Source organism: Aptenodytes forsteri, unplaced genomic scaffold (genome assembly GCF_000699145.1).
Source record: "Aptenodytes forsteri isolate BGI_AS27 unplaced genomic scaffold, ASM69914v1 Scaffold296, whole genome shotgun sequence".
In the NCBI taxonomy this organism is placed as follows: Eukaryota; Metazoa; Chordata; class Aves; order Sphenisciformes; family Spheniscidae; genus Aptenodytes; species Aptenodytes forsteri.
Window position 1 is genome coordinate 1,447,711 of NW_008796181.1, and position 121,482 is coordinate 1,569,192.

The 121,482-nt window shown below is 42.1% G+C and overlaps 1 protein-coding gene across 1 annotated transcript; it reads right to left on the bottom strand.

Moving 5' to 3' along the window:
* Positions 1-40,513: 40,513 nt before the first annotated feature.
* LOC109279717 (5'-AMP-activated protein kinase subunit gamma-2-like) lies at positions 40,514-94,986 on the bottom strand. The gene is made up of 3 exons (XM_019474251.1): positions 94,943-94,986; positions 52,245-52,316; positions 40,514-40,867 (listed from the first exon to the last, which is right to left on the bottom strand). The coding sequence occupies exons 2-3, from the start codon at positions 52,296-52,298 to the stop codon at positions 40,514-40,516; spliced, it is 408 nt and encodes a 135-aa protein (XP_019329796.1). The 5' UTR covers positions 52,299-52,316; positions 94,943-94,986.
* Positions 94,987-121,482: the final 26,496 nt, after the last annotated feature.

Here is a 121,482-nt window from a genome sequence, read left to right on the forward strand (position 1 = left end):
ATATCTGCCTCGTTGGCCTTCCCCCTCATCCTTACCCAACATCCTCATATTCTTGTCCTGTTCTTATACTCCTGTGTTACTGGCAACTGGCACAAAAAGAGACTGATCTGTTTGGATAATTGGCCTGACCTGGTACATTTATTCTTGTGTTCTAACTGAAAATGAATTTCAAAGCAGTAAAAATAGTAATGTAACCTCACACCTAAGCAGAAGGTGCCTTTATTCTAGTGCCATCCACACTATGATTATGATAAAACACTTAATTTTCTATAGCCTAAACTTTACCATTTGTAAAATGATACTAATGGTACTCATCTTTTAAAGATATTCCAAAATCTACAACTGAGCGAATAAAACAATGACAAGGAGATACCCATGTTATTAACCAAAACTGCTCAGCCACCGAAGTGTGTCAATATGTGCTGGTGCTCAAGTCCAAATAGTCAAGGGTCTCTGACAAGGCCTTAAAACAAGATGTAAAAAGACATCAGGCATTAAATTTGATTTTCAGAAGCACCGTCACTGGGTATTTAATGCCTTTTGAGGTAAAATCCTCCTTTTTGTGTTCTTGTGGAATCTAGAACAGAGGGGCTCAGGCTGCTGTTTTCAGAAGCGTGAAGAGTCAAGTCCAAACCTATGTGGCCTGTTTATGGTTACAAGATGTTGCAACACCAGTGACAGGATCAAACCTGGTGGATTCCTGACTCCTATCAGGAAAGAAGGTGAGGAGGAAAAAGCAAGCTGGAATTGCACTGCCTGCAATGCAGAGAAGATATATCCAAGTCACCTTTAAACACAACACTTGGACAAGCAAAGTGTTACAAACTCCATTACAGGGCAGTTAGGAAGCTACTATTCTCCTTTAAATTAGCTATTAGCTAATTTAAAGTTGTCTTCTGTAGAGTTATTTTGCACAGCAGGGACTGCAGTAGAGGTACACTCATGTCTATGTGGTCACCCAGGGTTGGGGCAGTGCCATGAAGCTACCTTGGCAGCTGTTCAGTTGCAATGAGACTCATGCCCCATCCCTGCACAGAGAAAAAAACCTCTGCTATTATGATTTCTTCAGTCTAATTGTTTTGTGGTTTAAGCTGACTTTCCCCTCCGTGTATGTAGCTCATAGCTCTGATTTTCAGCCGAGAGCAAGCACCAAGCGTATCATTCCAGGTCCTGACCAGCCACCAGCTCCCTCCGACAGAGAAGCAGCATCTCTCGACCTCCCAGATATTTTTGTAGTTAAATTTTAAAGAGTGCTGCTCACTCTTGTTTTTTGTAGAGGCTTTCATTTCAGCTGGCAGCTCACTCCTGTAACATAATCATTTCTCTACGAGTCTCCTCAGTCAGGATTAGTTTTGTCAATCTTGAGTATTACAATTTTTCTGTATTAGTCTCCTACGTCTCAAGGTTAGTTTATGCTGTTGGGATTTCTTGTAGGGAACTTGCTGCTTCGCTTTGTGCTCTGTATCATACTGGTGTTTATTTTGGGAAAAATTTGTAATGAATTACAATAAGACCCTTGTTTTACAACCCTTCAGTTTTAAGTTCAAATAGACTTCACATAGCCTCTAGTTTTCCTATTACTGCTGCCAGGAAGGATCTCCATAAAGTTTTAAAGAAGGACCTGGCTGATAGAAAACTCTGGTATCCTTTTAGGAAGGAAGGAAATAAACCCAAATCTGACAGCAATAGAAAGTTGTCACCTGCTCTGGGGTAAGGAGGAGATTTTTATTGCAGCTCAGTGGAAGCAGCAGTCTCTTCAGAGACAGAAGAAGCACTTCTAACTGTCTTGCCAGCTAAGTGAGGTAAAAATCAGTTTACTGTCATGAAATTATCATATGGGGAGAATACCAGTACCGGGAACTCTGCTCATTCCTACAGCAAATTTTGTATCCATGCCAGATCTGCTGCCAGGCTGAAGCTGGGAGTAAAAGCACTAAACAGGGCATTTGCTGGCAATAACTCCTGCAATTCGGAGGAATTTTTGCCTTTTGGTGTTTATAGTGCTATCACCTCTAGTAATGGTAACTAACATCTCCAGGAGACTCGGCTGACTATGAACGCACAAGTCTTTGAATGAGCATATACAGTGACCAAGGTTCATTTGCTCTCATCTCCTTCTCATTAATGGCTGTGTGTTAGCGACAGTCAGCCAAACATGCACGTTGATGAAGCTCTTGCTCCCCAAAATACAGTGACAGAGGGCCAGAGTCATGCCTGGGGTAGACTTACGGGCTTTGCATCACTGGACCTTTTCAATGAATGATTTTCTTCTGTTTAAAAGAACTATGTTTCTATTTTCACACCTCCATGCCTGCTGTTTGGGAATGTGCTTAGGATTTCTTATTACTTTGCAGGGCAGTTCCTTCACAGCTCCAAAGCTGATTAAAAAGAGCACCCAGTGAAGAGGTGAAGAATATGGGTCAGATCCCCAGATGGTGTAAAAGCAGTGGATCTCAAGTGAGGTAAAAAAATGTAATAAGAACTAATTCTACTTTTTTTGCCTTGTAATAATATGCTTTAAGCTTGAAAAGAACGGTGGGAATCGAGGGCCAGCAGCATCTCTCACCCTCCCCCTCTGCACAGGTATTCTCCTGAGATGGTGCATGTCACTACAGAAAGCTGCTTATCTTAGTTCTAGGAAGATGAACTAAATGTAAAGAATACAATTCATAATACTAAATAAAAATAAGAATCAGAATATACAGGGCAGGGGCAGTTAAGCGCCTACATATTTCAATATCAGCTATGTCTGCAAATTGTCAGCCCAAAAAGGTCATTAAAATAATCTGGCCTTTTATCACAAGAGCAAACTCTTGCTGACTGATAATGCTGAAAACATGATGCTAATTCCAGCCATCTCTGGAAGCTAATTTAACCCTTTCCTGAGCATCATACATACTGCCTGTGATATATGAGCTGTCTTCATGCAAATTCGGTTCTTTTTCCCATCAAAGGCATTTTCAACTAATTCTGTAGCTCTTTAACAAGCTTTTAATCTTGTTGCTATTTTGCCTTCACACCTTCACAAGGATTCATTCCGTTCCTTTCAGATGTAAGCACTAGCTGGGTTTGGAGGAAAAAGAAGATCAAGTATCATTTGCACTTCCCTTGCAGAGGACCCTGTCCCTATCAGGTGCCAAAACACGCAACTTCAATGTGAGATGGCAGCGACTTCACTAACAGCATTCAGTTTCTTTCAGGTTTGGGTCCCTCACAGATTTCTGCAGATACCAGTAACAATTTCATTAATGAGTCAGGATTTTGATAACTCACATAGAAGAGCATAGAGGGCTATCGGGTCTAATGACAGAGCTGCAGATCTGCTTATTCGCAAGACAAGATCCCTTACACGTCTTAACCAATATAACCACATCCCACACCGTTTTCAGCATCCCCTGTGTGCTGGGTGATAACTGCAAACACATCCCTCTGATAAAAAGTAATGCATGCCCTTTGCCAAAGCTTCAAACCCACTGACACGGTGGGGTTTCTGGATTAAATAGATTCCCCTCACATATTTGTTTTACATGATAGATTATTTATAAGAGGTTTCAAATGCTCCAGCCTTCAGTTAATAGCTGACTCTACAGCTTTCGCTATCACTGCCCCTTTTGATTTCCTTCGGTTTTCTTTCCTTGAGATCAAGGTGATCTATTTTTAGTCCAGGGACTGGTTAAGTGAGGAGTTGCTATAGTGACAGATAGCTGATACAAACCAAGTCCCGCTGCAATTCCTCCGGCTGATAAATGAACACTACTCAAAGTGGGGCAGCGGCCGGGGGTGCCCAGATACTGCTCAGCTCGGGGGGGACATTAATAACTGACCAGGACTCTCAAGGTCATGCTTAATGTATACGAAATGGCCAGAAGGCAGCCTGGGTGCTTTTTGTAGGAAACACACGTCTTGCTGCCTTTGTTGGCCCAATAAATGAGTCAGTGCTGGTCTTGGGCTTTGCAGTGGTCTCCTTCTGCTGGTCTGTTGATACAAATTGGCTGTACAAGCAGCCCTAGCTCCCGCTACCTGAGAAGTCACTCTGTTCTTGAAAATTTATCAAAACAAGAGCAGTTGTACGTGAATGTTGAGAATTGGGTGGCAAAAGATGCACAGTCAGGATATTTGCAATTTCAGCTTTCCTTGCAACTGAAGAACTGAGCATCACAGAAATGTTGTTTGGAAAGGATGTCTGGAGGCCGCTTCTCCAATCTCCCACTCAAAGCAGGTCTGGTATCAACCAAGACCCGGTCAGCCATGGCTTTGTCTAGCTGAGTCTTGAAAACCTCCAAGGATGGAGAGGCCACAACCTCTCTAGGTTACCTGTGCCAGTGCTGCACCACCCTCTTGAAGGAGTTTTTGCTGACATCCAGTCTGACCCTTCTCAGCCACAAACTCTTATCTTTTATTCCGTCTTTTACCACCTGCCACCACTAAAAAGAGTTTGGCTCTATCACCTTTGAAACTGTCCTTTAGGTAGTTGCAGGCTGCTATTACATTGCCCCTTAGCCTTCTCTCTGCTGGACAAAAAAAAGCCCAGCTTCCTCAACGTCTCCTCACAGATCCCAAAATATCTGCTCTAGGTCCCAAAACATCTTGGTAGTCCTCCAGGGAAACCCTCTCCAGTTCCCCAGCATTTTTGTGATGGGGGGGACCAGAAAAAAGACAACCTATTCCAGGTGCAGCCCCACCAGCACCAGGTGGGGGGGTATAATAATCTCCCTTGACTGGATTGCTCCGTTCCTCCTAATGTAGCCCAGTACGTGGTTCACCCTATTGGTAATGACAGCACATTTTGGGATAATTTTCTAGATGATACCCACCACAACCCCCAAGTCCTTCTTGCTGGGAGTCAGTCATCAGTGCCCAGCATGTACTGCTGCATGGGCTCATCTCACCCACCATCCGTGTCACTAATGAACATTACCAGTCCCCATACTAATCCCTGGGTATTGACCATCCCAAGAGTATGTCCCTTGGGAAATGTCAACATTATTCCAGCTTCTCATCCTTTCAACTCAGTCCTTCTCTCAAGGAGGCTGGTACAGTCCTCACCTCTGAACACCCACCCGACTTTTGTTGCCATTATTGCAGCAAGAACCTCTCTGTTGCAAACTTTTCATCTCCCTCATGTCTCTGGTTGACTTTCCATCTCATTTCTCCCTCATCTATATTTCTTAAATTGATTTCTTGCCCTATTCTTGTTTATTATCTCTAATTATACTACATACAAGCAGCGGAGATGTCACAAATCATCTGTTCCTCTCCAGGAGCATCGCCCGCCAGGAAAGGCAGGATTGTCACAAGAATCCTGCGTACGCTATCATAATTCTTGCACTGACCGAAATAAAACCACAGGGCCAGATGGGCAGGATCTGTTAAACAATCCGGTGACTGTAGCTCCGAGCGCGTCAAAAGGGTCCTTGTTACCCCACAGAGGACACAGCACTGGGAAGCAGCTGTTTTCCGATGCCTGGAAAAAACTCTGAGGAAACAACAGGATGCTCATAATTAATGTCAGCTAATCCTATCATCCCTCTTCCAGCTGAATCACCCCAATTTTCTCAAAGGAGGAGCAGAAAAAGGACAGGACAGGAACTCCTCAGTGCAAGTGTGCGATGCAGTGCTGGGCTCCGTTCTTAAACCAAGTAAGGCTGCGTGACCTTTCTGGCACAGAGAATTCAAGCCTCTAAGCCAAGCCTGCCAGCCGCACAATGATATCTCACAGAGCAGCCCTTCATCTCTCGAGACCTAAGCCTTCACGTTTCAGTACGACTGTAATGACAACAAAGTGGCTAAAACAATTCCGAGGCGCTAAATCCCACTGCTCCGAGCCCTTTTGAGTCCTTGAACTGCTTTTAGGTTGGACAAGAATAAAGGTGAAAGTAGAAAACAGCTGAATCCTGGTAATTCCTGGGATTTGCTGATCCAATAAACCTGACAAACAAACTGCCTTAACAACATATTTGAAATTGCGTTCTTGGGCAATTCACTGAAACTTTGAGCAAGGAGTCAATAGTCCAAAACATTGTTTTCTAATTAAACAAAAGTACCCACCTACCTAAATGCTACTGTCAAGTGGAATTTTAGGCTGTGAAAACAGATCTGGGCTTGAAATTTGCTTTTAAAACCTGGCAACAGCATTTGTAATATAGATGCATGGGAGTATAAATAAATTGTGGTCTAGTTTAGCACATTCAAATCAAGTAGAAAGTCACACTAGGATAACAGCTTCTCGTACAGGTATTCTTCTGAAAGTCAGAGCCCTTGAAAAGTACAAGTGAAAGAAGGAGGAAAAGTACAAGTGAAAGAAGGAGGAAAAGGTGCCATAAGGATGAGAGTGCCATTTTGATCATGCATGGAAATCAGTAATTCCAGTGATTTTTGGCACGTAGGTTGTGACCCTCCAGCATTCAGCACTTACAAAGTGTGTCACTTCACTGTCAGTGAAGACATTCCAGGCTGCATTCTTTAAGCTGAGAAGTCTTATCTACACTTTTTTCTTTTCACCTCAAAAATGAATCAGATGATAGTTAATTATATCACAAGGTAACCGAGATAGTTTTCCAGCCTTATATACATATCAGAAGTGACCTGGTACCTGAAGGTAACAGAAGTGAAGGACAGAAAAAGGAAATCCTGATAAATACACAAATATCATCTGCTTTCAGAAACAGGCGGCGTCTGCATCCGCTTTCACTTGCAGTCAGTGCCTGGCTTCCTTCTGCCTCAGTTTCTCCTTTCCCACCTCAATGAACCCCTCCTCATACCTGCATTTCACAGCTTTGCCTAGATTCGAACCCAAGGTTTGCTTTTAGTTTCTCTCTGTCTTTCAGGAATAACATTCATCCTGCTGTTCCAAATGACACTATTTGAATAGCAGCTTAATTAAAGTATCCTTAAGACAGTAAAAAACTGAAGCGTCTATGATGCTGCTGTGCCTGGGGGACAAATACCTGCACCCACAGGCACCAACAAGGACCGTAACCACATGGACTCCTCCCAGATGGGAGCTCTCCCTGCTGAAAACCTGTACAGTTTGTAAAACAGCCTGCCAAAAGGGAGGCTGGCCCTGCTGGTCTCACCCACCACGTTGTTGACAACAGCACGTCAATGCTGAGTAATTCAGTCCTTTATAGTAATGTTAGTATTTTTGATCAGACTTTGCAATGAGATGCACAGAGCTGCCTGGAGCAGGACTGGGAAGAAATGTCGGTGGGCAGATTCATTTGCAGCACCGATCTGTAAATTTGGGCCTCAAGAGAACATACTGTATTTTCACGTGTATAACCTGCCCTTCAGGCAAAAATAACTTTCTCTGAAAATAAATTACTTGGAGAATTTGCATTCTCGGACAACTCAGCGTGAGAGCAGAGAGTCTACATCTTCTTTAAGCCCACAAAGGGCTGCAGAGGAAGGGTGCTGCTGGGCTCTGCACCAGGGAAGGAGCAAGGGAAGAGTCCAGGGCAAAGCACTCTGCTCAATATACCTCCATTTCAATTTCCACCAAATCAGTGGAGGTTTTCTGGGGTTTGTTACTATCTGAATTTACCGGTACCTGCTTGAAAATACCTTGCTGATTCTACTGCTTCATGCGCACAGTCCTTTTCCCCCCATTCAGAATGCTTCAAAGCTGGGATGTGCCAGAAAGCACCAGCACAGTGACTATAAGGAAGCAGAAAATGGCAAAATAAAAAGTCTCAAACATTTCATCAGGCTCGTCACCACTTTTCTCCTTCCTGACAACCAACCATAGAAATTTCACAGCTTCCAGGTCTCGGAGCTCTCTGTAGTACAAGATTAATTGGTACTGATCAGCCAGGGCTGCACATTTTCTAAAATCACTGTCAGCTCAACAGAGCATGAAAACCAGTAGAGAAAATCATTAACAAACCAAAGTGGTCTCAGTTTCTCATGCCCAGTCTCTGATGCTGGTGGTGGTAAGCTGCTTTTCAGGAGCAACGGGATTTTGCTCTTTCAGTTCGTTTACGGCAGCCGCTGGAATGTGCAGCAACCCCCTCACTCTCATTTATTTCTCCAGAAATTTTTTTGCCATGGTTTCTCCCCCACTGCCTCAACAGAAACATCCCACTAGAATGAGAAAAATAAATATCTCAACTCCAGTCCTCCCACAAGCAGCATCACCCACTTCGGGGCGAAGCACCAGATGAGCTGCAGCTCCCCAGGCTGGAGGAGCAGGAGATCAAGTCCTCTCTCCTTTTGCAATCGCTTCTCTGTCCTCCTCCTGCAAATTTTCTGTCCCTGTTCTCAGTGCAACTATCTGCAACCCGGCTTGTGCCAATAAACAGTGATATGAGCCAGGCTGAAGTATCCCCTGGGTTTCCATTTGCACTTGGAGAGGTTGTGAACCACCTGCTCTTTGGTTTGGTGTAAGTCCTTGCCCATGGACCGCTGTCTGAGCTGGTTACATCCTATGGCACGTTAATTCCACGTGGTGATCACTGATGCAGTCACCACATCTCTGCTGTCAGGAAGGAAGAGTATGATTTCTCTTCTAGACACACGATCCACACTCACCCCCAACTCCAGGGGTTTGGGAAGGACCATGGCAAGCGATGGAAGAAGCCCCTTGAGTTTTTGACTGAGAGGGGAAAACATTTCCCCTTGGGTTGAGTATTTAAAGATACTCTAAAATACAGCACCTCCCAGATCCGTTCTAAAGCCTCAGCAGCCCTTCATCCCACGGCGGTTAGCAGGGACACGAGATAAAACATGCACCGAGTGCCACCAATGTGGCTACAGCAAGTTACGGAGCGATTGAAGTTACGGTTGCTGATTAAAATCCACAGCAACAAATCCCAAGAGGAGCAGCATGGGCAAGGAGAAGCTCCTGGGCATTTCCATGCAGCTAAAAGCCTCCAAAATGAGCAGTTTGAGGCTAAATGCCTGGGCACAAGGCAGCGCTGGGGGTCACAGCAGCCACACGTGCTGCAGAGTGGTTCCTTCGCTGGGCACTCATGGCTCGGGTAGGGAAGAAACACTTTTAACCTTATACCTTTTGCACATGTCATTCAGTCCTTCACGGAATAGATGGTGTCCTTTAAAGGGCAGAGCAATTAGCCTCGCTGGGGCCAAAAAGTTGTCCCCTTCAGAAATGCCACGGAGCCTATCTATTTACAACACACTGGGCCGCAGCAAGAGCTGGCAGGCGGAGAAGCTGCCAGCAACCCTGCGCAGGCAAGCAGCAACTGCAACAGAAAAGAGGAAACTCTGCGGTGGTGATCCAGAAGTTGGAGAAATTTTGGGTAATCCCAGTCCTCAGCCCTGCCAAAATCATATTGCATAAATCAGCTTCCCCGCTGTTTGGTGGATAGCTCAAGCTTTCAGGTCTCTCTGTTGGCTGCTCCTCTCCTGGAGCAACGCTGCGGGCTCTCTGCCTTCGCCCCACAGCTCTCCCTGCTCTCGTTTGCTCCTGGTGCTCATTCATACTTTTCTCCTTCCCCTCTCTGTGTGTTCTCTGCCTCTGTTTGGCCATACTCAGGTCTCCTTTTGCTGTTCACTTGGCATAAAAGGACTGTAAGGCTCCAAAAACAGGGAATTACAGAGATGCCCATCCTTGGCAGTGCCACCCTCCACTTCTCTACCAGGATGCGAAGCTCTTCATAGGTGCAGAGGAAGGACGGCGTTTAGCTCAACTGATACACAGAATAATGTACTACTTGATAACTTTAGTTGCAGTGTCCTGATGGTATCTACCCCTGGGAAGATGAGAAGCTGCCAATCCTATTTACAATGACCGAAGGACTCTTCCTTAAAACACTTACAGAGATGTCCAAGAAAAATCAGAAATTCCAGATTCAACTAGTCCAGGTGACAGAGCACCCCTTTCTGGGGCATCAGGGGATTTTTTCCTCTTCTTTCCTTTTCCACCCCTTTTCTGAAGACGATCCAAGCTCACTTGGCAACACGGAGGCTGCAGTGGCAACATGGCCACCCTGGGAGAGCAGGGTGGGAAAGCCCATGTCGGATTGCTGTCATTCATTTCTCATCCCTGACGGTAGATGGCAACTAAATGGGATGCACCAGTGTGTGACCAAACCTGATGAGCCACCAAGTCTGGCTGCTACCAGCGCTCCTGCACGCCACTAATACTGATCATAAAACCTGCTGAGCGCTGACGGTTCCCTTGAGAGCTGCTCAGAAAGTGTTTAATTAAGGCCTAATAGCTATGAGGTACAGATTAAATCTAGAAAATAATGCAAAGCTTTTGTTTTGACATTTCCCTGTGAATAATTAAGGCCATCTGGGAGGGAAAAGAAGCATTTGCAAGTGTGTCAACCTGTTTCCCGAAAGGAATACAGACTCTGCTGGGATGGCAGAGGCAATCCCCGCGGCAGAGCATCCGAGGAAGGCAGTAACCCAGACACAACCCGTTTGCTTTTTCCCACTCTTGTGACTTGGTAGTTCTCTGTCCATGATGGAAATGGGATGCAGGGAGTTGACCTGGTCACGTTCTTACAAGAATGGCACTTGCAAAGTCTGTAGAGTAAATACTGTGCAGGAAACTCTGCCTAATGCTCACTGTGTACCACTGGAGTGGGCTACAGAGCTGGATTAATGGGAATGAGGATAAGGAGGAGCACATTTTTTGGCATTTCTGGCATTACACTTTCAACTGTTTTTTATAACTCTGTCACAAACATTACAGTTCATATAGCCAGTACTCTTGGCGCAGAACAAATTATTTTCTCTCTGGAGGAAGATAAGGGCGGGTTTTAGAGCTAGACTCTGAGGAAGACTTGCAACACTATGTTTGGTGCTTCCAGCAGTGAATCCTTTTGCAGATGTTGGCTATTCCCACCTCATTGATGAAAACACAAGAGGGTGAATTAGTGGCTCAAAGTGCCATTAATCACTCAATCAACAAATCGCACGTGTGTTTCTGCCTAGGTGAGAATTTAGGGGTTTTCATTAGAAATTTGGGAATAAATTTTACATCTGGGCAATCTGTAATCTAAATTTTCCCCTCTTCTTGCATAAACTCTGTTGCCTGTCTTTGTGCATCTTGCTGACACCGTGAAACTCCAAAGACCTGGGTCATATCTCATTCACATCGCCTTGACCTTACTACCACTCCAGCAGAAACCCTCAGGCAGGTTTAGGGGAATGCAGAACAAGGCACAGTACCTTAGATTTAAAAACGCTTAACTGTACAAAACGGGAACAAAAGGAGAAGCATTTGCAAGAAGGACACTTTAAAAACAACACAACCGACCACTAAATAAATTGCAAAACATTAAATAATAGAAAAACGAGTTTTCTGGGCAGCCACCCATCCATCAATAGCAACTCCCCATCACTAAATCTGTATGTACCTCTCTGCACCGTCCGTATGGCCCAAGACTACTCATACCTTTGTCATTCTGCTGGATTTAATGCAGCGACTCCTGACCGATAGAGACTAAAAAAGAGCCTTGCCTACCCTTTGTACAAGTCAGCCTCTCTAAACTGTGCCTTATCCGGCTGATTCAGTGTAACATCAGTTTTAAACCTCCTAGTCACAGGACAGAATCTCTCAGCAGCACTCATGGTCTTCGGGGAACCACAGAGTTGTAAAACAGCTACGGTTAGTCCATATAGGAAATGCATTAAACATTATATTTCTTCACTGTTCTTAAGAAAAACAGACAGATCCTGTTGGAAAACCCCTTGTCTCCTGGCCAGCTGATCCCTATGTGATACACAGACACTCTCCGACACACACAACTCAGCACCTGCACTAAAGGTACTACTCAGTGACCAGGAAAAGCTTTTGATTAATGGAGAACGGTTCCTAATTGCAACTCAAACACAATTATATTGATAACTGCAGTAGAATCATAGAATTATAGAATCATAGAATGATTAAGGTTGGAAAAGACCTCTAAGATCATGGAGTCCAACCGTCAACCCAACACCACCATGCCCACTAAACCATGTCCCTAAGCGCCTCATCTACACGTCTTTTAAATACTTCCAGGGATGGTGACTCAGTATCAGAAAGATACGGTTTTAAATGCATTACTTATCAGATTGATATGCAATTTTTCTCTACTTAAAATTCATCTTTCAATATATAGTGTTAGCCCTCACTTAGCATTTAGTTACTATTCTTCAGTTAAAGTAACATTAGTCAACAGCCCCTTCTGAATTTATTTCATAGCATTTACTGTAAACCTTCCCATAACATCAGTCTAAAGGTTGTATCTGATGTGTGTTACAGGTGTCAGCTCAGATGTTCATCTCCAGTGCAAACCAACATATAAATAACCTCCACGCAACTGAGCGATTCAGTCAATGAAATTGGAAAGCACAAAACTGTTGCTCAATAATTCTCTATCCCCCACTTGCTGCCCTCTCCCAAAGACCAATGTCCCTGCTTTTCAGACGAGTAACGCAGATGGTCCCTACCGAACAGGCCATGAGGATCAGACTGGCATCTCTCCGAGCTTTTGCACTGCTCCTTTCTCTTCTTGCTCCCTCTAAAGCTACCAAAACGCTTCATGAGCTGCAACATGCGCTCGCGTGGCAGCAGCTGTCGGTCATGCCCAGGATTGAAGAAAAAAATCAGCGTGAGGGGGAAAGCAAGGTGTCGCTTAAACCAACAGCCCAGGTGCGAGAAAATAAAGCTCCAGAAAGATCGCGTGGCTGCAAAAAAGCCCAGCTCGACGGCAGTTCAGCTCCGAGGTGCTTGGTTGTGGTCTTCGTGGAGAGCTGTTCTGCAGCAGGCTGCCAAACCTCACACGCCAGGCGCTTCCAGTCTTAATTCCAGCGTACAGTAACTCGCCTGCAAGTATCTGTGGACACGGGGAGAAGTTCAAAATCTGCCCAGCTTGCAGCCACGGAGCTCTTATCCGTCAGCCGTCAGAAGCCTCAAAGACCAAAGCAATGTTTCCCAGTGGATCAGCTCATGCGGAAAAGGTCAGGAACCGCCTGATAAGCTCCCTCGTTTAAAAAACACTAACTATGCAAAGGAGCCACAAGCCCTCTTGAAGGGAATTGTCATGTGCAGCTCGGCATGATGACTCTTTAAAAAGGCTGTAAAAGGAAACCACCCCTGGACAGACAATTCCTGGCAGCGAGCGTCCCGGGCACACTCGCACCGTGACATGACATCACCCAACTATTTTGATTCATGTGTGCTGGGTCTTCGCAGCGACAGCATAGTCCAGCTGCCTGTCGATGAGCTCCGAAATGCCCGGCCCTCCGCAACTAATGACTAATGGATTAGTGGGAACAAGCTTCTGCCAATTCATAAAAAGAAGGCTGATACTTTCTGGAAACCATAGCCGGAGCAATGGGATGGACTTTCTCTAGCGACGTGCCCTCCCCATGCTACACGTATCTATATGCTCTGCATAGATTGCTCCATTCAAATTTGCTGTCTGCAGAGCAAAAGGCACCCGGGACAGCTGTTTGTAACACAATTGAAATCCACCTCGTGGTCTTTTCAATGAGACAAACATTCACGGGGCTGTTGCTCATCCCAGCCGGCCAGGGTGCATTATGTTATGCTCTGAGTCTGTACATTTAGAGCTGTTTATTTTAGGAAAGGGATGATCAGCGTGGGCTAGATCTTGAACAGCTGGAAAGGGGTGCAAGCATGAACCAAGGCATGATCAAACTATCATAGCCAACCTTCCTAAGATTACAGTAAATGTTCTGTTAAATCAAAAGCTTTTTTTAAAGTCACAGAGCACCAGCCTTTCCTCTGGACATCACTGGAACTTGAGGCTCAGATCTTTCAAAAATCAAACCCTATATGAGTAATGAGAGTCTTATCTCTTTAATTCCTACAAGGAATTAACGGTCATAGCACCTTTTTCCTCTCCAAAGAAGCATGCCTTTTTCTTTGTGCCCATTATTGCTCCTGGAACTTAGTATCATTAGAAAGGGAAAAAAACCCCCACCATGAATACTGCAGAAAAGACCTTTATCAACACAGATTTCTTGCAAGCTCTGGTCTTTCAGAAAGATGGCTGTCACCAACACATCAATGCAAGGATGTGCCAGGACTTCAGGGACCCTGAGTGAAGGTGCAGAGATGACAGCAGGTTCCTCTGCCATCCTCAATTACCAGAGACTTCTCTCGGTCTACCCTATGGAGAACATGGAAGAAGACAGTACAGAGGGCACCTAGTGACCAAAATAATCAAATTATTAACAGGACAATTATCTTCCAGACAGGGCTCTCACTGAGATCCAAGGGAGGAACCACAATGCTTAATTTAAGGCTCTTCCCAGCCTTTCCTCTCCTGACTTGTCCTCCTACTTTCTTTTATCCCCATCTTTGTGGTCCTAGCCACATGTTTCAGCCCTGCACATGAAGATCCCAGTGCTTTTCACCAAATAACAATCCTTTGCATAACGTAGCCTGCCAGCACAGTGCTTTATGAAAGCCCCTTCTCCAGCCCCTCCCTTGAGGTTCACTGTTCACCCAGCGCAGAAGAGAAGCAGGTGGAGCAATGAGAAGTGTTTAGGGATTGGCAGGGGAAAGTGTCAGTGTAACCTAAATACTTGTTTTAACTTTGTTGTAGGAAGTGTCAAGCTCTTCACACCCCGTCTGGCCTTGTGTGGCCACCACATTTACCTCTGCAAGCTTCATCTTCACTGTCCCTTCCCTTCATTCTGCCATGCTCATGCCACCACGACTGAGAGTAGCCGTGGTGCGGCAAGCTCTGGCTCTCCCCATAAGCACGTGTCATGGGCCAGCTCTCAACCTACTTCCATGAGACCCATGACCTTCACAGTTCTTCCCATTTGAAAAACAGTTCCCCAATAGCAAAACTGAATCTTCCTTGCTGCAAGTTAAGCCTACTGCTTCTTGTCTTATTCACCATGCACATGGAGAACAGATTATTCCCTTCTGCTCCGGAGCAGCCCTCGACATTTGAAGACAGTTATCCAGTTCCCTTTCCAGTCTTTACTTCACCAAAGACACAAGAAATGCTGCCTACAACACCAATGCAATCTGGACTTCAAGCTTCCCCTCCTTAGAAAAGCTTTCCTCATTCTTCAGTGGCCAAAGGACTGCTGAGAATGACTTAATGTCATCAGAAACCAGAAGATTTAAACCCCTTTTTAATGAGATAAGAATTAGTATTGCTTCAGCACCGAAGCAGCCCCCTTTTTGACAGAGGCCAAGGATGAATAGTAGCTGATGACCTTTTCTAGCAGGGCCATTGCACCAGGAGGGCTCATTTCCCCTTATTAAGGAAAGCAGCAAGACCCTAATGTTTCTGTACAGAGCTACAAGAAAATGAAACAACCCTGTTTAACAACTGACTTTCACAGTAATTTGTTAAAAAAAGCACTAAGTGCTTTGAGTATGATCATTTTGTCTCCCACAGCTAATGGTCTAACAGATACTAGCACATTTATACCAGATACTACACCTTCTTAATGATTCCAGTGGAAGAATTTTATAAAACTAATAATAAAAAGCTGGGCTTCAAAGAGCTCCTTTGGGGCCATCTATGTTCTGGAGATTGAAAACACAAATCCCTTCCAAACAACCATGAAATGGACTCTTGTCAAGCTACTTTAAAGTCCCCGAATTAGTTATAGCATATTATGTTTCTTGAGCTGCATAAGGATAACACTGTCCCCTTCCAAAAACCATACGCGGGCTCACTGTGAGAGGTACCAAGCATTGGGCAGCTTAATGAAATTGTTTGGGGGGAAGGAGCAAACAAACACTCGTGCATGTGTGTGAAATGTTTCCCTGGTCCCACCGTATCTACTAAGCTGGTCGGACCCGAGCCATTTCATGGCTTTAAAGCAGTCTCTATGCTGACAACTCACCAACCTGCCTCCAGCTCCACCACCCTCTTGCCCCAAGTCATCTGTTTCTCTGACAGTTTTACTTTGATGACCTAGTGTAAAGTCCAAAAAAGAGCCTAAAAAAGGCTCTAGAGCTAAAAAAAGACCCGCATCTCCTGGAAATCTCCCTTACACCACTTCTTGCCTTTATCCCATCAGCCTGCGTGCCCAAGCCTCCCAGCAATGTCCTGCCCTGCTTACCCCAGCCCTCCATCCCCTTAAAACACCTTGGGTTGGTTTTTTTTTTAAAAGGCTGGAGCACACCAAGTAGAAAAGGTAAACCTCCTTCTGCTATTTTTTTCACTAACTCACAGGGCCACATAAGGAGAAGAGTTTCACCTCAGGAGTCATCTGCAATCCAACCCGAAAAAGCTCCATCTGTGGCTGGGCACCCTCTTCTCCATGCTTCTTGCTTTTCAGTTCCCCATCTCTCAGGATAAAAGCACCTTTTGTACCTCCCACCAGTGATTTAACGTGACTCTTCAGGCACAAACATAACAAAAATCTTCCTTTCTCTGGATGTGACGTGAAGATTTGTTCTACGAGGTAGAACAATCTGGTCACCAGATGATAGGAAATATGGAAAATGCCGCTGCACCAACTGAGCGCAGCCATCACGGAGTGTCTGACCCAGCCGTCGGAGTTCTGAAACACAAACTGATTCATCCTTCTCATGGAGATGTAAATTCTGTGCCGTGGTGAAAATACTTCAAATGCCGATATTTTGAACCATTTCCTCACTTGCCTTTTTAATAGGAGGTTTAACCTGCTATACAAATGCAGCAGCAGAGTGCGGGGCAGGCAATGGGGACCAGTTAGTCCTATCAGGGATTAGTCTGGTGCGAAAATGGAAAAAACAATACTTTCCTCCTTGAAATTTAAGAGCTTATTTAGCACAAAACAGAAAGGCTAAAAAGAATATGTATCCCTTTAGTGACAATTAATGCTTCTGACTGCAAATCAGCAAAACCAAGTATTTCCCTTTACTCGTTGCTGAGAATTTCCTTGTTCAAAATTCCCTCTGTTTTTGTCATTGCTTGAAGAAATAAAGTTCAGATCCACTCCTAGAAAGGTAAAGCATGAACCACGTTTGCATTTCTACATGGATCACGTTTCTCTGCCTTGTTGTCCTTAAAAATTTCCCTAAATTGGAATTTTTCTAATTTTTTCTTTTAAATTCTACAGACTGATGTTGGCAAAATTCAACATTTTCTATCATTGTCAGTGGTGCTGGGACATGCTTACAAGCCTCACAACACCAGACTGATTTTAACTGCAACCGTATTTCATATAAATAGAAAACTTGGAAAATATTTGAAAATAGTACACAAATAAATATATAAAAGAGATCTTTGCTCTAAAAAAACCCACTCAAGCCTACAAGTGATGCAATGCACAATAACAAAAAGCCTGTTTTGCCCGAACACCATTTGCAGGCTGGTTGAACAGAGCATGCAGCCTGCGTTTTCAAAGGGAAATACAAACTACCACTTTGGCCATCTGGTCCAAGTCCAGCTCACACCCCATAAAAGAATTGCAAGTTTATCACTCCAAGCTGGGCTCAATTACTTCCCGTAATCATAACCAAGTGTTTCACTGTAATGAGTTTTTGTCTTTATAACCTTTTTTATACTACTTCATGCTGCTTTCACTGTGCATTAAGAAAGATTTCAATCTCTGAAGCTGTCAGGCTGGCACTAAATTGTTTTTGAAAAATCTGAAAGTTTAATTTTACTTCTTTTTAGCAGTCCCAAAGGTGCAGGCTAGATTCCCCAGAACTCTTGGTAAATTGTTTATAAATTACATCCTGGCGTCTTTGTGACGTTTTTCTATCCTATCTTTCCAGAGTTTACAATACGAACCAGCAGGAATAGGAGTAACGATGATGGTAGTGTTGTCATATCAGTGATTTCTATTACAAAAACCACTATATCTCGGGCTCAGAGCACCTACCCCAAAAGACTGATAAGCTGGGACTGATGACTGTGATCCTATCCAAATGATAATTTTGTCATTTCCCCACATTCTACTAATAAACCGTAGTGCATATGTTTCCAGCACTCACTTCTTTAGCAATTTCAGTTCGTAATGTGAAAAATGGAGCCGTTCTTATGTACGCCGCAATCTGGCTGTGCTCAAAACAGCAAAACAGTATTTGATCCAGCAAGTACAGGATGTCTGGTGTGACAACGCAACTCCTAAAATTTAATAAGTTCTCAGCTAAAGGAAAACATCTCAGCAGTAACTTTTACAAAAAAATAGTAGAGGCAATAAAGTTCTGTAGAAGTATTTTTCCACTTGTGCTTTTCTCAACTCTTCTTGCTCCTCTTTCTTCTTGCTTCTATCAAGTCTTTCAACCATATCTATCCACAAAACCTTGAGAAGGAGATAGGATTCACTGGAACATCACAAATCTCTTTTTCATCCTCTTCTTGTTCTTCTTTCTTTCCCGCTTCCTCACTTCTCATGCAGGATTGGAATAGATTAAATGATGTTAAAGTTGTAATGGGCATTGTAGGACTGAACAAAATATCCCCTTCAGTTTAAATTAAAGAAAAAGCCTCAACCAGCACTGAATGGGTCGCAAACTGAATGACGGCAAATTAATAAAGCCAGAAATGACTCCAAGAAAGTGATACATTAGGGATGGCCAGTACCTGAAGAGTGACATTCACATCACTGTCCCATAGTGAACACCCCAAAATACAAGAGACTAAGAATCAGAGCACCACAACTCCACAGAAATATAGTCCTCCACCGATTCTGCCTTAGGAGATTTATTTGGAGAGATGATGAAAACTCACTGAATTAGCAACGGTTTGCACCAATCCTCAGCTGTCCTCAGATGTCAACCCTACACAAACCCAGCCAGCATCCCTTCGTTGCACAGCCAGAGCCACCACATTTGCAATTCAGAAGCAGGTAAGAGCATTAGCAGTAAAACAGCTTCACACCCATTTACTGCAGTTTTAACATTCACACTGGCATGTTTATCATAAAATACAACCTTCGTGAGCAACGTGCACATTGGAAGCAATGCCCTCATCCTAAAATCTAGATGGGATGATGAGATTCCAAAGTAATTTCAAGTTCTGTATCCCTCTGCTCCCCACAATGAGCAGATGCATCTGACAGCTAAAGCCAAGAAATTTGCTTACGCACAAAATGAGATGACAAAGAGACTCTTCTCCTGACTCAGTATTATTATTATCTGCTATTTTTGGTTGAAAATAATCTTAGTTGTTCCCTAACAATAAAAAATGCCTACAGCGCAATTTTGGGGTTGACAGTCATCCCACAAATGACCCATTCCTATGCTACAGTGGATATAATAAAGACAGACATATGTGCTATATGTATTATACACAGAAAATTAGAGACAGTGGTCAGCAGCATCCTATTAGACATGTGAGACAACGCAGAAATGCTGACTGAAGAGAAAATTGAACCACACCTTGAAAAACTAAATGCTTAGCTAACGCTTGAGAAGCCTTTCTCATTCCTGGCTCCAGCAACTTCACTGATGAAGTTCTTCAGTGATGAAAGAGGGACCTCATTTGGTTCAGCTGCAAGAGAGCAGCAACTTCCAGAGGAATGAACCATTCCCTGGGAACTCCTAACCTCAAGTCTGCCAAAGCTCAAGGACGAAGGAGTTTGCATACATGTGCTCCTCCTGCTCTTAGCGGCTGTGATGGTGCAGGAGAGCCTGAGGCCTACGTTCAGGTTACCTGTAGGGGTATCTAATGCAGGTGTTTACACAGAATGGACATTTTCTGTGAACTATTGCAAATGTCGTTTTGTTGACAGTGAAAGCAGGGTCTTGTAGCATTAGACCAGCGGTGAGCTGAATTGTTCATTGAACTCAAACTCAAAGCTCACAAAATCCTCATGACTAGCCGGGGTATCCATAGGAAGGCCTTTAACTACTTATTATATAGCCACTGACAGCATGTTTACATGAATGACTAAGGACATCGCACAGGACTGGATCTCAATCTGATGAACTAAACACAGGCATAATGCCGAGAGGGGAAATTCCTAAAGGATCACCCAACACTGCATTGTCATTACAAGTGGGATTGTTCCAGCAAGAGGATTATAACAAAAAGGAGGAATCCACTGTGCACAGACAGGGACTGCACTGAAATCCAACCCCCTGCACAGCCTCTTTGCACTGCAGCCAGCTGCCTCAGCCTATTTGTTTTGTTGACAGTGAAAGCAGGGTCTTGTAGCATTAGACCAGCGGTGAGCTGAATTGTTCATTGAACTCAAACTCAAAGCTCACAAAATCCTCATGACTAGCCGGGGTATCCATAGGAAGGCCTTTAACTACTTATTATATAGCCACTGACAGCATGTTTACATGAATGACTAAGGACATCGCACAGGACTGGATCTCAATCTGATGAACTAAACACAGGCATAATGCCGAGAGGGGAAATTCCTAAAGGATCACCCAACACTGCATTGTCATTACAAGTGGGATTGTTCCAGCAAGAGGATTATAACAAAAAGGAGGAATCCACTGTGCACAGACAGGGACTGCACTGAAATCCAAACCCCCCTCCAGCCTCTTTGCATTGCAGCCAGCTGCCTCAGCCTATTTGTTCAAGTCACCCCTAACAAATACAGTAGACCTTCATCTGGTGGTTAAGAAACAATACAAGGGATTAAAAAAAAAAAACCTGCACAAAAAACCCCCAAGATCTATCTTCATTTTCTACCCTTACTTTTCCTATGAATTAATGATTCTGAAGCATCATTAGTTGTAAGCAAAGGACTAAACCCAAGTACATTGCATACTTTAATATCATAATAATTGAACAACTGGCAAACCAGCTCTGTTAACTTCCCAAGATAAACATCTCAGGAACCACCACCAGCAAGATCTCATGTAGTACCTCTTCATCTTCAGCAGAAGGGAGGTAAGCACCTTGGTTTGTAGTTTCTTTGCACAGGGAAAAGTGACTTTCCAAAAGTCCCCGTGCAGCAGGCTGGCACGAGGCCGGCGAGGAACAGAACAAGACGGAGGTCTGTTGGACTCGGCAGCTCTGCTCCTTCCTTTGCAAGAACATGACATATTGTTCACACTGCGTTAAACCACTGTGTGCATGAGGTGGCTGTCTCACATGCCCCAGCTCCAAAGAGATTACTAGAATTAGTTGCCCAGATTACGGAAGGTCTGCCAGAGCAGATGGGAGTATAGAGGAGGAAACATTCGTTATCACATACATGAGGTCTGGAAGAGAAATCATTCAAAATCTTTCTGGTTTCTCTTTCCAGGTTGGTTTTTTAGGTGGCGCGGTTTTTTGAGATTTTTTGCACCCAGATCAAACATAGCAATTTTGCTAGCAAAAAAAACTTTACTGACTTCTTAAGAGAGATGAAAGAACAGTGAGAAAGACAGACCCTGCAGGTTACTGAGATGGCAACAGAGGCACCTTAGCAATCTGCCAGGGTACAGAAGGGACAAAGACCGAGACAGTGGACTTGTAAGGGAAAACTGGGATTGTTTTAATGACTACAATGGGCTAGAAACCATCCAAGCCCCAATATTTCCCATTTCTTGACGATTCTACCAATTTGTGTAACTGGCAGACAGGTAACTTGGAAAAAAGCATCCGACACATCCATGGCATCTAGTTGGGAAGCTGCTACAACTGCGGGAGCCACAAGCCTATGATGGGAGTGAATCAAGGGACTGTGTGGGATGGCTTGGGTGGTAAAAAGTTCCCTGTTCATTCACTGTGCAAGTGAAAACACCAAGCACTGCAAAGTTCAGAGTTGTTATATTTAGGATTGTGTGAAAAATCTCAGTGGGTTGGCTGGGACCAACGCAGACATGAACTACAGAAAGTTTTTTGAGTCTTTATGCCTAGATGACAGAAGGGCTGGAAACCTGGGAGCTACAAAGCAGTAAGAGACTATTCCTGGAAAAGCCAACCCTGCCAGTCTGCACACACAATACCTGGCAGGTTTAAAAATAGTCTGAAACATTTTCACAACAGCTAATGATAAAGGAAGAGACCGAAAAGGCTGCCAACAGTGTCCTTGGGGGGACTGCCTGAAAGCCAGAGACAGAGTGGGGAAGAGGCAACATCACGGTAACTCCTTGCGCAACACTTCCTTGGTTATTTAGGTTTTAGGATACCCTTGTGAATCAGAGGGCAGGTACCAGTGCTCAGGCACATCCCAGCTCGACACAGTTCTCAGGCCGACACTTAATTTGCAGCCAGCATCTTTCCCTGTCCACTTCCTCAAAGCATATCAAGCCTTAAATTAAGGAGAGACTTCTGGAACCATGAAATCTCTTTTAGTGGTGACTTAGCTTAGCAATGCATTGGGCCAATCACACTACTATTTGTACCTTGTAAAGTCATTTGAAAATGATCTAAACTAGTATCACAGGTGACCAGAACTTCTTGTACAGTGCCATCAGATTCCCAAATCTTGTCAAAGGTCATCATCTTGCAGTGGCTTCAGTGCTTAGAGTAGAAAGCACTCTACCAAGTAGCTCTAACTTCATTAATCAGTTTAAATTCCACATCAAGAATCAATGCAGAAACTCAGTGTTACAGTTACAGAGCTCTGGATATATCCAGCAGCACAAAGCCCACCTCTTGAATTTCTTGGTCTGCCCTAAAAGCATCCTGCATCCTTAGTCCTTCACTGGGGTGTCTGTGTTTTCAGGGGCATATTTCTAACACAGTCCTATGAGCTTTCCCTAATGCAGCCTGGTGCGATTCTGGCTCTCGGAGTCAAGGTTGCCTAAAACAGCCTGCAAACACCTATCAGTGTTACAGACTGAATGCTTTTGTTATTATTACATAATACATATTTGTGGAAAAAAATACTCCGTCATCACCTTGGCAGCTAGCAATAAGGCCTGGCAAGTCTGATAGCCATCTTATTTGCAAGTATGTCACTGCAGCAAAAAAATATTAAAACCTCTATGCTAATAGGCACGAACAGAAATTATTGCTCCAAGCTACATATTCCTGTAAACCAGGTAGGTTGTTTCCAGTCATAATAAAATACCGATAGGGCAGAGGAGGGGAGGAAGGAACACTGAAATGGGGCTAAGTAAGGAGTTTAGAGACGTTGGGTTTATTCTCAGCTCTGCTACCGGGCCACTGCGTGACCAGGAATAACTCACATAATCTCTGCAAGAGCTTCACATGAAAAGCCATCTTCAGATGCTGTGTGTTACTGCACTGCAAGAGTCTCATGCTTAGACCAATCCCTTTTCTACACCTATAAACCAGAAAGATAATTAAAAATCTTAAAGAAAACAAAGCCCTACAGCAGATGAAGTAGGTATTTACAGTGACCACAGGTTTCTGGCTTTTCTTCCTGTTTATTTGCTGCCTACATCCATTACAAGCCTGTGTGTTCAAAGGCAAACAGCAAAATCTCCATGTCTTCAGGAATTGCTCGGAGTGGGGCAATGCAAGCGCAGGGTGGAAAGCATCAACCCCCAGCCTGAGAAACCAAACTCCCACCGCCCTCAGTAGCAAAAATCAGGCTCATTGCCAGCAAAACTGAGCTTCTCAAGAAGTCTTTATATTAATTTCCGATTGGTTTTTTTCCTGCACAACATGTTAAAAGACGTAACACAAGCTCCTGCGTCAAGCACAGCACTGCCAAGGAAGGTCCTGCTGGTCTTTATTTTGAGCCACAGCCCTCAGCATCACCAGCCTAAATCCCTTCAAATTCCCCCTGCACCCTTCAGCCCTCCCTATTTACAGTCATCTGCTACAAAATTCACACTCTTAAACTACAGTACTTAATGAAACGTCACCAAAACCTGGGGAAGATCCGCTCAGGGTCACGCACGAAGCTCTGGGCGAGCCGGGATTGGAGGGGGATGCTCCTGCCCCAGCCTTTACCCTCCTTGCCAGCACAAACCTGCCACCTCACAGCCCGCACACATCCGGCGTGGGAGGGAAGGCGTGGGGCACCAGTAGAGTCGAAGGACTTTCTGCAGCTTAGCAGCTCCCCCTGCATCTCCTCCTAATGTGCTTAGCTACTTAGCGAGCAGTGAGCTAAACATCTTCACGTTTATCACCAAGTTTTACCGGGGTTTTGCGTTACTTGACCTTAATGATTGGGAAGCTCCGTGTGTCTTACCAACCTTTTCTTGGTTGCCGTCACAAGGCGCTTCCCAAGGTGAGAGATGGTTTTGCTTTTGCTCCAAGAGCACAAAATGTGCAGCCACGCCTGAGGAGTGCTCAGTGCTCCCTGCGCTGGTCCACGGCGAAGAACGAGGCTGGCTCCTCAACACAGTTTTAACTTCTTAGCTCCAAGAAAAGGTTCAGCTTCACTGTATTAACACTTCCAGCGCAAAAATATTTGCATTTCAGTAAGTGGACACAGCAAACTAGTGTCCTTTCTTTACCTGCTCTGCAGCATGGTGCCTACAGCCTCGCGGTGCTGAGCCCATCTGTCCCACCTTACCCCTGTAAGACTGCAAATGCAGGGGCTTTTTCCCTTCATGTATTAACGTTATTAGCATATTAATGAAGTTCCTAACCTCATTTTAGCCACTTGGCTTTTGCATCATGCAAAAAGAACTAGGAAAGAAGAGGTAGAGGCTTTCTTAGCACAGCAAAGGCTCCTCTAATCCTGCAACCTATAGTGCAGCGGCAGAAGTTGCTTATAAACAGCTTAATCAAATGTGATCCATTCCCTAATGCACAGTAAGTAGCTGTGTCCAAGGGAGAGGGTAAGAAACTTTGGGGGGAACAAAGTGCCAAGTCCAGAGAGAAACAAGGAACCACACACCTTCCCAGCCATGAACTCATCAAAGGTTTTTTCCCTCTGAATTTTTGCAAGATGTGCATGTGCCCGCGTGTTGCTGAGCCTCTCATCTGCTGGACGGATGAGAAATTAATTTCTAAGAACTTCAGTGATGTCAGGCATTTTCTTTTTCTAATGTGACCATAAAGTGGCAAAAGCTGTCAGCAGCACTGGCAGTAGCTTAACAAAAAATGTTGACGTTGCCTGGATACTGAGTCCCGCTCCAGTCTAGGATTTGCCTGCGTGTCTGCATTTGACAGTGGTAACTCCTCAGGATTTTAGTTTTTCTTTAATATTCTGAGAGCTGTGCAAATAAGTCTCCTTATTCAGATCCCTCCTCCTCTCTCCTCCCCCACTTTTTGGCTTTGTAAAATGCAAACTAATTCCTCAACCGTAGTAAAGCCATAAATAAGAAGCTGTAAAAATATTTTTCTAGCCTTCTTTTTCCAAGGTTAATCTTTTCAGTTACATAAGCACTTTATAAAATAGCATGGGGAAAGTATATGAGAATCTGTTTATGTGATTAAGACTTGGCTCCTTCTTTACCATGGCCCAATGACAGTATTTTATGCTTTGCATTTGCCACTGCCGAGGTTTGCTCAGCCGTCTCTCCGTGACCTCCAAAGCAGAAGGCAGCAAGATTTAACATTGCTTTTCATGGAGTGCTTACAGTAATTCATTAGTGGTGGGTATCCATGGAGTCTTGGGAAAAAAGGGCATTATTAAGTACCTGCTAATTTTTCGTTACAGTGGGTGGATTCCAGGTCTTCACTGATGGCAAAAATCCAGCTACTCTGAAGGGAAGCGAATTTTCCCCAGTCTTTACCCTTACTGCTGTCCTGCTCCCAATCCGACTTGTGCCTTAGTGTTTGAAGAAACAGTTCTGGATGCCAGTTAGTGAAGTGCTGTAGTGTTTTACTATCTTTTATGGTAAAGAATTTGGAAGGACTTGAGAGCGAGCTTCAGGCAGAAACAAAACCAGGACCAAAGTGAATATATACAGCACAAAACTCCTCTTCCTGGCAGCTAGATGAGAGAGAATTAAAAAATGCACTACAGATCATTTTTCCAGTCTGGTCCCTGACATGGTTCCTAAGCGAGGAACGATGCACAGTTACCCCGGTGCTCCGCAGCAGCAGTTATTTTCCAAAGGAAATGACGTGCTGTTCAGATACATTTTTTAGTGCCACTTCTTTTATTTACTTAATAATGTCACAGGCTTTGAATACGCAAGCAGCCAACTCTTTCAACAATCCTGTCCCAAACACCAGTGCCCCATTCCCGCAGAGCCCTTCTGCACTGGGGAATGACTCGGTTTAGCCACGCTGAAGCAAAGGGCATACTCTCCTGCTCCTTGCAATTGCTCCTCCAAAAAAAATCCATGTATTGTAACACTAAACATCATGACAGCATCACTTCAAGAGAGTAAATAAAGCTTGAATGCAACAAGAACATGTACCACAACCTCATAAGTCCTTCCAACTGATGCCAACCACAAAGCAGTGAACATGTGAGGTTCATCTATGCAGCGTAATTCTGTTTCCCCTCTCATCGCAGCAGTAGCAGACATGAGATTTTTGGACACTGTGCCTGCTTCGACAGCTCTGCACGGAGAAGAAGACACCCTTCTATCGTAGCACTCCCAATCCTGCAATTTAACCACTGGTAAAAAATTTACACGGAAAAACTATTGATGCTGTCAAAAAACAGACTGAAAGCTTGAAGCAGAAACAAGCCCTTAAAAATACCACGCCTCTTCTTTTCAACTCTAAAACTGGAATGGACAAAGCAATACGCAGTGGAAAGAAAGGTGGATATGACTCAACAGGCTCGTTTTGTGGCAATGCCTTTTGCTGTTGCCTTCCCCAAGCCTCTTGTGGCTGAGAACCGTAAAAGCACTTGGATGGTTTGAAGATGCAAAAGCCAGTGCGTGGAGGCAGTGCCAGGATGCTCACATTGAACACGCACAAGTGCATGAGAAAAACTCACCTCTTCCCAACTGCACACCTCTTCTTAAATACAAAATGCAATAAAAGAGTGAAAATGATGGTGTGAATCCTGAGGATCACGCTCTCCAAGTCATTTTTCCAAGCACAGGCAAGACCCCCAGCCCAGGGCAGCTGGACCCTCTCTTGGCTCTCTCGGCTAAACTAGAGCCAAACTACGGCTAAAGGTGTGGCACAGCTGGTGCACGTCTGTGCTCCGTCAGCGTACCCGCTCCCTCGGTTTGTGGCTGGGCTCCCCAGGGAAGCAGCTGCACACAGCAGATTTAAGTTTCCCACTCTGCAGCACAGCTGTCTGCTTTGTAAGATCCTCTACAGACAATGTTCACTCCATAACCCGGCTTTCCAAACGGAGAGGCTATGGGGGCTTCTTGTGATTGCCACGGTGGCTTCTGGCTACTCCAAACCAAGCTCCAGCCACGCTGCCTCAAAGCTCACCCCAAAACAATGGGTCAGTTTAACAGCAGTGTGACTTCTGACCAGCGCTCATCATCAGCTTGTTTGACTTTAATGTGATTTAATTGCAGTGACATGCCTTAACAAAATCCATGCCAAGAAACTGCAGCTGGAGAAAGAGCTGACCTAAGGCCAGTTTCCCAAGGGTTTTCACTCCCCCCCCTCCTCTAACTTGTGGCTTCCCGGTGCCGCACAAACTCTCCTGGGTCACTGAGGTGGCTGCAGCCACCCAGATCTCCTCCAGCCCCTGCCACAGCCACATGTAACAAGGTGCCTTACTCTGAATTTCACCCTCTGTGATGGCCACGTGCTCCTCCAGCACCACCCTCTGAGGTTGGGGACAATCCCAGAGTAGCCACCATCCTCGAGTCCTCACTAGGGCTTACCCTCTAAAAAAAATATCTGAGATTTCACCTCCCTTCGTCACCCCTAAACTCTGTGGTTAAAGGAAAAAGCGAAACATCACCATGGGGCCAGGGACAGAAACCGCCCTGACGACATCTCCCTTGCACAGAAGCTCCACTCCACCCCACCACCACCAGCCCAAATCTGGGGGGATCTTGTCTTTCAGGGTTTATCTGACTGCATGGATATGTGCTACTATGTTACATGGAGATGCTCCACATAACAGGCAGAAATAAGACATGGTAATTTTTTTTTGCATTTTCATACTCTGATGATTTTTACACAGTCTTCGCCCCAATGGTCTGGATAATACAAGCGCATACATCCACTTCTGTTAAGCAAAATTGAAGGAATTATGGACCATCACAAAGGAATACCAAAGCGATGGCTATTAATTAAATACATTAATGTAATTAAGAAAAGTGCTAAATCACAGTGCCTTTCTTGGTCTTTGTTTCTACAAAAAAGACAACCAGGGAAAACCAAAAATGTTCCTAACTACTGCAACGGAGTCCATATCAGTTACCCCACAGCCATGGCTTTGAGCATTTCTCTAAATTCAGAACATCTATCCCTGCCTGTCTTCCCTCACCACTAGTAAGAATTTGCTGATAATCCACATATTTTTCCGCAGACTGGGCTTCTGATTCAACAAAATCTAGACAGCTGTACAAACTGGTTTGCACTAATCCCCAACATTTGCTTGAAAGCTTTCCGCGAACGCCAGCGAACATGCAAGATGTCAGATCAGCGATAATCCTCATTACTTACTATTTATGTTTTTAAGGAGGGAAGGGTCATAATTAGGCTTTTGTCAATGACAGTGCCTTTGATTGCATCGGAAGTAAGGGCTTTCCTCTGGCTTTGAAGGACAAAACACTTAGATGCCCACGCAGGAAACTATTCCTTATTGCTCACCACCTTCATAGGGGTGACTAGCAATTACTGCTAAAATTAGCCAAAATATTTCCTTTTTTCTTCTCTTCTTCTTTTTTTTTAGTTAAGAAGGTCCTTTTTTTTTGCAAGTCAACTGGCTTATGTGTCTCAGCAAGGATTTATGCTATTAACTTCAAGCACCCAAGTCTGGAAATTGTTCCGCTGTGTTCAGAGCCCAATGGTCAAATCTTCCTCTGTATCACTCTGAGAAAGGCAGATGTAGTAAATCAGATGTGTTTAAATACACATAATACAGCAGAATTTGATCTTTGCATAGGCAGAAGCCACATTTTAATTAGCTTCGCTGGAAGGAGCAATACTTTCTTCTAAAAGACAAAAAAAATCAGCTAACCACTCATCTAAATGTTCACATTGAACCATTTTCGGGGTTTGCTCTCCCAAACAAGTTTAGGCCAGTGCTGCACTGCAATCACGCGCCACTGCTGAGGACTGCTATGCCAAAACCCCATTTTTATTACCTGGCTACGTGTTTCAGCCGCCGTTCATGCTTCTTGTCTTTCAGAAATCCTTCAGGGTGCACCTAACATGGCCCAGCTTCACACTTCTCTAGCAAACTCTACTTTTTACAGGTTGCCCAGAGAGGTGGTGGATGCCCCATCCCTGGAAACATTCCAGGTCAGGTTGGACGGGGCTCTGAGCAACCTGATCTAGTTGAAGATGTCCCTGCCATGGGGGGGGTTGGACTGGATGACCTTTAGAGGTCCCTTCCAACCCAAACCATTCTATGATTCTATGATTCTATGAAACACGAAGGAGGCATGCATTTAATATAGATGCTAAACAGAGAATAAGTAACACGGGCACTATTTGCCGTGTGTAGCTACTCTCATTTCAGTACTAAGCATTAGTTCATGTGCAATTCTTTCACCTCCTCTCCAGAAAGTCTTGACCTTCGTAGCGTTTAGATGTGGATTTTTTATTTTGCATGGATTAAAGCCAGTTTTGGCCTCTGGCTGCTCAGCACTACAGGGGGCATGTCAGCGTGCGAGAGGAATTGGAGCAACCGCTTAACTGCAAACAGCATCATCCTGTTGGAGTTACAGGTTGCCAAGCACAGTTCACTCACCATTAAATGACTCCGTGAAAAGACTGTGAACATGAAGAGCTATGGAAACCTTATACTGAGGTTAAGCAAATAAATCTGACACCAAACCTTCTGCCCAGCTCAGGCAGGCGATGAAGCAGATACATTCACAGTGACCCTGAAACAAAACGCTCAGGATTCCCAAATAACGGCGTTTGTTGAAGAATACATGATTCATGGCTTACCTTCGCACGCCTTCCCCAGCAGGAAGGAATTGCATTAGGGCCTGTGCATTTGTCAATGCAATTAAATGCCTGTCTTGATGTTGAGGGTCATATCCTGACCTGAGGGCAATGGCAAACCCTCCTGGGACAAGGAGAGGAGAAGCTGGTTTCCTGAACAACTGCTGAAATTATTGCTGTTACACATGTCGGAGGGAGGGATGCTTTTAGCCCCCGCTGTTTGAAGGAGTTTAGAAGCAAAAAAAAAAAAAAAAAAAAGGAAAGCATAATAAACGGTCCTTAGCATCCTGCTCAAAACCTAAACCAACGCATCTCCAGGCAGGCAAGGCAATCCCAGCCTCTCCATACAGCAAGGAGGAGCAGCAGGATGCCCACAGGAGGGCACCTATGTTTCACAGTCATATAGGAGCTCCCAGGGAGATGCAGTTTGGGCTTGCACAGTGCGGCACTGTCTGGCGTAGCTACCCACACGCACTTGTCACCGCAGTCCTGTGTCACACACCTCCGCGGGGCTTTCAAAACTGCACTTACATTTCGGGCTCTGAGAGCCATAAGCAGCAGGAGATGCTGCAAGAAGCAAACTACAAAGAAACCCCATTGCGAAACCGCAGTTGCCTACTAATAAAATGTGCTTATAGGAACTCTGAGGCAAGCTTCAAAATAATTTAACTAAGAAATTGAGGTGTTTTGATGGTTGATCATCAAAGACACTGAGTATTTGTTTCGCATATCAAGTACACACAGATCAATATTTTTCCATAATCTAAGATAATGATTTTTTAAAGATGGAGAAGAGTCTTCAAAAACTGGGTGAACTGTGATAGAAATGAACATAGCAGAAAACCCACGAAGAAAATAATTAAAAAAAAAAACCAACCCAAACCCAAACCCCAAACAATCCACAACCCATTTTTTGTTTTAAAGCTAAAATAAGAAAGATTCTATTTAGATTTCATTAAACACTTAGTGCCGCATGACAGAACCAGTGAGCCCTGGAGGGGCTGCTGGAGGGAGGGGAGGGCAGTTAGTCTATTGATCCATCCTAGAGATCCCAGGCACAGGGACCTTTGTAAGCTCACTGCTGGCTCAGTGGTTTTAGGATTGTCATAAATCAGCTAGTTCCTGCCATTTGGACCTTTCCAGCAATGCTCCGTAGATGCACTGGTTTAGCTGTTTAGCTGGATAACAAATCCTAACATCCAGAAAGTGGACCAAAGAGAAACAACCTGGGGAGAATACCAGTTACAGATTATTGCTCGTAGTGTACAGGTGACTCTACAGACTAAATCTTCCCTTCAGAAAGGTCGCTATTCAGGACACTACTCTCAAAATTACATTCACTAACACATTTTTACTTATCACAGTTTCACACTGTACCCACCGTGAATCCTCATCTCACTGCCCCATCCTTTGCACTTTAATTTGTAGAGCATCCACACACACCCACTTAGCAGCACAAACCATTTCACACGCCGGCTGGCAAGGCACAGACAGGGCTTCCGAGCATTTTACAACCCCCATCATGCAAATCCAAAAACGGTGCAAACTTTGGGGAGCATGGACCTCCAGCTAATATGCATGTGTGTGCCTGTGACTAGTAAAAAGCTTTTATGAACCTGAATTGGGTCCTCTGCAAGGCGTCATCCTTCATTAAGTCCCACACTGTGCCAGGGAAGCTTGTCAGAAATTTTGCTGGATTATCAAAGCACCTGCAATAACAGTTACTGGCTCCTGATACACGTATCATCCCATTAAGGATACATTACTCAAACAAATTGCTTTAAAGGTTCTGATGGTTGAGAACCATTCACAGGTCAATGTCCAAAAATTAGACCCAAGACACATTTTCTGACATGAGTAGAAGACCTTGCCTATTCTCTTTTTATTTTAAACTAAGAACATGACTTCTAGCCTCCTCCAGCTGACGTGTTGATTATTTTAAGCACAATAAAATTCAAGTCAATTAACTCACTAGGCTAGAAAATCCTAAACCAATGAATTTTAAAAAGTGGCATCTTCGTTCCCCTTTGCTTTGGCCAAAGAAACATGAGCTTCTGGTATAAAGTGGAGCTTCACACTAGGAGAGATCTTACGTGCTTTTCCACATCCCCTTGTCTCAGTAACAACCGACCTGCATGTAAATTTGCTGTACACACCAAATGGGCCAACGACAACTCCACAGTTGGATGATCACTACGCAAGTTGCTGTAAGGTGCTCCAACCCCTGACCAAATCAAAGTGGATGCTGCAGGCTCTCCCTGCCCGATTCACCTTTCAAATGTGAAAGGTCCTTCTCATGCTACTGGGCTAGTACAGGAGGCTAGGAGGGCCTCTGAAGGCATTACACAAAGAAAAGTCCTAACTTGTCTCCCCACATTATTCAGTCACTACCAGATGTGGTGATAATTAGGTGCACAGGAGGTCTCCCAGCAGAAGCGGCTGCAGAGCCCTCCTGCCTTGCTTGGAGGTGCCCAGTGTTCTGCTCAACCCACCAAGGAGCCTTGCTGGCTCCTGAGTCCCTCCCCATCCACCCACAGTTCACAGCCTTGCAGCCCAAAAGAGGTCTCAGTTATCTTCAGTGGGCTTTATGGTCAATGGGAAAACAAAATACACAAATGAAACCAGGGAACAAATCTAGTCATCCACGCAGGCAAGTAGCAGAGTCCGTGTGAAGTCTTTAAAACTCTCACAGTCTAATCACCGGTTATCACCGGGGCTCTCCTTCAAGATGCTTTTACAGCCCCAAAGGTTGCATAAAGCAAAGGCTCATTTCCACAAGGCCCATAAATTGAGACATGAGAGTGATCAACACCTCACCCTATTGACTCTCACAATGCATAGCGATTTACCATCATTATTATGGTTTTATTTTCTTTTTAAAATCAGTGTTTTCATTCAGTCCAAGCTCAGTCAAAACTCATACTGACCCAACGAGGGCTACATAAGAGCTACAGGCTGCTGGACTGAGCCTGGGATTTAACTGTACTTTACTTACTCTGCTACACATACTATATTCCCCAAACCATGCATTTTTCTGTCTTGTGATCAGGTTCTTTCATTCCATATTCTTCCAGATCAGAAATCTGATTGATTCAACATTTATCACATTTATTCAGCCCATTTTTGAGGCATTTTCCATGGACTTTATCTAAGGAGCTGAGAACCCATGATATCTGTAAAGCTTGGACCTGATACCTTAAGTGATTAATAATACTTCAGACTCCAACCACATATCAAAAGAGTTCGGATGCAGAATGCATTTTCAATGGGATCATGACAAGCATTCCCTAAGATTCAGATAAAGCAAAGTACTTAACATTAAATGTGTGAACAAACCTACTAAAATAAATAAACTTACTAAAATAAACAGGATTTCTCCAGCACTTACAACCAAATACGTGCTTTGGAACCAAATTCTGAAATGATTGATCTAAATGGAAAATAGACACCTAAATATGTTTGAAAGTCTGCTCCTACACGTATTCCTGGATTTTTAAACTACAGATAGTTTAAAAAAAAACAATCCACAACCACAAAAAAATCCCCCACAACTTATTTCCAAATGGTTTCCTGTGATTATACAGCTTGAGACTTCAAAACTCTCTTTAGCTTTACTGTTGCTTACATTACTACCTGTGGAGGAACAAAGTCACCTACACGTTGTTCAAACTGTAGTTTCTATTTCCCCTGCATGCACTAAGGTCTTGCCTATACATCACAAGAAATAATAATAAATACCAAAATAAATACCAAAATAAATACCAAAGTATCAAAGGACACGAAGGGGACCAGCAGTGAAAGGCCACCAAGGTTCATCAACCTTTGGAGATGTTCAAACTGTAGTTTCTATTTCCCCTGCATGCACTAAGGTCTTGCCTATACATCACAAGAAATAATAACTTGGTTATTATTTAAAAGGCTGATCATTTATAGCACATTCCATAGTCTAAATCCCAGGAAAGAGATAGAAGATGGGAGTCAATCTGGGCACAGGTCTGTCCCATACCTCATAGATAAAAGTTAGAGACTGAAAAACTTCCCTCTTTTTTTGCATCATTGCATCTAAATCATTAGCAATTTGAAGATAGTCTGAAAATCCTTCTTGCCTAGAAAGAGTGGTAAAGAATATAAAAGCGTACTGGATGTACTCTACTTATGCAGATAACACTGGCCATGGGAAACTAAGGTAAAATGGGAAGCACGCTGAAAGGTATCTCCAAATAAACTAAGACCAATCACCATGGGCACATTTTAACCAGAAAAATCATCTGCTGCTGACAGCAGATGTCAGTAAGTGGCAGGAGAAACGGTGCTGAATGCAGCCGGTCTTTGGCCATGCAAAGCTGTGTGTGGCACCAGCTCGGCTCAGCCATGCTGACACGTTGTCTGCAAAAAGTCATTTTTCTAGTGTAGACGAGACCGAAATGAACAGTGTCGGTCCCCCTGTCTGCCTCTGCGAGCAAAGCAAGCTTGAAAAATTATGATTAGATGTTTCTGCACAGCAGTACTGGAAAATAAAGCAAGACAAATGGCTCTGCTCCTTTCCTAGGTTTTATGGGATGACGGTGGAAAAGCCTACGCCACCCTCCCAAGGTTAACCTGGACCGAGCAGCCCCGTCCTTCCATGACCTGCTCCCCTTGTCCTGCATGGTGAGGGTAGTCACAGCCAGAAATCAAAGCTGCCCCACAGCCTTTCCCTCCAGCATCCCACCCTCCTGCCCATTCAGAAGGCAGGGGAACAGTGAACACAGATGAAAAACTGAAGAGGAAAGTGGCCTCAGCTATCCAGCATCCCGATGCAGGTTATAACTGATGGTTCTCTACAGTTGTGGTCCAAAGGCTGGGAGGATCGAAGACTATGGGACGAATTTATCAGTTTAGCAATCCAAATATCGACTCCAGCAGCTGGCATGAGGGAGGACATCCCATCACACAGCGCCGAGTGTCGTGGGAAGGTATTCCTAAAGAGTAACGGTGGGAAAGAGCTTGAGCCAACGGTACATGAAATGCCTGTGCCTGGCTGCCAACCCTCCACAACAGCCTGTCTCGGACTAAACCCCACTTCACTGCAAGCTCAAGCTGAAATGTCATGAATATGGAGGAAAATCTTGGGGAGAAATGAATTTCAGTTTAAAGCTTGAAGAAAACCTTTAGTACAGATCAGCTACAGTCAGGAGGCCTTCAAGGGAGCAGAGCTGAATGTGGCAACATGAAACCCTGCAGGATTTTCCCCATTTCTTCCCCGAGGTATTGGAAATGAGAGCTACTTGCTCCATCTATGGGTAAAAACTAGTACAGTCATAAGCTTTTCTTATAGAGGACATAGTCTAACCACAAGATGTTCTCCAAGAAAATAAATTATTAGAATGAATAAAATATATGACAACCTTTCTGTATTGCATCTTGCAGTCTTCTGAAAAAAAATACTATCTGGTCCTTTATTATTGGAGCACCAGGAGCCCTCCTTATGGATTATTTTAGGCACCACAGTTAATAGTATTGAATTCCAGAAGGAGAAAAATTACTAAGAGAAGGCAGAAAATTAAAACTTCACATTGAAAAACACTTCTTTCCTCAAATACAGTGCAAATTCACTGTGATTCAGATCTGACCACCAGCTTCAAGGCGTTTGAAAGATGCCTAATTTTCGATTCAAAGTTCTGTAAACAACCTTTAATTCTGAGCTAAATTTATCTTTTGATCCCATTCACCGCAACCCAAAGCTTTAGGTCAATGGAAACCTTTTAATTGATTTCCTTTGCTGTTAAATCTGGCAGCATCATCAACGTGTCATGAGTATTGCTGTTACTTGAACTGATGTTTTTGGAATGGGAAGCAGGACTGGAAAATGCCCTGCTGTCCTTCAAACAGGGCATTCGGCCCCATGGAAAAAGCTACATTTTAACGACTTAAATTTCATACAACCATGTACTTTTAATAAAATATTCAGTGTACTTGATTTTAGCCTGTTTGCAGGGGTAGATCCCTAATTTCCACTCAGTAAAATAATGCTCTCCTCATTTATTTGTGTATGTATTGTCTCTGAAGGGAGAGCTCATGCAAGACCATGGAAAAGTGTAATCTGAATTGTGTTTTCCCCCAGTGCAGGTTGTCCTCCTGCGTTTACTTTGGGTTGCCTCAGTTTGCTTTACTTAGAGTAAATTTATGCCACTTCTTCTTTCTCTTAGCATTATACCTGCTCATATAAACTTGTACACAAGAGAAATGCACTCCCATCGCAGCCAAGACTCAGTAAGACTTAGAGCACCAGGTCCCAAGTTGTTCCTCATGAGAGCAGTTCATGCAGTTTTGAGCAAACCTAAGACAAACTGGGAAGCAGGTCCACAACACCAATTTTGAAGTCACTTTTCACAGCACCTCAAACTTCAACTTGCACTTCTTCACTCATCCTTTGTTCCTGTTGTTCCTGAAAAACATCTAGGAAATCAGTGTCAGCTCTGTAGAAACCTCCTGCTAGCTACAAGTCACTCCAATTTACTCACTTTTCCATATCCAATTGTCTACAAATAATTAAAATGTAATTGCTCAATATTCCACAGCTGCTCACATGCCCACGCTGATGGGTAAAACCCAGATACAGAGCTATACATCTCATAGAGCCAAGTCTCCGCTTGCAGAAGGCGCCTGGCTTTGGAAGGTGTAAGGTGGGCAGCGCTGGGTGGGACCGCATCTACCAAGCTGCATACTGTGGGGGAGCAGCATTAGCAAGTCATCTGCACCACCTCAAAGCCAAGCTTACTTCATCCTAAATCCATATTCAGTTTTCAATTATCGGTCTAACATGGCTGTTGTAAAGAAATTCTCAGACAAAAGAGAAATTAAAAAGCCAAGAATTAAATTTGAAAGCACTTGTACAGAAACCCAACATGCAAAGAGCTGTCTTGGACTTTCCTGCAGTGAACTTCCCAAACCGAAGGGGCTGCACTGGTGGCCAAGTACACACCTTACCCAAAAAACCTCCCCGTAGAGCTTCTGCCAGGAGGGGCCGAGGTGGATTTGTTGCCTTTTCAAAGGTGGGATGCTGGACGTGAAGCCCCAACCAGCAGCCTACTGTTTCGAAGCTGTACTTACAAAATACCTGAAGTGGCTGGCAGCCAAGTATACCTTGTGGGAAGGTATTTTTCCTTTCAAGGCAAATCTTTTGTCAGATCAGAGCCATGGGGTTATGACCAGATGCTGAACTGGAGTAACCAAAGGGAAAAGACGCAAAGACGAGCTTTTGGCTATTGCCAAAACAAGTGATACAGTATTAAAGATGAGCAAAAGCTTTAAACTCCCTGCCTTAAGTGGAAAATGTTTTAAGCCTCATGTCTGCAAATCACTTTCTGTTTTAATATCATCCTACCCTAACCACTAATACCCTTCCTAAACTGCTTATATTCAAAAGGCAAAATAACTTAGCTGGGAAAAGAGCAACTACATGGGAAAGAAAGTGCTGTGAATACCACACATAGCCTTTAAAATGAAAACAAGCTAGGAAGAAGTTGCTTCCAAGAAAAATAAGGACTATGCGGAGTAACAGGTTAGTCTGTGTTTTGAACAATGTGTGGGAGGAGGAACTGGAGGGAAGACGGGGTATGTTATTTAAAACAAAGACAGCATATACTTCCCCCACATATTGCTCCATGATGATAGAGAAAGGAGTACAGCACGGACTCATTTCAGATAAAGCGGGGGACAAAAAAAACCCCAAACCCCTGTGAACTCTTACCTAGTGCTTTTTTTTTTAATTGTAGATTGCCTGGATAAAATACAGATTTGCTATAAATCTGAAGGGAAGGCTCCAGTGCAGAGTTTCCCAGAACAGCTGAGGCTGGGAGGGACCTCTGGAAGTCTCTGGTCCAACCCCTGCTCAAAGCAGGGCTTCAACTTTAAATTGGGGTGCTCAGAGCTTTGTCCAGTCAACTTATTAAAATCTGCAAGGGCAGCAATTTCACAGTCCCTCTGGGCCCCCACTCCGATGCCATGTCACACCCATCAAGAACATTTTTCTAACACCTGCCTGGAGTTTCCTTCGCTGCCTCCGGCCCTTTCGCTGGGCATCCCTGAGATACCCGGCACTGCCTTCTCCATAACCCCGTTTGGTAACTGAAGACAGCAAAAAGGTCTTCTCCTCCTTCTTCTTCCCCCTACATCACATTGCCCAGACCCTGACCAATGTAGTGGCCCTTTGCTGGACCAGTACGTCCCTGTCTCTCTTGTACTGGGGAGCCCAGAACTGGACCCAGCACTGCAGATGTGTCTCACAAGTGCTGAACAGAGGGAGAAGACCATCTCCCTCGACATGCTGGCGATGCTCCTCCTAGTGCAGCCCAGCACACAGTTAATTTTCATTTTAATACTATTAACCCAGCACCAGCAGGGCTGTAAAGGCAGGCAAGCATGGCAAGTCCATCTGATTTCAATGCACTCACAGTTTCAGAACTGATAAAGCAACCTAAGTCCCATTCACTTTTAACAGGTATTCTAAGCTGCTTGAGAAAATGGGATTTTAGTCACGTAGGCTGTGACAATTTCGAGCAGTGAAGCATTTATGCACCTTCAGAAACATGGAGCCATGCGCTGGTTTAGATCTTCTCAGAGCTCTTCAGCGCAGCATCTGTGCAAAGGTCTGAGATATCTGGTCTGAGGAGTCTCTGAGAAGTCTTGTCACTCAGGAAATGCTGCTCAAGCCACAGAGACTTTGTTTTGAGTGGAACGTAACCAACTAACTTAGTGTTTCATAATACATAGGGCTATTCTTTATTTGCACAGTAGCAGAATGCAAGAGTTTTGCTTGTGAAAAACTACATAATACAACAGAAATGCTAACCCATACATTTCCTGATGTCCTGAAAAGGGTTTGTTAAATAAAATTCAATAAAATTTAATTAAATATAGTAAGCCCTAGAGAACATAATTCATTACTGACCCCTGTTTAGCACTTTCTGAATAAAATCTACTTTAACATGGTAGTGAAGGGTATGTATCTGCATTAGTCTCTCTGTAAGAGAGATAAACGATGTGAAAGCACGTGGTAAGAAATGTTCTGTTTTGCAAAAAGCTGCAGAATGGGAAGAGTTATCAATTTAAACAGCAATTTTAATCATCACGCCCTTTGCAAGAGGCTGTCCCTCCTGCCTTAAGAACAAAAGACCACGAACACCCAAGCCCAGTGCAATTCCTGCAACCCTCTCTGGAGCAGCAGGGTCATGGGTATCTTCTGTTAGCTTAAAAATAGCATGGCCCCATTCCAAGCCTGTTCCTGCGACAGTGATGTGACCTTATCAAAAGGATTTTGCTGACTACTGGAAGATTCCTTTATTTAACATTCTGTTGTACCTAGCTAGGACTGAAACAGTGCTGTTTGCTTGGATAACTTGATTAAAAAGTCACAAGATGGCTTTGCTATGCAATGTATATTGCTGTTATTCATGCAGCAGCAAGCCCTTCTCTGTGTGCTCAATCAGCGGCATATTGCCTATGCAATATTTAAACTTATGTGGACTAGCAAAAAGAGCTTAAATGGACTTTAATTATTGTGAGGCTTGAAAAAGAGAGGAGCATAAAAAGCATACTTGAACTTTAAGCAGAGAAGAACAAAAGTCCTTGAATAGAAATGATGCTTGGAGTCTACCTGGAGTCCTTCAGAAACACTGACTCTCCTACTTTCAATCTCCTGAAGGTGTTTTAGAGCGAGGCAAGGACTGGAAAAGATGCCATTTCAATTAAGCTGCAGCAGAACTTCTGATAATCATAAAGAAAAATCCTATATGGGTTTGTATAGCTGCATTCCTGTGCACAAAAGTCACTACGAAATTACTTGTTCTGATTAAAACCAACGTTTTTAAGGGAAATTCTGATGAAGAAAAACAAGAAGGTCCCTCTATACTATTTAAAAGTCACTGAAAGCTATCAATACATTGCAGGAAACATACAGCCAAACATAGGTATACGCATCACTAATTCTGTACCTACGTTGTCACAGATTTAACAACAATTTATCATTGAGTTACTTCTTCTGTTCACAGAAGGAAAACTTGCTGTGGTCTGACAATCCAGCATCGCCAGTGGCAAGATATTATTCCTCTCTTTCCCTGTAACTCTGTCCCCTTCCTACAGCGACTAACCCCTTGGGTAGACCAGGTTTGGTTTGTAGACCAGCACTGGGAGCCTTTATTCAGCAAGAATGATTTAAAATCGAAGCCTTTTCTCAATCCTGCTCATTTCTGAGTCCTAATGGTGTGTTAGCCCACGGGGTGCTGAAGAGGTAAAATTTGTGCCTGATATAAAGCAGGCAAGTGCTCTGAACCATGGAGGTCTACGATGCCTTTCATATTCTGGCAGAGGAGCTCAAACACTCCCTTAATGGTCTTTTGATTGGAAACACATATCATTTATGACTATCCAGTGAAGGTCTCTTCCCCCCCTACAACAGGGCAAAGAAATATCAGTTAAAAAAACAGCTGAAATTCTCTATGGAGTCTACAGAAGCGAGCCGCCCTTAGCTCCCGAGATGACGTCCTTTCTGTGCCCACCTCCACCACAAACCCCACTAACATCTCCAGCTGTTCTCGAGCCCCGGCGCCGACGTCCAACCAGCCTCAGTGAAACCACCCTGAAAACTCCCACTAATGCGGACGCAGGATTTCTAAGCAAAGCTTTGAAGCGTGATTTCCCTCCACAGCCCTGCGTAGGTGTCCGTGGCCCTGCAGAGGTCATACCCTAATGGCCAGCATGTCAGAAACCCAAAACACATGGTCAGTGAAAGCGATAACGAACAATTAGCACATGCCTCATCTGCACTTACTTCACTACCGCAGGTAAAGAATGGGCCAAGCCCAGAGGTACCGTGTATCTTCCTGAAATAACATGAGCAATTTCTTACTTTTTCTTGATCTGGAGAAAAACTTGATGCCCCCAGGAGAGGTAGACGGGTTAGAATTGGGGGAGGACTCTTTGGAGGAGGACCTGAAGATCCCACTGAAGCTCATTCGGCGTGGGGAGCGTGGGGGAGACTCCTGGTAGGGGAAGGGGAACACTGTTTTGGGTGAGCTGGGGCTATGTTTGGATCTCACAGGGGCAGAAACGGGGCTGGAAGGTCGGTTCTGGAGCCCTTTTGAGAAAAGGCCTTTTGAAGGACTGCCGGCAGAGTAGCTTTCTTCCACCTAAGGAGGAGAGAAAAAGGAAGAAAAAAGAAAAACCACCATTAATTCAGTTCAGCTTCGGCCATCAGGATCTCTGAACTTGTTTCAACACAGTCAACTCCTGTTTATTTGGGTGGTGGATTAGCCAGACCTCACCTTCCCCAGCGCCTGCCTGCACTGACACGCAGATGCGTGTGTGCCACCTCTCTGGGCTCCGTGCTGCCCCTTGCTCTTAAAGATGCCCTGAATTTCACAAAAAATTTCAACATGTGTGCATACATTTTATTATCACACATATAACACAGGATTTTCTTTACTGCTTTTTTTTGCCACACATCCTTCTTCCTACCCCAGACAACTGAAAGACAACTGGCAATGAATTTATTTAAGGCAATGAATGGTCGCCATTAAGGAAACACAGTGCCCCAAAGTCTTCCTCCCGAATTTAAGCACCCATCTACAGTACTTAAATCTCCATCGCACGATGCAACACAGTACAGTGCACAGGTTCCCAAGCGCCTGACACGTCTCTACGATGCCGGCCACAGCGACAACTGTGGGATTGCAAGTCCAGTCCCAAAAATAGAGGAACCATTTTAGAGTGATTATGTTCCTGCTAATTACCCCATCCCTGAGCTTGGGTACAACCTTTCTAACAGCTGTATCTCTTTCGGGACCTGTGCTGGCTTTCCAGCTAGCGTGAATATCTGTGCACAACACAGCACTGCACTGTGCAGACTTGCTCAGCGAGGGGGGATGAAAATCCAGAAAAACAAACAAAAAAAAGGAGCAAAGATTAAATTCTCCCCACATACAATTAACAGAAGCTGACCCAAAACCTCTGTGGGATTTGCCTGTGCCTGAGCTATATGTAGAGTTTATTTCCTTCTGGATGCACAAAGTACTTCTGTGGCTATGAGGCTCCTTTTTTAGCTGGGGGCATTTCTCATGAACGAAGGGCCCTGTTCCTGGCAAAAGGCAGCAGTGGGTTTCAGGTCTCCAGGGAATGTGTAAGCAAAGGCCACGGCGTATGTGCCCGCGGGCACGGTGTGCCGCTGAGTTTCAAGCCCTTTACACGCCTGCTCCTCTCTTCCCAATTACACAACACAAACCAGGAGATATGGAGCAGACAGCAACTTCTACCTGCAAAGATACCGCCCGATGTGTGTCAGTCTAGTTAGGTATGGGCGCTGTTGCCATGGGAGTCATTGTAGGGAAAAATAGCATCTTTTATTAGGATGACTTAGATGATAAAAGAGATGAATGAAAGCTTCATAGGTACGTATGCCCTCCTTTGGGTCAGTGAAAGCCTTGTGTATATGAATCCAGCTAAAAATGGTCAGCTGAGTTTAAAACACATATGCAGTTAACTCCCTTTTCAAAATAACGTTTTGCCACAGCTCCAAAACACTTGCAGAAATATGTACGAGCAGCACAATGGCCAAATAGCTGCCCCCTCTGTAATACAGGATCTCACTCCTCATATTCCTTTCTGTCTCCTGCGTATGCAGTTTGGACCACCTGCTCTTTCCACTTGGATGGGACAGAGCTGGAATAGGTCCTGTGGGAATTGCAGAAGGGTCTGCAGGGAGCGTGGTCTCCCATTTGGGAAGGTTTCTAACCTAAAAGGCAAGTGGCACTTGGCCTGGGAGATGGGCACAAATAGCATGGGTCACTAGGAGGGGCACGGAGACATGCCAGCACGGCACAGCCCCGGACAGCCAATGAATTCTGCACTGTGCTCCTCTGCACAGCACAGAGATGCCTGGCAGGACGCACAACCACTTTTTGTACCTGCACACTTATTTTTGACAGCATGGACAAAAATATCCCAAAAATATACTTGTCCTTTTGCAGAAGAATTAGAGGAGCAGTTGCCCTGAAGGGGAAATTTTTTGAAAGGATAAATCAATTCTAACTGAAACACCAGGTACCAAACACTGACAGTATCCATCAGAGAAGAAAAAACCTGTATTTCAAGCTTAATGCAGTGGCCTGAGCCTCAGGTTTGCCTCCCAGCTCTGTCACAGATTCTTGCAATCTTGAAAACTCATTTCGTGTTACACATCTGTTCTGCCATGAGGACTATATCTCCTTTATTCCCCCTCTAAGTCCTCTGGCACACAGACAGTCTCCCGGTGAGTATTTATCAAGAATAATAGGGCACAATCCCTCGACTGAGACCTGGAATAATAACCACGCTATAAGTAAATTAATAAACAAATAGCACTTTTGTCATGGGTAAATAGTCCCAAAGTGGTAGCTTTTTCATAAAAGCTCATTAACTTTACTAAAATATCATCTGTAAATCATCTGAGACTATTTATACGTTGTTCTCTTCACAACTACATAGTCCAGGAAACAACCAAGTAGCGCAATGGCACCTCCTTTTGCATCGCGATTTAAAGAGGTCTGTTGCCAAATCTACTGCCTGCAGGTGGGGAGTAAGAATATTTTCAAGTTCATTTTAATCATAATACAAATCTGCCACTACTACTGTAATTTAGGACTGTTTCCAGGATGGTAATTTCATTATATTTTTTCCTAAAGTGACAAGCCATGACATTTGTAAAGCTAAGAGAAGGAAGTCATTCTGGTCCCACCATTAATATTTCATGTTATCTTTTTTGCATGGTTTTTTGGTTATAATGGCACACTGATAGGAGACACTTTTAAAAGACTATGGTATCCTCAGGTGCTAAAGCAATTCTAGAAACGTAAAATGTCAAGCAACAATTTGTCACATAACATCAGTATTCCTTTGTATGCACTAGTCAGACATGAAAGCAAATGGTTCTCAAATTCCGAGAAGAAGCAGTGGGATATTTTTATTTATTGCAATCACAACCAGTTGCTTTCTCTCCATCGCACCAGGCAGATGAATTAGTTAATTGTCAGAGCACCAGGGCCATGCTGCTAAATACACATGTGCATGCTACTAGATTAAAGGAAATTACTATATCGAATTCTTCCCCAGCCGCTCCACATGTTAATTATACACAGGTTACGCCCACCATCAAAGCAGATAAATACCTGTGATTTTGCTTTGGGAATTACAACAGGATTGCTTTCTTGTAATATTATTTGAGGCTAATGGATTGCAAGTTTTAAAAGATAATTAGGTGCTTCTATGAGTAAAATCAGCAGCAACAACGGTTATCACAGCGTATATAAAAGTCACAAGGCAATGTTAATTTTCACTCTTCAGCTGGGAATGCAGAAGAATCTCTGCTGTGGAATAAACCCCACCAACCTATGCAGACTCAGTGTGACGACTCCAGCAGTGGTACTGGAGGCAGGTTACACAGCTAGATGGATCATCAGCCTGTTCTTCATGCTTTTTGGACTCATTTCCTGAAGCTATGACAGGCAGGTGGGCACAAAACTCCCACATGTGCTTTGGAAAGATAACTATTCCCCCAGTTGAGCTGTAGCAGCAAAAAAAAGTATTGCATCCTGGTTTCTCACATTAATAACCCTTGTACATCAGTTTGTGTTAGTCCAGGAAAAGCAGTAAAGTGAGAATGGGCAGAAATATGAAACACACCTAATAAATGCACATGGTGATATGGCTTATTTGACCCTGACCAGATAATGGGCCTTTTGGAGATAAGCAATCCAAAAACACAATGCAAGTACAATACAAATCAATGCACAAATAAGGTCTAATCAAACAAATTGAAAATTTCCTCTAAGTATGAAGACTGTTCACCTAATTAAAAAAAACCAAAACAATCAAAACAACCAACCAACAACAAAACATTCCTTGTGTTGTCTTTGTGCAGAGCATGTACAGGATCTTTGAGCTCTGTGCCTAACCTTGGACTCCTTAAACCTTAAAACTGGTTATGTTGGAGAGAAATGTCAGCTCCTGACCATGGGTCTGCAGAGAACAGTGCAGCGGGAATAGGGCTAAATTAGCAGCTCGGTAATACTGCCAGTGCAACCCTACCCTCAGTCTACAGCAATGGGCTCCCTGGTGAGGTTAACCAACCAAGCAGAGCCTTGTGCTGCATCAGATGTGTTGTTTCTAGCGACTTGACTCCGCTTGGTCAAGGCTAAACTGGTTATCTTGCATAGCAGTGAGTAAATATATCCTAACATGCTGTAAGACACTATCAGTTTTCATGCTTCAGAGCACAAAAGGATCCTCAGCTGGGGACCAGGGAGAGACTTTGCTCTGTTGTATACACCAAATGATCTTAGGCAGGCTCCTAAAATACATCCAGAACCGGCCGCTGTTGAAAATAAAGCAACAAAACGAGACGTCCTAACAGTGCTTGGCATCAAGCAGACTTACTTTCAATTTTTTGAATGAAACGTAAAGTGATAGCTTGGCGCTTGCCCTGAGCTGGGCAGCTCTGGAGGATTTCAACACAAGAAATAGCATCCTGAAAGCTGCCCCTGTCATTTCACCTGGATGTGGGAATCTTCCTCTCTTCCTAATCTCTTCCTCCTTTCTCCTAGCTACATTAATGGCTCAGAGCCATCATGTGATGGACCAGCAGACCCACATCTTCATTTGCAACAGACTAACTCCTGCATGACAAATTCCCAACATAAACCGCTACCAGTCCCAGACTACCCCATACCAGTGAATGAAACAGCTGGACACAGGCTAAAACCATCGAGCAGTTGTCCTTACGGCTTCCCTGCTCGCTCACCATCTGACTGGGGTTTAGTCTGTGCCATAAGCACTCCCCAGGTGCTGCCTGGGCTCAGTAAGAACACAAGCCAGGGACAGTCCCAGGTTGCACATGGTCACCCTGCTCTAGTAGGTGAAAGAGTTTGGCTCTGCAACAGGACTGTGCCAAGCCCTTCATCTCCATGCCGAGAGAACGGTCCCTGACCTCTTTTATTTACTGATATTGTTGACATATCCCAAGTGAACAACCCTGTATCTTGTGCTGTTAAGAATTATCCATCCTGAAGGTCATCCAGGTTTTCTTGTATAAGGTCCTTTCCTGTGACAAAAAACCCCTCTCTTTCATCATCAACAAATTTCGTTAGTATGCTTCTATTTTTCATCTCAGCCTTACTAGCAAAGATCAGTCCAAGTAATGAGCTTGGGGAAACTCTAGTTCTGTCCCTCTACCCAACAGTCGTCCTTTCAATACCACCCTGCCATCTTTCCCTTCAACTGTTTTCTCACCTGACTCGCAATTCTTGATCTTATTTTACAAGAAAGATTAAAGTGCACTACATTTAATCAGTACTATATGATAATCCCCAATGCAATGCGTTGAGACCAAACTATTCATACTTCACCATAAACTAGTCTATTGTCGTCCACACACCATCCATCTCAGTCCTGCCTCTTCTCACTCACAGGCAGAAATTTTCCCAGCGTTGTCATTTTCTTTCCCATGCTTTGTATTGAAAATCTGATCCCTCCATTTTACCAAATAAAGTCCTCTCTAAGAAGGCATTTCTGCTCCCAACCTAGAATTTAGGGACCATTTAACTGCAGGGAAGAGAAGCGTCCTGCCAAAGCAATGTGGCCAGAAAAATGAACAAGCTGCACTGAGAAGACCCTGACCACGAATAGGTAGAGGCTGTGTCGGAGCTGGGGAAACTCAGGCACTGCCCGTGTCCCTGTCGCAGCACCTCTTCGCAGCCATCTCCCCTGCTCCCCTGCCAGGGTGCTCCAGCAACAGGTCCTTTCTTGGGCATACAGCCTTCCCCAGAGGATGCCCTCCCTGAAAAATCTCTAACTCTGGTTCAGTTTCTAATGAATTTAGATTCATTTTTCAGAACAATCTGAAAAAATAATCTGTCTGCAATACGAATGGGCTCAAGCTAAACAGCCTTTCAAATGCTTCTGAATTTAAGTGAAAGTTATTAAATGCTCCTGAGCTCCGTTCCTTTTTTCTCCAACTCCGAATAGTTAGGACATTTATGGAGCATTTGTGTTCTGTTTGCTTTTACAACAGTGAGCTATTTGACCTTTATTTTGCCTCTTCGCTTAAAAAAATTTTTGAAAGGTGAGTAACAGAAAAGGAATCGCCTCCCACCATCCTTGACAGGGACAGTAAACACAATTAGAGACGATACACCAGATAGACATCTGCGCTTGTTTCCTGCCCTTCCACTAAATCCCAATAAAAAAGCCCTTTGATAAAGTTAATTGGATGATTCTCTCATTCTTCTGGAATAAAAGAGCTCATAGAAACACAAGAGCTGACTTCATTAGACTGAAAGGTAATGAAGGACTTACTCTCCCAGGCACCACGTGGTCACATTCACCACCATTAGTTCCCTTGGTTCTGCATGAGCAGTAACAATTGAGATGACAACAGATTTTACGGGATCAGAGATGTCACTTCCCAAAACTAAAGCGCAATGACACTTCCCCAAATTAAAATACAATGGGATGCGGCCGGCTGCTCTGGCAGGCTCTGAGAGCCCTGCATTGCTGTACGGACGGTTGGGGTTAGGTTTCCAGCAGCGAGCAGGGCTGCTCAAAGGCAGAAGCAGGCTTGAGGAAAGGTGAAAGCAGGGCTGGCTCCCAGTCCACTTCCTAACCCTTAACTGCATTTATTTTAAAGCAGCGGATGGGAAGGAGCCACGCACACGGCAGTGCAGTGGTTGGCACACGTGTCCTTGCCCTGAGGCTCACTGCATCCACTGCAGGTGCCCCATGCCAAGGCTGCGGCACCATCCAGGACACACTCCCCATCCTCCTTGCTGAGGCCAGTTTACTGCTTATAAAAAAATGGATAATTAAAAGACTGGGAAAAAATAAATCAAAAGGAGATTTATTATCCAGTGAAGGGGGGGCTAAAAATGGCATATTTTTTGCTTCTCCCTGTTCCAGGGGTTGCTCCTGCAGTTCCCATGAGTCACTGGGCAAAACAAAAACAATGCTGGGACCAGAAGCAGGACAAAGTGATCCTCAAAGTCCTTCAATATTGGAATTCAATATTCAAAACCCTCCTCAGATGTTTTCTGATCCTAGTTCATCAATGCTTTCCTGCATTACTGATAGCAGAACTGCCAGTCAGCGCTAAATGCAGTCATAACAAAACCTCTACTTTTCACCCTTCTCCTTTGTTCGTATGTCCAAAAACCAAACTCCTCCGTTAACCACCGTGTCACATCCAGAATCCATGTACAGCTGATTACCTACAGCTATTCTCAAAATCTAATCAAAGCTTTGTGAAAGACTTCCCAAAAATAAAGTCTGTACTATTTGCTCCTAGGTGTAACCGATCACAATTTGGTCAAACTGAAATGGGCTGTTTGTTTGCAAAATGTGTTTTAGGTGATTCAGGCCATTCTGCATTGGAGAGTTTCCTGCTCAGAATTTACTACTCTCTTCCCCCACTTTTGTATGAATTACAAATTGTATCAGTAATGAGTCTGTATTTCTTTCAAGTCACTGATAAAGTATGATATAGTATAGCAACAGAATGTTTTGTCTACCTAGAAACAAAATTTTCCACTGATAAGTCTCAATTTATTTTATCGGCCAGGTTTTTATTCATTTAATAGGCTCCATGTTTATTCAGTATCATTCCAGTTTCTTAAATCAAAATGTCTTGTGCTACTTTTTTATATACATGACACCGACACTATAACATTTTCCAACCAAATTTATAATTCATTTCAAACCCCACATTAGTTCAATAAGAACTGTTTACCATTATTTCCAATCCAAATGTCTATTATAATAGCATCGTTAACTATCCAACATTAGATATTGCATTGTTTTGCCCAAGACTAATGTCAGACTGACAAACCTGTAAATTATCCTAATTGCAAACATCATAAATATTAACACAGTAATTGCTTTTTTGCAGTCTTTTGGAACTTCATCTCTGCTCTAAGATTTATTCAAAATCAGCACTAGTCAGAGAAAGCCGTGCCAATTCATTCAAGGGAGTTTTATCAGAGTTGTTTGGATTTAATTTTAAAATGTCTAGCTTTAGCATCTTCTGCTTTAAATACACTTCAGTCATTAATACGACAGTCACCATTATCATTGAAGATAAACATCCCACCAGTTTTTTCCCCATTTAGAGAAAAGAACTTCTAATGCACACTTCTTTTCCAAGCTTTCTTCTATATTTTTATGACAATTCTATTATTTCCATAAAGGAATGGATCAATATTATTCTTCAAACTTCTCTTCTTCCTGCTCTTCCCTCCTCCATCTATAATTTGCTAGCTGCCTCCCCATGGAGAATTTTCTTCTTGAGTCATTTTCTTCTCTCTAATCATTCACGATCATGGGCTTTCAGCTGAAAGCAATGGCTATCGGTTTCCTGTAATTTCCACACCTTATCATTTAACCTACATTTTAGATGAAGGATCTATAAGCATTCAAGGTGCTAAGATCTCTAAAATTGATAGAGCCATTTGGATGCAGAGGGGCACTCATCCCTGACTGCTGCCCTGACACGCCGTACCAGAATTATTTTCTAAATGATGCTCCACATCATTCATGATTTTCCAGGTCTCTAAACTGCCCCTCTTCCACTGTCTTTTCCTAGATCTAGGAAATCCAGTAAATCTAACTGCTTCTCAGCTCCCGGTTATCCTTGTCTATACTGCTGTATTTAATGATCCTCTAAGGTCTCTCTGCAAGAAGGATTCAAGCCATTTCTGGAGAGTCCTAGCTTTGAGCACGGGGCAATCAGCAATACCAGTTGTTTTAGACAAAGCTACCAGCACAAGCATTAAGGCACTTTGTCAGGCAATATGAAGGGCCAGAATACCTGCCACAGGCACAAGAGCTACCTTTCTCCATCACATCACACTAAAAACTTCTACGCAAGTCTTCAGAATATTATATTCTCCATCTTCCGCAGAGGAAGATGAAAACCAACCCTATCCCCTTCCTGCCACTGGTCATAAAGGACAGAAGAAGACATCATTTATAATAGTAGCCATGTTAATGAGAAGTGATTAAGGCTAAACTTCAGGAAATGTGTGTCACATTCCCACGGCTGCCAAAAAAATTCCTATGTGAACCGGAACAAATAATTCTGCACTTGAATTTCCTCGCTGTGTAATGAGGATTGTTGAGATTGAGAGACACTTACATGGTAAAGTGCTGAGAATCTATGTGAAAAATGTTAATTCAGTTTCTAAAAGCCTTTCACAAAGAACAAGAGAATTAAATTAATGGCAGATTGGAAAGACAGGTTGTGAGCCATCTCTACCTTGATCTATAGCCCAGGTGACAGAAGAGTTAAGTGCAGGAAGAGAGACGTCCCTGATGAATTGCCAGTCTCCAACATGACTGGTGAATTGAAAAGCCATGCTACTGACAAAATACGGACTTTTAACATACAAAAGTTACACACCGCACTGTGATTTCAAACTTGAACAAAGAAAAACCATCTCACTTGAAAGTGAACAGCAACTTGGGAACTTCTTTATGTAGCACCAGCAGGGACTGGCAAACGTTTAGTTAGAATTAAATAAAATACTGCAGTCTGATGCTAGCCACCATTCAGTAGCAGCAAAGATCCCACCCTTTACATTGAGGAAAACGATATTTAGGATGAGATGTGCGGTAATGGATTTTGCTAGTTGATCTCTTTCTTATTGGAAGTTGGGCACTGCCGGTGGTTTCTTACGTGTTGCTGCACGTGTTGAACAGAACTCCAAGTATGATGTTAGAAAAAACTCTGGGTCTTATACACTCCATCAAAAAGGTCAGCTAAAAAAGCAATTTCAGATGTTAAGCCCCAGTTGCATGGTTACTCCAAAGTTAATTGCACGTCCATAAGCAGAACTTGAAGCATTTACTGAAGCTGCAAAAAGGGGCAACTACTGAAATATTCTTCCAGTTGTCCCCAAGACAAGCACTCACCAAAAGAGAGACCCAACACCAGTAAGAGGAAAAACAAGGGCCTCATAAATGGTAAAGTGGAATTCATTAAATGATATGATGTAATACTACACATAAGTGAGACTAGCTTTGGTATATTTTTTTCTTCAGGACTGAGATTCATGCAGCTTTCTCACCTTTCTTTGGGAAAAGGAGGTGATAAATGGAAAAATCAAGTTTTGGCTAGAAACCTCTGCCTTCTTCCAGCATGACAACTCTTTCCAAAAACATCACATTGTTCACTTTATTCAAAACTACCAAACAAGCACCTTTTGGTAACACTGTATATTTTAGCTTCCCTGGCATCTACAAGAGTTTTTCTGTATCAAGTGACTCCTACGTGAGTCTTAAAAGGTCCAATGCAGAAAAGAACAAGGCCAATGTTATAAACATATTCAGTCACTGATGGATTGCAGAATTTTTTTAAACAACTGTCCTTTCCTGCGAGGTGCAAAGGACTAGAAACTTGTGCTGTCAACAGAGCTAAGTTATTATTGTTCTAGATGCAGATTAGCTTCACTAAGGAGATATTTATTGCTTCACCTGCCTTGAACTATAACTGCAGACTCTTTGATGAATGGCTTGTAGCAGGTTTAATCTTCACAGGGGTCCATAGCCTTGTAAATATTGTCACAAGTCAAACTGGTCTGCTGTGTAGCTACAGATCAGCTTTTGGGGTTATCTACTGTTCGGAGGAGTATCTATCTCTTTTCACCAAGCCCCTAACATGGCTGGTAGGAGGCTTACATTTAGCAGACCAGCTTGTACTTCAACGCTTTGTGAAAATGATGAGGCCAGGACCTGAAGATGACAGATCACACCCACAATTTTTATTGCTTTGAAGATTGTGTAGGCGCTGTATAACCATCCCTAATGTCATCCATTGAATATGCTTGCCTGATCATTTTAAAGCAAGCAAACTCTGTGAATGTATTGGTTTAATTTAATAGCAGGCCATCAGAAAAACAAATCATAGCAATGCCTCCATAAGGATAACCTTGAGTTCATCCCACATCGAGGAAGACTATTTCCACCTTGTTTATGGGAAGGCTCTACCACTACGGCTTCAGCAAATGAAGGCAGCTCATTTTGCCAGTGCCAAGGACAGATAGATCAAGGACATTGAACAGTTGAAACCTCTGTAGCCAGACAACAACTATCGGGAGGCAATTCCAGGAAAACATACCAACAGCCACAGACACCTATTTGGGTGCTGCATGTCTGTAGCAACACCACAAATTTTGTTAGCTAACTATATTCCTGAGAATATAGTTATGCAATATCACCTCATTGAATTACAACAGTGTTACACACAACATCTGCAGTATTTAAAGCAATACCACCAGAGGTTAGCATCGTTTACAGGTTATACCACATAAGCACCATTATGGTAAGGTCTGCAAAAGTCACTATATTTGCCTTAGTGCATCACTCTCAACAGGTTAATGGTATGGCAGGAAAGATTAAAAACCCAAGTTTTTTTAAGCCTAATAAATTGTGTTTACCACCAAGGGACTCAACCACTACAGCGAAGGTGAAGCTTTGGAAATATCCTACCTTGCGAGAAGCATTTTTGTCTGTGCTCTCCACATCACCGTCCAAAAATGGCATGGCAAATGAGCTGAGATCCTGCCAGGACAGAGAAGAAAAATTGATGTCCTATATTAATGTCTTCTTCTTTCCATCAGAGCATCCCATGATTGTAGCCCATGGTTTTATTTCCGAAGTGCCCACTGCTTTACCCATAGTGACTGCTGGTAAGCAATAACACGGGCTCTGATCATTCTCCTTGGCTGTGAACTCAATGGTAGATGTAAGTAACAAATGAATAGGAAGCCCTTAGCAGCGCTTGCACTACATCACCATGAAAAAGCACCTGCACAGCCAAAGTCAGAAGTCTTGTGCTAAAACTTTTAAGGGGAGGTACTCGAATCCCACAGAAAATTTCGTAGGAAATTACAGTTTGAATACAGCCGCTTGATCAGCAAATGGCCTATCTTGCCTTCAGTGGGGTGTATAATCTTAGTTTAAAGAGTATTTATGGCAATAAACAAAACCTGAATGAGAATATGTCGATGTTCTGAAAAATATGTAACACATACAACAAAGAGGGAGAAAACTGTGACACGGAGCTTGGGGAAGAAATAACCGATTCACTTGCACAGATTGGAGAGGAGCACCCAATTCTGCATGACTAAAGACCCATAAGAAAAGCACACATGCTCATCTTTAACTAACAAAAAACAAAAGCAATTATATTCTACCTCCTGCCGTCTGTTCTGTTTATGCTACTTTGTGTTCCAGCCACGGGGTTTTTAGAGCTCCTTTCTACGTGCATAACGAAATTATGTTAGTGTCAAGTTTAGCATCTGTTTAATTAGAAAAGTAGATAATGAATAATTCTGTGACCAAAATAACCGATTCACTTGCACAGATTGGAGAGGAGCACCCAATTCTGCATGACTAAAGACAATGAAGCCATAAGAAAAGCACACATGCTCATCTTTAACTAACAAAAACAAACTGCAATTATATTCTACCTCCTGCCGTCTGTTCTGTTTATGCTACTTTGTGTTCCAGCCACGGGGTTTTTAGAGCTCCTTTCTACGTGCATAACGAAATTATGTTAGTGTCAAGTTTAGCATCTGTTTAATTAGAAAAGTAGATAATGAATAATTCTGTGACCAAAAGCATGGGGTTGCCTAATGCTTTGTGCTGAAGAACTGAGTCTTGGATCCCAAATCTTGATCTAAATGTCAGGAATACCTCCCCAGCGCAGAACCTCCCAGATGTAAGGCATCATCCTTTCCATGTAATGATTCAGTACTTCTCTACCACCACATCTGCATCCCATTTAAAATAGTTCAAAACATAAATAAATGTTTCACATAAACCTAACTTGAGATTAAACAGAGCTTAATTAAAAATTAGCACCAGCCGGGAAGTCTGCAAGGCTTGCTTGCCTTCAGAATTCAGAGCAGCCACAGGTCTAATCACATCACATTGTGTAATCATACTAAATCCAAAATGTGCTCAAAAATGTGTATAATTCAGGCATAATCCTTACAAGTGTTTGAAAATATTCTGGTTACATAACGAACAACAAAAATAAGGAACAAAATATTGAATTACTGGAACTGAAGCACATGGGAGTAATTCATGCCAAGTTGGAAAGAAAAAAAAAAGCAGCAGCAGCCAGGCTTGGCCAAGCTGGCCCCAAATCATTAGGCCACAAACTAAAGTATTCATGACAAATTAGTATGCTCCCGGCTCCATCTATGCAAATTCAATGGGAACTATCTACAAAGCACCAACCCAACTATATAATGTCACCCTCATCACCACGCTTTGACGTCTGTGTTTCACATCACCTTTGTTTGCAAATAAAAACATAAGGAAACATCTCAAAAGCAAAAGAAGAGGCAAATTTGTTTGGTTTAGATTTTCACTGTTATCAAGATTTGATGGAGGCTGAACCAGGCACTGCAGGGCCTTAAAGAAAAGCTTCTGTATGAATTTGCTTATTCTTACCATTAGTTAAGACCAAAATAACTTACATACTCCATATAAAAATTATTCAGCCATAAATGGCATATATAAACATTGTCAATAAATGGATTATTATTATCAATCCTACTTCATATGTTACTGCAAGACTTAATCTCTGTGAAGAAGTTTAAGAGCCTAATGGAAAGTTACACAAAAACATATCCCCTTGTGTTTACTTTAATTTAGCCAAAAGATTTACCAACATTTTCCTCTACCCATCTTCAGTAGTGAAGAAGCTGGAATCTGATGTGTGCTAAGTAATTTTCCATGGAATAGATCAAGGAAATAACCTCTTTTGAGCTCCACATATTAGCGTCCCTATATTACTACTTGTAATCCACAGGGAGAAAACCTGCTGTTTAGGAAGGCTGGAGACTGGATGGAAGAAACTGGGTTTAAGAGGACACATATCTAGTAATCAGGGTTGGAAAAGCTGTTCAGAAAATCTGGAAGAGCTAGAAATGAAACCATAACTTCTTTTTTTGAGCAGAAACCTTCAAAAACAGGAGGGGATAGGTAGGTTCAACTATTTTTCTAGGAGCTAAATTTCAGTTCCGAGTTACAATTCCAAGCTTAAAAACATGTATTTATTAAATTCTAAAGTCTAAAAGTATCATGAAACACAGCTGATGACAATTCTGATTTGTAACTCTCAGATATCATGGAGGTATGCTAACTTCATCTGTCTTTACGTGCAGAACAGGAGATCTCTACCTGTAAGCAGAAATAACTGGAGCTATACCTCTCTGGACAGCATGAGACCTTTCTTTGTTAATACAGTGCTGGAGAACATTTCAAACAGGATAATAATTGTACTTTTAGTCCTGTGATAAAGTCTGTAATTGTAGCTGCTACCTAACAACTTTTTCACCTTTCACTTCTTCATGGGATTCTATATGCGAAGGCATCCATTTACAGAAGGAGAAAATACATATATCAAATGCCAGGCTGCGAATACTGCTCTCTCAATTCCAACCTGTTGGCTAAGCAAGGAAATATTAGATGCTTATTTTCTCTTTGCATGTATCTCTGCAGAATACAGATTAGGTATCTATTTCTTTCTTGTGTTCCTCTTCATCCAGAAACACGTGACAACGCAGTTGATGATACAGTAACTCTTTAAAAAAAACAAACAAAAAACAACCTGCTCCAAAAGTGCTGCAGAACACCACAGTGCTCTTGACAGGCCAATGGTGCAGCCTTAGCCCTTATCACATATCTGACTGCTCTGATCTTATGCCAACTGATACACATTGAAGGCTCGCTCTGTCATTAACCTGGGATTGAAACCATTCTTAGACAGCGTTCTTGCTCTCCAGCTCTGCTTTACTGCACATGGGATAAGTGCCCCGGAAACTCACATGGTTCTGGAGAGACATTTTAAAACCTTCTGCCAAAGGCATACAGTGACGTGTTGGTACAAGGAAGAGTGCTTCTCATTTGAGACTGCAGAGCCCTGGCTGAAGAACGAACGGCATTACTCCCTGTATCCATCAGTCCTGCATTATATCCTTGGAAAGACAACTTCTGTTGAGACCACAGTCTATGACCATCGCTGTAAGGAACAAAGGCCACCAGAGACTGCAGCTCCTAGTGCTGCTAACTTGGAATTAAGAGTATGCAGTCTCTTTTGTAAAATTTTGTTAGCTTTCCTGCCATGCTCCTGTTCCTCAGTCAGTCCTTCACATTGCTCAGTGCCATCTGACAGCCAGACATCACTCCTGCCATCCCCAATTAGAAAAAATGACCTTTTGAGCAGTTTAGATTTACTTTACAGCCACAAAACTGCCTCAGATTTATTTTGTTTTCAATCCACTTTTATTTACAAGAGGTTGTCATGGCAGCTCCTGTTATATTCGCTGAAGAATACGGCCCCAGGTATAACAAAGCTTTTTCCAGAGGACAGCAGAGCTGTGACACAGCAGAGCCACGGCTCGATGCTCTGGCTACCAGCCAGGCTCCCTCTTGGGGAGGACAATCTCCTACAACACCTACTCAACAGGCGACTTTTCTTATTGATAGCACAGGAGGTTAACAGATCTAAAAAAGCAACTAAATTGACTTTATTGCTTTAGTTTTTGCAGGGTATAAGTCAGGATAATTCTGTCTGCAAGTGCACTTACCTTCTCTACCACTTCTTCGCCTATTTCCTCTGGAGGGGAAACAGATATCTGGAAGGTTACAGATTCTTCACGCTAATTTCTCCTCCAAAGGTGAAATTAACTCTAAGGTGATTCTTGCCTGGGTTACCCCTATATCTACAGGGTGATCCTTCCTAATTCCAGCTCTTTACCTTTGGCAGCCCGTATATCAGAATAGTTGGGATTATGTGAAAAGAAGGAAGAACAAAATTTTGTTCTTTGATATCCTGGGAAAACAAAGAACCTTTTCTCAGAACTGTTTTGGAGAATAGGAAGGAAAACCACATTGTAGGATACAGAAAGCAAATATATTGGCTGCCATAGCATAGCCAAATAGCAACAGGAGCAAGATCTGGTTAGCCAAGCCATTTTTCACCTTTTCCAGCCAGTTTCACTGTTCCTTTCCTTGCTGGGGAGGATTCCTGCCAAAACGGCTTGCCCAGACACGCTGGTCTGGATGCTGCTGCAGTTGGAGACCTTGGTGTCAGAAGAGGGCTTCCAGCAATTCTGTTGCAGAGGCTACAAGCTTAAATAACAGACCACTAAAGCCTTGAATCCAGTAAACAACACAAAACAAACAGGATTCTTTTTTTATTATTGTTTTGTTTCAAGGCTACTTTGGCAGCCAGGCTGATAAAGCTTCTCTGCAATGGCTGAAGCCAAGGAGCCAGCAAGGCACTCTGGGGCATGCTGAGATTGACAGGTCAGAGACCAATTTCCAAGGTGTTTTGGGTGGAAGTAGGACCTTTTTATGGCCCCGCTCAGCGGTGGTCCAAAATTTCAGGGCTGGGTGTCAAAAGAATATTTCACAAACAGCTCCCTGCTGCCATCCTTTGCAACTGTCCCTTCAAACACAAGACATGGCCATAAACAACATGGTTGGGTAAAGTCCTGCGCCCACGGTGGTAGGTCCATGACCCATGAACTCTTTGGCAATGTTTCAGAGGTGACTCAGGTCAGAATGGCTTCACGGCAGCCCCACGGCCCACCTCTGCTGAAAGGCTGGGTTCCTCACCTATAAGCAACTTCAGAGTCCTACTGTAGGACTAGACATCATGCAGTCCTGACTACTGATGGTGTCACCTATGAGACATTATTTTTCTGCTTCACTAAATTCTATATATGTGCTGGGATTGCACCAAATTTAAGGATGTGGAATGCCTGCCAGACATTACAGTTTCTTTTTACAACATAACTCAAGCAGGAGGTGACACTTTACTAAGACAGCTTTTCAATATGGGGAGACAGCTCCTTTAATAAAGTAAACAAAGAAAACAAGACACAGAGAAATTAAGCTGAGTGCTGAGAAGAGCCCTGATCTCACAAAAATTTGCTAAAAGCTGCACTCCTCAGCATCACACCTTAACAGGGCTCTCAGGGTCTCCTCCTCCGCTAACGTTACTGAGCTATGAGCACTTCAACTATCCTACCAAGGACAAAGAAAGTTGGGATTTTTATTAACATTAGCTGTGAATGGTTTCTTTCAGCTCAGTCTGCACACCAGCAGATTTTTTTTAGATCAACCTTGGATTTGTACCTATTTGTACCTTGTAAGCCTATGTAAAACTCTGAATAGCAAATACGCTACATAGGCTAATAGCCTGTGAGCAGAATCCAAAGTCTGAACTCTGTGGAATAGAGGGCATAGCTTGGCAGCTCTGATTGAATAGAAAAATTTATTTTTTTGAGAACAATCCTATGTAGAAGCCTTTGAGGATTTATATCAAATCACTCAATTATTGCACAAGGAAAGATTCAAAAGTGACATACGCAGGAACTCCTGTCCTTTGGTTTTTATTGTTTTGATATACTAGTCACAGTATAGTATAATAAGACTTGCTACATTGCTTTATTCCTTTAGCAGTAGGCTGCTCATTGCTTTGCTTTTCTCCCTCCCCCATGCCATCTAGACTGCAGCATGTGTTCTGGAGACAGATACATAAGTCACACTGTGAGACTGAGGATGCTAGTGACTAAATCTTGGTATGACTCAATGGGAGTGGGCAGCAACAGATGTACAAAGCTGGTTAGATTTGTGCAAGCCAGCTTTGTACTTCACAAGGCTATTCCAATTTATTTGTTTGCTATTACTTTTAAGGCTACTCGTATTAAAAAGGAACAATTGGGTGGATCTGGAGAGTTTGAGATGGTAGAAATGAGATATAGAGACTTTATTTTGTCCGCAGCATAAAGATGCCAGAGGCAGCATGGTCCAGAAGTCATCCAGGTGACTGTGCAGGACCAGCTGTGCGCACTTCGATGTCAAGGTGGATACAGCATCAAATTTGAAATAACACAGGGTAAATCGCCCTAAATGATGTGCCTGGAAGAAATGGGAAATGTTCAGTCCCAAGAGGCATAATCTAAAAAGTTAGGGGGTTATGGCTGGCTGAAATCTAACACAGATCTCAGTGTGTGAAAATCACCATCCATCTGGTAATTATTCAATGTCCTATATCCAAAGAATTGCATACATAAACTTCGCAGAAGAAAACCATCCTACATGCAATTTAAAGGCATTTCTTTCAGCTGCAACAACAAACAGGCAAAGTACTAAAGAGCTACTGAAGCCACTTCTCCCCTGTTCTCACACGTGGGTCGCCTGGCTTGGATTGCCACCGCTTGGTCGGAAAGAGCTGCTAAAACTGAGAATTTCTAGGGGAAGGGGATAAAGAGAGCCATGAAACCAATGTCCTTGATATTTCCCTGCAAACAGCTGTCTTCCAAGCTGTTCTTCCTGAGTTATCCTGATCATGGGATACTGTCAGCCTCCGGCACATCCTTCTTCATTTCTGAACCTCTTGACTGATCCTGACAGGCATTAATCTCCAGCAGTCTACAGCAAATTCACCTTTTTTCTTCTGAGGCTGTAGGCAAGGTTCATCAACAAAAACTGCCAAGAGACTGTGGATTGTTTACTGTTTTGTTCTCAGTCTCAGACTTAAATCATTAGAACATATTCCTATGCTGTTCACGGAAAAAATGAAATTTTCTTTCAAGCCTCATGCTCTCCTGCCAGGAACCACCACCGTGTCTTCTTGGTGATTCAGCCTTTGCAGGTGAGCTGAGCACAGATAGCCTGGGGTGGGATGCAATCAGTTCTGCCTGGAGCCCCATGATGTTTATAATGTCCAGAAAGCTCAGGGCTGTATGGAAATGCTGTGATGAAGGATACTGCTCTCCACCTCATCAGTAAATCTCAGACCATCATTAGGGGCTCTCTGACAAAGCCTGAATATGATCCCATGCACACGACAGCCTGGTTTGTCAGCTCCTTCACACCACGAACCACACAGCGCAGTGACTGGCAGCATGTTTATTACAACGGCAGATGGACAACCCAGCAAACGCGTAAATAACAAAATGTCATTTAAAAAAAAAAAAGAGAGAGAAAGTGAGAGAACAGCAGAGAAAGCAAGTCAGGGAGGAAAACAAAATTCTCAATATTCCCTGTGACACTACGATCCACACGCAAACTCATTATTAAGTGCTAGTCCTGGATGCTCAGCCGAAGACAACCTTTCTTTGGTGAGACATTTCCTCCAAGAAGCATCCAAAGTTAAGAGAGGTGAAAGCAGAAGATAACATACCTCAGACCTGGAAAATGTGGTCAGATGAGTGATGAGGGAATTAAGAAACAACCAAGAGACATGACTACAGGGAGGGACTGCGGGAGACTGGAAATGTTACCCTTCAGATGGCACATACTCCGTGCTAACAGAATTGCTTTCCAATAGTTGTATGGTTCTCTTACATAAACGAGAGACAGGATCCCAATGAATTTGCAGAGAAAAGCACGCATTTGCTATAAAACATAAATTCAGCCACAGTGAAATAGCAGAACTGCAGGAAACAAAAGACGATTTTGCCATAATGTAATGAAAACACTTGAGACACTGGGGTCAATCTGAAGGGGATTCAAAGCAAGGATCATCATGAGGCTTTCTAAATCACCTCTACACTTCAGCTACTTTAAAAGTCACTGTGTTTCGCAGTTTTTATGTTTTTCCCTACTCCCTATAGGCCAAATCTCTTCGAAAACCATTTCCTCAAGGAAGAGTAAACCAAAACAAAATCAGAACTGAAAGCCTCCAGCTAATGGCCTTATCTGAGAAGGACTTGCAGGGTTCTCCCTTGCATATATATGACTAAAAAAGGTGACATTCACACTAGGCAGAAAACCTCTGCCATAAATACTTGGACGGCAACTATTTCTTCCAGTTCACTGCATTTAGGAAGACAGCTGCCTGTTGCCTCCTCTTTACATTCTTTTCAGTTAATAACCGTGAATAATCTTAACAATTAGAAGAAAGCTTATAGCTGGAAAGCCAGGCAAGCGAGGGACCTGCTCTGATCAAGTAGTCCCTCAACTAAAAAGGAAGGGAAAAAATGTAGAAGCAAAGAGAAAATTAGGCAAGGAAAGGAAGAACAGGATGGCTCTGTGCTTGGTGTGCTGAAGACCTGAGCGGGAGGTCAAAGGGGACAACAAATGGAGCCCATGATGAGGGAAGATTCCCCTCTTGATGCTTTCCTGCCGCATTTTCTTACGTCACTCTGCAGCTGCAGAGAACAAATTCATGTCTACAAAATTTACAGTCACTTTGCTATAGCTTTTTGTACAGTTTTAGCACCACATGTAAAAAGAGACCAATATATACAATATGCTTTATTTCATAGGCTAAACTATTTTTTTTCTTTTCCCAAAAGAATGGATGTCTTCATTCTTCACCCTCTGAATTCCTTATTTAAAGGTGCATTTTGCTGAAGCTGGCAACATAAAAAGCCCTAAAGGACAGAAGAAAGCTCAAATTCTCAGAGATAATCTAGAAAACATTATCACATTCATAGTACAGTACTCAGCTCTAAATCCAGCTTGTATGTCCTTCAGGTCCCACCCTTGTCTTTGAACTGAGAGATGCTGAGATTTGGTACCATTATTATTTTTTCCAGTTAGCGGTGCCATGCAATACTAATAAATTACATTACATCTTTCATCCTATGGGGATCCAAACTGCTTTAGAAACTACATATCCAGTCCAGAATAGCTTCATGGATGTACTTAAATGATGAGACTTTCATTGCCTGCTCTGGCTTTTTGGTTTACCTCTGAGAGGGCATCAAGGACAGGGTATCTGTCACCTAACTTCAGCCATCCAAAACACTAGTCATCTACCCCACGCTTTTTGTCCAGCCTAGAGAGCAGGGAAAAGCCAGCGTCTCCAATGGGCAATGCGCTCCCATTCCCCTGGTACGAGAGAGGCTAGACAACTTGCTTAAACATGATCCAACATAGGATAAATGAACCCCGCCTCTTACCTCTCCCTCTTTACTGCCTAGAAAGTGGAAATTAAATAACTTATTTTCCTTTTTTTCTTTTATTTAGAAAGCAAGCTGTCCAGACAAGGGATTGCATCTTACTACGGGCATGTCTACACGGCAATCACAAGTGTGGTTTACACCAGCTCGCTTTCACCCAGCTCCACGCACACCAATAGAAGTGTAGCCATGACAACACACCGGTTAGCGTAGGCTGCAAAATCCCCACGGGAGGCTGAGTAAATACTCTGGCAATTTAGCTCACTTCGAGCTCCTCGCTCCTGCCGTTGTACGGCTGTCAGGACTCAGCTGGGCTAATTTCAGCCCAGTTTCAATCACGTCTTTGCCTGCAGTCTAGACACACTATAAGCATCCATACAATGGGTAGCGCAATGAGGTCCTAAGCTCTGTTGGCATTTCTAAGTATTACTAAAATGTACATTTTCTTTACACAGCTTTGGCTGCTGTGTAGAAAATAGGTTAACTCTTTGGGATAAATGCTCATTGGAGTGAAAATGAAGGAGCCGCTGTGTCCAGCTGAAACAACTAGAATTTAAATTTTAAGAAAACAGGCCAGCTGTAGGACGTCTGAGAAAAGCATGTTTGTTAAGAGAATTGGCATGATCTAAAGGAAAAGTCCAAGGGATAGTACATCTCAGACTTCCAGGCCTCCTCACACCAAGCCCTGGCCACTTGTTAAAGCTCTCTCAAGGGATATGGTTCAAAAAGCATCACACCTCTGCTTGGGAAAAGGTGTTAGAAGACACCAATGACCATCTCTGGAAGAAAGATAGATAAAAAATTTACCCATCTGGAAAATCTTGTGAACAATGAGACAAATGGAAGAACACAACAAAGGGGTTACTCACTCTCACTTGAAACAGCCATCACTGAAAATAAGTTGTCGCATTGGTTCCAGTTTGGAAATAATCCTCAAATGGAAAGGGAACGACAGAAATAACACACTCACAGTTTTTTCTAATTACTGTACATGCAACGCTAAAATTTTAAGGCAGATATTTCCCCAGATAAACTGCAGGCTTCTTTCAAGGGCTATGGCTTTCATTGGTATCTACTATTTTTTTTCCAGAATTGTTCCTAGTTTAGATCCAATGCAGGAAAAATATGTTACTAATGAGCCATGTTCACTTCTGGCTCCTTTAGTAAGAGTCTGCTGATTTTAACCATCTTATTCTTCATGTGCCCATTTAAGCATCACAATTACAATGGATCTTTCTGAATATGCTGTGGAGAAAAGACAAGCAAACACACATTCAGGTAAATCCAATTGAAAACTTAAGCTCAATATCTACATATACACACTGCCAAAAGTCGTATCTGCCCTATGCAATGGTTTTGAAACCCAGCAGACACTGGTGAGCCGAAACAGGCAAATCCACGTTTGCTTTGGCTGGCGGTTTGTGCATCAAAATGTGTCAAGAAGCATTTGATCCTGCTTGGAGAGTGTGGGAAACATTTCCAAGTTAGCAGGACACCCTGGACACGGTGACAGATGGGCAGAGTACGAGCCTGGCGCGGGAGAGGCCATTTTATAACTGGCTGTTGCTCCAAGCCATGTGGCAGACAGTCCAAACCCATTTGTCACAAAAAAATAAAGCTCGCACTGGAATTACCAAACCAAGGTGCAGGGAGAGCCTCCGCCTGCGGTTCACCTCGGTACGGACACCCGCCCTGCCAAGGAGCATCACCAAAAACCTCCCACAAAACAAAAAAGCACCCAAGCAGGAAACAAAACTAAGCAAAAGACAACCAAATCATTTTTTTTCTCAAGGTGAATTAAATCCACAAGCAGGAAATCTTGATTCAGAATAACATTTTTAATTGTTGCTTTGCTTTCTCTTTTTGTTTTCATAGAAAAATACTGATTTTTCCTCATCACCAAAAATTAAGTTAATGCAAGTAATATGGCCCTAAAAATATATTGGTTATTTTTTTCTCATCAAGAATGTTTATTTCTACCTATATGTATTAAATAGTTGTACAACTATTAGTATGCATTTAAATCCAAGTTTTAGTCACATTTATTTTGAGCTCTATTTCGAATGGAAATTGAACTTAGAACTGCAATCGGGCATTTAAGAGTTGTTAAATACCTATTAGAAAAGTGTCTCTTACATCAGAGTAAGAAGATAAGTTTACCAAAACATATATCAGTTCTAAAGCAAAAGCATTAGCACCTACAGTAAGAAACAGAAACAGTCTGTCACTGGTGACTATGTTCTCCCAGATGTAGACATGCTAGAGCTCATCTCACAGGGCATCGTTTTTTTTACTCATATATAAAACATGCTCTCATATAGGAGAATATATATGCTAAATGTATATGATCATATACTGTGTGTATACAGACATGATAACAAGCTCTCATAGTTTTTTAACTGCCATTTCTTTTAAATTTAAGATGATTAAATATTTCTTGGCCCTTATCAGCTCGTCACTGGACCTACTTGGGTTGCCAAACATGCTGAAATGACACAGGGATTTTCTCTTCTTGATGGAAAACCGGTGGCTGTTTGCTGCCTGAAACAAACTCTGGCTACAGGTGATTTCCACCAACTCTGTGGTTTGCCCTTAAAGGTTTGCAACAATACTGCTTTTAATTCTTCTAATTTCTTCTTGATGAGTGTCAGACATCCCAGTACAGATTGATGGGGTGGGTTTTGGGGGGTTGGTTTTTGGTGTTTATTTCAAACTGTTGCATTTTTCAAAATAAATATATTTTTATCCCATTCCCAGTATCAAAAATGGACAAAATTTAACTGCAAGAGTCCTCTTTTGCTGGGTTCCCTGCTGCCTCCCTTTGGATCAAGGGTTGGCCCCATGTCAGCAGGATCCGTCTCATCCTCCTACCCATCGTTCCCTCTTCCGACAGATGCTCCTGCCCCCCAGACTCCCAATTTCGGCAACTCCAGGTTTCTCTCACCTCCCAGGGCTGTTCAAAGTCAGTGCAGCCTCTGCTTTCCAGCCTCTCCTAGACTCCTGACTCTGCAGCCCATACGGGGGATAGAGTTGGAAAGGGTGAAATCTCTTCCCTAAAGGCAGATACCCTAATCTCTCGTGTGGCCTATAACAGCAGCTAAAACATGATGACCGACAAGCAAAACACACAAGATGCTGGCAAAATACCCTGCATCTTGTACTAGAATAAATTTCAGTTGCTATTCACCAAACCCCTCCCATCACCCCACTAATGGAGCGGGGCACCTTTAAACCCTTCAGGCTTCGGGTCTGATCCCAGGAAAGAGTCAGCCTCATCGTTATCAGACATTCATTATCTCACAGGTCCATTAACTGCAGCGCAAATTGTGTGTGCTCAGCATTAAGACTGGTAGCAAAAAGGCAAAAAGGCTTCATGCATTCCTCTTGCATGTAATACACCCCTTTATCCTGACAGATCTCATCAAATATCAAATTAAAATCAATAAGCAGAAGAGGAGTTCCCGAAAACCTGCAATTTGGGGTTTGCAATGACTAGCCATGGCAATTAGTTGCCCAGCAGTTCGGGCTCCTCTGAGACGAGCAGTAGGAGAAACCAGGCATTGCAAGATGCAGAGACCAGATGGTTTTAGGCTGAAATTAAATAAACAGCCCCCAAAAGATAATCTCTCTTTCCAAAACACTAAGGAAAAGTTATGCAAGGAAAAAAAAACAACAAACCCAAGCTACATTCTTTAACTAGATAAAAGAACATTTTGTTCAGCCTTGGAGTATCTATTGTAATTAAATGCTCTAAAAACAGGACAACAGCCCTGTGCCAGCCATGCATACAAAAGAGACAAAACATGATGAAAAAAAAAACAAAATACCCGAGAACTGTGCATTTCTTACACAGCCTGAAGAATGCCTGCCTCTTGGCAGAGTCCTGCAGTGCACTCGGGCTTCCCCCTAAATGAATGCAAAACCTATTCTCCCTTCTAAGATAAATAAATTAAAAAAAAAAAAAAATCAAATCCAAAGAAACCCACAGACAATCAAGCTCCGTTCTGACTTACAGCTCTGAAAAATCCTGCAGTCTGGCTGGAAATGTCCATTGAAGAACTGCATTCAAAGCTTTTCCCTAAAGGCAAGCGCATTTAAACATCTCAGGCTCTGCTACTGAAGCCGATGCTGCAACAGATGGGGACCAGGGCTGGGTGTGTTCCTCCTTCCCATCGCGGCGCTGCGAGAGGGTGGCAGGAGCGGTAGGTAACGCAGGAGAAGGCAGGCGATGGTTTTCTCCCTCGCTGCAGGCTCCCTGCCAAAAATGCTTTGGGCATCGCAGGATTCGATTACACGACTGCAGCAACCTGCCACATTAACTCTGACGGGGGCCAGTGACGCGCACGGACGGTACAGGCAGGTAATTAAGTGCCGTACTGGGTGCATTAGCTAAATGTTGCAGGTGCACCAGGGAAGTTGGAGAGTTCAAATAACCGCAGACGTTTTTAATGTGATCAGAAGAAAAAACGATCCTGTTTTCAACAGCGGAAGTTTCAGATAACTGATGCTGCATCTCCATCAGTACTGAATACTTGGGGGAAGGGAGCACAGAGCAGCAGATGCATTTTCAACTGCTGGAGTATCTGCTGCACCATAACAGCCCTATTCCCCACTTAACCACAAGCCCACTTTGTAGCTGTACAAAAGTCACATTATTTCTCTGGGCTTAAGTTTTCCCATCTGCAGCATGAACAGATGAAGACTTGACTTTGTAATTTATTATAAAGACCTTACTGGGAAAACACAGTGTCCAAGCACAAAGTATAACATTACCGTTAAAAATAAAGATAATAGCAGAGATTTTGAAAGGGTATCACGTAAGCAAGTGCTAGCAGAGCAATGCAAACTCTCCCAGTAGGAGCTGAGGGATGGTGGGGATCTGAATTTTCTTCTTCATCATCAAGAATTATTTGAAAAAATCCCTCCTTATAATCACGTTCAGCTTTGATTATTCCACCAGTCTTGCAGTGTTCTTTACTGGCAAAGAAATCACTCCCCAGACCGTGGGGCCATATCCTTGGCCAAGACAGTATCGAAGGCTGCCACAGATGAGGTCACCTCTGGTAGAACAAGGCTAACATGAAGGCAGAAAGATCATCTCTGCAGCTTCCAGTATTTTAACAAAAGGCATCAAAATACTCGTGCAATGAACTGACACCTGTCTGGAGAAACAGGTGGCCAGACCCTGAGCCATGAAGCACTGCCAATCCTTTCTTGGCCATTTCAAAATAACATTTGTGATGATGTATTGAAATACTCTTTAACATGGAGGGTTTGCTTTAATTAATGGCTACTGGTCACTAAATCATTACAGTGAGGTGGGCTGGGCTTACGCATCACTCTCAGTCTATTTATCCTATTCACTGCAGGACCCTGCACCCTTTGCAATTGGGTGCAACCAACACTGCCCTTAATTCTGTCTAAATCAAATGATAAACATCACTGAAGCCAGGCAGTACGTTTTCTTCAGCAGCAACAGAGGTGAGGTCCAGCTGATGCCCCTCGTGTGCCAGGCAGAGAGCACGTCCTAGGAAACGGCTGCTGCCCTCCTTTCCCTCGGCGGGCTAAGTGCTCTTCCATCTGATAAAACAAGTCCCTTTGGAGCAAAAAAGCTGAAAATGGTCCATACTGTTCACTCACAAATGGCAGCTATTACTTGAACCATTTTAAGACAAGCTCAGTGGCAGCCCTTTTTAACACAGAAATGAACAAATACTTAGCGTTTAGAAGGCTTTTCCCCAGCTAAATGAATATTTTATGCATGCAGAACATACAAATAGTTTAGGAAAATAAACAAGCTTCCTCTTAAATTCTGTTTCAGGGGTACCAGATAAACCAGCCAACCAGCTGGAGCAAGAAAACACATTTGCATCTCTCCTACTTTAGCTGTAGGAGAAAGGAATGCATCTGTGGCTGACCTTGAGAGGGCAGAAGGGAAGACTGGATTCATCTTGGAATAAAAGAGGTCCTCCTACAAGCAAAGCAAGGTTCAGCTCAAATGCTTCCATGTATAGCTAACTTAAAAGGATTATTCTGATTAGAGATCAGATCAAATAAAAGGGGTATTAACAGCCAGGAAAATGTCCCATATCCCTAAATCACCCCTTTCAGATCACAGGGCTCAGTTTGATGTAGCCAATTTCAAGAATCACCCAGACCTATTAAGGTGTTTTTAAAATTTAATCTTCAAAACTGGTTCTGGTCTCAAAGTCTGATTTGGCACAAATTCTACCTCAAAAACATGCCTTTTCCTCCCCCACCTTTGGATAAGGAGTACGAAGCAGGAGAAACAGATTGCACAACTACATCTCAGATAAGCAGAACAGTTAATGGTTTAGATACCATTTCATAAATATTTGCTGAACTAGTTTTTGGATTCTGTCCAGTTTTTTACATCCATGAAAAACATTGAATAATTTGCCATTTTGTTTCACCCTTCTGGGATGAAAAATAGGCAGGGTGGGTTTATTGTTATCATTTCTTACCATTACTTAATGACTACTCGCATTTATGTTGATGTGTCCTGCCAAAGAAGCCCAAGCTATTAATGAATCTACAAGCCTGAGGTGTCAAAATCACATTTATGTAAATATTTATGTATTCTTTATTTATTAATTAAAACCTCTCTTATGACTGAAATATTCCTAGATCAAATACCTTTGCTCAGATGTGGCTGGCTAGGCAACTAGTGAAGATCTGAGAAAAAACTCAAACTGATTACTGAATAAATACCTTGTTTCAAATTGAGATTTCAAGTGCACGTGCTCCGATCGGTGATACTGAGGCTCAGGACTGAAATGCAGCAGCTGTGAGTTAGTGTACAACATCTTGCACAAGGTGTGAAATCACCCAAGTAAAGTTATTAAATTATATTTTCAATTGTACTTTATTGTCAAGTTCTAGGAGTGTGTATGAAAAGGGATCCAAAATTCTAGCAGTTTCCTTATATATTAAGGACAATTTATAAGCCTCCAGAAAATGCTTTCTATAATCAACTTTCCCTGTAAAAAGGTTTTTCAGATTTCTTAAATTTTTTTTTTCAAATTCTTAAGTCTTTGCATTTCAAGCTTAGCAGTCATTATTCATTTTATAAATATGTCTTTAAAAAATATTTCATTTTGGAGCACTTCTAGATCACTCACATATTTGGACTGACTGTATGATTTTCACACTTTACCAGGCAGTAACACTGGTGGAGAAAAATCACCAAAACCCACTTGTGCCTTTGACAGTGAATCAAACACTCACTCATGGTCCAAAGACCAAACTATGAGGAAAGCAGATTCATGACTGTCACATTTTCACCAGTGTAAAGCTACAAAATTACTTGCCCAACTGAAACAGTCAGTGTTGTACCAGCTGTATCTTGGTTTTCCATTTGAAGAGTTTAATGATTCTGGTTTGCAGAAATTCAGAGCCAGACCCTCGATCAGCTTCAGATTTGGTTGCACACAATTCCTGCACAATTCCCCCAAGCTGTTCCAAAACACCAACTCTATTTCATCTTTTCAGTCCAAGTACAAGGCTGAAGTATCATAAATTTCAAACTGGCAGTACAGCAACCTTCCACAATTTCCCAGAGGAGACTGAAAATGTCTGGCTATTGGTTGGTGTTATTTATATTCCATAATTTTCCACAAAGATCTGGTGGTTTTGTAAGTACTACATAAAATAGATGACTTTACGGGGCCTGTTTCCATTATAGTTTCCTTGTTCTTACCAAGCAAGCAGTGTCATGAAATCAATGGAGCTACTGTCTGTGAAGATACCGCTTAGAAACATGGCAGCATATAGCAATTACTGAAGCACACGGTGAGCCACAGCTCCGCGTGCAGGGCAGGGCATTTGTTCAGTGCGTAATTAAGATAGATTTTTCGTATTTTTACAAGGAACACAGGCATCAAAATCATGGTTACCCTATCCCTGCTCCAACTGAGCACAGGGAGCAGCAACCAAAAGCAACGCACAATACAGATGTGCACCACAGCAGCCTGCAGCCAAGAAGCCAACGCACTTGAGAGATGCTTGGGTGAAAGAAGCAACTCCTTGAAGGGCAGGAAAAGCAACAGCAGTGGTTGGAAGACCATCAGAGCCCAAGGGCAGAGAAAACTCCTGAACTGCACCATAAACTACACCAGCTCTTAGTAGGGCACCCAAAGTAGTCTCTCAGGAGTTGATGTTTGGCAAAGGACAGCTGTGATCTGCAAGAGTTGGAAAAGGGAGTACAAGGAAAAAAAGCATTAAGCCCCAAGAACTTGCCATGAACTGTGGAGTTCATCCCCCCAAATCATAAGAGGTAGGGATGAACTGTGGAGTTCATCCCCCCAAATCAGGCAAAATTGGAAATCAGGATGGCGGAGATAGAACAAACTGGAAAGAGAGAGGAGTGGGGAGAAACAACCCATGAAAACCGAAATCCACAGTTTATTCCTTTATTCAGCTCAAACAGTCACAGTTTTCCCTTTGCAATTTTTCAGCATGATCTACCAAGCAATGAACCCAATAGCTGGGATTCCTGACTCACTGTTGACAAGCCAGAAGGAGAGCATCCGTGTGAGAAACACCAAACCCCAGTGAGTAAGTGCCCATCTCTCCTGAGGGAGGGAGCACCCCGCAAGCCTCCGCAATGAAGGTGGATCACACTGCGCCAGAGATGCCTGGGCCAGCTCGGGTACCAAAGGCAGGATAGCTGCATGCTCGAATTAACACGTCTAGCTCTTAGAATCATTGAATCATTGAGGTTGGAAAAGACCTCTAAGATCATCGAGTCCAACCATCAACCCAACACCACCATGCCCACTAAACCGTGTCCCTAAGTGCCTCATCTACTCGTCTTTTAAATACCTCCAGGGATGGGGACTCAACCACTTCCCTGGGTTTCAGCAGGATTAAAGCAGAGGGGTTTTTTTCCTCTGTATTTACATAAATACCCAAATGCAAATGATATTGAAACGATTAGGTGTTCATACAATTACAGCATTGGAGGCTGCACAATAGCAGCCTTGTGCCCTGCTCCTCACTGACCCTTCCCACCACCTTTCCCACCTTGTCCCACTGTCTAGAGCTACGCAGACAGAGGGGTGCAGCCTCTTTCCTGTATCACGGTGGGGAGGAGGAGGCTGGAGGCACTCCTGGAGAGGTGCCAGCGCAGAGCTGTGCTGTGTCTGGGGTCAGCGGAGGTCTCTGAGCGACAGGGGAGAATTATGAGGGTTAAGCTGGCACACAGCATCCAATAACTCAGGGAGCGAAGGACTGACACTTTGAACTGCAATCCTCTCTGATGAGGGTGAAGTCCCTCAGACTTGTCCTGATCTCCAAGGAAGAATAAAACAGAGAGCAAAATCAATGTTGGAGACTCGGTGGTCCCTCATTCAGCCTTGCCTGAGGCATTCAGAGGGGCTGTGACACTGGTATCAGCGATGCTCTGGGAGGTTTTGAATCAGAAGTGTGCAAAACTCAAGGGTAGCAATTGGTGACTCAGTATGACCTGAATTACAGCCCGTGGGCCAGCTCAGAGAGCCCAGAGGCTTTTCTTCTCTAAAAAAGGCACTGAATTTCAAAAGTCCTGAAAGACAGGAGACGGGTCTTACCCTGCTTCTAGAGTACCCCTTAAGGGCTTGGCTGAGAAACACCCTCGTGGGACAGAAACAGTCCCAGAAGACAACAGAAGAAGGATGATACTGTAGCATCTAGAAATGGGAGAAGACCACACGGGATGATACTGTAGCATCTAGAAATGGGAGAAGACCACATGGGAGTAGGAACTGCTGGGTTAAGAGTAAGAGCTCCAACCACGGGCTTCAATGTAAAATTCTTGTATATCTGTGTGCATACCCAAGACTCTTTATTGGAATCTATGAAAACATGTACCCTGCAATATCACTTTCCAGCTTCACTGGTCCCAGAGTGGGACCTCTAAGGATCAGCACTTCTGTGAGGACACAGCAAAGGGAGCATGGATGAACGGAGATGCCTCAGCTCTGCTGCTGCCTCCTTGATCCCTCTGCCTTTGGGCTGCTTCGTGCTGCCTCCTTGGGCAATGTGCACTGCTTTTGGGGGCTGCGGCAGCAACGGGGATGGGGGAGTCAGTACCAAAAAAGCCGGGGGAATGGGGTGGAACAATGAGGCAGCAAGGCAAAAAAGGTGATGGTAATTAGCTCCACATAAAACCAGCCACACCTGAACTGTCTATAATATTTTAAGCCTGGCTTAGAGTTTGTGGCTGAGTACATAAAATGCTACAGCACATCTGCAGCTCTCTGGAGAGCACTAATTATTTACCCAAAAGAAAACATCCCACTACAATAACATCACAGCACAACTATCCAGGAATTAAGATGCTCTTGCACACTGCACAGCATGTTTTATTTTCTTTGAACCTCATGACTATTTGTCACCCATCTTAGGACTCAGTCGTGCTGGATGTTGAGCTTATTTCATCTAAGTTGTCCCTGTGACTCCAGGGCACAAGCAAATTACCCATGTACTCACACCTTTGCACAGCCTGGCTAGGGACGGTATGTTCTTCACGTTGGGGATTCTGGGTTTTCTAAGGCACTATGTGCACGTAGCAACTTTGCTGCACGCAGGTTTAAAGTATGCAATAAATAGTAACCATTAACTCTGAATTGAAGCAAGAGCCCCCTTAGAAAAGGACAAAGTGGCTGCCTACATACAGTAATGAGCAGTTAAAATGTCATCAAAGGTTTAGAAGCTGAAGTACAAAGATCTCTGCTGGTATCAACCGGCTGCTGAAAAAAAATGGAGGTAACAGCACCCCGCAGCATTTAAAGTAGGTCAGCACTGCCAGAAAATAAATACTTTTAAATAAGTACATCGTGACGCAGAAACCTGACACAGAGTCACAAATTCTCCATAAAGAATGCGGTAAATGTATTTGTCAGCTTAATGAAAATAAAGTAAACCAGTTTATCTACCCATTTTCATTTACAGAGATATGCTGTGGTTGGGGGCTGAACATAATGGGTACGAGCAACATGGACATTTGCAGACTGGCACAAACGCTTTAGGAATAGTTACATCCATAATATTATGCTAGTTCCTATCGGAAAGAGCAGTCAGACTTTTAGACTGTAACTACAGATGATCGCAGGGATTTTTGGAATACAGATGGACCATTTACCTGAGAGCCAGGTTGTTTCATCTGCTTCCACAACACCTGTGGGTTGCCCGGCTCTCGGGGAAAGATGCTTCAGCATGGGCTAGGGCTGCCGGCAGAGCAGCCACACGGGAAAGGGCCGGCGGTCAGGGTGCTCAGCATCCCCCCGTTGATGACGGAGCTCAGGGACCTCTCATTAGAGCCACATTCCCTCCCCAAAAGGATGCAAGATGCTTGGAAGCAAAGCCCTACTGTTTTATTGAGGCATCCACTAGCACACTGGAAGCCACCTGGTAATGAGCTCTGAAATAGATGCCATTTATGATAGAAGTTCAGTGTTTATTTAACAGGCAGAAGCTTGCAAACAGCAATTCTGGATATAGGATGCACCCGGTGAGAGTGCAGTTATTTTAAGATTAAATACAAAAAATAAAACAAAAAACCCACAAATAAAAGCACACACAGAGTTTAGGTTTTACTTCCTAATTTTGCCATGTCAATAATAATTTAAAGTAATCTACCCACACCGGAAAGAAAAGTGTGCTCTCTAAGTCTCCGACCACAGGCAACAGCACTTTAAATACATCCTAGAAACAAAATTTGCCTAAAGAAAAGTGAACGCAATTTGATTTTAAAGAACCCAACAAATAAACAACCAACAAAATTTAAAAAATCAAATACACATACAAATGATCATTGCAGAAGAAAAGCTTATGCCTGTTTCTTTAGTATTCTGGTTTTGTTTTGGTTTGGGTTTTTTTGTTTGTTTGTTTGTTTGTTTTTAAAGGTAAGACAGCATTGCACACAAAGTAATCACTAAGGCATATATAAAAAAAGTTTTTTTTCTCTTAAAAGGTTCATGAAATAATTTAAAAGGGGAAGTCTTTTAAAGGCTGTAACCTTTATACCCTACAAAGAAAAACGTATAAACTGTCACTGGATTCATCTTACTCACACCCTGATCCTGATCAATAGGAGTAATAATGTCTGTGAATATATATACCTATCTGAAAATATACACATATATATATAGATACAGATACATATATAAAAGTTAGTGTTGCATGTGAGTATTTTTAGGTCTTCCCACCTCCCATGGTCCATACTCCCTGTTACATCTGTATTTTAAGTGATGAAAGACAGCTTTGTGGTTGAGGCTGGCAGGGTATCCATGTTCTATTCCCAGCCACCGCTTGGATAAACTCCGGCAAGCCCTGAAGGCTGATGTGTCTCTCTTCGCAATCAAATCTTGGCTAGGTTTGTTTAAGAAGACTTCAATTTTATTTTTTTAACATTGAGCATTTTCATAAAACTGGAAGAAAATGGAATTTTTTTTTTAAACTTTGTACATTTGACACAATATTGGCCTAAACCCACAAATAAAATAGCAGCGACAGCTACAACCCACAAACGAAGCATCACTTGTTTGATTCCTCCCACTGAAGTCCTCTTCCACAGACACCTGGGCTTCCAGACATGCCCCAAACGCCCCAGTCTCAACTGGGGGCAGCGCCGCAAGCCCCAAACCTGCCGCATTCAGCAAACTGGCCCAACGCATCATTATTGCACTGGCAGGGCTCGATTCAATAAATGTTACTGAATTCCTCTCTCAGTTCAAACCCCGTCCTCCTGACTAAGGAAGGGACACACCATGATATTAATAACTGTATTGTCAGTGCCTTCTTGGGGAGCTGAGCCTCTGTGTGAAGGAGAAGAAAACACAACGTTAAAACCTTTCAAATTAGCAGGGGCACAGAGGCTGGCAGGGTACCAGCAGCATTTCCAATCTACTGGTTTCACAGCCTGGCTGTCTAGTTGAGACTTCTTCCTTCAAAATTCCCTTTCAACATTCTTGCTCATTATTTATCTATCATTTATTGTTTACTGCACCAAATTTGGGACATCTCTACCAGTTTATGCAAAGTGGCAAATAACCTACTAACATTACCAAGTCGTCTAACCTTTTCATTTTCTGCTCACAAGGACTTCTGTCTTTCAGGCTTCACCATTTCCAATTTACTACTCAACAGCCTCTTCTCATTATCTACAGACATAATCCAGTCAACCTACTTGATCGAAGATTCCTGGCACTTACTTTCATTCTCCCAGGATAGCATTTGTGATTACAAGGTGTGCCGATACTAAAATCCCACCAAGAACATTTTCATTGACATTGTTCGGTTGCAGACATCTCAGGTTGCTGAGATGCAGCATCTCCAGCTGCTCCTCACTTTAGTGAAATCAAGCAGTACAGCTGAAGAACCAGCCCTGAAGAAAACAAGAAGTTAGCAGAGATGTCCCACTTTCATATCTATCATCACTTCTAACAAAAACAACCCCTATAATTATGCTGCAAAAATACTGAAGGCTGCAATCAGAATACTAAATTATGTCATATCAGTTTAAAAGATTAACCAATATGATCCAACATTCCCCAAGTCATAGAATAGCCCAAGTTGGAAGGGACCTCGAAAGATCATCTGGTCCAATGTTTCATGGGAAAGAGAGCCTAGATGAGATTATCTAGCACCCTGTCCAATTGCATCTTGAAAACCTCCTGGCAAGACCATTTCCATACCTCAAAATACCACTTTGTTATATCACGTCTGTTTTAATCACTATGTTACAGTGCTGTGTTGGATAACATATGTCTAAAAGCTTGCCAAGCTTACAGAAATCACCTTCCAAGTGCCCAACCGCTTCCCTCCAGCTGTCAGCACTAGATTAGCTTCTGAACAAGAACAAGTCCCATAAACAGCAGGATCATCCATTTTGAAGGTTGGAGACTGAAATCTTGTTTCTTGGGCAACATTCAGTAATTTAAAGCATGTTCTTATGTGTTTGATAAAATGTCTTTTCCTTCCTTTTCTAGTATTATAAGTCTATACAGATTTTTCCAACCGCAGCCGGCAGCTAGTGATGGACAGGGGTCCCAGTCCCAATCTCTAAGCTGACTCCCTGCATGACCATGGGAAAATGTGTGCTTCAGTCTGGCAGGTCTGATTTGCTTCCGCTGATTTATCAGCAAAAATCACTTTTCCACACCAGGCTGTGCAGCCACTTTTGCAAAATGCAGGAGTATCAATTTAGAACAAGGCAGCATGACCACAACTCTTCTTTATTTGTGTTTATGATGAAAAAGGAAAAATCATTAATGGTTGTTCTCACAACTTTTCTGTATATGGGATCTTTTTCCTCACCTCTCTCATTTCTCCCCTCTTGGTTGTTCTTTGCTGCTTCTTTAGACTATATGCTATTCAGACATACCACCTTTTTACAGAATGTTATACAGTAACAAGTATCGTTTAGTGTGATTATGATATAAAAAACCTAAGGAAGCCTTTGGCCAGTACAACAGGAGTAAGTGTGACAAACATCACCTTTGGATCTTGATCAACAAACAGCTAGTGGTTGAGGGCTATGCAAACCACTCCAGAAAGTCTTTCAACCTTGCCCTTGCTGTCGGATACCTCTGCAGTGCTCCTGCCAAAGGTAATTCTCCCCTACAGTTCATTAACATACTCTGAAGAGAGAATTTTGTTTACTTAAGAATATATTAATTACTATAGGTATGTATTATTAGCAGCACTTTTTTTCAAGAATGCACAAGGTGTCAGCTATTTTGGAAGGAAAAAAAAAAAGGAGGAATCACAGCTACAAAATACTCCTGGATTGCCCTCTCCTAGCACTTGAAGTGAAAACATTATGAGTGTGGCATAGTATACCAGTTATAATGTCCTGAAACAGAATAAACATTTCCATCCATGTACAGCTTGAGGTATTTGCTTCTCCAGGACCACTGCCTCTCTTCTTGATTGCAAAGCAGCTTTTGAAAACAAATTTCCCAGTCCCTTAGCCTTCCACTCTAATGCTCCTGAAATACCCATGTTTAACAAGTTGCAGGAGGTCCCTGGGGACCTCCTGCTGAAACTCTGGCAGTACACAGGCATGTGTAATAAACTATCACCTTCCACCTCAGCTAAAGCTTTTTTACGCAAGGTTTTTCTCTACAGAATTCACTCCTTGGTGTTAGAGCCTGATTACCTCTCTTAGAACCCTCAGTACAGATTTCCAGTGAAATTTTATCAGCAGACACTATTTCTGGGAAAGGAATAAGAGAAATATCTCTAACTTGAACTTTGCAACATAATTCACTGCTTTTGGAAGTTAGACTGTGAAGTCAGATTTTTGTGTAATACAGTGACAGCATCTCAAGCATCAGTAGATACAGAGCTATTCTGGTTTATTTTCTCTAGGGCAGGAGGAAGGGAAGCAGAAAGGAACTGGGAGAAGAAAATTAAACCCTTATAACTGCCTGGAAAACAGCATTTCAAATGCTAGATTTCAAGGTCATGGAAGAAAGTGACGACTTACTGGGACTATATTTAAATGTAATATGGAGCTTAATACTGTGCTTATTTTTAGGCAAGAATAACAACTATTCCCCTTTCTTCTGTACAAACTTGATCCTAATAGGCAGGATTGTCCAAAAAGTGACCCAGGGCAACTTCTAACACTGACAGGAGCGCAGTACAGTGCTATATGGCCATCTACAGGAACGTCAAGGTCTGTTATTTTTTCCTACCACCACAGCGATATTAGCAGTGCATTTCCAAGGTGGAATTTCCTTCCCCAGGGCCAAGTCCGACGTCTAGTCCAGTCAATGATGATTCAGGTATCATGTCAGACTCTAGACTACATCCCAGCTGAAAGCCAGCCCAGCCAGTATCCCCAGAATCTCCTAGCCTTTACTTATCTGTCTGTGATAACTTTAGTTGTGGTCTTCCAAGCCACGGCTTGCCCAGACAAGTGATTCAGAGCCATCCAGGGAAAACTGAACACCAGCAACACCCATTAATTTATTGCATGGCCAACCTTCTTCCTGGATCCATTTCTCACCTCAATTTTACAAAAATAAATAGGTTTATCTAACTTACTGCTAGAGGCTGAGGTTCATGTACTGAAAGGACGAACGTTATGTTCCTGCATGGACTGAATATTCGATCACCAGGAGAAGAAGGTTAAAACAAATGGAGCGGTTTGGGGCAGGAGGGATTTCCTCTTCTTCCTTCCTTCCTGCCCGCCCCGATGTGAAAGTGCTTTGTTTGGTTGTTTTTCATCTTTTTATGTGTGGTCCCTTTTCCAGGGCCACCTGGGAAATTTATCTAACAAATTCTTCCTGCTGGGAAAGTAAATTTCAAAGTAGAAAACTGGTAGCACTCTTGATTACTCCAGCCCCTTTCCTGTAGCACATTATGGTGGTGGCTTCTGGTTTTCATGACAGGTCTAAGCCTTGCTATTGGAAGCTGTGAAATGTGCTGTGGACTGCTGTGTGTCTCTGTGTATAGGGTGTAATCAAAGTCCTGTAGATCCTTCTAGCGTGAAACCTTTGGAGACGGCCAGTACCAATGCTGACAGACAAGCACCTCTTAGAAAGAACTGGAGTCATTCACATTGAACAAAAAGCAAGCACAGCACTTCAGGGATGTATCTTCAAGTTTCCATTTCTCACACACATATACACACCCGCAACAATATGCTCACTGGCAACAAGTGCCACTGCACACAGAATCTTTTTAAGAAACTCAATTTGTTGTTCTAAGCAACCACCAGATCAGCTTGTTCCTCCAGATGTAACCGCAAACATTCAGCTGCTTAAACTAAGCTCTCAGGCCAAATTAATCTCTTTTTTTTTCATCGAGGAAATGAGGTAACAGGACAATACAGAGCAGACCATAGTGATCTTACCCCACTACTAAATTCCTTCAGTTTATAAAAATCACTAAAGAGGCAGTTCCTGTGTCAGCGACTCAGAAAGCTGCACAGCAAGTCAGTGGCTCTAATACCTTACAAAACTAGTTGTAAAGTCATAAACTTGATATACGGTTTCAACTACAGCCACATGCACAAAACAGGGATTGCATCTGAATCTACTATTTGGCAATTCCTATTTTAACAACCTGTTTTAAGTTGGCTTTAAGCCTTTCCAAATCAAAAGAAGAAAGAGGAGAAGGAGCATGGGAGAGAATTTGGCCAGACTAGCTAGTAAGCAGCTACGGTGTCTGGAAATATCTCAAAAGGAACAAAGGATTGAGAGGTAGAGGACAGAATCTAACACTTGCTGGGCAAGGGGATTGAAATTGAGTTCAGCCGTCCACAGAATGGAAACTGATTAAGAAGCGATCATGAGGTAGAGACAGTGCAGAGTGGGGAACAGGCTGAAGACATAGGATGGGACAGAGACAGCTTTGTTGGGAATGGGCGGAAGAGTCTGTTGACTGCTGCCCACCTCCAAAAAATTAAACAGAATCGATTCCTCCTGAAGAAAGTAAAGATATAGGACTGGGTCATCTGACATTATGGGCAGGAGTCAACTAAGATTAAGACACCTAAACTCAGGTGTCTCACCACAGGTGTCTACATATGACCTAGTGTTTAAACTCATAGGATAGTAAATGGATATGAAGGGTGGCATTCAGATGCCTAAACAGAAATCCCTATTGCCATCTGAGACAACAGAGGAAAAGACACAGGGCTGACATCTGCCACAGCATCTACACATGACCTGCGCTCTACAGGAGAACACCAATTTGCCTGACACCCTTTTGCAGGAAATATGTTCTTCTTCTTTGTGATTGACATATCCTCTCCAAAGAGAGGACAGAAGCTGGTAGCCCAATGTCAGTATATGTGCCAGCAAGGAAGCTGAAGGCTTGGCAGGTTATCTTAGCTCAACCCTAATGGTATGTTACAGGCTTATACCTGGGCATCTTAATGCATCTGTAGAAAAGAAAGGAATTTAAGTTGGACAAGCTACTTGTATCCAAACATTTCCTAACTTTTGAAGCGCTGACTTTGTAACCTTACCAATATTCTTTCAACACTTCTTGCGTACGCTTATATAAAGTCCTTATACATTAATTTGGACTGGGATAGTCAGAAGCATCTAATGAAATTCATACAAATCCTCTTTGATTTGTAATAGTTAATAAAACAGCACCATGCATACATAATGCACAGCATGTTCTCTACTGATAGGTACCTTTACCAACTAAAGCAACCCCAGAGCTGGTTTTCCCAAGCACTAAAGACAAATATGGTCAAACAAATGGTTTCTGAAAGCCAATAGTAAGGCAAGTTTGCCACTGAGAGCAAAGCCAGTCTAGCTTGATTTCTCTGCCTCCTGTTTCTCTGTGCTTGAGGAATTCAAACTCACTGAAAATTCTTTATGTAACTTGTGAAGACCAAAGAGGAAGCTCGAAGCACGGCAAAAAGGTTAGTGAAGAGAACAACTGGAAACACATACATGTTTCGCGCTATGTTAACCATGAATAATTTTTGTTTGAAATCTTAAACATAAGATCAAGCAATTCAGGCCCCAAACCTGATGTGGATATTTGGCAATCACCAATCTGTGTGCAAAAGTAAAGAAAACCCCTGCTCTTTGTACTGCTGTTATAGTTGTTTACTTTCTGGCGTGCGTTCACAGTTCCTGAGATCTTATAATACATTCTGTAACCACAGAGCTGCAAAGGTTTGAGAACTTTACTAGACCTTGGGCCAACAGTTCAACAAACAACTACAAAAGAAGAGTTCAGATCTTCAAAGAGAAAGAGGAAGGAAATCAACTGTCAGCTAGCTTAAAAAAAAAAAAAAGAAAGAAAAAAGATGCAGATGATTTATTGCTTACCAGTTTACTTTGGAAAAAAAACCCCTAAGAGCCTATGAGACTAATTGTGAAAGGGAACAGAAGCTTAAATTTTCCCCCTGCAAGGGGCCACTATCTTTTCCAGCAGGGATGGGCTATGTGGACCTTCACAGAGCCACTGAAGGGCAGTCTGTCCCAATCCCTCTCCTGTCAGGTGACCAACATATAGGCAGCCCCATCACACTAAGCGGCACGTATCTGTGCGCTTCTTCACATGATCAGACATACCATGCTCACACAATGAGCACCAAAATGACCTTCTCCACACTCAGGTGATCTGACACACCACACATCTAGGCTGAAGAAGCCCTTAAGAAAAGCAGCAGATGAAATGTTCTGCCAGACTGTATCCAACTGCATTTTTGCCACCTCTGGCCTTAACTGTGGAAAATACTTGAGATGTTTAATGTTGGTGATCTACCCAAAGCTAGAACAAATCATGCATTTCAGAAAAGGAGAAGCTAAAAACCTTCAATGAGAAAGAACCATTGGTCACACATACTCATTAGACAACTGAAAGAGAAAAATACCATAACATTTGGTTGCATATCCAAACCTGGGGATACAGAACTCAACCAGGACTTACCTCTAAATCACTCTTCACATCTCTTGTGATCAGGGGAGCCCCAGACACAGAAATTGAGGTCAAAAAGATCTTTTCTCTACGCTTCCCTTGCTGATCTCAGACAAAGAAGAGGAAGACTGGAAAGCATATGAGTGAAAAAGAGGCACAGAGATATTATAAGAGTCAAAGAGTAAGGGCAAGGGAAGGGGACAGATCAGCAAATAACTGAACAGTGTGGAGAGACATAAAAAAGAGTGCACATGAATAGAACCAAGAGAACAGGAGAATACAGAGATATAGAAAAATGGCACTGCAGCTAGGACTATGCCCATAGGAATGGACAGGAAGCAGAGAAAATATGAGGCAAGATATACGGGATGGAAAACAAGAGAAGAGTCAGAAATAAATAACAGAGTTATAGGTTTCTGCTATATGTATCATACATACGGAAAGGTTAAATCAAAGCCATTTCATTTTTTTATAAATCAAAGCCATTTCAGCTTTTTAGGCCTGATTTTGGTAATTGTACACATTTCAATAAGAAGTTCACAGCTCCACACCAGATCCCCTAACTGGGAATGTACAGATGCCCTTGGAAAAAAAAAACCACAATATCCCTAGGATAATGCCAGTGCGTCATCCCAAAACTGTCCTAACATCTAATATATTTCAACTAACTTTGATATTCTGTTGCTATTTCTTTTAACCAAAACTTTCTGATTTGTTGCTTTCACTGAAGGAACAAGATGAGATAGAAAAATAGCCAACAGCATGGGACCCCAAGACCAAAGCAGGAATCAATCTTCTCTGATATGTCTTCTCTCTCTTTCTTTTTTTCCTCCCATATTTCAATTGCCTTATAAATCTCTCATGGTTCTTACAAACTTTTAAAATGTGTCTTATAGAACTTTTTTTTTCTTTTTTAGTATTTCTTAATTATTTAAGAAATTGTATTGTTACTTTGGGAACACGTCTTCTCTTCTAGGCTTGCTAATCTTCTCCATCAGCAAGCACATATTTTTTCCCCACAGTGGAAAAGCAGATGTCTCCAAGCAGCATCATACAGGATTTTTTTTTCAGATATGAAAGGAAGTTATTGTATCAGTGATGCCACCCTTGCCTTAACCAATAGTGGGTATGTAAACTGGCTTCATCTAGTTATGATGCACTGTGGTTTACTAAATCATGTAACTTTAGGGAGTACTTAATTTTATTTAGCTAATCTATTGATACACTGCTATCAATTCAGCTGGCTAATTTTGGCAATAACACATTTGCCTGCGTTTCTCATTATGACTTTTTTTGCTCCCTCTTATTTCTGTCCTTATTTTGTTCTGCCAACTGACACACATATAAAATACAAAGTCTTTAACTTTCATCCTCATTAGGTATCAGTTCCCCATCTCTTAGGCTCACACTTTAGTTTCACATATAGGATACAATTTATCCCAAACACACCCTAAAATGCACATATTCCAACATGATTGCATCTTCTCAGTCTCAGTGTTGTTCCAGTGTAGGTCAGGCCTATGAAGTAAATTTTGTGTTTTGTCCTCCAGGGGCTGAAAGTTAGGATTACCCTGCTTAATCTCAGTCTTTCTCATCACCACCTCTGCTAAAACCTCAAGCTCACACATCTACTTCTAGAGGAGTGTGAGGGGAGAACACGATCAACTGAAGTGTGCTGCTGCCCAGACACAGGTCTATCAAAAGAAAAGCTTTAAAGATAATTGCAGCCTGGCCCAACATACCAGTGGGAGCACACACAGAGGCATTCCCAAACCAGCACATGTCCTCAGTCCATCTCTTAGGCCGACCTACAGAAAAGCTGAAAGGACACTTTAAGTCTGCATATGTGACTGGACCGAAAAAAGCTCAGGGAGTCATCAGCTACTTAAGCTGGACTCACCTCCTGTTCGTGCCTGCCAACAGCACAATAAAACCCCATGCAGCTCCCATGCAAGCCATATGTCAGGCCTTCCTGGTGGCATCCAGGTGCTCCTCCCTTCGGAGCCTTCTCGGGGACTCCAGGGAGTGCTAGAGCAGTTCTAGGATATCTCCCAGTGATTCTAGGGGTTCCTTCTGTATCCTGATGAAAAACTAACCCAACCAGCTGAATTGGTCCTCACAAAGACATATCCCCATCCACCATTTACTCTGATGTAAGCCAACAGAGCAAAGCCATTCAGAAATGACCACATTTATCATTTGCTCCAACATGTACATGCCAATAGCTATTACAGAAACGCTCTCAGAATTTCCCTGCCTCTTGATGGCTGTTTAAGACAAACACCCCAGTAAAGTTGGATATGAGAAAAACAAGGCAAACCCCCAATCTTATCATCCATATCCACAAAAACAATCCAAGCTGAGAGAAACACTTCAGGCACCCACGTAATGCTTTATAGGCATCATTACTGGCCAGAAGTTGAGCAACTGAGATTTGTACTAACTACTGACTGAAGACATGTCTTGTAAGATCTACAAAAGGAAGTGACTATCTATAATTTATTTTTCTAAGTAGGAATGTAGCAAGAGTACAGGAAAAGGAAAACATGATTGATAGTCCATATATAATACAATATGTTTCACTTAGGAGATCTCAGAGCATTGTAATTAGTGAAAAATATTTTTTTTTTTTTTGCCAAAGAGCTATCTCCAACTCATGTCACAATAATTGTAGTTTCAGTTAATAGAGTGCAGGGTTAGTTTAGAGAACACAATTTAATGTTATCCCAAATGATAAGGCTCTTAAGCTTTGCTAGTGAAAGAGCCAAACCAGCCCAAAACAACTCACAGCAGACCTCCCAATGACTGATGACCCTCAAGTACTGTTTATTAACAAATATATATTAATACTAAGAGCAGTCAAGAACCTGCATTATATTGCCAACAACAGCAACCTCCACAGGCCATGTTTCCCTACTGATGTCTGTGAATATTTTTGACCACAAATAGCAGCATATTACATAAAACTAAATAAATATTTACATCAATTATAGCAACTAAGAACGACTCCATGAAAAACATCCTACCTTCCTCAAGTACCTCAACACCTTAAAATGGTATTTGGTTTTCTTTGTTGCCTGTCCCACATGGTTGTAAGGTTTTTAAGCAGTTCCTAAATAATGCCCCCTTCAGGCCAAAAAGGTCTAAATTCTGGAGGCAAGGCAGCCCAGCAGGCAAACCCCTGGGGTGCTGAGAGCAGAAAGAAACTCTGAAGCCAAAATGCTATTCAGAAGTTTGAAAATAAGTTAGGAATTTCCCCCAGAAAAGCTCTGCAACAAAGAGGCCTGCCTGAACTGCCGGCTGCCGGGGAAACGTGAATCTGGACGGCTCTTCAAGGGACAAGGCATTCACCTGCTGCCAAGGAGCGACAGGTCTGCTCCCATTCCTGAGCTGCCAACAGCTTTTGCAACACACAGGGCAAATTAGCCTGAAAAAGAAGTGTAACAAATTAAAAATGTTATGAAGATGAAGGCAGAAAGTGGTCACAAATTAGGATTTTCCAGGCTGTGACTAATTTGTGGGTTGTTCTTCAATTATTCAGGGTTTATAAGATAGTTACTATAAATATACTTATTAAGCCACTGCAAATATTTGGTGAAGCTGCTCACCTGGTATTCATTTTTATGGAATCACATAAGATATTTGTAGGCCAAAGTTTAACATCAAAGTTCAGAGAATGCTGATCGGGTTAATGAGTGGAATTCACAATAATGTGCAAATAAAACTTCTCACGCCTAGAGAGTTCTACAAACATGTTCCAATTCATCTTCACAATAGCTCTATCAAGGAGATAAGGACAAATTATCCTCCTTTTTAGAAATTAAGGAAAGAAAAACAGAGAAAGTAATTTACCCAGAGTCACTGCGGGAGCGAGCAGGAGCTAACAAGCTTTTGATCTTTAGTCACGCACTAGTCAGCACATGTCTCCTGGATCTACCCGGGCACCGTTTCCCACCGCAGCTACCAGATCTGAGGCGAATTCCTCATTGCAAGGTCTGCTCCTGTGTCAATACTGTCAACCGAAATTTCAACAGAAAGACATGGGAATACTTTCTAATGAAACAGTTCGGCAGCGAGATGAATTAGGGACCAATTCTCCTTGCAGGCTTGGCACATAAGTCTCATTAAAGTTAACAACAGATATGAGACCCATGTGCAAGGGAAAGCGATTAGAGCCTTAAATCCAATCAACGTCGGGTTTACTTCATTGTTCCACTTCAACAACTTCTTTACTGCCTACACTGATGCTGCTTTCCCAAAGAAGTTTATTTGTACTTGCATTCTTCTTTCTGCAGCAATTTTTCTTAGAGAAATGCAAATATTCTGTGTTCGGCGTTGCTAACAGGGCTGCCTCTATAAGTAAAAATGGTCACACCTAGATAATTGGAAATGTGAGGATTAGGGACTTCAAACAAAACTATAAGCAAAGCTCGTAATTCAGTGAAGGCTGAGAACTGCCCAGAGGGATGAAGATATACACATGCTCCTTATTTCTTTGTTCAACGTGGCAAAAATGCACCAGGAGACTTTGGGAAACGGCAACTTTCTTCTTGAGCAGCAGGACTCCACTTTCAGAGGCAGGATAGCTCAGCAGTTTGTATCTCACACACAAATATATACAGTTAAACTAGCTTTCAAACTAACAGCCAAGCATTGTGTTTGGTTTTTTACCAAAAATAGCTAGAACCAACCCAGAGAAGGACTACACAGTGGCATTTTGGCTCCACAAACCCCACTTTGCCTACCTGCTTAGCACAAGGCTGCTCTCCACCCCACCGCCCACCAGAGCCCCTCTGCAGGTTTGTTTCCACAACCCAGACCCTCCAGGTCACAAATCAACAGACAAGGCTGTCTTTTCGAGACCCTTACTCTGTTTACCTGGACTCAGTGAAAGCTTATAAATGGCATATGCATACTACACCAGAACTAAAAAATAAAGCTAGTCAAGAAAACATGGTTTACGCACCAACGCTGTAAGATGTCAGAGTGGACATAAATTAGGGAATATTTCTAGAGATGTATGATGTGTTACATGATAGAACAGTCTTAGATTGGCAATAATACAAAGCTCGGTCATTTTTAGGCACAGACAGAGAAAAACATTGTGTATAGAAGCTTCTCAAACATTCCTGCCAAGGAAATAATGCTCTGCTCTCCACCAGCATGAGAAGCACTTTCTACCCACTCAAGTAATAGCCATACTGTCACCTATGTGACCACCAAGGTCTGCAGAGGAAATCTTTAACTCTTTTTTCTCAATTTGTATACAGGCAGTAAACAAAAGCATCCAAAAATATGTATTAAAAAAAAAAATAAAATAATTATGACTGCATTGGAGTTTTTTTCTCTCTGACTGGTACCATCATCCAAATGAGGGAATTACAGAGCAGGAGGCACAACCCTATTCTATAATTTAAGATTCTTTTGGGGGATCAATGAATTACTGCAGCTACCCAGATGAGAATAAGATAAATATCTTACATGGGTAGGTTAAGAATAAATCACAAACTAATCTAATTTAATCTGAAGCAGTAAACAGCCTCTAAGTCAAGAAGAAACAGCAGATACGATATGCTTTGAATTCTGTAAAGCTTCTTACATTGCCACACAGGACATTCTCATAACCAAATTAGAGAAATAAGGTATAGATAAAAATCACTGTGAGAGTGCCCCCTCTCAAAAAGCCCTCCAAAGGGGAACTAGTAACTAGCGATGGTTTGCCACTAAGGTTGGAAGACTCCTGCATAGCATTACTGTTGGCCTGGTTGTAGGCAGTGCTTTTATTTATTACCTGGATAACAGATTAGAGAAGATACTTCATAATAATTTGATTTAGACTGTATGAGGTTTCTGAGCTTTCTCAGGGACAGCAAGAGTAACCAGTATGATCTTGCAAACTGAGAAATGATCCTCATCCATGAAATGAAACACTATAACCTACAAAGTGCTAGAAAAAGGAGGAAGGAAATGCCTAAATATGAAGCTGACTATTAGCCAGGCTGCTAAAAGGGATAACTACTTGACAATGAGTCAGTGACATGAAACTGCTGCAAAAAAGGACAAATGTCACAACGGATACACTAGGAGAGCTGTCAGACAGCATTAGAGGCAATTTTTCCACTTCATAAGACTTTTGTGAGTCCCCTTCTATATCTCGTTTGTCCAGAGCTTCTTCAAAACACAGTCCCCTAAAATGGAACAGCCCAGAGAACAAGAGGAGGATTATCAGATATGGTCTACTATGTTGATAGAACTGGGGTTTCAAGACTAGGAAAGAGAAGACAAGAAATAACATGTCAATGGTCAAACAATCTCCATGGTCACTAAGCCAAGAACAAAAATAAATCAACTGAATTTGCAGGAAATAAGATTTAGGTTGGACACTAGGGATAATTTCCTGTCAAGATGATGACAAAGTTTAAGAGACTACCAAGTGATGCTGCAGAACCTGCTGCTTTGGAAGGTGGCATACCCTACTAGTAAGAACTTCTATCAAAACCAGCTTAGCTGGAGGTGGCCTGATTTTGTTAGCTTTGGAGGCTGGATCTGAGTTTTGTAATGTCCCACACACTCCACTGTCATGGAAAGGGTGGTCTTGGATGAGGGAGGCCGTAGCATGATCTCCTTCTCCCATGTGGATTCAGCAGAAGCAGCTCTTCAACCTGTACATCTGTCTGTGTGCAGGACCAGGATGAGAGAGTTGGATGTGGGAGCACCATGTGCTGCTTAAGCAGGCGTTCCCTCTTTTCATCGGTCCTGCTGGCTCTGTGTGACCTATCAGCCACCCATGACCTCAATCCAGTCTAGCTACACCTATCCTGCTTTAGTGCAAGAGGCTGGACTGAGTGATCTCCTAAGATCCAGAACGGGAAGCCAGTGCTTCCAGAGGCGTGTCACAGAGATGGGGCTTAGGACCTTGGCTTTGATTTCATAAAGGCTGAATCCATTCTAGTTTCAATTGTTTTCTCCCACTACAGACAATATAATTATGAGCTGTCTGATGATGCACAGCAGGAATTAAGTATAGTTTTCGTAACATTAGACCTTGGCTCCCTTCACCACACATCACAAAGGGGAAAAAAAATATATATTTGAATAGTCCTGGTCTTAAGTGGCTCTAATAGCTCTCTCACATGCTATAGTCTTCAACATATTCTTACAATCACTTTTTTCCCTTTCATTCAGTGCTTATGTATTCAAATTATTCATACTAGAGAACAACTTTTCACAAACAGGATTCTATGCAAAGTCTATAGTTTTCAACAAATTACATAATTAACATAGAAAATAACCCCTGAAGTACATGAACAAACATGTAGATACTGATATCCATTCTTGTTTGTTCCTTCAACCACATCAACTCCATTTTCCCTGTGCACCCAGAATTTTAACTGAGACCGGTGGACAGTAGGTTTTAGCCAGTCCTCTGCTCCCACAGTGAATGGGCAAGGTCCTGTATGTGCCAACCTTTTTGTCTCTCAAGTCCTCTTGTCTGCACAATCCCCTATTCTTTGGTGCCAGAAACACAGCATTATTTTGGCAGAAACTGCACCTTCCCTTCAGCAAAACCCAGGGATCACTTTTGGGAAAGAGAGCTCCAGAAAAAGTACAAAGTTTAACTCACAAACAGGTCAAGTAGATTTTCTGATCAGGTCTTTTTTTATTCTATGTTTACATTGCAAAATGCTCCAACCAGGCTAAAATCCCACCCAAGCTGTTCAACAAACACTTTAGCTACATCTCGGCATTCTTGCAAAATACAAAATGAGCACTTTCCATTTTGCCTATAGTGAGAACGCAGTACAAAGACTGCCCATAAAGTCAATCACAGATTCAAGAGCAAAGTGTCCTGACTCATTAATGTTCCTCAGCCAACACACCCTTCTGCAACCAGCTCCATAACCCATGAGAAGATGAAGACTGGAGTTGGGAGAGGTGAACCGGCTGTCACTGTGTTGTAACACCAAGTCACACCATTGTCCATGTTTGCTTTGCTGCTTATGGAGTTTTCTTCATACGCTGTCTGGGTAACACTGACGAAAGCAGAAACACTGATGAAAGCCCTGTTCCACCATAGTGGGCTTGCTGTGATAATATTTATATAATAAATAGGTGCTGAGAGTGCAAGGGTGAAATATGACCCTGGCATGGTATGACTTTTAATAATTAAGCAAGTTTTGGAGCTTCAAGGTACAGAAACATTGGCCTGATTAGTGTCAAAGCAGTAAACACTGTCTTTAAAAGTGTTTTATTACCAGTGCAGAAGTGAGGAAAGAGAATTTAAAGCAGCCAAAAATGTAAAGCTTTCATTTCAACACAGTTCTTTATTCCTTTTGCTTTTAGCTGGAGAAACACAGGCACGGTACAATGCCCAACCAGCCATGCAGCAACCTGTCCAATTTACAGCAGTGCTTGGCAATTTAAGGTTTTCCTTCAGGTGCGGACAGTGATGATGCAAAAGAAAAGCCACATGACTGATGACAGCCTGCGCTTTCTCTGGAAACACAAAATAGAAGAGGGATGGGGGAAAAAAACCCCAAACCTTCCTGTTTAGGTAGAGTTCAGGAGCTAGACAAAGAGATTATACTGTTACATATGTCCATCTTTCCATCCCAGACTGATGAAGAGATTCCTCGGGATGACAACGGGGAAGGCCCAGTGTGGTGACAGGTTGGGCAGGGGGAGGATAGCAGGCTGGCAGTCATGAAAGCAGGACATGCTTCCTTTGGCCCCCAACTCCCCAAGCATCAGATGCAGATTTTAACTCTGGCTACCAATGACGGATGCCAGAAAGTGGTAGTGAGCAGCCTGGTCATCTTCTCATTTAGAAATGGGGCCTTATTTCCACCAAACAAATTTTGATCCACTGATTTCTAATTCTGGTGATCTCTTGTTTACCAATTACTGCCTTAAAGTAGTCCTTGGGGACATCACCGAGCCTAATTCATCCTTTTGCTCTGAACTATATTGGCCTCTACAGAAAAACACGTTACTTCAGAGAAATTAGAGAACAGGCCCCCATTTTTTTTTGAGAACAAAAACCAGATTTATAGTATGAAACTTTCTGTACCAAATTCAAAATTTTAAAATGTGGGTCAAATTTGCAGTGTAATGAGCTTAATTGTTCTTTTAAAACACAATCTTTGTTTTCCCACAGTTATCGTATAATGCATTATACAAGTAACCAGACCAATTGTACAAGGGACGCTGAGAAAAGAGAACAAATTTTCACCACTGCATTAGAGACTGACAACTGCTGGAGGCAGGTTACCAGACTTAACCGACAAATTATTTCACCTGCTATTGCAAATCCTGCATTCCTAAGTACTTTAGACAAACTTCTTCATAAACCTCTTAATCTGCCACTTGAAACAATTCCCAGGCTGGAACATTCAACTCAAAGTAATATAAAGTTAACCCTCACCAAAGAAAACTCATAGCTTTAAAAAGATGTGCTCTACAGCAAATTTAGCTTGAGTCAGATACTTGCAAGTTCATTCAAACCTGACTGATCGGTAAAGGCAGAGGTTTTTCTTTTAAGATGAGAAGAATTGAAAGGAAATTAAAGGTTAAAAAATAATTAAGATAAAAATCACACAAATGAAGAAGTCACGAAGAAACAGGAACTGCTAGCTGATTATTTTTAACAAAACCTAAAATACCAAGGTATAACTATACGGTTGAAAAAGGTAACTCGTTAAACTAACAATATAGATGAATTAATATAGCCAGAAAGTTTTCCTTAACTGTTTGTAAACTAAAATATGTGTATATAAAGCTGTCCAGGTCAACAGCAATTTTACTCCTAAATTAAGATGCTGTTGTTGAGGAGTAAAAAATCTTCCCAGACGTAGATTACAATTCCTAAATCCTGGAAGATTGCATCATCAAGTCAACAGGACACTGAATTAAAAGTCATCTCTGTCGCTGACATACTTTCTGACTTTTAGTAAGTAATTTCTCCTGTGTTTGTTTCTGTTGAAGCCCTTCCTCAGCTTTGACCATAAATAATATAAACTCCTCAGAGCAGAATTTTTCTTACACTGTATGTCTATATAGAGCCTAGCACCAAGGGGAACCAGGATTTTACCTTAATACAAGCAGCAACAAAGAGAGATTCATAAATCCCTCAAAGGCTGTTCTTCCCACGTAGTTTGATTTCTGCAGAGGCCAAGGAATGTTATACAGTAATTTCTCCATTAATCCCAAGCACTTGTGTTTGACCTGTTGTATCCCTTCCACCAGTGATCTCCAATTCTGAATGTAACTGGCACTGAAGTCTCAAATACATTAATTACAGGTAGAACATCTGAAGAGGAATCCAAATGTAAAGCAAAAATCCAGCTTTCAGTCCTTCATGGCTACAGAAGTTAAAAACAGTCTGCACTAGAAAGACTATCTGATGTACTATCACCTGATAACTTATAGTCCGTGTTTGACAAGGATCTACTAATGCTTATTCAAGGAGATTTGTGCACGATTCAAGATCATAAACCAATTCAAAGTGGAGGGGAGTTCCAAGTCTCTAGTCCCACCTCCTGCTGAAAGCAGGATCAACAGTGAACTCCAACCAGGCTGCACAGGGCTTTAGCCAATCTTGTCTTGAAAACCTCCAAAGAACCATAATCTTTGATGATCTGAAAGAAATGACCCGTTTCAAAACAACACAGGAGTTCTGGCCTCAGAATAAAGTTTTTGTGTGATACTCCTCTAATTCACTCTGACATGGAAGCATTTTACTCTTCTACTGAAGGTGTTTCCATCTCACCTTCTCTCTTTTAGCCCAGCAAGCTCAAAACACATCTGCAGTCTTAAAAACCCCAGACGTTGCACTGATAGAATGAAATTCTGGGTCCATGTAAGCTGGAGATGGAATTTCCTCAGGTTTCAGTAGAGCCAGTCTCTGGCTACAGGGCCCCAAATATGCAGAGATATGAACCTAAACTCAGAAATTCTTACTTGGAACTATGGTTGATAATTACATCCATTGTAAGGAGACAAACTGCATTTTCAGCAGCCTATCAGTTTCTCAACCAGCAGATGAGTCTAAAAGGCATTTATCTAAGATCCAAAACAGGACCATAAGATCAGAGGATAGTTAAGGTTGGAAGGGATCTACATAAATCTTTATCCCAGCCTCAAGCTTAAAGCATGATTAGCTATGAGGTCAGACCAGGGGTTTAAAAGAAAAATATATTCACACCATCAAAGTGACTCTACTAACACTCCATATTTCAAAAAAGGAAAAAAAACCCCATATTTTTAATTCAGTATCATCTCAGTTTTTGGTAAACACATTTGGAACATCCAGTTTTGGTTACACAGGAAAACAGACAACATCGGATGGGTAGTGAATTGTTTTGGTATTCTATAAAACATTGGTTAAAAATCCATGTGACTTCAAAGGGAGATTACACAAGATTATAGACCTAGGGTGAAATTCTGTCTCTGATTAAAATCACTGGCAAAAATCCCACTGGCTTGACCACTGCCAGTATTTCACCTCTAATTTGAAGTGCCCATGTTTTACCATGCAAACCCATACATGCAGACCCAGATGTATCTTAAGAGTGCATCTCTCTGCAACAATAGAGCCTGGAAAACTTTTTGTGATCTCCCCCAGAGCTGTGTGTGGGTTTTGTCTCATTTTTAAGATATTCTCTCTTCCACTGTAGATTTTTCTTTCTATACAAATTAGGAAGACTGTGTATGCAAGCAAAAACAATGAAACTGTCTGGAAAAAAAGCTGTGAAACAGATTTTTCTGTTCCTTCAAGCCATGGCTTTAGGAATAGCAAGGAGCACAGAAGCCTTCCTCCCATTTCACTGCCTTTCCCACCACTGGTGAAGCTGGAGAGACCATGCTCCACCTTCAATAATGGCACAAGGGTGTTCTCCTGACACACAGCAGCTTGCAGAGCATCCTTTAGAAAAGCACCCTGAGACCAGCACAGTGCCTGTGAGACCCAGGTGAGTGCGGAGGTAGGAATACTGTTCACATCAGCATTTCATCCGCACTTCTGACTTCCACGTTTTCCTTTTTAATGTCCACTTACCTTTCCCACAAGGACGCTACCAGGGGAATGACTCCATGACTGAAAAAAACAGTCTAAGAGCAATCACGGAAGCGCCATTAATAGTTCTTTGTGCCACAGACGATGTTTCATGTGGAGACTGGCAGCCCAAAGGCAGTCAGATCAAAAATAAATTCTGATCCTGATTCTTACAGTGTTTCCTCATTCCCCTGGGCAAATCCTGCTTGATTGTTCCAGCGTGCCCTGCACCAGCAAGCTAGCGAGCACGAGGCCAAAACCTCTACACGTGATCAATACAGCAACGGAGAGAGACCCAGGAACCACCTTCCAAGCTATTCCAACAGGAGATCATCCACAGCTGTCAGTGCCCAGTTAAAAACACGTGTGGTACAGTCCCCTTGGGTGCTGTCTGGGGATGCTTGCTCTTCCCAGCAAGTATAGAGGTTATGCATTATCATATACTCCTCCCTGCCAGGTAAACACAAGACATCCCAATTTATTTTGGCAAAAGGCATTGCTGGAGTCCATCCCAATGCCACCAGTCGTTTCACTCATGCTTCCAACACAGCTCTGCACTTCAGCAAGAGGTTTCCCCAGCTAAAAAATTAGCATTTACAACAAAAGTGTTGTGACAGTTAACTGTGTAATGCTTGTAAAGACCTCTGAAAATACAAATCACTATAGTGTTGAATTATTAACCTTGATTATTATTGCTTATGCAGAACTTTGGGTTGGGGTTTACAAAGGCAAGAGAAGATTAATTATAACTTGTCCTAAAAGCAAAATAGGAGGAAGTGGAACACCCTCAATTTCGCTCTCATGAAAAAACGCAGTCACTTAGAGCAGCCTGAGGATGCTGAGATTGCCAAGCTCAGTAGCTAGTGTACAAGAGTGCTCAACTGAGCACGAAGCACACCGCCCACAAGAAAGGGATCAGTTGATTCCTGCCTCTCAGCGGCACACAGACCAGCAATACAGTTTCCCAAACATATCAAATGCTCCTTCTCAGACTGGCCCAGTGACAAACCTTAACATGTACACAACTGAAAAGCATCAACTCAGGAAGCTCCTCTTCCCAAAACCACAACTGTGAATTTTGTCATAAAGTTTGCTTTTTGTAATCTGCTACTGTCAGGAACTTAACACAGCAACAATAATTTAAATTCTGGGATTAATAGAAAATATCAGTCTTCAATGCAAGTTTTAAAGTTTTCACTGTTTTAAATATAAACAGTGTACTCTTCTGTGCGCAGTGCAAACACTACGCGACTGTTACACTGCCGGGCTGTAGAAGGAGCAGGAGAAGTAGCTGTGGGTGCAGGGAGATAGGTGCTTTATTAGTGCGTGCTCAGAACTGATATGGAAAATCCAACACAACTTTATGTGAAATTACACCCCTTGTAATTCTGGAAATGTGTAAAACACAGCATGTGAAATAGAGACAGCACTGGTCTTACTGTGAGAGAGAGCTGAGAAGCTAAACAACTGCCTAGTTTCTTCAAAAAGACTCTAGGATCCACAGATTTTTTTTTCTCCTTCTCAAAATAATCAAATCGTAGACTTAAATCTATCACAGACATCTTGCACTACAAACTCTACTCTCCAAAAGTATCGACATCCTTGTACTTACCTTGCCCAAACAGATGAAAGGGCTAAATAACAAGAATAATCCATGTCAGCACCACAAGAAAAATTAACCTACTGCTAGCAATAGTCAATAATTTTTTACCTTGATCATATCTCCCTAAAGAAGGAAGCAATGCACTTTAGAAGAGCTCAATACAAAGATTATCAGAGTTGAGCAGTTTAGGTACCTCTGCAAGTGAAACTGTGGTTCCTCTGCTGATACTGAAAAACTTTTGCCGGCTGTAGCAGCAGAGCAAGCTAATTTCTTCAGAGGATGGGGAGCTATTAGCTTAGACCTCTTTGGCTGAACACACTGTATGTGCTAATCAGAGTTAATATGCTTGATTCAGCCACTATTTCTTTATTTGGATCTAAATGTTCACAAAATCAGCAGGGTTTGTTTTTTTTTAAATCTTGCTGCAGATGGAAATTTCCATACTACAGTTCTGCAATGATTGTAAACAGGAGACTGGTTTCAACATCATCAGATCTTAACCCTTTCTGTAAAGAACAAGTGGCTGAATAATCTGTAGGGAAGGGAGATCAGGGCAATCCAGCAAGGGCTCTGTGCAAAAAGGAGGAACTGAAACTAAGAGCTACATTTCTGCTCAGCTCCCCATTTTTAAACTGTAATGAAGACAAAGGAAGAAGGTAAAAGAAAAAAGATAAAAAGAAACAATAGGTCACTAACTATGCAGAACTTAACACTTTATAGTTAAAATCTGCATTTGCTCCTTAATCCAATATTATATACTAGCTTGCACATGACAAAGTAAACAAATTATAAGAAAAAAGCTTGTACAAATTCTACAGGACTCCTTCCAACTCCCTCACCTCCTAGTTCAAGAGGTATATACACTTTTAATACTGGATGACTTCATTTTTGAACCATGGCATCCAAAATTTGACATCTTTAGTCTGTTCTCATTAACCTGAAAAGTGAACAGAGTATGCATCCTAAAATACAATCTTTCTCATTCACATTACCAGACTGATACGTGGGAGGAGAAGCAGGTGATGCTGTGGGCTTCCTCCATCCATGCGCCATATCCCTCCAATTTGCTGTAAGTGCTGGAGATGCAGCGACTCTGCCTCTATCGTACCTTTAATAAAGCATGCTTTCCAGAAATATGCGTACACAGGAAAAGGAGATGGGGTTTCTGAGTTTCCAACGCTTGTCCTATGCACAGCAGTTGATTTTTAGGCTACTTCAGGATTTGCCTCAATCTTCAGACATCGATGGAGGGATTAAATGTTTCGAGGGTGTATTTATATAATCCGGGTCTAAGTTATCTGAGGGACAGATTGTCCCTGCCACACCTCTCCATGGCAGCAGCCAGGCAGGTTGGTTTGTTTTCCCTCCCAGGAAGAATAGAGTAAAAAATAAAATAACAGTTTTAAAAAAAACAGTATCTAAAGAGCTACAGAATTTCATAGTGATTTGGGGTTAAATCCCAAATTCTAGGTATTCCTTAACGTTTAAGTTATAAATCAAATGCAAAACTGTCAAAACCTTGCGTCACATCTAGGAAATCCAGACAAATATTTCAAGTTTAGAAAGAACATTTCAAACCCCTGAAATACAACCAGTCTGGTTAACAAACACACATTCCCCAAGCAGAGATGTTCCAGTTCATGACTTCTGTACTTCGTACCGAGAAGTGATCCAGCCGAGGCAGCCTTCTGCAAAGTTTGCAATCTCCATTGGAGAGGATTTCCCCCAAAAGTCTCACTTGAACGTTCCCACCTTTCATCAGATTTACTAGACTTGTTTACTGTCTGTTGTTTAACATGATATTCTTACAAAATCCTCTTGCTATGCTGTTACAGCAATCTGAACAAAAGCAAAAGTGAGATTCAAACGTTTAAGCCTCCTCCTACTTCTAGCATATTTTTGCCCCCAAGGGACTATCATTTGGTCCCTATATTTCTACATCTACTAATTAACGAGTGTCTCTCATCTGCATTGCAACATTAACCGTGCAAAACCAATCAACACTTGTGAATTGAAATCTGTGAAGTATCATACCACCGATAAAACCAGATATTACCATGTCCTTTCAAAGTAAGATTAATCTTCTCCCTCGCAGAGGGTTTCCTTTTATTTTTTGCTTAAACTTAACTGGAGGAAGCTGGAAAGCCTGGCCCTTTGTGAGTACCAGTCCCTTGAATTCCTTGTCTGAGTTTGCAGCCTATGTATGGTTTTTGATTAATATTTATTTGACCATTTTGACTTCCTTTTGAGTTCTGCATATATCTTACTGGGCCTGGTTTCACTAAACTGGCAGTGATCCCCGTGAAGTTAAATTTTGTATTTTTACACACATTAACATGGATACTTTTTGAGACTATGTTTTTATTTAAAAAAAAAAGAAAAAAAAGCACTGCACACAAAAATGGCTACTTTCATACACATGTAAGCAGGGGCTATGGTTTGCTGCTGAATTATTGCATAGATTTGAACACACTGCTCCAAGAAAAGATCTGTAATTGTTTAGTGGTTGGGCTGCTGGCAGAATTCCCTGCCTGGGGCTGTTTTTATAAATAGGCCTGAGGACAAACAAACAAGCTACTAATAACAAGTTGACTGTTCTGTTTTGAAGCAGCCCTGCTTTGTGTTGTCCAGCACACAAGAAGCTCAGATGGCAAATATAGCAAAACCCGTGGCAAGACGAAAGGGTAGATCATGCCAGGAATCAGTGGCACTTCTATTTCTCTAAAATGCTAAAATTTCAGTTCGCTAAAATTTCAGTTCACTAAAATAAGCTTAATTTGGGGAAAACACCAAAACACACAAGGCTATGTATGGCTGTGCTGTTTCAGATCTCCATTTCCACTATTACTAGGTAAAGTTAAGAAACACGGTAAAATGGCTTATTAACAGACATCACCAACTCCAGAAAGCCTGGTGAACGCCTAAAGCAAGCGGATCTTGCTTTTTCCACCAGTTCTTTTCACCATGTCCCACTCATAACTACATCAAAGATGTGGACAATACTCAGGACATCCTGTTTGACTCTCATGAAGTTCTCAGATTTGTCAGGAACACTAAAGTATCTCATCACAACTTTTACCGAGAGCTTCTCTTTCCATGGGTAATCCATTGGGTACTTAACCAAGAGCAAAGGTCAGATTTTCTGCCACCTCTATTTTGGTCTGTTTGCCTAATCTCATCACACTGCAAAATTTTTTTCTTGCTTTTAATGTTTTGTGAAGGTGATTTAGGCTTCCCAGCTAAATACTCAAACGCATTTATTGGTCCATCAGTACCTTTCTTTGAGAAAGACAGACTTTCTTGGATATCTTTCTCTGGTATTTCATATACTTCTTTCTCTTTCAGGAAATAACTACAACATCAGTAGAAGACATTTTTCACCTTTGGCATTGGAAGCTCATTTATTACCAATCAATGGAAGCCAGAGGAGTTTATATGGGAACAATCTATCCTGATGTAGTAACTCTTCCAAGCAGTGCAGCTATAGTAAATTATTTTGGAGGAAAGTAAGGAAAATTAGGCCCCTTACCCTTTTAAATTTCTCTTCTGTTGCTTATGGATCTTATCTCTGTTACTTGGAGGATGATCTTCACCAGCCTTTATTGGCCCTGGGTTCCTTGATGTAGACGTCATGATTTTTCTGCCTGCTGCCCATTTTCTCTGCTAAGCCTCCTCTTGGAGTAGCTTATTTTTTCTTTCCATAACTGTTTTGGGTTTGCTTTGTTTTGTCTTTTGTATCCTCCTTGGAGAGCATACTTTGTCCCCACAACCCTCCTCAGAGACTTAGCAGCTCTCTTATCTCTTTCTTTATGTCATTTAGCATTAGCAGCTTAGTCTGCGAGAAAACAAATCCTCTTTTTTGCTGATAAGAAGAGCCACTTACTTACACTCTTCTTTCCCTTTGTTTTCTCCTCTCTTTGGAGGGAAGATCTAGCCAGTTCTAACGCCACTTCATGAGATGACGCAGGCAGGACATGAAGCCTAGTGGACCATACGCAATTGCTACCAAGGTGAACACTTTTCTGATAATACCCAGAAACGATGGAGTCAGCACAGATTAAGGAAACAACGAAGTGCTCAGCATTTATGGCAACACACTGATGAATTTCAGGGTACGTGCTGCAGCCCCAGGCGAAGCAGCAGTAACATTGCTAGCATAGATGAAAAGAGTCTAGGTAATAGTATAAAAAACACATTTGGCCAGAAGAAAATCCTCTCTGGTAGAACTACATTGGTCCTAATAGCAGCAGAGCAGAAAGAGGAGCTGGCAGGAATAATGGTTGAGAGAGCAGTGGCTGGTTTCTCTTCAGAATCACCAGCCAGAGAGACACAGTTTCCTTGGCACAGCAAATGCCATGCAGCCCTCCCAGAGAGTGCCCTCATAAATCAGCTTCACTGCTACGAGATGAATTTGTACTCAGTTGAATTTCAAATGGTCCACAGTCTGCAACATAAAACTATCACAGCTTTCAGCAAAGCATAACTTCTCAGACCTCCACAGGATGGTGGTGGGGTGAACAGACACTGAAACGGACACCAGCATCCTCTCAAGGGGGTCTAGATTGGCAGGTGAGCCAAAGGCAATGCCAGGCCAGGGGCTAGGCAGTATCTGCTCCCTGGATAAATGGACTACTACAGGGCTGTTAATCCAGCAACTTTTCCAGAAGCACTAAATCCACAGGAAAAAAAAAAATCCTTACTAAAGCATAAATATTACTAAATAAATTACTTAAACATTTCACTACATTAGTTTATATACATGCAAATACCTTTGTTCTTGAAATCTTGCTGCTTCTCAGCAAGTATCTAACAGCACAAGAAAACCTTAGGAGCACCTACTTACACAAGAAGGGGGCAAAACGACATTCTTTTTCAGCTTTAACAAAACCAGTTGTTTCTGCAAGTTTCTGCCGTCCTGCTATACCACAGCTGCTCCAGCCCCACTGTCAGCTTTAGCCAACTGTAAGTCATCAGTTTTCAGCACACAGTGCAGCTGAAAGCCAATTCGGCTGGTAGCACGGCTGGAAATGAATCATTATTTGCCCAGATCTTATATTAACCTTTTATTTCCCTTGAATATCACCACTGAAAAAGGGCAGCTCACACTCTTCAAAGAGATCAGAGAATACAGATAGCAAAAAGGGGAGAGGGGGGGAGGTATAAGAAAGGAAAGCAGGGAATAAGAAAAGTTTATAAAATGTAGCAGAAAAAAAAAGGAAACAAAGCTTTAAAAATTATTGCAAGCATTATCAGCCTCTCAAGCCAGCTGGGGAAGACCCTGAAGTAGAGTCTGAGCAACTTCTACTTCAAATGGGCTCAGCATCTCTCAAGAACTATATGCCCCATTAGTAAAAGAAGTGTGAAAAGCAGGTTACCCTAACCAGAGGGACACCAAAGTATAAGCAGGCTTAGCTCCAAAGGTCATGTTGTTTTAGCAAAACCACCAAACGTCTGCCCCATTCGCTTGCCCTAATCACTCTCCCTACTGCAAATTTAAAGCTCTAGACAGCTAATACTGCTGCAAGGATGACAGTAGCCCTAACTAAACACATTTAATTCTGTCCTAACAATTTGGTCAGATAATTAGTTTGTCTTCCTGCACTGAACTGATCAATTTTCACTCATAGTTCTGCAACAAGAAGTCTATAGGCTATACAATCTATAGCAAACACAACACAAATACTTAGCAAACACAACCCCTGTTTTAGTGGGCTATAATTTGACAAACTTTGGCAGATGTTCTCCTCAGACGTACATTTTGTCAAGCTAAGTTTTAACTAAAATCAGGATAAAAAAGGCAAAGTTAGAAAAATAAATTATTTGTCAAATTAAAAAAAAAAACACAATACTGAATCAAAAAAGATCTATCACTGTCACTAAGAACGTGAAATCCGGTAGAAATTTAAAGCTCTAGACAGCTAATACTGCTGCAAGGATGACAGTAGCCCTAACTAAACACGTTTAATTCTGTCCTAACAATTTGGTCAGATAATTAGTTTGTCTTCCTGCACTGAACTGATCAATTTTCACTCATAGTTCTGCAACAAGAAGTCTATAGGCTATACAATCTATAGCAAACACAACACAAATACTTAGCAAACACAACCCCTGTTTTAGTGGGCTATAATTTGACAAACTTTGGCAGATGTTCTCCTCAGACGTACATTTTGTCAAGCTAAGTTTTAACTAAAATCAGGATAAAAAAGGCAAAGTTAGAAAAATAAATTATTTGTCAAATTAAAAAAAAAAAACACAATACTGAATCAAAAAAAAAATCTACCTGTCACTAAGACCGTGAAATCCGGTAGGGTCTCATGGGGTAACACAGGTCTGTCTTGTGCCATCTCGGTGAGACTCTGCCCAACTCTGGCCTAGTGATAAGCCAGACAGCTGTGGGAGAGATCTCAACTTCTTAGTAAATTCTTCCAAGTTTTAATTTGTACACAGCAAACCCTCTGTTACCCTCTGTACATCCTCTTGCTGTTTCTCTTTGCCACATTGGGCCTCTCAAGTGCCAACTATCAGAGCTGAGAGTAAGGAGGGGTCTCTTGTGCTCTTTCTTGCTGGCATCCCAGGCAGCATAGAGGACAACTAGGAATTTCAAGTCCCTAGTGCAAAGAGAAGCAATAATCTTTCCATGAAACAGTTTACTGAAACCTAGGTAAACAACCTCGATATGTTTAAGCTAAGCCAGACACCTTGGTAATGATACCAAGCTACTGGGCTCACTCCCTAACAGAAGCACCAGAATATCTCACAGGAAGGACTGGATAATATCAATGAGCGGAGGAACAGAAATCAGGTTAATTTAATCAATTTAATTTAATCCCTAAATTATGTACTTATGGATTATAATTTTGTCTAAAACTTGAGCATTCAACAGCTGGATAGAGACAAACTGAAGTGTACCTGTCTCAAAAGGTTGACTAGGAGCTATCATTGTAATGCTGCTATGGATAAATCACGTGTGATTAGGGATGCATCAGGAAGCCTCCAGAGTAGATAAAAACCTTTAATACCATATATATATATAAAAGCACTGTCAAAACTCATAATGTATACCGTTCTGGTCATCTGCTCAGGAAAGGTTAATTCAGCTGGGAACAGGTGCACCAAAAGACTATTTTGACAGTGAGAGGAACACAGAGTCTCTCTTGTGGGACGTGACTGAAAGAGCTTGGCTCGCTTAGTTTCACAGTTGACAGCTGAGTGTATGCGATCCTTCTCTGAAGTTACATAAGGTGGATAAACACCAACAAGGGAGAAGAGAGATAAAGGACACTTTGTGGGTGCAATTAGAAAATGGAAGCTGATTGTGAACAAATTTAGGTTGGACATTAGGAAGGGAAAAGAGTGAAATTCTGGAGGAAAGCTCGAATGAGAACAAGAAACATCACTACTTTTCAGACTGATGAAGTTTATTACAGAGAAGATATGATGGGGCTGCCTACAGGATTTTCCTACAGGAGCAGGAAATGGAAATAAATGGTAGGCTAAAGAAGGCTCCTTCTTGCTTTATGCATCTTCTAGAGCAAGAAGGGAAAGGAATAATAATTATTTCTAGCATTTTTTTCTAGGCTCAAGAAGTTCTGCTCCTATTGTGGAGACCCAATAGCTGACAGATCTGCAGAACAGAAACAGTTCAGATGTCTAATGACTGGAAGATCAGGAAGGGCTGCAGACATCTGGAAAGGGGTCATTCTGTGTATAATGTGAGGGTCAACATAAAAATATAGGATGATTCAGAAAGGTTAATTCTGAACTGTTTTCCAAATTTGAAAAGAGACTGGTACACAACATGTGGCTACATGTCAGAGAGAGACCCTTTCAGTGTTCAGAGTATGCCAAACTATTCTTTTGCTAAACCTGCATCAAAACATACTAAATTTGTCATAAGAAGTCCTTGCTCCCTAATGCCATGCTTCTGGTCCTTCTTGAAAACCTCACATCAAAAGTGCTGCAAGGATTATATGCAAAAATACACATGGAAATATGGGTGTAGGCAGGCACACCTGTATACGTATATGCAGGACAAACATGGGACGCTACTCATAAAAAGTATCATCTGCTTATACAAGAGCCTCAAGTGTCCCAAGGTTTGATGAACAGCTGTATAATGACTCCAAAGGGGAATCAAGATGATCCTACCTATGTAAAGTTAACCAACAAGCAGAAATTATCTCTGTAACCTACTGAATAGCCTGGAAAAACAAACAAGCAAGCAAACACTATTTCTGTGAATCTGAAAGAAATTTCTTTTTAATAGATTTAAAACAGAAGCCCAGAAAGAGGAAGGAAAAGCTTTAAAAGTGAAATTACAAGTAAAACAGGACAGAGAAAGAAAAGAAAAAAAAAAACCCTTCCTGAAAATGGATGGGAAAGGGAACATAGAAATATACAGCACTGGTATTTCAAGCATTTGACCAGCCACCACCATGGTCCCTACTTTCACCTGTCTCAGCCACCTGGAAGACTACTTTTACCACATCTAGAAAAACCAGACCCTCATCGGGAGAATGCTGAACTGATTTGTCACCGTCTTTCCAGGTTCAAACCACAGTTCCCACGGTGAGGGCGTCCTTCGCAGCATACGCTCTTCCTCAGCTCTCCCCAGGGCTTAGGAAACAGCCGGCTCTCCAGAGGCATCAGCTGCTGTAACTTTGGGAGTCTGGTGACCTGTCTTAGTGGGAGTAACTTCCGCTGCTCCTTCAGCAGTGCTTTTATGGAGCCAAGAGCATGCCAAAACACTGCTTGCCCTTGCACACAACTCGAGTAACAAAAGAGCAGCTGTACTTAGTTTAAGGCAATGCTATACTTTCCCACCCCTTATTTAACACTGGCTTATTTCCATCGGCTTTAACAACCACAAATGGCAGAGAAGGGATGCTTTATGGGGAGCCATAGGCTCACGGTGCTATCCGATTCTGCCTCAAATTGACTTCAGCCACAACTGAAGGCAGTAAATCTATTGACAGAGGAGTCTGGCAACAGACCTCATCACAGGTAAACTCCTGAGGCCAAAGGGAGCCTCATTATAGTTGATCTTACATATGAAAAGCTCCATACAGAGTCAGTGCAGATCAGGAGTAGAGTGGGCCAAGACATCTGCCAGTGCTGAATTACCTAGAACAGTCCGGCTTTAAGCATGATGGGTTTTTTTAGCTTACGTATAAGACTAGGGAGCCATTGAGCTCTACTTTCCAGCTTGCTATAGACTTGGGCAAGTTACTTGTTACATTTTTGCTTTCCAAGCTTTAAATCAGGAATAATGATACTTCAAGGGCAACATGGATATTATTAACTCAACCATTTCTCCTAAACATTTTGAAATTTGCAGAAGGAAGGAGATGGAGGAGGGCAGTGCATTAGGGTTATTATGTTATGTTGGCTCTCTCACCACGCTTTCTTTTGAGGATAGTTTTAAAAGAAATACTTGGATCAAATACCCCATCAATAAAAACCTGGATATCCTCCAAGAATCCACTTCTTTGGCAAGTTCAAATAAACCAGGTCTCCCTGTGTTCAATGTGTAAGTGAAAACTTGAGTGCACAGAAGGTTGATATTAGAGGGTACACTTGTCTGATAAGAGCTACTATCTACAGAGGATAAACTGAACAGCATATGGATAACAAGATGAGACTGGGGAATATCAGGATCTTGGATGTACCCGAGAATCAACAGTCCGATGATTAGTGATATTTTACATTTCAGATTCAGAGTAATTAGGGCATTGATACTACTTGGTTCACTAGGAACCCCTCCAAACCAGGGCCAGTGCAGGCAGGCAAAGTGCTACAGAGGCACTTGAGTTTACATGGAATGAACAAATACATGTTTTTCTCTAGACACAGAGAAGTAAGCCACTTGTGTCCATTCAAGATCTCACAACACCTTCCTTTAGAAAATGAATTTTTACTCCAAACTCTGTTCCACACATTGCATTTTTTGGCAAAGTCCTCCCTATCAGATATTCCAGATGAATTAATTTTCTTGAATTCCTGCATAAATTTTCCTAGTAGTGCTAAGCACCAGTGAAACACCTAGTGATCTCTGTCCCAGATTGACCTATATGTCAGTCATATATGGCAAAACATAACTTTTAAAGCACTTCAGAGCTTTTCATAGGAGAAGGTTTGTATCCGTTCCAGAGTTTACTCCACATACTCTGTAACCAGCCAAGTAACTAACTGTCAGAAGGTCAGTGGAGCAAGCGCTTGGTTTGGGCTACATGCTCCCTTCAAGATCAAGAACAAAGCCATCAGGGTGTTAGGGTCAAGACTGCCATGTTTCACACTTCAAGGATATCCTCTTCCTCTACAGCCCTGACACGTGGAAGGAGAAGCACAGCTGGATCCAAGATAAAGCAAGCTTGTGGTTAGGAGGTTATACTGTTGCTCGCAGTCTGGCTAGACTTGGCTTTAACCACCAAATCGACTGTGTATTTTTGGACTGGTGAGGAAATGAGACATTCATGACCTGATTCAGAAACTAAAGCTTTGGACAAAGTTTTAGATGAATCTGTTAATAAATTACCAGCAATAGCTGAGTTTATGTTTGACTGAATTTCTATGGTCAGCTTAATGAATACATATACTTGGAAAAGACTGAACCAAGATGAACATTCGTACTCGCTCTGCTTTGAAGTTATACAAAAAATCTACAAATATATTGCACCAGTCGCAGTTGCTTTGTATGTAATTTCCCAACAATAAAAAGTCAAGAGCAAGAAACTGTTAAGGCTATGGCCAGAACATGTAACTAAATTTCCTTCCCAAAGTTATAACCTCCTGTGCAGCCCAAGCGATGTGCCAGACCAAGAACTCCAGCTCCAGCCATCGGAGGTAAGTCCTGTCCCTCCATTGGTATCATGGACCCTTTTCTGAGCAGTTCTGTAAAATGACACACAGTCAGACTCATGGACAGCAGTGCTGAAAAGCCTGAATAACAGAATATCTTAGAAAGAAAAATATGAACTTCTTAAGGCCTATTATTAATTAATTACCAGGTGGAAATGAACCTTTCTTGGAACCTCTGGAAGCTTCTCAGAAAAGTCAAGCTTTCCTCGGAACTGGCCTTGTGTGCAAATTGGGACAGATAAAAGAAGGTTTTTTTTCTATTAAATAGATAATGATAAATTCTGACACGATGCTCAGAAAACAACATTAACTAAATCACCATGATGATTCCAACAAAAAAAATCTAGCCAAGTATATATAGTACACATAAAAAACCTCATATATTATGCAAACATACATAAAACAGTTTGAATTTACAAATCCTCAGCTTGTGCACAACAGCATACTTTATTTAAATGACTGTTATAAATGCATACAAAGTACAGAACTTAGCCTTATAACTGTCTCTTGATCTCATATAGTTACCAGGCCTCTATGTAAACAAAATACTGTCTGTCGGAATTCTGTTTGGCCTTTTTGTATTTTGTCTCTACAAGGGGGATGTGAAAGAGAAAGCCAGAACATATTTATTCTGGTCTGGGCACCTTGCCAATACTCACAGAGATATTTTAGGTTTTCTGGCTCACAGTGAGTTCAACCTCTTACCTGTCTCCCCGTTTAGACCGCTGGAAGAAACCACAGCTACAGAATTACAGTTGTAACACAATCAGAATAGCAGAGAGGGTGAATCATAGCATTAGCCATGCATTACCACTCTACCCTGGTTTCACTCTCCCATCTCCACCTCAGGGCTCTTATATCAGGCATTTTGCACAGTCCTGTTAAATGTGGTAAGATTTGTGGTAAGCAGCGCTACAGAAGTTGTCTGCAAGGAGAGAAAGCTCTCAGCAGAACATCCAGAAGAAACTTAGATGTTTGTCAAACTGAATTACTGCAAAATTGAAAAAAAACCCTGGTATTTTGGTATCCATTGATTAGGTATTTACCAGTACACCATACTTTGCTGATTTATACTTTATACACTCACAAGCTTTAGGTGGTTCCTTCTCCCATCCCTCTAACCTGCAGAGACCCATAACGAAATCTTAACATTTTCATCTTGTGCAGAAATAGTGCCTCCAGCTCCAACCCCACTGACGACAGCAGTTTCAGTGATGACAGGGAAAATATTCTCGCTAAGGCAAGAAACACCAGACTCACGCCCAGCATATATAGTGGTGAGCAGCTCATACAGCTGGAAATCTTCTTCCAGCAGGTTCAGCCGCTCCCTGCTGTGCACTGAACAGGTCACTTAAGCCAAAAAAATATTCTTTAAATCCCCTAAAATGCTAATTGTGGGTAGGCTCCATGAAACAACAGGAGCCTTGTGGCTCCCATTAGCATTACGTATCTCACCATTGGGCAGCCAAAGTCATCAAAATTTCTGAAAAACCTGATACTCATCCCTAAAGTTTGCCCATGTCTCAGGGATGTAAACAAAACTAAAAATCCTTTCCATAAAGACCCAACATGGAACTCTGTGAGACTGATATTTGTGGTCTTTGTATTTTGTGCTTGTGGTGGGTTTTAGAAACTGTATCCAGAGATAGCCGCTAATGGTTTTGGCTGGGGGATACTGCTAAGGGAATATTATTTGCATGGAGGTTACAGTGGCTTTTGGAAATCACAGGATTACAAAAATAGGAACACATAATAAAGAGAAATCTGATGTGAAAACTGGAAGACTGGGAAGAAGACCGAGAAACTAAGATCTTTTGGCAAGATGCTCAAAATCAGTTTTAGTCAGCAAAGATATTTAGGAGATCGCTGTGAAATGAAGTTCCCAGCCCAGTGCCAAGAAGTCGGATTTCCACACTACAATGATAAGTATCTTCAGTGGTAATTGCTGGAAGGCCAATCCTGCCTGTCAAAATAGAAGCACCGCGATGGACTGTTGTGAGGAATTTTCTATGATGAACTTGATTTGCACTCTGAGCCACAATCAGTCTTCAGGGCTGTCCTCGTGATAACTTTCACAGCAGTGAATTTACATAATTTTAACTAAAAAGGGATAAACCTACCTCCTTGGATAAACCATCCTATCTTTCTGCATTCTCACTTTTCTGCAATGCTATCACCAATCATATTTCTACCAGTAAATAGCTTTCTGTCTTCCTTAAGTCTGTTATCATTTTCCATTTAAAACACGCTCTGGCATAATCAGACTGCTTTTCAAGATCAATCAGTCCTGGTAGGAACAAGTATCTGCCTTGGAGAAAAAGCAATTGCACTGGCATAATCAAGTTACTAATGATAGGTCCATTATATAATCAACAAATTGGTGTTTCTGCTGGCTATTCCCTTTCCTCTTGCCTCCATAATAGTTCTCAGTTCAGTTAGACATTTGCAATTCATTTAGTAAATGGATAAAGTAAGCATTTGGATTTTTACCAATTGTGTTGCATCGTGCTCATTACTAATTGCAGCTGTTGCATTTCACTGCAGCAATACCTACTTTTCAGCATAAGTATGATGATCTTTCAGGCATAGATGAACATGCAAGTGCCCTGTGTATCACTTGTGTTTTCTGTTTCCTTGGTGTAAAGAGTCTTTTCATCTTCAGGGGATGATGAATGCCAGAATGGGCTGGTAGCTTCCCTGTGTAGCTAAAGTTCCACTGTGTAATAAAGCATAAATCTACTCATTTTACTTTATGAATCTCACTAACTTTACTAACTTCATTTTCAATTGCTCAAAATTTCATATAGCTCCCACCCTATAGGATAAATGTTCCATTTTCAGGCTCATCCTACCACATGCTCATCCCTTCATCACTGCCTCTACCTGATTTTTTTCAGAGTTTAAGCAAAATACAGTGTAGATATTTCAGCACAACAGTTCTTGAGAGGAAATTCTGGTTTTCATTATGAATAAAAAAACCCAAATATGTAATTTTATTCTATTTTATTTATTCTATATAATTGATCTGCAAAGCATTTCAGCCTGCTTTGGGTTAGAGGACACAGTATGGAAGAGAGTCATTTAGATATTTAACTCCACTTCAGCATAATATATTTTGAAATGCCACTAGCATGTTACATTAATAATTAATTTATTTAAATTTCCCATTCCCAATATTTAGGCAATACCAAATAACTAGAACCAAAAATTAACAGATAATTTCAAGCTAGCTCAGCAGTAAATTGCCACTACCTGTTACAATTCATGGTTGCTGAAGTCTACATCCCCAAATAGCCAAGAAAACCTCTAGAGGTAAATAAAGAAAAAAAGAAACCACCTAAAATTATCTGGCAGGGGCAGACTAAAGCAGAGGATTCCTATTGTGGAGTTCTCCTGTGCAACATGTACATTCCCAATGAGCAAGCCCAGGCATATTTGTTTTTACACAGTCGTTTCCGCACCAAGACACATTTCCATTCCCCCTTCCCTCCTTCTGCTTTTGTATTCCATCGTCCACATCGACAATTAGTGGAAGTGCCTGGCTGTGCCTGTTCACATTGTTCCCAGACTTTTCTCTCCCCCAGTGAGCTCTGAAGACCATGCATTATTTGACATGACATGACTTGGAGGCCTTCTACAGCAACGGCCGTATGCAGGGAAGCAAACAGAGATAAGGAAGAAGAAAGTTAGTCCTCGTTACAACTATCTGGGACAGTAGGACTCAAATTAATATGTGTTAATCTCTCAGCACAATACCCCAGGTGATTGGACTTTAAATTACTTAGTCTTGTAAAGCAAAAAAACCCAAACCCCACCAGAAATAAAAACAGCCTAAAGGTCAAGATACAAAGTCAGCTCATTGTTCTATTTGTTTTGTGACATTAAAACACAGGATATGAAATTGAAAATAATCTTAGTACAGCTAGAAACTAAATCCAGATGTTTTAACATCAGGCAGAAGCATATTTATAATGTGGGAGGTTTTCTGAAATAATTATCTATTGCATTTTCCATCACAGTTCATTTCTCTGCAACATGAGCAATTTGCCAGCTTGTACATACACACTGAACGTATTCAGTTTATAGTAAACAGCTGCACACAGGGCTGCTTCCCTTCACACACACAGGCTCTGCACTTGTGTCCTTACATGTTTTTTAAATTAACCTAGTCAAGTGCACAGAACATTCAAGACCATAAAACATAATCAAAGGTACACACTGCTCTCTGGAAATGAACTCTTAGAAATATCTTCTCTGAAAATGGATGCTTCCTTAGAGCGTATACTTAATATTTCCTCTCATTTTGTTGCTAAAGTCCAGAGAAATTAGATTTTACCATTCCTCCAACAGAAGGTGATCCCCAGACATATGTGCCCAGATGTTCAGCCTGTGTGTTCCAACTCTCATCCATTAAAGTGCATATACTGATCACTGCCACTGGTATCACCAGCCTTTGCTTTTACCTGTGTGCTTCTTCCTCAGTTACTTCAACCCAAACACAGTCGAGGCTTGTTTTACAACTGATACATATAAAGAAATTTCATAGACTAAGCTGGTTACCCCATCAGCTTCTCACAATCTGAGGAGCTCCCCTGTGTCCCCCGTCTCTCTCCAGTGACCTCAACAAGCAGCAGCCCACAAAGCAATATTGACACTGACTTGCAGAACTCCAGATACCTTTAAACCCAAATACCTCTGCTTCATAAACATGCTGACAAACAGTATATGCAGATTATGGCAGTGAAATATATTTTTCCTTTCAAAACATTTATATTTGAAAGTAAATTTGAAATAACTATCCACAGTGAGTCTAAACACATTAAATGCCTACAGTAGTTTGCAAAACTTTAGAAGTTTACACAGATAAAAAATATATAAATAAAAAATCCTCTCAAATTTTAAATGATGGCAGCTTTTTCTCAAGTTACATTGAAAAGTTGAAGGGAACAGAAAAGGAATTTCTTTCTGAAGTCTGTAATACTTGGTCACTCTCAGTCAAACATAAGGTCGTACATAGACTTTATCGTGTGTCACAACGGATTGCGCTGCATTAAGTATCAGTATTAGTTTCAGTCTTTATCATCAAGAGAACAGCTGCTATTTATCTCTTCCCAAATTACTTCCTAGTATTACTTTCAATCTCCGTTCCATAAAAAACAAGCTTCTGACTTGAGTTTTGGGGGGGTGGGTGGTGTCCATTTTAGCTATCAGGTGCAAAAGAATGTTATAAGGAGTGGAAAATCAGCTTCTGTTTTGTAATACGGGTATAAATAGCAGAGGGGGAAGAATGGCATCATGAAAGCTTGAAAGATGTAAAGTTCCATTTTCAAACGTGTTTAAGGACATCCTGATGCAAGTGGACTAGTAGGATCTTCAAATACTGCAAGGGGACCTAATGTGCCTAAATTCTTTTGAAAAGCACATCTCTCTGAACTACTAGGCTTCTTAGCACCTATTTTTTTTTCTCAAGGATTAATCTTGAATTGATGCCTTGAAAAAGCATTTCAAGTAAACTTGAGTCATCTCTTGTTCTTGGATTTTTGGATCTCAGATTATAGACAGATGGACATCAAAAGTGAATGAGTTACCAAGGCTTACCAAGTTACCACTCACGTGTTTTATCTGACAATGTACACCATGAAAATAAAACATGTTGGCTAACAAAGAAGGCATTGTAAGGCAACATGTTTTATATAGCATTGCGGTGGGATAGGAGGATGCACATAGTCTGTTAATAAAGTCAACTGGTGAAGAGCAGCTTGTTTTGCCTTCGTAACAATTGGTTGAGGTCCACCAGGACAGCTGATGAATACTGGGTGAAAAACATTTTTGTCTTATCAAGTAATGGAGACTAGCCCACTACTGTACATGGTTAAGTAAGACATGTTTCCTCTTTTACTGACTTCAGTGTTTTACAGCTGAAAATCAGAAGAGTTCATTTAACAGCAACTTTTGCATGCCAACTGATGATGCCTCCACAGGTCTGCCGCAGTGAAAGGAGCCAGAACTCTAAGTACACAATACGGAAAAAAGAAGTGAAGTAATTGCAGTTTTTGAATTACTGGTATTACTTTATAAAGAAAAATGCTGGCATGTACCCTCCTGCCTCTGCATAGCTTAGAGCACGTACAGTCATTCTCAAAAACATAAAAAATATAAGGAAAATGTATAATTAATTGTCACCCAACTAAAAGAAGTCTATTAAATTAGTATTTACCTTTAACATCAACTAGCTAAATAAAAGGGCAAAGAGAACAACTGAATAACATCTTCTACCTCCCGTTCATTTCAGGCTATAAATCTTATGTTTATGAATAATGTTGACTCAACTTTTTAGACAGCAGAAGCTCTCCATTTTCCCATAAAAATGTAGAGTTGATCTAGCATTAGTGGAAGGAATATCCAAGAAGAATAGTGTTGACAGCATGCTGGTATTCCCTCTCCTGCACTAGCTGGCAGCAGTATTGGGGAATGCCCAGCTCCAGCAACTGGAAGGACAAGTCAGTGGAGTGCAGGAATTGAGACTGCCTGTGAACTCTTTGGAGGGTGCTGTAGGTTGAACGTGGCTGGTAAAGTGCCATTTCGGATGTCCCAAACCCCATCTGCTTGAGTTCATAGATGACTACATGCTAAACGGCTGCAGATGCCTTGTTTCAAGAACTCTACAACTGATGTGTCACCAGCTATTCAGAAAAAAAAAGACTAACGTTTCAAAACTTTCAACAACCACATGCACCACATGGAGGGTGTGATAATTAGGCACACTCATTGAAGTATCGCTTTTGATCCTGGAAGTTAATATAGTCTTCTCTAATTTATCCAATATCCTCAATCCTTGGTCTTCCTGATCAGACTGCCAAAAGAGTCCTAACAGTGTTATTTTAGGACACAGCATGACTGTCTGTAGACATTAGACTGGAATCCTTTCACTTCACACGTATTTTCAAAAAGCAAAAGGAAAAATACTTTCCATCACTGCTGACTTAGGTTGAGCTTGTACATGGATCCTTATGGGACAAATACCATAGGAAAAAGGTTGGGCTTATGGTTAAGGTAAGTGAACTAGGTCTCAAGACTTCATGAGCCCAACTGTCACACTCCTGTACAACATGGGGCAAATTGCTTAAACTCCAACCATCTACTTGAATATCAGTACTGCAGGGACAACGTCGTTTCCTCTCACCTGCCTCCAGTTTATAATACCTATCAAGGCTTTAAATTCTTCAGACAGTTTGTTTTTACTAACATATGTATCCTTATGCATGCATAGACATCTAGCTCAACAGCATTCAGTCATGGATGGAAAGAACATCCCATAAGATGTTTCAGTGTTTCAGTGTGGCACACTGATACTTTAAAAGTTTATTCTTTCTGAACCTCAAGCTTCAGCCATTTAGCAATGCAAAGCTTACATCAAGGACTCTCCTCTGCCCAACCTCAGGCAATACAGCAGATTCAGACAGCTAGGTGATGATTTAGTGCTCTTATCCCTGAACTGTCTTTCCTCATGCCTCTTGGTTTAGATCACACTTCCAACACAGAAGCCACAATTAATACTCAATAACAGCAAATCCCCCTCTAATTAATTTATGCAAAAGGAATGACAAGGCATGATGAAAACCACATTCCAGAAGATGCAATGCTCTACTGAGAAGCTGGCAAACTCCCATACATATTGTGATAACACTGACTAAGCACCTTTTTTTCTCTCTTCCTTACTGTCTCGTTCTTCCACAAGCCTTGCTGGGACTATTGTGCCTCCAGTTTCAACTCCCATCTCAGAGCATGCTTTTCCCAGAAGTCTCTACACTACACAGCCAAATCCAATTTCACTCCCCAGATGGACACTATGCTTTTGAGACAAGATCCAACCAACTGTGGAGTTAAATTCAATGTGCCTGTATAGTGGCTGAACAATATTTAGTCTCAAGGAGCTTTCACTTGCCCAAATGCATTCCTTCAGAGCAATGAAGTTGTGCAGTCTCCATCCTTGGAGATATTCAAAATCTGATGGGACACAGTCCCGAGCAACCTGCTCTAGCTGACCACAGGGTCAGCAGGAGGATTGGACTAGACTATCTCCAGAGGTCTCCTCTTTCAACAACTATTCCATGATTCTGCAAAAACACTTGTTAGCAGTTACACCTTTTAAAGGCCACATCATCAAACAACAGAGGCTTAGCAAACATATTAGACGCGCAACTATTTACTATTTTTCAGAGCAATGAAGTTGTGCAGTCTCCATCCTTGGAGATATTCAAAATCTGATGGGACACAGTCCCGAGCAACCTGCTCTAGCTGACCACAGGGTCAGCAGGAGGATTGGACTAGACTATCTCCAGAGGTCTCTTTCAACCTCAACTATTCCATGATTCTGCAAAAACACTTGTTAGCAGTTACACCTTTTAAAGGCCACATCACCAAAAGCAAGACAACACAGGCTTAGCAAACATATTAAACGCGCAACTATTTAAAGGCAGAGAACAGTCCTGAATCTGTGGAAACTTGTCAAAGATTATGGCTAGGTAGCAAAAATAGAGTCATCGTAATACACTTCAGGATTCTGTGCATAATTCCAGGTGTCTTTCCCAATTTCCATGTAGACTCCATTCAAAATAAGCGGCATGCAGGTAACAATCCATTTCTTCCACTAGACAGGCTACAGGCAATGCTAATGGCACCTGTTTAGTCCATCACATTCTTACAACTATACCTTTTCTATGGAGAGCTTGTATTCATTGAAATGTTTCTTCATGCTTGGATTCAAATTTTACCCCTGATCTAGCTCACCAAGTACTGACTTCTCTAATTCCATGGAAAACGTGTTTCCAAACTTTTCTAAAGCAATCAACAGGCACGTAGCTTCCACAAGCCAGATCCGAACTTCAGTCATTCGTAAAATACCACTAGTAAGTCTACAACCCAGCAGGAAAATCCTGTGTTTTCTAGTGCTGTAAGCCAGCACTGTGACGACTCAGATAGATAGCTTTTTTTTCTTCAGCTTGCAGAGGCAGAGTATTTTCTTATTTTCATTGTTCCAGCAACATTACCGACGTGAAAAGATGACTGAAAATTGCACAATGCCTATTGTGAATGAATGATGATAAAGGCTTCATAACATGGCAGATAATGCTTATAATGCACACACTTCCTCCTAATGAAACTCCAGATCTATGAATGTGTTCTCCAGCACCTTAAAAAAGGCATATAGCTCTATCACCCTGATTGATTGCAAAAATAGATTAAGTCTTCAGCCTATGACATAGGTCCCGTTTTGGAGCAGAAGGTCACAGGCACCCTTTGCAATAATGACCATAAGGTCTGAACAATCACGGTGTCTGATATAAATGACAACCATGAAACACATACTGCAATGCATTTGCTGTGCATCCCACTAAGTCACGCTTACATAATGTAATCTACTGTCATGCTAAATTACATGAAAATTTAAAGGACACTACATACCATTCTATGAATCCTCAATGTCAAAAACTGAAGTACCATGTCATGTTTTGGTTCTCTACCATGTAAATAATGCTTTCATGCTTTAAAGATTTCATATGTAGTTATATGCAAGCAATTTAAGAGAGACAGTATTACAGAAGCAAACACTAAACTGAAGCATTCTATTCCAGTTTCTACAACTACCTAAAGAATAAACACAAAAATCATTCTGCAGCAGAAATTGTCATATACATCACTGTCAACTCACTGCTAGTACTAAAAATAGTTCAGTAGTAGCATAGCACTATATCACCAAACCATCAATAATATTTTATATTTATTGATGGCATCTTATATTCATGTGTATACATAATGATGATTTTTTTCTCCTTTCCAGGAGAAAAAACATACTCCATTCAAGCTGCTTTTTCTTTTTGTCTTTGAAGACATGCATAACTCTCCCTATTTGTTAGACCATAACACTTTCTCCAGTGTGTCTACAGTGCAAACAACAGTAGAAAATTGAGACAGCAGTCCTCTGCAACCAAATCAGGCCCTGAAAGCAGGCTAATTGTCAAAGCCTGATGATCAGTCTAGGGTAACGTAGCCCACAAAGGGGCTATTTCTATGCCAGACAGACATATTCTGTGACATCTCCTGTCTGCTAGTGATGTCTTCCTTGATGCTTCATTTCTCTTGTAACCAGCCCTGCTCTTTCATTATTCCCTATGCATAAGATGCCTTTTGATATAAATTCAGCTCTTCTTCAAAGGGATAAGAATTATATGTAGTACTTCACCCAACATGAATGTCCATAATTTGGTCTACCAACAGCCACGCTGACACAGTTTTGGCTCCTTTCTACTCCCATTAGCCCTAGCAAGCCAGCACACAGGCACACCAACCTACTTCCATGACTGTCCATACATCAACAACAAAATGATTGTTGAATCCTGTCTTCAGGGTCAAATTCTGCGTTTGGTCACATCTGAGCAGCTCCCTTGAATACAGTGTGGTGCCCAGGTGAAATTGGGCATAAGTTGAACCTTGCAGGTCTGTGAACAGTCACTGGAACCTCCCAGGTGGAGATCACTACTTTCCACTTCACTCCTGATCCCTCAAGGAGCATGACATTTTCTTCTGTTTCAGTAATTCCCAATACAAGCACAGTGTGAGTAACCTTCCCTGAGGCCAAAAGTCTCACCATCCACATTTCTGTGAGGTTCCTTCCACATTCATGACTTATTCTTCCAAGGAAATTCACATTCCTCTGAGCCCACAGTCCTTACAGGCTCACAGGTATAAATAAAGGAGGTTGGATGGGACCATTTAGGAGCAGAATCTCCTACCAGAAAAAGTGATGTTTTAAAGAAGCAGTACTTTTCGATAAGATGATGATCAGTTTGTGTTACGCTTTAAAACCAAAAAAGACTAAGAGCTTCCTTAATTACAGTGGCAGCTATTATGACTGCAAACATGAATCCTTTCTTTTTTCTTTCAGACAGATCCAAAGTGCAATCTCAACACTCCTGAGCAAATACCTCTTTCCCTTTCAGATCCTTAATATATCAGCCCTTTAGGGAGGAATCCAAATTTAAACTTCAAGGCCACAGAGGCTCAGGACGACTCAGAGTCTGCCTTATGAGAGCAAGGGGGACGACAGTTGCAGACTTAATTTTAGGGAAACATTTCTCTCTCCTCTGTCTCCCTCTCCCCCACCTCATTTTCCCGAGAAAACAAACATTTTTTTCATCCCTAGATCACATTGAAGCTGATTCCCTCATCTCCTTTGAAAGAACTGACCAGCTTATTCCTCATCTGCAGCTTCCTAAAGTGATCCCTAGACTGAAGTGCTGTTCTCATCAGCCCACCCAGCAATTACCAGGAGACAAGAAGCACCCCGCAAAAACTGTGACAGAACAAAATAATTTCACAGTGATTTATTAGGCATGCAGCCATTAATGACTTTGCAAGTGTGGAAAGCAAGATAGAGGGGCAGAGCCCGAGCCAACACTAGCTGTCAGAACATCATTGTCATCTATTGGGTTAGAAATATTTAAGCCATCTGATGTTTCAGCCTGGCATCCCGATGTAACAACAGGCCTGGAAACAGCAATAAATTTGCACATTGAGGAGTCTGTTCAAAATTGTAGAGGTTGACAAAGAAATGGGAGAAAGTGTGCAGAGATGTTTGTTTGTGTGACGTTGAAAATAAAGGATCATGATCTCCAAGAGCATTCTTCTAGTGCATCAACTGTGCTGTCAGGGCTGAAGTACCAGAGGCAACAGCCACTTTGCTGAACTGAGAGATGTTTTTATATTCATTTGCAGATGTCATTTTTGTCCTTATTATGAAAAAATCTCTTTGTTCTTTTGAATAAAAAGTCACCTTGTGATGTACTTGGGAAAAATCCACGGAAGTGCCAAGGTTCTGCAGTTTCCACCTGCTGGGAGCAGCAGGTGCTTGGCACTTGCCATGGGGAAGCTCTTGAGACAGGTTCTGCCCTCAGCTGCGCTAGTGTAAATACAACATAACTTTGCTGGCACTGACTGAATTATCCCAGATGAAATTCAAAGTAAGCAAGAGCAGAATCTCTCCTTTTTTTTGCAGCGACACAGGATTACAATGGTAACATTAACATTAGAACAGATCAATTTTTCAATTTTGCAAGATGACAAAAGAACATACTGATCTCACTGCTGTGAGCTCCTACTCAGCAGACAATTGCGTCCTGTCTTAGAATAGTTTTTAAAACGTTCAAAGCAATGTGCAAGCATTAACTTCTAATGGCTTAAAAAGGAACTTTATAACGCTAATGTCTTCATATTACAGATGTGATGCATCTAGAGAGCAAAGGTTTCTGTTCAAATCTGTAGCAGCTTTCAAAGATATTTGGACCAGAAATTTCCCTTTAGGCATCTCTAATTTCAAGACTTCAGAACGTGTTGCTGGGAAAGACAGAGGTTGATATGACCTCTACTTTTCAAAGGCTCCTGCAATTATATTATGGCCCATCTAAATTACTAGTTTGTTAGTCAGCTGTGTATTTGCAAAGAAAACAACAAACAAACAAAACAAAAGTTGTTCAATCAGTCCAGCAATTTAGCAAATACTTCCTTGCCATGCTAACAGAATACAGTGGCCCCCGCTTTACTCTTGGCTACTGAACAAGTTGAGAGCAGCTAGGAAACCCAACTGGCAGGAACTTAGTGGTCTACCACTATTCCCAGAAGCAAGGGTTGGGCACCACCCACTTGTGCCGAAGGAGACTGAGCACAGAAAGAAGGTGAAAATAGAGTGTTTCCAGACTTTTTGTATCATGTCTTGTTCTTGCTTGAGAAAGATGTACCTGAGAAATGCCCTGAAGTGTTGCAAGACACAAAACCAGCTTTCTTAAATTGATCCATTTTTCCCCACTGTTACAGGCAAACCCAAAAAATAAAAATAAGTGGGAGAGGGAAGAAAAGCATACAACTTTCTTTTCAGACATGCCTATTATTCCATAATCCTCTAGCCTAATTGTAGCGTATTTTGCATTATTTGCCTTTTTTTTGCACAATATTTGTCCTTATTTTTTCAGTCAGCATTTCTACGTGACTAATAAATATGTTTTAGGATAGCCTGCATCACAACAGTACCTTTCTGTCCCACTGCTTTCTCTTTTAGAATTGACTCCTCTCTCCCCTCCTACTCAGACCTTGTTAGTCCTTTTCTTGTTCCTAATTTGAAGATCTCAATGAGCAAGAATTACATGTCTCAGCAATAAACATGATCTCACAGCAAAACAAAGAAGAGGATGAACAAAATAGAAATTACTGTCTGGTGAAAGCTCCCTTGACAACTACAGCTACACTGACAGGCGCCACTGAAATAATAGGAATGATGCTTCAAAACAACAGCCAAGAAAACGTTATGAAAGAGAAAAAAAAACAGTCTAAATGGATCTTTTCAAATGCAGATTCCACTGTTAAATGAGGAGAATGAGAAAAATGTTCTTTCTTATAGCACAGTCATATTTAAACTCTGCCAGATAACAGAAAACCACCAAAAATGTGAGTACAACCTGAAAGATCCTGAACCCAATAGTCCATTTCAGGAATGCTAGAATGATGCAGAATGGAACAGAAGGATCATATTTTGGGGATGGAGAGGCGGGATGGAAGGTGTTATCTCATTACCAAATCTTGAATTGCTTCCAACTGGGTGAACAATAAAACTCATGTTGACTTCAGTGGAATATCAGGCATTTACAGGCTTGTATCTGAATAACTACCACTACCTAGGTGACAAACTGCATAGCAGAGAAGCCAAGAGATTAATGAACATGAAAAATTATGGCCCGCTACTAATGGTGTTCCCTCCAAGACAGACCTAAGGCAACACTCATGAAGAAAGGTCGTCTATGGGCTTAGGGAGGCAATTAGGAAAAAAACATTAGCCTTCCTCCGTCAATAATGCTTAAGTGCGAACAAGTTACTTGGGCACTTTTTCCACCTTAGCTTCACAACCATAAAATGGGGAAAATTGCTATAAGTACTGGTGTAGTCAGAGTTATCTGGTGGTCGGAAAGTATTTCAAGAGCACCAGATGGATCCTGTGAAATCCTGCAGCAACCACAGCATCTCCCAAACTACCTATGGCTCTTCAGCTGGCAGAAAATGCAGCTTCTTGGAGCAGAGGTGGAGATCCAGCTGCACACAAGTCCCTGGCTAGATTGAGTCAGAGGTGGGGGGACTATGGAAAGAGATGGCAGAGACAATGCAGCAGGCAGGGCGGAAAGGAATAAGGTGCACAGGGTGAGTGGTGCTTTGGTGTGGTACATTTTATTTTCTTGGTATTTTACATCCCTATTGTGAAGTACTACTGGTAACATGGCAAAGATTATTGCCTAAAAACTCCAGTCACAAATGCATAGGCAACACCCATGTTAGCAGAAACAGACCCTTTTCTCCTACTACTGAATGCGCTCAGAGCACCAGAAGTTTGGCTTAGGCTCATGGGCTTGCATTCTTCTCCAGAGAAAAATGAAATCTGCAGAAGAGCCATGAATTTATCCTCCATTTTATTCCACAGACTCAAGACACCTAATAAATTTGCTTTGACTTCTTCTTCTTCCCTAAAACAAAGGAAAAACTTAGCAGCAGAAATACCTTTTTGCTCCCTGGTGGCCTGGCAGAGACATGTGTAGGACTGTTTCCCACTTTTATATAATGAGATTTAAAAAAAAAAAACCAAACAGATTGCACAGAAAAAGACACAGGGACTTTGCCATTTCTCGCCAGAAGCACTGAAACCAAAAGCACATTGTGACTGAGAATAAAAAACTAGTTGCATAGATAACAAGAACATCCTAATAGTAAAAACAATAATCAAAGTTTTGAAAAGCATGTAAACTCTGGAGACAGAGCCAGCTAGCCTTTTAGTACTCACTAGGAATAGAGAGAAACTTTTGGTCTGAGGTTGTTCTGTATCTATATACTATAGTTTCTTGCATGTTTCTTTATAGTGTGAATATACAAAACAAAGCAGAGTCAGTGAACAGACTGCATGGCTCACTAGTCTGCTCCACCATGGCAATACAACTGTCCCTGCTCTTTCGGCAATAAACAGACTGCTTGTGTCCAAATCTGAGCGAGCTCTGGCTTCCCCAGCCCTGGGAAATTCAGATGTGGATTAGACTTGAGAGAGGGAAGAGTCAGATTAAACACCCTGATTCAGCCACGAGGCACGGACAGTTCCCAGAGCCAAACCTGGGGATGCTGAGACCAGCATTTGGGGGTGAACAGACCTTTCGCTAAACCGTACTGCAAGTCTGCATGTGAACTCGGTGAGACATACTGAACAACCAGGGCAGGGGAGCAGTGGTGCAACCGGAGTTACCCTCACTCCTCTGCGCCACGGACACTGCACCCTGAGCTCCCAGCACTGCACGGGGGGCAGAGACCAGGGGAGCCCCCCATGCTCCAGCCCACCCCAGATGTGGAGGACTTGCCTGTTGCACAGGCTGCACCCCCCAGCCCAGCATCCCCCAAACTCCAGACCCCAGCGGCAGGAAGCACCTCTCCCTGCCTTTCGCTGCGCTACATGTCAGAGAAAAACATGCCCCAGCGCCCAATCCACGCCAGCTGCCGAAGGGGAGGAAGAGCAAGGAGCCACTTACGGGGATGTGCACTCGCAACATGAGTTTCTTCTGGCTGGAGCCTTTCCTGCTGCTGCTGCTGGAGGCATCTTTCTTCTTGTCCATGGCAGTGCTTCCCATCCCTTCACCCAGGCGTGGTGCTGGGCGATAGATCTGGAGAGGGAGGCTCCTCTTCCACCTCTCCCCACCGTCCCACCGGCCGCAGTTACTCCAGGCTCCTTATTTTTTTTTTTTTTTTTTTTTTTTTTTTTTTTTTTTTTTTTTTTTTTTTTTTTTTTTTTTTTTTTTTTTT

What these genes read in the sequence shown, in the direction of transcription:
- LOC109279717 (XM_019474251.1), bottom strand. Translation starts at nt 52,298, where the DNA reads ATGCCATTTTTGGACGGTGATGTGGAGAGCACAGACAAAAATGCTTCT. An exon ending in ACAAAAATGCTTCTCGCAAG is followed by an intron (nt 40,868 to 52,244) that starts GTAGGATATTTC and finishes TCTCCTCCTTAG; the next exon opens with GTGGAAGAAAGCTACTCTGC.